Source organism: Mustelus asterias, chromosome 11 (assembly GCF_964213995.1).
Source record: "Mustelus asterias chromosome 11, sMusAst1.hap1.1, whole genome shotgun sequence".
Classification (NCBI taxonomy): Eukaryota; Metazoa; Chordata; class Chondrichthyes; order Carcharhiniformes; family Triakidae; genus Mustelus; species Mustelus asterias.
The window spans coordinates 7,319,253-7,451,080 of NC_135811.1; the positions used below are offsets into that span (position 1 = coordinate 7,319,253).

The 131,828-nt window shown below is 48.2% G+C and overlaps 1 protein-coding gene across 1 annotated transcript; it reads right to left on the minus strand.

Moving 5' to 3' along the window:
• Positions 1–20,820: 20,820 nt before the first annotated feature.
• Positions 20,821–119,074, minus strand: sfrp5 (secreted frizzled-related protein 5). The gene is made up of 3 exons (XM_078223101.1): positions 118,019–119,074; positions 88,529–88,606; positions 20,821–22,201 (listed from the first exon to the last, which is right to left on the minus strand). The coding sequence occupies exons 1-3, from the start codon at positions 118,536–118,538 to the stop codon at positions 21,876–21,878; spliced, it is 924 nt and encodes a 307-aa protein (XP_078079227.1). The 5' UTR covers positions 118,539–119,074; the 3' UTR covers positions 20,821–21,875.
• Positions 119,075–131,828: the final 12,754 nt, after the last annotated feature.

Genomic DNA, 131,828 nt, shown 5'->3' on the forward strand with positions numbered 1-131,828 from the left:
TGGTCACAAGCAGTCTGCAAGCTGCCTGAGCCAGACCAGAGCCAGACATTCACAGGGGCTCTTGAAGCACCAATGATCTGTCCTCACTGCAAGTCAGAATCATTTACCTGTGTTGTTGGGATGAGGGGCAACTGCACCCTCCCCATGATGGGAGTGATTGCAGGGTAGGGTGGGCACTGCCACCAATCAGTGAGGAAGGGCCATCTCCCATGATGGGACATTCATGTCGAGCCTCGTCCTTCCTGGTCATGCGTGAAGTGGGAGGCTATCAGGGCATCCCGAGTCCTCCTCCCCATTCGGCCCGTCACCATTACTTGTCGGCCTTTCTCTGCCTCCTCCAGAGGTTCCCCCCGCAGCGCCCTCCTCACCAGAGGAGATGTGCCACTCGTCCACCTCCTCCTCCACCAACTCCTCACCCCATTGCTGCACCAGCTTGTGGAGGGCACAGCACACAACAATGATGCTCGGGACTGTCTGGGAGCTCATCATGCAGAGGGTTCACTCAGGAACAGCAATCAGCGTTACTGGCGCACTGAACCTGTGGGCAAAATTAGCATGACTGTCAAAGCTAAGGAATGTGAAATGACTCACGTGCTTCTGATGTGCTGGGAAGCTCAGTACTCTTGTGGCTCTATAATAAAGCTCACATGATCATTTATTACATCACTGGCAGAGACATTGCCCCAGCGTTGGGTCTCCTACCAGCCTTGCACCCACCCAGCCCACCCGTGAGATTTCACCTGCAAGATTGGCGCTTCTGGCCTCTTGTGAGATTTTGCGCCCAAGTCGCCATTTAGAATCATCAAATCTCTACTGTGCAGAAGGACGCCATTCAACCCATCGAGCCTGCACCAACGACAATCCCACCCCAGGCCCTATCCCCGCACCCCCACACATTTACCCCGCTGATCCCTCTAACCTATGCATCTTGGGACACTAAAGAGCAACTTAGAATGGCCAATGCACCTAACCCGCACATCTTTGGAGTGTGGGAGGAAACCGGAGCACCCGGGGGAAACCCATGCAGACATGGGGAGAATGTGCAAACTCCACACAGACAGTGACCCAAGCTGGGAATCGAACCCAGGTCCCTGGTGCTGTGAGGCAGCAGTGCTAACCACTGTGCCGCCGTGCTGCCCTTTGTGCCTGTGGAGACGTTACAATGACATTCCGTCTGCTCTCGCAGGTGGCTGGAACGGATCCATATATTGCAGAAAACCGGGGAAGGTCTCCCTGGTGCCCTGGTCAATATTTACCCCACATTCCGAATCACAAAGATCAGACGAATCTGGTCATTGCTGCTTACGGAATCTTGCTATGCAGAACTTGGCTGCTGTGTTTCTGAAATTACAACAGGAGCGGTAATGCAGATGTGTTTCATTGACTCTGAAGAATTTTGGGATGGTGCAAAAGGTGCCATATAAATTCTTTCTTTCTTGAGCGGGGCAACACGGTGGCACAGTGATTAGCACTGTGGGTTCGATTTCCGGCTTGTCTCACTGCCTGTGTGGAGTTTGCACATTCTCCCCGTGTCTGCGTGGGTTTCCTCCGGGTGCTCCAGTTTCCTCCCACAGTCCAAAGATGTGCAGGTTAGGTGGATTGGCCATGCTAAATTTCCCCTTAGGGTTCCAAGATGTGTAGGTTAGGTGGATTGGCCATGGGAAATGTGTGCGGTTACAGGAATAGGGCTGGAGGAGAGGGCATGGGTAAGATACTCTGTAAGAAGTTTAACAACACCAGGTTAAGGTCCAACAGGTTTATTTGGTAGCAAAAGCCACACAAGCTTTTGGAGCCCCAAGCCCCTTCTTCAGGTGAGTGGGAATTCTGTTCACAAGCAGGGCATATAAAGACACAGACTCAATTTACATGAAAATTTACATGAAAATCATTTTCATGTAAATTGAGTTTGTGTCTTTACATGCCCTGTTTGTGATTCATGTAAATTGAGTTTGTGTCTTTATATGCCCTGCTTGTGAACAGAATTCCCACTCATCTGAAGAAGGGGCTTGGGGCTCCGAAAGCTTGTGTGGCTTTTGCTACCAAATAAACCTGTTGGACTTTAACCTGGTGTTGTTAAACTTCTTATTGTGTTTACCCCAGTCCAACGCCAGCATCTCCACATCATAAGATACTCTGTCAGAGAATCGGAGCAGGCTCGATGGCCCAACTGCCCTCTTCTGCACTGTAGGGATTCTATAATTCTTGAGACCCCCTGCACATCCCTCCCAGTCCGGATTGCAACAACTCTCTCGGTGAAAACCTTCTTCTCATCTCCTCTCTTGAGCATTTGCTGATGAATTAAAATTGGTGACCTCTCCTTATTGTCCGTTGTGAAGTTTCTTCACCTAGAGGATGGTGAATGTGTGGAATTCACTACCACAGGAAGTAGTTGAGGCCAAAACGATGTCTGATTTCAAGAAGAAATTAGATATAGCTCTTGGCGCTAAAGGGATCAAGGGATATGGTGGGGATGGGGATCAGGATATGGAATCCCATGATCAAAATGCACCACGGAGCAGGCTCGAAGGGCCAAATGGCCTCCTCCTGTTTCTATGTTTCTATCTGCCAGAGGAATATTTTTCTTCTCTATTTCATTCTTCTATAATTCCCAGGACAGGGGACATGTTTTCTCGAAGAAGGCTTTGTGCCTGTAGGATCTCATTCCTCCAGAATACTAATTCCTCCAGGGATCAACTGGTTGAAATCAAATAATACACATTTGATTTGATTTGATTTATTCTTGTCACATGTATTAGTATACAGTGAAAAGTATTGCTTCTTATGCACTATATAGACAAAGCATACTGTTCATAGAGAAGGAAACGAGAGAGTGCAGAATGTAGTGTTACAGTCATAGCTAGGGCGTAGAGCAAGATCAATTTAATGCGAGGTAGGTCCATTCAAAAGTTTGACGGCAGCAGGGAAGAAGCTGTTCTTGAGTTGATTGGTAAGTGACCTCAGACTTCTCTGAAGGTTGCCACTCAAGTGGATAGAGCTGTGAAGAAGGCCTATAGTGTGTTAGCTTTTATTAACAGGGGGTTGGGGTTTAAGAGCCGTGGGGTTATGATGCAACTGTACAGGACCTTGGTGAGACCACATTTGGAATATTGTGTGCAGTTCTGGTCACCTCACTATAAGAAGGATGTGGAAGCGCTGGAAAGAGTGCAGAGGAGATTTACCAGGATGCTGCCTGGTTTGGAGGGTAGGTCTTATGAGGAAAGGTTGAGGGAGCTGGGGCTGTTCTCTCTGGAGCGGAGGAGGCTGAGGGGAGACTTAATAGAGGTTTATAAAATGATGAAGGGGATAGATAGAGTGAATGTTCAAAGGCTATTTCCTCGGGTGGATGGAGCTATTACAAGGGGGTAAGACTATAGGGTTCGTGGTGGGAGATAGAGGAAGGATGTCCGAGGTAGGTTCTTTACTCAGAGAGTGGTTGGGGTGTGGAATGGACTGCCTGCAGTGTTATGGAGTCAGACACTTTAGGAACATTTAAGCGGTTATTGGATAGGCACATGGAGCACACCAGGATGATAGGGAGTGGGATAGCTTGATCTTGGTTTCAGATAAAGCTCGGCACAACATCGTGGGCCGAAGGGCCTGTTCTGTGCTGTACTGTTCTATGTTCTATGTTCTATGTATATCAGACCTCTGTTGTTTGATCTTCTGTCTACATTTTTCATCAATAAAGTTCCCATTACACAAACATCACTGACACTTTCTACAAGGACGTTGCTGTATATACAACAGTTACTGGAGGGAGATGGGATTTCATGAGCAGCTATTTCTTAATCATTTAAATTTGCCAAATATTTGCATCCAGTCATGATCTTTGCAACCCCCACTGCCCCCCAACCTCCCCTCCTACCCCCCCCCCCCTTACCCCCCAACAAAAGAAAGCTTTGATCTCATTTTGTGTCAGGCCCCAAGCAAACAATAAATGCAAGATATTTTAAAATGTGAAATGTTGAACTAACAGCAGTCCACCAATGGAGACCCTCCTTCTGTTTAATGTCAATGGATGCTGTTTTCTGTCAGAATGTTGTCATTTAGAGAGTTGGATTGTCTCAACACAGATTATTAATCACTTCCTCTGTTGCTGACATACAAGAACAAAGGACAAGGAAAAGTACAGCACAGGAACAGGCCCTTCGGCCCTCCAATCCTGTGCCGATCATGATGCCCGACTTAACTAAAAAAAACCTTCTGCCCTTACTCGGTTGGTATCCCTCTAATCCCCCCCTTATTCATTTATCCATCCCGATGCCTCTTAAATGTTGTTAATGTGCCTGCTTCCACCACCTCCTCTGGCAGCGCGTTCCAGGCACCCACCACTCTCTGCGTAAAAAACTTCCCCCGCACATCTCCCTTACTTTCCCCCTCTCACCTTGAACCTGTGCCCCCTTGTAATTGGCACTTAAAGTTAAAGTTTAATTATTAGTGTCACAAGTAGGCTTACATTAACACTGCAGTGAAGTTACTGTGAAAATCCCCTAGTCGCCACACTCCCGGCGCCTGTTCGGGTTACACTGAGGGAGAATTTAGCACGGCCAAAGCACCCTAACCAGCACGTCTTTCAGACTGTGGGAGGAAACTGGAGCACTCGGAGGAAACCCACGCAGACACGGGGAGAACGTGCAAACTCCACACAGACAGTGACACAAGCTGGGAATCGCACCCGGGTCCCTGGCGCTGTGAGGCAGCAGTGCTAACCACTGTGCCACCTTCTACCCTTGGAAAAAGCCTCTGACTACCGAAAAGTTTCTATGCTGGGGAAGTGGGCACACCGTGGTGGATTCTCCTGCTCTGTTGAAGCAATCATCCTCAACACTATTCTCAGAAGCCGTGATGTAGTTCATGCCACTTGCCAGATAGGTAGCAGGAATCATTTAGTACCATCTACTGAGCCTGCATTGTTGTAGTTTCAATTCCATCACAGCATCAGAATGAGTTACTGCATGAAAGGAGACCATCCAACCATGCCAGCCCTCTGGTGAGTTGTCCAATTAATCATACACCCTTGCTCTTTCCTATTCCCATTCTCTTCCCCTACCTATTGGTGCACTAAAGCAGATTGCTGTCTGTTTCCATAGCTAGTAATTCCCAGAACAGGTCACTAGTCTGTCGCCAGGGGGCTTATAACTTGAGGGGTGCCGCTCCACGTCAAGCGTGGCTGACCAGGAGTCTCTCCCGCTCTTACGGCCAGCCATTGGCGTGTTTGGAAGGATTTGCAGGTTGACACTCAAACCTATTTGGTCGTGTTATGAATGCACCTTCCTTGGACATCAAGTCCTGCAGTGGGACTCGAATTGGAACTCATGGCTCAGAGGCAGTGATGCTAACCCACTGCTAACCCACAAGACCTTTCAATTTCTCTCATAGCCCGATGGCCAGTTATAAAATGCTATTCAACAAATCTGTGTTGAAGATTAAGGAATTATCAAATTGAAGTGTTTTAAGATGTTGAAATAACTTGATAGTATGGATTGGAAGATGCTAATATCCTCTGTTGGGGAGAGAGCCCAGGACATGGGAGCGGCACAATGGCAAAGTGGCCTGGGGGCCCAGGTTCAATTCCCGGCTTGGGTCACCGCCTGTGTGGAGTTTGCACGTTTTCCCCGTGTCTGCTCCGGTTTCCTCCGGCTGCTCCGGTTTCCTCCCACACTTCAGAGATCATTTTATCATATTATCTACAGCACGGAGACAGGCCCTTCGGCCCAACGTGGTCCATGCCGACCAAAACGCCCATCTAATGTAAACCCCATTTTCCTGCATTTGGCCCATATCCCTCTAAACCTTTCCTCAGGTTTAGGATGTGCGGGCTCAGGTGACTGGCCATGCTAATTTGTCCCTTAGTGTTGGGGGTGGAGGGCTAGCAGGGTAAATCCATGGGGTTAAGAGGAAAGGGCCTGAGTGAGATTGTAATGAGTGCAAGCTTGATGCGCCGAATGGCCTCCTTCTGCACTGTAGGGAGTCAATGACTTAGGGGGCATCAAAGTCCTTATTTGCCCTTCCCAATGATATTTCCTTCGAGGATTCTTGAGAAACTTAGATTCTTGACTAACAAAGGGAGTCAAAGGTTATCAGGGTAGGTGGAAAGGTGGAGTTAGGGCCACAATCAAATCAGCCATGATCTTATTGAATGGTGGAGCAGGTTCGAGGGCCCGAATGGCCTCCTTCTGCTCCTTATTCCTCTAACTTAAAATTAGAGGTAGTGAAGGGTGATTTAACTGAGGTGGATAAAGTTACCTCGATTGAGTGGATGGGAAGCATCTATGTATTCAATGACTAGGAACGTAGCCATTGGCAGAAGGATTAGAGAGGATCTGTGGGACCTAGAGAGTTGTGTGAGTCTGGGACTCACTGCCTGACAGGATGGCCGAGTCCAAAGACTCGCCACATTTCAAAAACACTTGGATATTCACTTGAAGCATTGTAATCAACAGAGCTACCAACCAAGGCCAACTAGGGAATTTAGAATAGACTGATAGCTCTTTCTGAGCTAGCATGTACATGATGGCCCAATGGCCCAATGGCCCTGTGCTGTACATTTTCTGCATTTCTATCTTCCCCCTCGAGTTCTGGTGGGAATTGGAATGAAACATGAAATTTGGAAAGTTCCCAGGCATGCTCAGGAATTCTCAAATTCCCATTTGTTGACTTGTACAACTCCTGTCTCAGGGAAACATTAATCACACTTGGCTGAAGAACTCTAAAATCTCTAGACTAACAGCGACGGATGAAAAGTCCTCATTTTGATGTGATTGAGTGGATTGTACTGGAATCAGAGTGAGCTGCTCAGTCAGTCTACCAGACATACACTTACACAAGGTGACGGCAGGCATGGAGAAAACATCAGAGCGGGGAAATAAGAATACTGGTCTGAACATTTTTCCTGTTGGGAATTGCGGGGCTGGATTGTCCTTGATGATTCTTCTCGAAGCAGCACTAGACAGCGACAGAAATTGATGCCAAATTATTCCTTTTAATTCTTTCAAGGGATGTGGGCGTTGCTGGCTAGGCCAACATTTATTGTCCGTCACTCGTACGTACAAACATACAAATTAGGAGCAGGAGGAGGCCACTCGGCCCTTCGAACCTGCTCCGCCATTCAATAAGAACGTGACTGGCCATTCAAGAAGAACGTGATTGTAACCTCAATCCCACATTTCTGCCGGCCCTCGATAACCTTTCACCCTCTTGTTAATGAAGAATCTACACTCCTCTTCCTTAAAAACACTCAAGCACTCTGTCTCAGTCAGCTTTCGAGGAAGAGAATTCCAAAGACTCATAACCCTCTGAGAGAAAGTTTCCCTCATCTCTCAGCGAAATCGGTGACCCCTCATTTTTAAACGGCGATCCCCTAGTTCTAGATTCTCCCACAAGAGGAAACATCCTCTCCACATCCACCCTGTCAAGACCCCTCAGGATCTTACATGTTTCAATCAAGGCGTCTCTTACTCTTCTAAACTCCAATGGATACAAGCCTAGCCTGTCCAACTTTTCCACATAAGACATTCTTGGTATTAGTGCAGTAAATCTTCTCTGAACTGCTTTTAATGGATTTATAACTTTCCTTAAATAAGGACATTGATGGTGTACACAATACTCTGTATGTGGTCTCACCAATGTTCTGTACAACTGACACATATCCTCCCGACTTCTGTATTCAATTCCCCTCACAATAAACGATGGCATTTGATTTGATTTGATTTATTATTGTCACATGTATCAGTATACAGTGAAAAGTATTGTTTCTCACACGCTATACAGACAAAGCATACCGTTCATAGAGAAGGAAAGGAGAGAGTGCAGAATGTAGTGTTACAGTCATAGCTAGGGTGCAGAGAAAGATCAACTTAATGCGAGGTAGGTCCATTCAAAAGTCTGACAGCAGCAGGGAAGAAGCTGTTCTTGAGTCGATTGATACGTGACCTCAGACTTTTGTATCTTTTTCCCGACGGAAGAAGGTGGAAGAGAGAATGTCCAGGGTGCGTGGGGTCCTTAATTATGCTGGCTGCTTTGCCGAGGCAGCGGGAAGTGTAGACAGAGTCAATGGATGGGAGGCTGGTTTGCGTGATGGATTGGGCTACATTCATGACACTTTGTAGTTTCTTGCAGTCTTGCACAGAGCAGGAGCCAGACCAAGCTGTGATACAACCAGAAAGAATGCTTTCTATGGGGCATCTGTAACAGTTGGTGAGAGTCGTAGCTGACATGCCAAATTTCCTTAGTCTTCTGAGAAAGTAGAGGCGTTGGTGGGCTTTTTTAACAATAGATTCAACATTCTATTGGCTTTGCTGATTACTTGCTGCACCTGCATTCTAGCCTTTTATGACTCATGATGGTGAACTACCTCCTTGAACTGTTGCAGTCCATGTGGTGTAAGTACTCCCACGTGCTGTTAGGGAGAGAGTTCCAGGATTTTGACCCAGAGACAGTGAAGGAACAGCCAATTTATTTCCAAGTCAGGATGGTAAGTAGCTTGAAGGGAACTTGCAGGTAGGTATTGGTGTTCCATGTATCTGCTGCCCTATCCTTCTAGGTGGTCGGGTTTTTGGACTTGCTGCCATAGGAACCTTAACAAGTTGCTGCAGTGCATCTTGTAGATTGTACTGCCACTGTTGGTGGTGGTGGGAGTGACTATTGAAGGTGGTGGATGGGGTGCTAATCAAGTGGACTGCTTTAGAATGATAGAACCATACAGTACTGAAGAAGCCCTTCAGCCCATCACGTCTGCACCGACCTGTGAGAAACACCTGACCTCCCACCTAATCCCATTTACTAACACTTGGCCCGTGGTGCTCATCCAGATACTTTTTAAAGGATGTGAGGCATCCCGCCTCCACCACCCTCCCAGGCAGCGCATTCCAGACCCTCACCGCCCTCTGGATGTTGAGTGTTGTTGGAGTTGCACTTACCCAGGCAAGCGTGCGTTTTTAGCATGCAAATCCAAAACACAAATTCTAAAACAAAATAGTGTAGATGACTAAAATCAGAAATAAAAACAGGAGATGCTGGAAATACTCAGCAGGTCTGGGGCGGCACGGTGGCACAGTGGTTAGCACTGCTGCTTCATAGTGCCAAAGACCTGAGTTCGATTCCCAGCTCGGGTCACTGTCTGTGCGGAGTCTGCACGTTCTCCCCGTGTCTGTGTGGGTTTCCTCGGGGTGCCCCAGTTTCCTCCCACATTCTGAAAGATGTGCTGGTTAGGGTGCATTGACCTGAACAAGTGCCAGAGGGCGGCAACTAGCGGAATTTTAAAGTAACTTCATTGCAGTGTTAACGTAAGCCTTATTTGTGACTAATAAATTAACTTTAACTTTAGCTTCTGTGGAGAGAGAAACAGAGTTATCGTTTCAGGTCAATGATCTTTTGCGGTCATTTGAACAGCCATTTCTGCACCTCCCACGCGATCACACCACTCCTCCCCTCCCCTTTCAGCGTTACAAAGGGCCGTTCCCTCCGTGATACCCTGGTCCACTCTCCCAGCATACCGGACATTCATCCCTCTTTCCCTGTCACCTGACTGCGCCAATGCAGGAGATACAATACTTGCCCTTTCACCTTCTCCCTCTGCACTGTGCAAGACCCCAAGCACTCCTTCCAGGTGAAACAGCGATTCATAGAATCAAAGAATCATCGAATCCTGACAGTGCAGGAGGAGGCCTACACCGAGGCCCTATCCCTGTAACCCCTATTCCCGTCACCCCACACATTTACCCTGCTAATCCCCCTGACACTAGGATCAATTTAGTATGATCAATCAAGCTAACCCGTACATCTTTGGAGTGTGGGAGGAAACTGGAGCACCCGGAGGAAACCCACGCAGACACGGAGTGAATGTACAAACTCCACCAAGGCCGGAATTGAACCCGGGTCCCTGACGCTGTGAGGCAGCAGTGCTAACCACTGTGCCACCGTGCCGCCCAATCATGTGGACTTAGAATCATAGAATCCTACAGTGCAGAAAGAGGCCATTCGGCCCATTGAGTCCACACCGACCACAATCCCACCCAGGCCCTATCCACATATCCCTACATATTTACCCACTAACCCCTCTAACCTATGCATCCCGGGACACTAAGGGGCAATTTAGAATGGCCAATCAACCGAGCGCGCACATCTTTGGACTGTGGGAGGAAACCGGAGCACCCGGAGGAAACCCACGCAGATACAGGGAGAATGTGCAAACTCCACAAAGACAGCGAACTGAGCCGGGATCCGAACCCAGGTCCCTGGAGCTGTGAAGCAGCAGTGCTAACCACTGTGCTACCGTGCCGCCCAGTTTAATTGACGCTGCTGCCTGCTGATGATGCGTTCCCTCTACACTGGGGCGATGAGATTGGGTGATAGCTCTGTCAAACATTGCATGCCCAGAGTGCGAGTATGTCCTGTCATGTCAATCCTCGATCCCATTCACAATGTAATGGGCAGAATTCCCTGGCCTCACAGTGGCAGCAGGTGGCACATCGCTCGCCGGTGGAGAGATCTTCCTGTCCCGCCTCCGTCAATGGCATTCCCAGTTGATTCCACCCCATGCCGATGGGAAACCTGAGGCGGGGTGATCCATCAGTGGGGGCTGGAAGATCCTGTTGGCATGAATGGCCAACAGCCGGAGAGTTCCGGCCAATCTCTCTGTTCTCAGTCTCCTCCACTGTTCCAATCAAGTTGGACTGCAGCTTTTGTTTTAGAATCCCCGCAGTGCAGAAGGAGGCCATTCGGCCCATCAAGCCTGCATCGACCACAATCCCACCCAGGCCCTAACCCCGCAACCCCACATATTTACCCTGCTAACCCCCCTGACACTAAGGGGGCAATTTAGAATGGCCAACCTGCACATCTTTGGACTGTGGGAGGAAACCGGAGGAAACCCACACAGACACAGGGAGAACGTACAAACTCCACACAGACAGTGACCCGAGCCAGGAATTGAACCCAGGTCCCTGGTGTTGCGAGGCAGCAGTGCTAACCACTGTACCACCGTGCTGCTTGAGGTACAGTGTTCACCTTTCCATTGCAGTCGTTGTCTTAACGGCTGTGGATTTTGTGCTGATGTTCCAGGTTTTCCGCATCTGCAGTATTTTGCTCTCAGGTTGCGCCTCGCCCACCCAATTTCCCAGGAAGACCTCATCCCTCAGGAGAAGAAGAGGCAAATTAGCTGATTATTTACTGTGCGCAGATCTGATATTCTGCCGCCGAGACAAACTATCATCAAACTTCACAAACAGGCAGCGCCTGGGCTTTGAGAGGAGCTGAGGTGGTGAAAGGTTCATAAATTCGTAAGATATGGGGACAAGGCTGGCCATGTGATAACCTTACTGGACTAGTAATCCTGAGGCTTGGGTGAATCCTCTGGAGACACGGGTTCGAATCCCACTACGGCAGCTGGGGGAATTTGAATTCAATAAATTTGGAATGAATTTTTAATGTAGTCGTGACAGAGTGGTTAATGCGATGGACTGGAAATCCTTTGGATTCGAAGGTTCGAATCCTACCGACTACGTTATCCATATTTCCCATTACGTTTCAAATTTTCCCACGTTATTTGTAGTGAGTCGTGCCTGACGCACAATGGAATCTCACACCTTTCAAAAACAAAAATTGTTTTGGGGGAGGCGGCGCAATGGTCAGCACTGCTGCCTCACAGCGCCAGGGACCCGTGTTTGATTCCAGCCTCGGGTCACTGCTTGTATGGAGTTTACACATTCTCCCCATGTCTGCGTGGGTTTCCTCCGGGTGCTCCGGTTTCCTCCCACAGTCCGAAGATGTGCGGGGAGGGTTGTTTAGCCATGTTAAATTGCCCTTAGTGTCAGGGGGATTAGCAGGGCAAATATGTGGGGTTGCAAGAATGGGGCCTTGATGGGATTGTGGTCAGTGCAGACTTGAAGGGCCGAGTGGCCTCCTTCTGCACCATAAAGATTCTGTGATTCTGTCCTGGACACCAGGAGGATCCCCTATTCTCTGGTGAACTTGTTTTTTTATTTATTCATGAGACACTGGCATCGCTGACTGGCCAACATTTATTGCTTATCTCTAGTTGCCCGAGGGCAGTTGAGAGTCAACCACATTGCTGTGGCTCTGGAGTCACATGTAGGCCAGACCGGGTAAGGATGGCAGATTTCCTTCCCTAACGGACATTAGTGAACCAGATGGGTTTTTACAACAACGACATGTGCCATCGTGCTGCCAATATCAATCCTGCAATCAATGTCACGGATTATCTGCTCATCATCACATTGGTGTGTGTGGGAGCTCACTGCGTGCAAATTGGGTGCTGCGTTCCCTATTTCCCTACACTTCAAGTGGAGTTCATTGGCTGCAAAGAGCTTGGGGATGTCCCAAAGTGGTGAATGTCGCTATATAAATGTAAGTCTTTCTTTAATTCCAGTCTACCCTCTCTCTATCATCGCAAAACGCTTGGTCACCTCGAGGTTAAAGGTTGTACAGCTGGATTATAATGAAAGGGAAATATTTGTACAAATGTTAAATAAAGTTGTGCTGAAGGGATGAGGGTAATTGAAGTTTGTTCTTTCCCTACTCAGTACACTTGTTAACATGTCAGCAAGCATTAACAACTGTCACAAATCAGGCAGCCCTTTTGCTAATGCAAACCTTATGGTGTCAAACAAAAACTCTGGAGAATGAATGGGAGGTGAAGAGGAGATCTGATTGAGGTGCTTCAGACTGCAGGAACACGCAAAAACATGATGGGTGGGGAAAGGGTCAGCTGGCTCATCAAACTTGATCCACACACTCAGGACAGGCGAACTGGGGCCAGGCACTCACTCCGTCCCATCATCTCCTGTCACCCCCTTGGGATCGGAATTACTCCCACTCCGATTCGGTGGATTCTGAAATGGATGATAACTCCAATGCCCAATCGGCAAAACCTTCCACATGTGGGATTTTGATTTGGTTTGATTTATTATTGTCACATGTATTAGTATACAATGAAAAGTATTGTTTCTTGCGCGCTATACAGACTTAAGTTCATAGAGAAGGAAAAGAGAGAATGCAGAATGTAGTGTTACAGTCATAGCTCGGGTGTAGAGAAAGATCAACTTAGTGCAAGGTAGGTCCATTCAAAAGTCCTGATGGCAGCAGGGAAGAAGCTGATTTGATTTGGTTCATTATTGTCACATCTATTAACATACAGTGAAAAGTATTGTTCCTTGCACGCTATACAGACAAAGCATGCCCCTTAGTGTCCAAAGATGTGTAGGTTAAGCCATGGTAAATGCACGGGGTTACAGACATAGGGCAGTGGGTGGGCCTGAGTAGGAGGCTCTGTCGAAGAGTGGGTGCAGACTTATGGGCTGAATGGCCTCCTTCTGCACTGTAGGGCTTCTATGATTCTAAATTGTGAATTCTTTGCTCATCAATTGAACCCTTCTTCAGAGGTGGGTCATGGAGTGGCGTGGTGAAAGGGGAGAGATTATCTACCTTCCCTTCATTCTATTTCTGACTTCCCATCACTTCTGGAGCCGATTCAGCAGCTGAAGATGTTCAAACGTATCAGGAATTGTGAGTGTAATCGTGTACATGTGATGCTTTTCCAAGCGGGATCATTAATCTTGTTTGGACCAAGCGAATTGTGTGTGTTGAATTTAGCCAATGTAGAGAAGGAAGGTATTTTTGCATTTCTTTCACACATGACATATCTAATAGAAGTTTATAAAATTATGAGGGGTATCGATAGGGTGAAGAGTTGGAAGCTTTTTCCCAGGGCAGAAATGACAATTACAAGGGGGCACAAGTTCAGGGTAAGGGGGGGAAAGGTTCAGTGGAGATGTGCGGGGAGGTTTTTTACACAGAGGGTGGTGGGGACCTGGAATGCACTGCCTAGTGAGGTGGTTGAGGCAGACACATTAGCGACATTTAAGACTTACCTGGATAGACACATGAACAGGTGGGGAATAAAGGGATATAAGCAGTTGGTCTAGATAGGACAACGTGATTGGCGCAGGCTTGGAGGGCCGGAGGGTCTGATCCTGTGCTGTACTGTTCTTTGTTCATGAACTCTGAATGTCCTGAAGATTTCTGCAGCCAACAAACCATAGCCACTGTATACAGCAACCAATCTGTGCACAGCACTCTTCCAAAAGCAGCAATGTGATCTTTACCACATTTTTTTTCTTTATGATGTTGGATGAGGCAAAAATATTGGCCAGGCCAACAGGGAGATTTTTATTTATTTATTTGTGCTTCAAGGGTGTCACTGGCTGGCCAGCATTTATTGTCCATACAGAATTGTCCCTTGAGAAGGTGGTGGTGAGCTGCCTTCTTGAATCGCTGCAGTCCCTGTGGTGTAGGTACATCCAGAGTGCCGTTAGGGAGGATTTTGACCCAACGACTGCGAAGGAACGGCGATATATTTCCAAGTCAGGATGGTGAGTGTCTTGGAGGGGAACTTGCAGGTTGTGGTGTTCCCATGTTGCCCTTGTCCCTCGAGGTGGAAGTGGCCGTGGGTTTGGCAGGTGCTGTGTAAGGAGCTTAAGTGAATTGCTGCAGTGATTTGCTTGTAGATGGTACACACTGCTGCTACTGAGAGTCGGTGGTGGAGGGAGGGGATGTTAGTGGATGTGGTGCCAATCAAGCGGGGCTGCTTTGTCCTGGATGGTGTCGAGCTTCCTCAGTGTTGTTGGAGCTGCATCCATCCAGGCACTTTCTTCAAGTGTCACTGGATCTTTAAATGTTCCCTCAGAGGGCAGTTGGGTTAATGTTGTATCTGCGGGCTGGTACCTCTGACGATGGAGCACTCCCTCCACTATCCCAAAGGGGCAACCTCGATCTTTACATTCGAGGCTCTGGGCGTGAGGATCAGACACCCAACTTTCTGATTGGGGTAATGGTGATACCTCCTGAGTGCTGGCTGACAACCGAGGAACGACTGATGTCAATTTTTCCTGCGTTGCTACTTGACAGTAAAGGAAATCTTGATTTTGTCTTCTCCCATTTTGCCTCAACTGTTGTGAAAGAACGGAGCCTTGACGGGGTCAAAAGGTGAAAGGTAAAGTTGTCATAGTCCCAAATGAGCATTGGCTGTTCTTCCCTTTGAGGGGGAGAGCTGACTGGTGGCGATTTAATCTGTGGTGAAGCTCTGGCCTAGTTGTATTATTGCTAGATTATTAATCCAGAAACTCAGCTAATGTTCTGGGGACCCGGGTTCGAATCCTGCCACAGCAGATGGAGGAATTTGAATTCAATAAAAACTATCTGGAATTAAGAATCTACTGATGACCATGAAACCATTGTCGATTGTCGGAAAAACCCATCTGGTTCACTAATGTCCTTCAGGGAAGGAAATCTGCTGTCCTTACCCGGTCTGGCCCTACATGTGAGTCCAGAGCCACAGCAACGTGTGGTTGACTCTTAACTGCTCTTGGGCAACTAGGGATGGGCAATAAATGCTGGCCAGACAGCAGCACCCATGTCCCACAAATGAATAAGATAAAAACCTCTCAGACGAGGGGCAAGGTTGTAAAAGGTGGGGCCTTCACAGCCCTTGCCAGGCCCAGTTTCCTGGATTGTGGACCTTCCATTATTTGGCCCAAGTGGTCATGTGTGAGCCTGGAATGTTGGCAGCTTATTTATTCATTCTAGAATGAGAGGTCATAGTCTTAGGATAAGGGGAAGCAAATTTAAAACAGTTGAGTTGAGGAGAAACTACTTCTTCCAATGGATTGTGAATCTGTGGAATTCGCTGCCCCAAAGCGCGGTGGATGCTGGGACAGTGAGTAAATTTAAGGAGGAGTTAGACAGATTTTTAATTGGTAACGGGTTGAAGGGTTATGGGGAGAAGGCAGGAAAATGGGGATGAGGAGCATATCAGCTGTGATAGAATGGCAGAGCGGGCTCAATGGGCCGAATGGCCTAATTCTGCACCTATATCTTATGAACTTATGAACTCAATTCTCACCCATTGTCCACATACCCAAGTCATTCCTGGAATTGAATAGTGTTCAGGGGGCATCTCAGCGCCTCCCCAGCTGAGGTGAACCAACTGAGAATTGACACCCAGAGCCCCCTCGGTCTACAAGACTCAGGTCAACATGGAGAGAGTTCTATACCTCAGACAGGAACATTCATTTGCTACAGGAGTCTCATGAAATAAGGCATTCGATAAACGCAAACTCTTTCGTACAAATCAAATGATTGCACATTCTTAAAGGCTAAATGGAAGCAATTTTAATCCAAATGCCATTTGGGAAAAGCTGGCTTTACATTCCACTCAACTTTACCCACATTCAAGGGTGTGAAACCCTAAACTGGGGGGCGGGGGGAGGGGGGGTGGGGGGGGGGGGGGGTGGTTTCCAGGCCAATAAGCTCAGTCAAAATGGTCCCATATGAGGCTTGTGTGTGGCTCAGTAGGCAGCGTTCCCTCACCTGAGTTGCAAGGTTGTGGATTCAAGTCACACTCTTGAAACTTGAGCACAGTATCCAGGCTGACGCTCCCGGTCTATTGCTGAGGCCGGTGCTGCACTGTCGATGGTGCCGTCCTTTGGACGAGGTTTAGTCGGAGGCCCAAACTGCCCCCTCAGGAAATGTATAAGGTACCCTGACATTACTTTGAAGATGTAATGGGTGGCACGGTGGCACAGTGGTTAGCACTGCTGCCTATCAGCGCCAGGGACCCGGGTTCGATTCCCGGCTTGGGTCACTGTCAGTGTGGAGTTCACACGTTCTCCCCATGTCTGCGTGGGTTTCCTCCCACACTCCAAAGACGTGTGGATTCGGTGGATTGTCATGATGTGGAGATGCTGGCGTTGGACTGGGGTAAACACAGTAAGAAGTTTAACAACACCAGGTTAAAGTCCAACAGGTTTATTTGGTAGCAAAAGCGACACAAGCTTTCGGAGCTCCAAGCCCCTTCTTCAGGTGTGTGGCTTTTGCTACCAAATAAACCTGTTGAACTTTAACCTGGTGTTGTTAAACTTCTTATTAGGTGGATTGGCCGTGCTAAATTGCCCCTTAGTGTCGGGGGACTAGCAGGTTAAATATGTGGGGTTACGGGGATAGTGCCTGGGTGGGATTGTGGTCGGTGCAGACCCAATGGGTCAAATGGCCTCCTTCTACACTGTAGATTCTATGATTCTATGAAGAACTGGAAGGTTATTCCCCTTTTCCTGTTCAATATATTCCTCAAACACCATGACCGGAATGTTATTACCCTTCACACTGACGGGATTTTCCCAATCCGCTGCAGTGAATGGAGATTTGGCCGGCCGTCAAATTCTCCGACCTCGCTGCACCAGGACCGCGGCGTGAGCGGCCGGTAAGATCGCGCCCCGTCATTTAAAATAGGATCACATTTCACTTTGTGGAATCTTGCTGAGTATAAATTGGCTGCCGTGATCTCTGCGTTACAGCCAGTGACCGCATGTGGAATAATTACGTCACTGGCTGCATAGCACCTCCGGGACCTCATCAGGTCACGAAGTACAAAATAGAAATGTAAATTCTTTATTTAGTTGCAGACAGATTCAGGGATCATCGTTCTGGATAAATTGCAGAGTAGATTGATAGGTCGCCATTATTAAGTATTCCACAGTGAGAAGAACAAACCCAGCCCATACATTCTTAATTATTCGTGATCAAGCTCGAGGTATGAAGCTTACAGCGTTTAGGGACAGAAAATGTTAATCGCTTGGTAACCACTCCAAACAAAGACCTGTGCCAAAATATAGAGCCGCAATTATTACTAATTCACACGAGTCATTCAGAGCAAGACAGCTTTCTACTGCCGAGCGTCTTCTCAATTGTTACTTTAACTGCCAAGTGCATTGTGCCAAAAAAATCCACTGCAGCTTTTTCCATTAGTTTCATAATGAGCCTGACTCACAGTGAATGTTCCTCTACCTTGGCTACATTGTGGGTGCAATGGCCGTGGGGTAAGTTTTATATTATACTCCTCCAGGGACAGAACTCTGCACGATTCGAGCACAGAGTGGGAACTGGGTCGACCTTATGCAGCGCAATCATACAATGATTACAGCTCAGAGGGAGGCTATTCGGCCCATTGTGCCTCTGCTGGAACTCTGCAACAGTAATTCACCCTTAGCCATTGATGTCAACTTGAAAGAGTTTGAAGGCATAAGCCCCCTTGCCTGTGAGCCAGCAAGTTGTAGAATTCATTTTCCACTTGATCATCCCTGTGCAGGATCGAGGGAGGTGCTGCACTGTCAGAGATGCCCTCTTTCAGACAAGTCACTAAACCATCTCACCTCTCAGGTAGGATCCCATGTGATTTGATTTGATTTGATTTATTATTGTCACATGTATTAACATACAGTGAAAAGTATTGTTTCTTGCGTGCTATACAGACAAAGCACATCGTTCACAGAGAAGGAAAGGAGAGGGTGCAGAATATAGTGTTATTTTTACAGATGCACCATAGAAAGTATTCTTTCTGGTTGTATCACAGCTTGGTATGGCTCCTGCTCTGCCCAAGACCACAAGAAACTACAAAGGGTCGTGAACAAAGCCCAGTCCATCACTCAAACCAACCTCCCATCCATTGACTCTGTGTACACATAGGGTGTAGAGAAAGATCAACTTAATGCAAGGTAAGTCCATTCAAACGTCTGACAGCAGCAGGGAAGAAGCTGTTCTTGAGTCGGTTGGTACGTGACCTCAGACTTTTGTATCTTTTTCCCGATGGAAGAGAAAATGTCTGGGGTGTGTGGAGTCCTTAATTATGCTGGCTGCTTTGCCGAGGCAGCAGGAAGTGTGGACAGAGTCAGTGGATGGGAGGCTGGTTTGTGTGATGGACTAGACTTCGTTCACGACCCTTTGTAGTTTCTTGTGGTCTTGGATAGAGTAGGAGCCATACCAAGCCTTGATAAAACCAGAAAGAATGCTTTCTATGATGTATCTGTAAAAGTTGGTGAGATTCGTAGCGGACATGCGAAATTTCCTTAGCCTCCCGAGAAAGTAGAAGTGTTGGTGGGCTTTGGGGCTATTTTAAGAAGAGCAATTGGGGAGGGTTGTCTCTGGTGGGCTGTCTGATCTTAAACCCTCAACCAACATCACAAAAACTCAGATTCTCTTGTCGTTGTCACGTTGCTGTTTGTGGGATCGTGCTGTGCACCAATGGCAACTGTCCCACGTTATTATCATGGCTACACTTTATAAAGTGTTTTGGGACATTCTGAGGTCACGAAAGGTGATATCCAAATGCAAATCTGTCTAGTCACTGCCATGGTACATGGATTCCAATGACAAATGGTGGGACGTGTGCCTCTGAAGCTGTCGGCAGCAGGTTCTGATCAAGCTTTTTTAAATTCACTCATGGGCGTCACTGGCTGGCCATTTATTGCCCATCCCTAGTTGCCCTTGTTCAGAGGGCAGTTGGGAGTCAACCATATTGCTGTGGCTCTGGAGTCACATGTAGGCCAGACTGGGTAAGGACGGCAGATTTCCATCCCTAAAGTGCATGAGTGAACCAGACGGGTTTTTCCGACATTCCACAATGGCTTCATCAGTAGATTCTTAATTCCAGATATTTTTTATTGAATTCAAATTCCACCATCTGCCGTGGCGGGATTCGAACCCAGGTCCCCAGCACATTAGCTGAGTTGCTGTATTAATAGTTTAGCGATAGTACCACTGGGCCATCACCTCCTCCTGTGGGGAGAGAGACAAGCAAGGAGCACTTAAACTGCAGAAGCCACTACACTAACCCAGACAAACAAGGCTGAGAAATGGTGTATTATCTGTATAGATCCTTCACTACATGGCAGTCCTTTAGATCTGCTCCGTAATTTTCCTAGATGCCATAATGATGGAGATCTGAGTTAGAAGGTAAAAGAGAGAGGGCCCCTCTTGAAAGAAAATCTGGATAATCTGAGGCTAATTACCATCTTCTGAAGATTGGGTGGTACAGTGGTTAGCACTGCTGCCTCACTGTGCCAGGGACCCAGGTTCAATTCCGGCCTCGGGTCACTGTCTGTGTGGAGTTTGCCCATTCTCCTTGTGTCTATGTGGGTTTCCTCCACGTGCTCTGGTTTCCTCCCACAGTCCAAAGATGTGCTGGTTAATTGCATTGGCCATGCCAAATTCTCCCTCAGTGTACTCCGACAGGTGCCGGAGTGTACAGGAATTAGGGCCCCTCAGAATGCTGAAATGTATAGACAGCAGTGGTGGAGAGGAGAAAGTGCAGGATCTGCAAGAGGCTAGCCACGGAGATCACCGAGACTCTGAGGGTTTTATGGTTGGAAAAGGTTTGAGATAAGGGGGGGGTAAATAGATCAAAGAGTTTTTTAAAAAAATCATTGAATCCCTATAGTGCAGAAAGAGGCCATTTGGCCCATTGAGTCTGCATCGACTCTCTGACAGAGCATCTTACCTAGGCTCTCTCCCCTGTCCTATCCCCGTATACCTACGCATTCACCATGGCTAATCCAACTAACCTACACACCTGGGAACACGTAAGGGGCAATTTAGCATGGCCAATCCACCTAAACCACACATCTTTGAAGTGTGGGAGGAAACCGGAGCACCGGAGGAAACCCACACAGACACGGGGGAGAACGCGCAAATTCCACACAGACAGTGACCCAACGCCGGGAATCGAACCCGGGTCCCTGGTACTGTGAGGCAGCAGTGCTAACCACTGTGCCACCGTGCCGCCCCGTCAGGATGGTATGTGTGTGATTTGGAGCCTGGAGGTGATGGCGTTCTCAAGCACTTTTCCCACATATGTGCTGGTTGTTGTGGTTGAAGAAGCGTTGGCGACTTGCTTCTTCTCCTGCAGTGACAAAAACACTGTCCCTTTTAATAAAAGGGGAGTTTTGAAAGGAACACACGACGAGATATTTAGAACATACCATTGTGCTAACTTAGGTTACTTACTTTTTATTATTTAAACGTGAGTAGGTTCTTGACCAAGGTAGCCTGTGGATGATACCTCATACAGGAGCTGCCATTGGCAGGCATTTTAAAAACAAAAGGATTGCAAATTGAAATAATATTTAAAAAAAGAAACAAAATAATCACGGTTGGTATGTAGTTCTAACATACATAATGATGCTTATAGGCAAACACTGTAAAATAACACTCTGCCATTATCATGCCTTAGGATTATAGTAACTTTTTCACATTAAAGGTTTCAGTACATAATAACATTTAATCCACAGTCGATGACCAGGACAATTATCGCCACGACGATAAATTCATAGCCAACAATCCTCATTAAAGTGTAGCGACACACAACAAGATGGTGCTACCCTTAACATCGGGCAGGAGAGTCCCATCTCTCTAGTCAGACAGCAGGCTAAGCTACAGCAATACCATGCTGTCAATTCTGGTTTTGTTTCCAATCAACTCAAGGTCCTTCCTTCAACCCAACTCTCACCCAACCCCAAGGAGTCCGTGTCATGTCCAAAAAGCCAAGATCAACCTCTTGGTTGCAGCCAGTTTCCTTTCAGTTTTAAGACTCCACAAGAGGTCCACCGAGCTGCGAGTTCACTGGAGAGTTCCTACGCGTGGCGACCTCCATCAGTAATACATCCCGGAACATCCTTCATTCCCACAACTCGGGCAGACTCAGACAATCTTCCTCGTGTCAGGTTATCTAAACGATATTATTTTGGAAGAGGGAAAAGGAAGAGATAGAGAGAGACATTGGCTTATTTTTTTTTGCCCTCTGATTTTGCATTCATCAATCATCTTCATCATTTAAAGCACGCTTAAACTTTCTATTCCATCTGGTTATTGAGGCAAGGTCGATTATAAAGGAATCATTCTATAAGGAGAAAGCTGATTCATAAAGATTGGAAGAGTGTATTTTTTTTAACAAAAAGGAAATATAAAAGCAAAGTTTTGAGAGTTTGCTTTAGGTTTCTATCCAAGTGAACATCTTTTCCCGAATGCAGTCATTGAAAGACATGATGATATGTTGGACATTGGTAAGTTTTCATGATCTTCACAGCGTAACGCAGGTCCTTGTTCTTCTTGTCCCATTTGTGGATGACAGTGAGGAGAAGTTGGTTGTCCCATTTCCTGCCCATTATTAGGAAGTTGCTGTTGGGGTTGTCCAGCTGGGTACAGGGGCAGCTTGCTCCGTTTTTTATGAACAGAACCAACTTCTTCAGGTCTTTCTTTTTCAAAGGTCCCATCTTCAGGACTTTCTTCTTCCTCTGTGAGATGATCTTGCGGTCTCCCTTCTCCCTCTTTATTTCTTTGATCTTCATCTTGAGTGCTACAGAGACAAGAACCGCAATCATTAACAATCTGTTTCACTTCCCTCCCCCACCCCAACCCAACTGGGATAAATTAAGACACGCCGCCCAGCCTTGTGGCAGATTATTAAAAGAACGAAAGGTGCCTCCTATGCACACCTCTGTTATCTTGAAGACATGTGTTCACCCACAATCTTCGCAAGGGCAATTAGGTATGGGCAACAGGTGCTGGCCTTGATAGAGATGCCCACTCCCAAGAGAGAATTTTTTTAAAATGCAAGTTCCTGGCACCTGGGTATTATGATGTGGAGATGCCGGCGTTGGACTGGGGTGAACACAGTAAGAGCTTTAACAACACCAGGTTAAAGTCCAACAGGTTTATTTGGTAGCAAATGCCATTAGCTTTCGGAGCGCTGCCCCTTCGTCAGATGGAGTGGAAATCTGCAGATTTCCACTCCATCTGACGAAGGGGCAGCGCTCCGAAAGCTAATGGCATTTGCTACCAAATAAACCTGTTGGACTTTAACCTGGTGTTGTTAAAACTCTTACCTGCGTATTAGCCATGACTAGGTTATTTAAAGTTTTAAGGTTTATTTATTAGTGTGACAAAGTAGGCTTACATTAACACTGCAATGAAGTTACTGTCAAAATCCCCTCGTCGTCACGTTCCGGTGCCTGTTTGGGTACATTGAGGGAGAATTTAGCATGGCCAATGCACCTAACCAGCATGTCTATTGGACTGTGGGAGGAAACCGGAGCACCCAGAGGAAACATGGGAGAACATGCAGACTCCGCACAGACAGTGACCCAAGCCGGATTCGGACTCGGGTCCCTGGTGCTGTGCAGCAGCAGTGATAACCATTGTGCCACCGTGCCGCCCTTCAGAAGATTGTAGTTTTGAGTTCAATTCCAGGCATTCCAAAATCTAAACTGGAAACTCCAGTGCAGTATTAAAGGAGTGCTGCACTGTCAGAGGTGCCATCTTCCACACGAACTGCTGAAGCCTTGAGACCCTTGCCTCCCTCTCAGACAAACTTTGAAGATCCCTTGGTACCATTTGAGGAGGAGCGGGGGAGGGTTGACCCAATGTCGTGGCCAATGTTTATGTCTCAATCAACATCTGCAAAACAGATTGGCTGATCATTATCTGCTGTTTATGAAGCATCTGTGTGTGTAATGGTTGCTACACTTCCCACCTTACAACAGGGACTACACTGCAAATGTACTTCATTGGTTGTAAGGCACTTTGGAATCTCTTGAGATGTGAAAGGTGCGCTAGAAATTTTGTATTTCCCCAAAAGTCCAAGCTCTAGATTCAGTGAAGGGAACACCCACAATGTTGGTTCCTGGCGTCAGAGGTTTGGGGAACTTGAGCTTGTCAGCCCATCATGGAGGTGCGTCAAAGAGGATCGTGGGTAGTTAGCAGAATAGAAAAAGCCAAATTCTGATGATAACTTTGAATTAAGTGTAAGAATGATAAGTCCCGTGTTTGTGTTTGAGTGTGATTTCCAGAATGTGATTGGCACACATTCTGTGATTAGAACATAAGAGCTAGGAGCAGGAGTAGGCTATCTGGCCCCTCGAGCCTGCTCCGCCATTCAATAAGATCATGGCTGATCTTTTTCTGGACTCAGCTCCACTTACCCACCCGATCACCATAACCCTTAATTCCTTTACTGACCCGCCCGATCACCATAACCCTTAATTCCTTTACTGTTCAAAAATCTATCTGTCCTTGCCTTAAAAACATTCAATGAGGGAGCCTCAAACTGCTTCACTAGGCAGGGAATTCCACAGATTCACAATCCTTTGGGTGAAGAAATTCCTCCTCAACTCAATCCTAAATCTGCTTCCCCTTAATTTGAGGCCATGTCCCCTAGTTCGAGTTTCATCCGCCAGTGGAAACAACTTCCCTGCTTCTATCTTATCTATTCCCTCCATAATTTAATAGGTTTCTATAAGTTCTCCCCCCATTCTTCTAAATTCCAATTAATATAGCTCCAGTCTACTCAGTCTCTTCTCATAAGCCAACCCTCTCAACTGCGGAATCAACCTAATGAATCTCCTCTGCACCCCTCTATTACACGCAGTCACGGTATATTGCTATGTCATTTTTAAAAAATTATTTATGGTAGATGGGTGTCGCTGGCTGGTCAGCATTTATTGCCCATCCCTACTTGCCCGAGGGCAGTTCAGAGTCAACCATACTTCTGTGGCTCTGGAGCCACATGTAGGCCAGACCAGGTAGGGACGGCAGATTTCCTTCCCTAAAGGAACCAGATGGGTTTTTCCGACAATCGACAATGGTTTCATGGTCATCAGTAGATTCTTAATGCCAGATATTTTTTCTTGAATTCAAATTCCACCATCTGCCGTGGCGGGATTCGAACCCGGGTCCCCAGAACATTAGCTGAGTTTCTGGATTAATCGTCCAATGATAATACGATTCGGCCATCGCCGCGTACATATTAAAAGACTTGTACTACCCTTGTGGTACTCTTGTTCAAAAAGGGAAGGGGGGAAAATGCAGGAAATGAGAGGCCAGGTAGTCTAACTTCAGTTATTGGATAAATATTACAAGTGATTATTAAGGAGGGAATAGCAGTGCACTGGGAAAGTCATAATCTGACCAATCAGAGTCAGCATGGCTTCATGAAGGGGAAATTCATGTCTGGCAAATAGAGTCATAGAGGTTTACAGCATGGAAACAGGCCCTTCGGCCCAACTTGTCCATGCCGCCCTTTTTTTTAAACCCCTAAGCCAGTCCCAATTGCCCGCATTTGGCCCATTTCCCTCTATACCCATCTTACCCATGTAACTGTCTAAATGCTTTTTAAAGGACAAAATTGTACCCGCCTCTACTACTACCTCTGGCAGCTTGTTCCACACACTCACCACCCTCTGTGTGAAAAAATTGCCCCTCTGGACACTTTTGTATCTCTCCCCTCTCACCTTAAACCTATGCCCTCTAGTTTTAGACTCCCCTACCTTTGGGAAAAGATGTCGACTGTCTCGCTGATCTGTGCCCCTCATTATTTTATAGACCTCTATAAGATCACCCCTCAGCCTCCTACGCTCCAGAGAAAAAAGTCCCAGTCTATCCAGCCTCTCCTTATAACCCAAATCATCAAGTCCCGGTAGCATCCCAGTAAATTTTTCTAGTTTAATAATATCCTTTCTATAATAGGGTGACCAGAACACAGTATTCCAAGTGTGGCCTTACCAATGTCTTGTATAACTTCAACAAGACGTCCCAACTCCTGTATTCAATGTTCTGACCAATGAAACCAAGAATGCCTTCTTCACCACTCCGTCCACCTGTGACTCCACTTTCAAGGAGCTATGAACATGTACCCCTAGATCTCTTTGTTCTGTAACTCTCCCCAACGCCCTACCATTAACTGAGTAAGTCCTGCCCTGATTCAATCTACCAAAATGCTTCACCTCACATTTATCTAAATTAAACTCCATCTGCCATTTGTCAGCCCACTGGCCCAATTGATCAAGATCCCATTGCAATCGGAGATAACTTTCTTCACTGTCCACTATGCCACGAATTTTGGTGTCATCTGTACTAGAGTTCTTTGCGGAGGTACCAGCCAGAGTAGATAGAGGAGAACCAGTCGATGTTGCATATTTGGATTTTCAAAAGGCATTTGGTAAGATGCCACACGAAAGACTATTACACAAGATAGAAGCTCATGATGTTGGAGGCAATATTCTGGCATGGACAGAGGACTGGCTGATAACAGGAAGCAGTGAGTAGCGATAAGGGGGTCTTTCATGTGTTGGAGGGCAGTAACCAGTGGAATGCCACAGGAATCATTGTGGCCTCAACTTTGCTGCATTCTGAATCTATCCCACTCTTCCGGCCTACCCCTGTCCTTTGCCAGCTTATATGTTTCCACTTTCAAATTAATACCTCCTTAGCTTCTTCGATTATCCATGGTAGGTTCATAGAACCATAGAATCCCTACAGTACAGAAGGAGGCCATTCGGCCCATCGAGCCTGCACTGACAACAATCCTGCCCTATCTCTGTAACACCACATAAATACCCTGCTAATCCCCCCCTGACACGAAGGTCAATTTAACCTGGCCAATCAACCTAACCCGCACATCTTTGGAGTGTGGGAGGAAACCGGAGCACCCGGAGGAAACCCACGCAGACACAGGGAGAATGTGCAAACTCCACACAGACAGTGACCCAAGCTGGGAATCGAACCCGGGTCCCTGGCACTGTGAGACAGCAGTGCTAACCACTGTGCCACCGAGCCGCCCCCTAGAGCCTTTCTTCCTCATTGGGATGTATTTTTGCTGGGAGTCGTGAATTATCTCCCTAAAAGTCTGCCACTGCTCATCTATTGTCTTATTGACTAACCTACATGACCGGTCCACTTTGGGCAATTCTATCCTCCGTGCTTTGTAATTCCCCCTTTTAAAATTTAACATCAATATTTCTGTGCTATTTTTTCACACTCAAGCTGAATGCTAAATTCCATCACACTGTGATTACTACTTCCTAGGGAACCCTTAACTTTGAGTTCATTTATTAAACCTACCTCATTACACATTACCCGATCCCCCAAAATAGCCAAATCCCTAGTTGGCTCCATAACATATTACTCCAAGCAACCATCTCGAATACACTCTAAGGAGGGAATGTTTCTGTTCCACCCCGCAATCGAAGCAGGCGGGGATGCGGAACATGCAAAGGTCCATTGACCTTGAGTGGGATTTTCCGGTTCGGGGCAAGCACGGCTGGAAAATCCCACCCTATGGGATTCATTCCCTCGGCAGCCATTTGCAATTTGATTGGGGAGGGAGTGGCACGGTGGTATTGTCACTGGAGTAGTAATCCAGAGACCCAGGGTAATGCTCCGGGGTCGCGGTTCGAATCCCACCACGGCAGATGGTGGAATTTGAATTCAATAAAAATAATTTGGAATTAAGGATCTACTGATGACCATGGAAACGTTGTCAGAAAAACCCATCTGGTTCACTAATGTCCTTTAGGGAAGGAAATCTGCCGCCGTTACCTGATCTGGCCCACATGTGACTCCAGAGCCACAGCAACGTGTTTGAGTCTTAACTACCCTCTGAAGTGGCCTCACAAGCCACTCATTTCAAGGGCAATTAGGGATGTGTAACAAATGTTGCCTAGCCCGAGACACCCACATCCCCTGAACAAACTTTAAGAAAGCCAGTCAATATGAAAATTGAAGTCACCCCTGTTTAACATAGTGCTTTTTTTTACATGCATTAGTTATTTCTTGATTTAAACTCTTTCCTGCAGCGTCACTACTTTTCAGAGGCCTATACATATATTCAGAGGGCGGCACCATGGCACAGTGGTTAGCACTGTTGCCTCACAGCACCAGGGACCCAGGTTCAATCCCGGCCCCGGGGTCACTGTCTGTGTGGAGTTTGCACTTTCTCCCCGTGTCTGCGTGAGTTTCCTCCGGGTGCTCCGGTTTCCTCCCACACTCCAAAGATGTGCCGGTTAGGTTGATTGGCCATGCTAAATTGACCCCAGTGTCAGGGGATTAGCAAGGTAAATACATAGGGTTATGGGAATCACGCCTGGGTGGGATTGTGGTTGGTGCAGACTCGATGGGCCGAATGGCCTCCTTCTGCATTGTAGGGTTTCTATGATTCTATACAATACCTCTACCATTCTCTCTCCCTTCATAGAAGAAGAATCATAGAATCCCTACAGTGCAGAAGGAGGCCATTCAGTCCATCGAGTCTGCACCAACAACAATCCCAACCAGGCCCCTATCCCCATAACCCCATGTATTTACCCTGCTAATCCCCCTAACCTACATATCGTGGGACGCTAAGGGCAATTTAGCAGCCTAAGGGCCTCCCCTTAGCTCCTATCATTGGCCTCCTTCCTGTTGCCAGCCACTATTCGGCCTCTATCGCTTCACTGAATGAGCAAAGGCTCTGGGGGTGGGAGTGAGCAGACCATTTGGTTTCTGTTCTGTCTCCCTTTTCCCGCTGAGACACACACAATTCAAACCTGAAGCATGCATTTTATTTATTATATACAAATTATTATTCAGTCTACCAGAGACAATGGATAATTTGCTGAGTATTTGGCTTACAAATGCCAAATTTGCATTTTGCAGCTACCAATCGGCTTTTTTTGATAAAAAAGGCTCTTTAGGTAAAAATGGTTGCTGATCTCTATTGCTACAAGGGTTGTTTAGATGAGATGACCTCAATGATGAGATCTTCAGCCTTGTATGTTTAAATATGGACCACTTATTGTTAGTCTTCAACTATTTACAGGTTCCAGATTAGAGTCATGCTGCTGCTATGCATGTATGGCTTCCCGAGTGTGTTAGATCTGAATCTCTTACCATGTGACTCTATACATCATACTGTGTGCAGTGCCATTCTCCAGTACCATGTTAATCCTTGCTTGCTGAACATCTTTATAACACAATGGCATGCACACAATGTCAAAACAATCCCTATCCCAGCTACTCGTTGGATTAATCCCAATGTTGCTTCTATTTCCTTTGCCAAAGAGGTTATTTCTGAATCCTCTGTATCCTATCACTGAAAAACTTTTTTGGTCAGAATATTTAAATGGCGGAGTTTCCCTTCTCTCCGCCTGAGGAGTTGGCGGTCCAACATTGCTGTTGATACTGACTGTCTCACAGTTAGTTAATGCTTCAAGAAGCATTAGGCGGCTGAATGTGGGACTTCACGCAGAACGAAGTCTCACCTCAGAGAGCTATGGGCCAATTGCAATCCTCGGAAGGGAGAGTCACGCAATCATAGAATTCTACAGTGCAGAAGGAGGTCATTCGGCCCATCGAGTCTGCACCAACCACAATCCTACCTAGGCCCTATCCCCATAACCCCATGCATTTATCCTAGCTAGTCCCCTGACACTAAGGGGCAATTTAGCATGGCCAATCCACCTAACCCACACGCACATCTTTGAACAATGGGAGGAAACCGGAGCACCCAGAGGAAACACACGCAGACACGGGGAGAACGTGCACACTCCTCACAGACAGTGATCCAAGCCGGGAATCGAACCTGGGTCCCTGGCGCTGTGGGGCAGCAGTGCTAACCACTGTGCCACCGTGCTGCCGAGTCCTACCAACCACCTTCAGAACATGCCGAGCCCGCTTCTCTTCACCAGCCAAGGAGAACCAGAGGGACATGCCAGGAGTGAGATACGTAACATTGAGAAACGCGAGGCTGATCACCAAACCCATTGAAGCATAAGGAGTGTTTTACCAGCAAGATATGTCAAGAGAGATTGGACACATAACCAAGACCCCCTCCGATGGGGGTGGGTGCTGTCACATCCGTCTGTGTATTTCAGCTGATGCGTGAAATTAGAGGTCAGAGGGTGAGACGTAACTCGAACCCCACTGGACTGACCAGAACAGGACAGGTTCATGTACAATTATTAATTCCTCCCTCTAATTTTAACCCACGTTACTTTGTTTTTTTTAAATCATTTGTGGGACATGGGCGTCTCTGGCTGGCCAGCATTTATTGCCCATCCCTAGCTGCCCTTGATTTGAGTGGCTTGCTCGGCCATTTCAAAGGACAGTTAAGAGTCAACCACATTGCTGTGGCTCTGGAGACACATGTAGGCCAGACCAGGTAAGGACAGCAGATTTCCTTCCCTAAAGGACATTAGTGAACGAGATGCGTTTTTCCAACAATTGGCAAGGGTTTCATGACCATCAGTAGATTCTTAATTCCAGACATTTTTTATTGAATTCAAATTCCACCATCTGCCGTGGTGCGTTTCGAAACTGAGTCCCCAGAATATTAGTCGAGTTGTTGGATTAATAGTCCAGTGTACCATGAGGCCAAAGCCTTCCCGATGTGATTTTATGCTCCACCGACATCCACTGAGAGTAAAATTCTAGTGGGGAAGGTGGGCTGTAAACAACTTGCTTTGGTTAAATGAACCCCCAAGACTCTATAGTTGAAGTTGATGCTTGCAGGATTTCACTTCATTCTTCATATGCTTTTTATTAACTCGTGGAGAATTCCCTGTGCCATGCTGAGACTCAATTTTTAAATCTTGTTTGGCTGAATGAAAGCAATTTCCTCCTCGATTCTTATCGGCTCGAGTCCAGAGATCTCAGCCTCTCTCACACTGCTACGTTGCCTATTGATGTGGAATTGCGTCTGTCCATGAGTAACATTGGCCAGATGCGATTATAGCTGAACTTTTGAAAGAGTAAGGAGCTGGGCTGTGCCTGACTGCACATTTAAATGGATTAATAGTCTACTGTTCCCCATGGACACTGACATACAGTGAGAGGATCAAGGAGACCAGGCAGATAATGAGGAGCTCCCGACTTACACTGCACATAGTCCTCCCACTCTGTCTCCCCCTTAACCAGACTGCACTCCAATAGTAAGTCCCCTGGTTAATCCAGACACCAGGGACCGAGTTACAGGCTGGAATCTAATCAAGAGGTTTGGGTGGTTTATATATAGATTAGCAGATAGCCGGGAGTGAGTTACAGACTGGAATCTAATCGAAGGGTTCGGATGGTTAATATATAAAGATACCCAGGTGTGAGTTACAGGCTGGAATCTAATTGAGGGATTCAGGGTGGTTTATATATAGAATAACAGATACCCGGGAGTGAGTTACAGACTGGAATCTAATCGAAGGATTTGGACGGTTAATATATAAAGATACACAGGAGTGAGTTACAGGCTGGAATCTAATTGAGGGGTTTGGGTGGTTTATATATAGAATAACAGATACCCGTGAATGAGTTACAGACTGGAATCTAATCAAGGGGTGCGGGGTGGTTTGTATATAGAATAACAAATACCCGGGAGTGAGTTACTGACTGGAATCTAATCGAGGGGTTTGGGGGGTTTATATATGGGATAACCGATACCCACGGTGAGTTACAGACTGGAAACAAATCAAGGGGTGTGGGATGGTTTATATATAGAATAATAGATACCTGGGAGTGAATTACAGACTGGAATCTAATCAAGGGGTTTGGGTGGTTTATATTTAGAGTAACAGATACCTGGGACTGAGTTACAGACCGGAATCTAATCGAGGGGTTCGGGTGGTTTAAATATAGAATAACAAACACCCGGGAGTGAGTTACAGACTGGAATCTAATCGAGGGGTGCGGGATGGTTTATATATAGAATAACAGATACCCAGGATTGAGTTAGACTGGAATCTAATCGAGGGGTTCGGGTGGTTTATATTTAGAATAACAGATACCTGGGAGTGAGTTACAGACTGGAATCTAATCGAGGGGTTCGGGTGGTTTATATTTAGAATAACAGACACCTGGGAGTGAGTTACAGACTTTAATCTAATCGAGGGGTTCAGGGTTGTTTTATATAGAATAACAGACACCCGGGAATGAGTTACTAAACTGGGGGAAAAGGTTATATAGAAACAAGCAACAAACTGATATGGAAGTGACTGGTCTTTTGTGCTGCAGGGATGTGAACGTTGCGATTAGCAGCAGCGGCAGAGAATTGAAGAACATTTCACCCTTGAACAAAGAATCTAGAGTAACATGTTTTGCTTGGATGAGATGTTTGAGTGTAATGCCAGTGAATGGGAAACCGTTTGGACACATTGGAATTTGACACTAGGAACAGCATTATGCTTGGACCAGAAGCATGCTTTCTTTGGGATTAACAATAAGGAATAAATTAAATCCTTTTACAAAAGGAAAACACAAGGCGATACTGGAGAGAAGTGACCTGTGGTTCAGTCACTTTTACTCAACCCATTTTAGCAACAATTGTTGGCTGGGATCTCACCCACTCAGTTTCGAATGATCGAATCTCACAGCACACAACGAGGCTATTCAGCCCATTATACCTGAGCTGGCCAATGCACCCCTTGCCACTGCGCTTTCCTCGGTGCCCTCCCCATGCTTTCTTTTTCAAGTGAATATCCACTTCCCTTTTCGAAAGTTTCTGTTACGTCTGCTGCCACAGCATCGTCCGAGAGATCACTACTACAACAAAGGCATCTCATTCCCCCTGGTTGTTTTGGCAATCATAGAGTCATAGAGGTTCACAGCATGGAAACAGACCCTTCGGCCCAACTTGTCCATGCTGCCCTTTTTTTTAAACCCCTAAGCTAGTCCCAATTATCCCTCTATACCCATTTTACCCATGTAACTGTCTAAATGCTTTTTACTACTGCCTCTGGCAGCTCGTTCCAGACACTCACCACCCTCTGTGTGAAAGAATTGCCCCTCTGGACCCTTTTGTATCTCTCCCCTCTCACCTTAAACCGATACCCTCTAGTTTTAGACTCCCCTACCTTTAAATTGAACCTTACAATTCAATATATTCTCAGATTATAATGTGCAGTGGCCAGGACCCTCTGGAAGATGGGAGGGTGAAGGGATATTCTCAGATTTAAAAGCCATTATAGATACATCAGAAGAGTGAACAGTCATTAATGCAAGGCTCGTAAGAGCTCAAAGTGATCACAGAGAGACCAATACTGGGCTACACACACTAGGTGGAATATTGAAGCTTTGTGATGGACTAACAATTGTTAAGTGTTGCCCAGGAAAATAGGAACAGGAGGAGGCCATTTTGCCCATTGAATCTGTTCCGCTACTGAATGTGATCGTAGCTGATATCTGACTTAACTCCACATAGAATCATAGAATCCCTACAGTACAGAAGGAGTCCGTTCAGCCCATCGAGTCTGCACCGGCCACAATCCTACCCAGACTCTATCCCCATAACCCCATGCATTTACCCTAGCTAGTCCCCCTGACACTAAGGGGCAATTTAGCATGGCCAATCCACCTAACCCGCACATGTGGGAGGAAACCGGAGCACCCAAAGGAAGCCCACGCAGACATGGGGAGAACGTGCAAACTCCACACAGTGACCCAAGCCGGGAATCGAACCCGGGTCTCTGGCATTGTGAGGCAGTAGTGCTAACCACTGTGCCACCGTGCCTCCCCATTACTCCTTTCTCCATATCCCTTAATAGCTTTGGATAACAATAATGGGCTGGAGAGTCAAGAATGTTGTTTCAGACCATTGTCTCAGAATAAGGGGTTGGCCATTTTGTCCTGAGATGGGGAGAAATGTCATCACTCAGAAGATTGTGAATCTTTGGCAGGGAGCTGGAGATACTTAGTTGTTGACCATATTCAAGAACGGGATCGATAGATATTTGAACTTTTAGGGAACCAAAGAATAGGGCAGGGAAATGGAGCTGAGGTAAGGATAAATCATGTTCTTATTGAATGGCAAAGCAGACTCGAGGGGCCAAATGACCCACTTCTGCCCCAGTTGTGACGTTCTTTCGCCCCGTTCCCCCCCCCACCCCACTTCACCAGGGATCTGAATGTCAGTGTTTTGTGAGGCGGTGAGATTGTGAGGGGGAGAATTTGGGGGAACGACTTGTGAGTTTGGAAAAGAAAGAAAACGACACAAGGTTCTTTCTTGGCCGTTATTTGACAATATTGGCTGGTAATGCAAAGCAGAGCCTTCCTTGTAATACAAATCCCCAAAAACTCTGCACGCTCTTTCCCATCCCAGTTGTGTAAGCAACTCCCAAAACAGCTCTTTCCTGTTGAGGGTCTGAAACTTAAGAGTATAACCCAGCCGTGTGAGTCCCGGTTTCCTTTGGCTCGGAATGTTACCCAGGCTACAGGCTTAAATACCCTCACCTCGACCATTCCAGCCGCATTCTTGCTTCAGAACAGTCCCCATCGCAGCAAATGAATTGAAAATATAATAGAAGAGAACATGCCGAGTTACTGGTGACTGATAGAAAACTAGCTGCTAAGAGGCACCAAGTCTGTACCTCACAAGACACAAGGGAGCAGAAAAACTTATTGGATACGATACAAATGGCTTGTTTTTCCATCGATGTACACTCTATTAATGCCAATGCGCATATGCATTTTATGTGCTGTTAACTCTTTCATAGAATCCCTACAGTGCAGAAGGAGGCCATTCAGCCCATCGAGTCAGTACTAACCACAATCCCACCCAGGCCCGATTCGCGTAACATATTTACCCTGCTAATCCCCCTGACACTAAGGGGCAATTTAGCATGGCCAATCCACCTAACCTGCACATCTTTGGACTGTGGGAGGAAACCGGAGCACCTGGAGGAAACCCACGCAGACACGGGGAGACCATGCGAACTCCACACAGACAGTGACCCAAGCCAGGAATCGAACCCGCATTCTTGGGTGCCTCCAACCGAGGAAGCACTGGTGCCAATCTTCAGATGAGGTGTTAAACAGAGGCCCTATCCACCCTCTCAGGTGGATGTAAAAGATGCCATGAGCACAGCTGTGTGGAAAGGCCATAGAGCTCTCCCTGGTGCCCTAGCCAATATTTGAGAGGGCAATTGATTTGATTTTGATTTGATTTAGATTTGATTTATTATTGTCACATGTATTAACATACAGTGAAAAGTATTGTTTCTTGAGTGCTATACAGACAAAGCATGCCGTTCATCGAGGAGGAAAGGAGCGAGTGCAGAATGTAGTGTTACAGTCATAGCTAGGGTGTAAAGAAAGATCAACTTAATGCAAAGTAAGTCCATTCAAAAGTCTGACAGCAGCAGCGAAGAAGCTGTTCTTGAGTCAATTGGTACGTGACCTCAGACTTTTGTATCTTTTTCCCCAACGGAAGAAAGTGGAAGAGAGGTTGTCTGGGATGCGTGGGGTCCTTAATTATGCTGGCTGCTTTGCCGAGACAACGGGAAGTGTAGACAGGGTCAGTGGATGTGAGGCTGGTTTGAGTGATGGATTGGGCTTCTTTCATGAATCTTTGTAGTTTCTTGCAGTCTTGGGCAGAGCAGGAGCCATACCAAGCTGTGATACAACCAGAAAGAATGCTTTCTATTGTGCAAATGTAAAAGTTGGTGAGAGTTGTCGCGAACATTTCCTTAGTCTTCTGAGAAAGTAGAGGCGTTGGGTGGGCTTTCTTCACTATAGCGTCGACATGGAAGGGCCAGGACAGGTTGTTGGTGATCTGGACACCTAAAAACCTGAAGCTCTCGATCATTCCTACTTCGTCCCCATAGATGTAGACAGGGGCATGTTCCCCAATACGCTTCCTGAAGATGATGACTATCTCCTTCGTTTTGTTGACATTGAAGGATTGAGCATTGTCGTCCAAAAGCGCCAGGGACCCAGGTTCAGTTCTGGCGTTGGGTCATTGTCTGTGAGGTGTTTGCACGTTCTCCCCGTGTCTGTGTGGGTTTCCTCCAGGTGCTCCGGTTTCTTCCCACAGTCCAAAGACGTGCGGGTTAGGTGGATTGGCCATGCTAAATTGCCCCTTTGAGTCGGGGGATTAGCAGGGTAAATACGGGGGGTTACGGGGAAAGGTCCTGGGTGGGATTGGTGTTGGTGCAGGTTCAATGAGCCGAATGGGCTACTTCTGCACTGTAGGGATTCTATCCTGGTGTCCACTGCACTCGGGGGTGGAGAATTCCACAGAATCACCTCCCTTTGGGTAAAGTAATTCCTCCTCAGTTCTGTTTTAAATCTGCCACCCCTTATCATAAAACTATGGCCTTCCGTTCTAGAATGCTCACTAAGTAGAAACACCTGCTCTATGTCTACCCTGTCACCCCCCTTTTAGCATCTTATACACCTCAATTAGATCTCCTCTCATTCTTCTAAACTCCAGCCAGTAGAGGTCTAAACTGCTCAACATCTCTTCATAAGACAAGTCCTTCATCCCTGGAATCAAATCTAGTGAACCTTCTCTGAACCCTCTCGAAAGCATTTACATCCTTCCTCAAGTAAGGCGACCAAAACTGTGCGCGTTACTCCAGATACGGTCTCACCAATGCCCGATACAGTTGCAACAACACTTCCCTACTTCTATACTCTATTCCAATCACAATAAATGCTAAAATTCCATTTGCCTTCCCTATTACCTGCTGCATCTGCATTCTAACTTTCTGCGATTCATTCGCGAGGACACCCAGATCCCTCTGCACAGAAGCACTCCAAAGATTCTCTCCATTTAGATATGAGGTGGAGATGCCGGCGTTGGATTGGGGTGGGCACAGTAAGAAGTCTCACAACACCTGGTTAAAGTCCAACAGGTTCATTTTGAATCACGAGCTTTCGGAGCGCTTCGCCTTCATCAGGTGTTGTGAGACTTCTTACTGTGCCCATTTAGATAATAAGTTGCCTTTTTCTTCCCCTGGCCAAAATGGATAACTTTACACTTATCCAAGTTAAACTCCATCTGCCAAATGTTGGCCCACTCACTATGTCCATATCCATTTGTAACTTTCTTATTTCCTCATTGCAACCTGCTTTCCCACTTATTTTAGTCTCACCTGCAAATTTAGCTACAGTACATTCTATCCGTGTCCAAGTTATTAATACAGATTGTAAATAGCTGGGGCCTGAGGACCAAACCCTGTGGCACCCCATGAGTTCCATATTGCCAGTCAGAAAAATCCCATTTATCCCGACACTCTGCCTTCTGCCAGTTAGCCGGTCTTCTTTCCAAGCTAATAAATTACCCCGTACCCAATGTGATCTTGTCTTGTGTATTAACCTACTGTCTGTCACCTTATCAAACACCTTCTGGAAGTCCAGATATACTACATCTACAGGATCCCCATTATCCACTTGGCTCGTTACATCTTTGAGGAATTCTAACAAGTTAGTCAAATACGATTTACCCTTCATAAAACCATTCTGACTCCCATGGATTGCGTATTGACTTTCCAAATGTCTCATCACTACTTCCTTAATGATGGATAAAAGAATACAAGAGCAGGGACGTATTGTTGAGGTTGTATAAGGCTCTGGTCAGATCCCATTTGGAATATTGTGAGCAGCTTTGGGCCCAATACCTAAGGAAGGATGTGCTGGCCTTGGAGGTGGTCCAGAGGAGGTTCACAAGAATGATCCCAGGAATGAAGAGCTTGTTGTATGAGTAGCGGTTGAGGAGTCTGAGTCTATACTCCATGGAGTTTAGAAAGATGAGGGAGGACCTAATGGAAACTTACAGAATACTGAGAGGCCTAGATAGAGTGGACGTGGAGAGGATGTTTCCATCAGTGGGAGAGACTAGAATTTGAGGGCACAACCTCATAGTAAAGAGACAGTCTTTTAAAACTGAGATGAGGCGGAATTTCTTCAGCCAGAGGGTGGTGAATCTGAACTCATTGCCACAGAGGAGGCCAGGTCATTGAGTGTCTTCAAGACAGAGATAGATTGGTTCTTGATCAATAAGGGGATCAAGGGTTACCGGGAGAAGACAGGAGAATGGCGATGAGAATCATATCAGCCATGATTGAATGGCAGAGCAGACTCGATGGGCTGAATGGCCTAATTCTGCTCCTATACCTAATGGTCTTATGGATTCTAACAATTTCCCAACAGCAGACATTAAACTAATTGGTCTATAGTTTCCTACTTTCTGCCTTTCCCTCTTTTTGAATGGCTTGTTACATTAAACTTTTTTCAATCCACTGGAACCATTCCAGACAGAAGTTTAACAACACCAGGTTAAAGTCCAACAGGTTTATTTGGTAGCAAAAGCCACACAAGCTTTCGAGGCTCTGAGCCCCTTCTTCAGGTGAGTGGGAATTCTGTTCACAAACAGCCACATCATGACTACCATTCCAGACTCCAGGGAATTTTGGAATATTATAACCAATGTCTCCATGATCTCCATGAGAACCACAATATACATTTTGATAGTGCCTTTAACACAGTGAAGCTTGCTTCACAGGAGCAGAAAGGGATACAAATGAAATCCAAACCAAATGAGACATTAGGACAAGTCAGCAAACTCTTGGGCAAACAGGGAACTTCTAAGCAGCATCCTGATGGAGGACATGGGGGGGGATGGAGAGGAAATTCCCGAACTGGATCTGGATGGCTGAAGGTACAACCACAAATAGTGGGAGAAGGTAAAGATGGATTGACAAGAGGCAAGAAATGGAGGAATGAAAAGTTCTCAGAGGGTTGTAGAGCTGGAGGAGGAGGTTGCAGGAAGGAGGTTACAGAGATAGAAAGACTGTAAGCAAAACATCCCTTTCTACTAGTGCTGCTCCCTTTAAGCTGTGTGTCCGTACCCACATCATGTTAGTTCATATTTCCTGACACTGAACTGCACCTTCCTGTCCAGCTGAAAACAGATTGCCTCAGTATCACAGTCCCGTGGGATTATTTTTTTGGTGACTTGAGAGGACGCAGCAGACATCAGTTCAGCCTCTCATCAAAAAGACGCACCTCTGACAGTGCGGCACTCCCTCAGTACTGCCCTGATGTGTCAGCCTAACAGGTGTGCTCAAGTCTGCAGGGAGGGAGTTAAACCCGCAACCTTAGAACTGACAGATCTAGAGACTGCTAGCGACTGAGTGACTGCTGCTGACACCCGGTTTGAATGGTATGAGACCACTAATGCCTCTACCTTCTCAGAAGACTAAGAAAATTTGGCATGTCAGCTACGACTCATAAGAACATAAGAACATAAGAAATAGGAGCAGGAGTAGGCCATCTAGCCCCTCGAGCCTGCCCCGCCATTCAATAAGATCATGGCTGATCTGAAGTGGATCAGTTCCACTTACCCGCCTGATCCCTATAACCCCTAATTCCCTTACCGATCAGGAATCCATCTATCCGTGATTTAAACATATTCAACGAGGTAGCCTCCACCACTTCAGTGGGCAGAGAATTCCAGAGATTCACCACCCTCTGAGAGAAGAAGTTCCTCCTCAACTCCGTCCTAAACCGACCCCCCTTTATTTTGAGGCTGTGCCCTCTAGTTCTAGTTTCCTTTCTAAGTGGAAAGAATCTCTCCATCTCTACCCTATCCAGCCCCTTCATTATCTTATAGGTCTCTATAAGATCCCCCCTCAGCCTTCTAAATTCCAACGAATACAAACCCAATCTGCTCAGTCTCCCGACTCTCACCAACTTTTACAGATGTACCATAGAAAGCATTCTTTCTGGTTGTATCACAGCTTGGTATGGCTCCTGCTCTGCCCAAGACTGCAAGGAACTACAAAAGGTCGTGAATGTAGCCCAATCCATCACGCAAACCAGCCTCCCATCCATTGACACTGTCTACACTTCCCACTGCCTCGGCAAAGCAGCCAGCATAATTAAGGGCCCCACGCACCCCGGACATTCCCTCTTCCACCTTCTTCCGTGGGGAAAAAGATACAAAAGCCTGAGGTCACGTACCAACTGACTCAAGAACAGCTTCTTCCCTGCTGCCATCAGACTTTTGAATGAACCTCCGTCGCATTAAGTTGATCTTTCTCTACACCCTAGCTATGACTGTAACATTACATTCTACACTCTCTCATTTCCTTCTTTATGAACAGTATGCTTTGTCAGTACAGCGTGCAAGAAACAATACTTTTCACAGTATGCTAATACATGTGACAATAATAAATCAAATCAAATCAAATCAGAGAGATTGTGAATAATGCTGAATGCGCAGTGAAAAACAACTGCTATTGAACCATCTGGGAGTAGGGACTTCTGCACATATTTAAGCAAAGTTCCCACTCGGATTCTCAGCCAGGTAGTATAAATACAGCTGGCTGCATGCACATGAATATCAGAACCGGCGGTGTTAGATCGGTAAGTAAAATACACAAGCAGATACATGACTGCAGAACCAAACTGGATAAACACTGATACATTAACACTGTAATGAATTTACTGTGAAAATCCCCTAGTTGCCACACTCCGGCGCCGGTTTGGGTACAATGAGAGTGAATTTAGCATGGCCAATGCACCATAACCAGCAGTCTTTCAGACTGCGGGAGGAAACCGCAGCGCCCGGAGGAAACCCGCGCAGACACGGGGAGAACCTGCAGACTCCGCACAGACAGTGGCCCAAGCCGGGAATCAAACTCGGGTCCCTGGCACTGTGAGGCAGCAGTGCTAACCACTGTGCCACCGTGCAGTCCATCAAAAATCCATCAAAAATCAAAAGTTATTGATTATGAGAAACTGCTTCGGTTCCTGGACTGTCTACAACTCTTCAGACACATTGCCACTTGCTGTTTCTGACCTATGAGTGGGCTCATTTAGGTATCAGCTCTCGGTGGGTGGCTGCCACTCTCACCCCTGGATCCGCAGGTCATGGGTTCAAATCCCACAGCACAGACTTGAACACAAAGTCTAGGCTGATGCTTGCAGTGCAGGGCTGAGGAAGTGCTGCACTGTTGGAGGTGCGGTCTTTTCAGCTAAAATGTTGAACTATCTGCCCTTTGATGGGGACATAAAAGATCCTCGATTTGACGAAGAATCGAAGGGTGACACGGTGGCACAGTGGTTAGCACTGCTGCCTCACAGTGCCAGGGACCTGAGTGGGTGGATGAGCGGGCCTGGGTGAGATGATCTGTAGGAGAATCAGCACAGACTCAATGGGCCGAATGGCCTCCATCTACACTATAGAGATTTTATGAAGCCAATATTGTTCTCTCAATCAAAATACAACATGTGATTGGGTAATATGGGTAACCATATGTGGTTCGGTGTGTGTGAATGTGTGTGCGAGTGTTTGAACGGGGTGAGTGTGTGTGAACAGGGCGAGTGTGTGTGAATGGGGTGTGAATGGTGTTAAGGACGCTGAACCCATTTTGAGGCTGTATCTGTCCTGTTAACATTAGTGAAGGACGGTTATCATTGGCTCCTCCAGCCAATATTATCTCAGGAGGGAATGGGTTAATACGTGCGTGTCAATCTGGAACTCCCAAACACAGGTCACGCTTAACCAACCTTAGAGTATTCTTTGAAGAAACAAGAGCGAGAGAGATAAATCAAGTACGTGGATGTGGTTTATATGGGATTTTGAAAAAGACACCACATGAGAGGCTTTTACCAAACAGTAATTGAATTAGAGGGAATGGGACCACATGGATAGGACAAAGAAAACCAAGTGTAGACAGCCAGCAGGAATTTACTCAGATTGGACTGATGTGGTAAACGGTGCTACGCAAAGGACTGTGTTCAAACCATGAAGGCACTAGGCAGAACTCATCTCATCTAAGAAATTATCATAGAATCATACAGCGCAGAATGAGACCATTCCATAGGCGGCACGGTGGTTAGCACTGCTGCCTCACAGCGCCAGGGGCCCGGGTTCGATTCCCGGCTTGGGTCACTGTCTGTGTGGAGTTTGCACATTCTCCCTGTGTCTGCATGGGTTTCCTCCGGGTGCTCCGATTTCCTCCCACAGTCCAAAGATGTGCAGGTTAGGTTGATTGGCCGTGCTAAATTGTCCCAAAATGTGTAGGTTAAGGGGATTGGTGGGGTAAATATGTGAGATTCACGGGACATTGGCGTCGCTGGCTCTTTCAGCTTTTACTGCTCATCCTTAATTGCCCTCGAGAAGGTGGTGGTGAGCTGTGTTCTTGAACTGCTGCAGTCCATGTGGTGTAGGCACACCCCCAGTGCTGTTAGGGTGGGAGTTCCAGGATTTTGACCCAGTGACAGTGAAGGAACGGCGACATATTCCCAAATCAGGATGGTGAGTGACTTGGAGGGGAACTTGCAGGTGGTGGTGTTCCCAGGTATCCGCTGCCCTTGTAGCTTGTGGGATCCTACTGTGTAAAGCTTAGCTGCTGCATTTCCTGCGTTATATAGAAACATAGAAACTAGAAGCAGGAGTAGGCCATTTGGCCTTTTGAACCTGCTCCGCCAATGTTGAGAAGCTCCTTTGCATCATTAACATCCCGTGCACACTCATTAAAAGGCCACCTCACCAGAATTAACTTCCCCGGCCAGCAAGTAATCAGAACATTCACTTTGTTGGGTGAATGAGGTGCGTTACAGCCGACTGATCCAACATCAACAGCCTGACCAGCTCTCAGAGTCCAAACTACACCCAGTACCCACTCCCCTCAATGGAATTAACCAACCACAAGCAAATCACAGCAATCAGAGCAAGCAGACCTCAGATAGAGTGAAGGAGGAACATCAATAGATAGATAGATATAGATAGGCGTAGACAGACATAGGCATACATAGAGATGGAGATAGATAGATAGATAGATAGATAGATAGATAGATAGATAGATAGATAGATAGATAGATAGACAGACAGACAGACAGACAGACAGACAGACAGACAGACAGACAGACAGATAGATAGATAGATAGATAGATAGATAGATAGATAGATAGATAGATAGATAGATAGATAGATAGATAGATAGATAGATAGATAGACAGACAGACAGACAGATGGACAGACAGACGGACAGACAGATGGCCAGACAGATAGATAGATAGATAGATAGACAGACAGACAGACAGACAGACAGACAGACAGACAGATAGACAGACAGACAGACAGACAGACAGACAGACAGACAGACAGACAGACAGACAGACAGATAGATAGATAGATAGATAGATAGATAGATAGATAGATAGATAGATAGATAGATAGATAGATAGATAGATAGATAGATAGACAGACAGATAGACAGACAGATAGACAGACAGACAGACAGACAGATGGGCAGGCAGACAGATAGATAGATAGATAGATAGATAGATAGTTAGATAGATAGATAGATAGATGGATAGATAGATAGACAGACAGACAGACAGACAGACAGATAGACAGACAGACAGACAGACAGACAGACAGACAGATAGATAGATAGATAGATAGATAGACAGATAGACAGATCGACAGAGATAGATAGATAGACAGTTAGATAGATAGACAGATAGACAGATCGACAGAGATAGATAGATAGACAGACAGACAGATAGATAGATAGATGGATAGACAGATAGATAGACAGACAGATAGACAGAGATAGATAGATAGAGAGATAGGTAGACAGACAGACAGACAGACAGATGGGCAGATAGATAGATAGATAGATGGATTGACAGATAGACAGACAGACAGATAGACAGAGATAGATAGATAGAGAGATAGATAGACAGACAGATAGACAGACAGACAGATGGACAGAGATAGATAGATAGATAGATAGATAGATAGATAGATAGATAGATAGATAGATAGATAGATAGATAGATAGACAGACAGATAGCCAGACAGACAGATGAGGGATGGACAGATAGATAAAGACACTGAAGCGGTCCATGTCCAAATGCAGCAAGACCTGAACACGGTAAGTAAAATTTGCACCATAAAAGCTTTTATATGGCCAGTTAGTTCAGTTTCTGGTCAGTGGTAACCCCCAGGATGTTAACAGTGGGGGATTCAGTGATGATAATGCCATTGAATGTCGAAAGGTGATAAGTTATATTTTCTATTATTGGAGATAATCATTGCCTGGCACTTGTGTGGTGCAAATTTTACTTACCGTGACACAAAAATTGGTGGAGTTGCGGATAGTGAAGAGGATGGCTTTTAATCCGGACAACTATTGGATAATACATTTTGGAAGGTCCAATGCAGGTAGGAATTATACAGTAAATGGTAGAACCCTTCAAGTATTAACAGGCAGAGAGATCTGGGCGTACATGTCCACCGATCACTGAAAGTGGCAACACAGGTGGATAAGGGAGTCAAGAAGGCGTACAGCATGCTTACCTTCATCGGTCGGGGCATTGAGTATAAAAATTGGTGGGTCATGCTGCAGCTGTACAGAACCTTAGTTAGGCCTCATTTTAGAATATTGTGTACAATTCTGGTCGCCACATTACCAGAAGGATGTGGACGCTTTGGAGAGGGTACAGAAGAGGTTCACCAGGATGTTGCCTGGTCTGGAGGGTATTAGCTATGAGGAGAGGTTGGATAAACTCGGTTTGTTCTCACTGGAATGATGGAGGTTGAGGGATGACCTGATGGAGGTTTACAAGATTATGAGTGGCATGGACAGAGTGAATAGTCAGATGCTCTTTCCGAGGGTAGAAATGTCAAGCACTAGGGGACATAGGTTTAAGGTGAATGGGGAAAAGTTTAGAGGAGATGTGCGAGGCAAGTTTTTTACACAGAGGGTGGTGAATGTCTGGAATGCGCTGCCCGGGGAGGGGGTGGGAGCAGGTACGATAGTGGAATTTAAGAGGCATCTAGGCGAATACATGAATAGGATGTGAATGGAAGGATACGGACTCCGTAAGTGCGTACGGTTTTAGTTTAGGCAGGCATTATGATCGGCGCAGGCTTGGAGGGCCGAAGGGCCTGTTCCTGTGCTGTACTGCTCTTTTTTCTTTGTTCATTGAATACATGTGTGCTGCCCTTGTTTCAAGTTCCAAAGTACAGTTTACTGCTTGACAATGACAGGAGGATCTGTTAGCTATCATTCCATTCCTCATAGTCGTCTCTGTCAGATTCGCCCTCAATAGTAGGGGATGTTCCTCTTCTTTGCACTGTGTTTGACAGTGTTGTGTTCAGTCTCATGCCAGATGTTTGCCCCCATGAGTGATTGCCTGCCAATGTCAGTAATAGCTGGTGTAATCCAGACTCCACTATCCTTGGGTGGTTTTGGCAGCCTTCAGACTGAGCGTCAGAACAAAAGGAGTACAATCAACAAAACAAGGCTATATTTTTAAAAAGATTATTGGTAATAACAGATTCTGCACTCAGGAAATGTCCCTGAAACCATTTTCATAAGCGTCTGTCTAATCCTGAGAATTTGCTTGTTTATTTGAACGTTGAATTGAGGCAAAGCAAAAATGTTTCGCATTTATATCCCAGGATCGCAGAATTACAGTACTGTTAGAGCACAGGAGGAGGCCATTCAGCCCATCATGTCTGCACCAGCTCTCTAACTGAACCACTCACTTAGTGCCATTCTGCGTTTCCAAATAACAGGCTCAATCTCTTCTAAATGCTTCAATTGAACCTGCCTTCAGCACCATCTCAGGCCATGCGGATCTTAACTACTCGCTGCGTGAATCTGTTCCACTTTTTGCCAATTATGTTAAATCTGTGCCCTCTCGTTCTCCACCCTTTCACCCGTGGGAACAGTTTCTCCCTCTCTGCTCTGTCCAGCCCGCTCATGATTTTGAATATCTCCATCAAATCTCCTCTGAGCCTTCTCCTCTCCAAGGAAAACAGTCCCAACCTCTCCAACCTGTCCTCATAATTAAAAGTAAAGTTTATTTATTAGCGTCACAAGTAAGCTTACATTAACACTGCAATGAAGTTACTGTGAAAATCCCCGAGCCGTCACACTCCGGCACCTGTTCGAATACACTGAGGGAGAATTTAGCACGGCCAATGCACCCTAACCCGCACATCTTTTGGACTGTGGGAGGAAACCGGAGCACCCGGAGGAAACCCACACAGACACGGGGAGAATATGCAGACTCCGCACAGACAGTGACCCAAGCCAGGAATCAAACACGGGTCCCTGGCACTGTGAAGCGGCAGCACTAACCACCGTGCTGCCCATGGGTTTTGCCCGTAACCCTACATATTTACCCTTCCCATCCCCCTGACTCTGGGGGGCAATTTAGCATGGCCAATCAACCTAACCCGCACATCTTGGGAGTGTGGGAGGAAACTGGAGCACCCGGAGGAAACCCACGCAGACATGGGGAGAATGTGCAGGCTCCACACAGTCACCTGAGGCCGGATTTGAACCCGGGTCCCTGGCGCTGTGAGAAAGCTGTGCTAACCGCTGTGGCACCGTGCCCCCCAAGGATTTGTGCCCTTGTTCCACTGGGTGAGGTAGAGGTCATGGGTTTGAAAGGTGCTGTTGAAGGAGGCTTGGTGGGTTGCCAGACTGCACCATGTGATGTGTATTGGTGGTGGATGGGAGGGCAATCAAGCGGGTCGCTTTGTCCTGAAGCTTCCTGAGTGTTGCTGGCGTTGCACTTACCCAGGGAAGTGGAGAGAATTCCACCACACTCCTGAACTGTGCCAATGAAATGCTTTTGCATTGTTGTAATGTAGGAAATGTGCCGCCAATCTGTGCACAGCAAGATCCCATAAACAGCAAGGAAGAAAATCAACACATAATCTGTTTTCAGAGATGTTGGTTGAGAAATGAACTTTGACCCAAACAATGGTTGGGGGGGGGGGGGGAATACCCTGCTCTTCTTCAAATAGTGACCATGAGATCTTTCATCTTCACCTGAGGACAGACATCCTCATCTGAATGATGATGTGGAGTTGCCGGTGTTGGACTGGGGAGGGCACAGTAAGAAGTCTCACAACACCAGGTTAAAGTGCAACATGTTTATTTGGTATCACGAGCTTTCGGAGCGTTGCTCCTTCCTTCATCAGGTGAGTGGGAGCAGCGCTCCGAAAGCTCGTGATTCCAAATAAACCTGTTGGATTTTAACCTGGTGTTATGAGACCTCTTACTGTGCCTATCTGAATGATGTCACTGAGATGTCCAGAGGTTGCGAAGGGCACTATTTAAACATAACATTTTCATTTCTTTTTTTCCCTTTTAACTTGTTGGCATATTGGGAGAATGTTTGGAGCAGTGAGCTCCAGGGGTTGAGGTTTTCTAACAAGTGACAAAAAATTCATTGGTCCCCTGTTAGTTCAGCCTTCACCCATGCTGCGGTTACCAACATGCTCCCAAGCTCTCTTTAAAAGTTTACTGCCAACCATACTCTTTACACCCAACCACAACCAGACTGTGGCTTCATTCCGCATTCCACATGCCTCCAGGAGATTCCGAATCCTGGTTTTTAATAATCATCACAGAGCACCAGTCTGCCGGCACCATGCCCTGGATATGTCTGCTACCCTCACGCTAACATGCATGATGCCCTACTACCTTCCATCTGCTTTCCTACTCCTCAAGACGGAGTGGTTGGAGCAGTTAGTTCCAGCATCACCATTCCTCTGATGTGACAGATGCCGCTGTGGACTATTTTTTCCTCACATTTTTTGGTGCTGATTATTTTGGGTTGGAAAGAGCAGAATTCCAGATGGTCCAAGTGGAACAAGCTCTTCCCAATCATCGCTCTGTTTCTCTCCACACCCTGGTCTCTCAAGAGAGATTAGCATTCTACTGGCCCTGCTTGCTGTCTATGAGTCAACATTTATTTATCTCTTTATTTCTCTCCTTACTTTCTCTCTTTCTTTCCCTCCTTCTGTCTTTCTATTTCTCTCTCTTTCCTTTTGGTGGTGGAGTTGCTTTGTTGATTAAAGATGATATTGAAACTATATTGAGGAAAGATGTTAGTATCGATGATGTGGAATCTGTATGGGTCGAGTTAAGAAAGGGGCAAAAAACATTGGTGGGGGTGGTATAAAGACACCAAACTGTAGCGGTAATGTTGGGAATAGCATTAGACAGGAACTCAGAGATGCATGTGTTCCAACAACATCTGTGATTATGGGCGGCTATACTCTTTCTTTCTCTCTCTCTTTCTATCTTTCTTTCTTTCTTTCTCTCTCTCTTTCTCTCTCTCTTTCTCTCTCTCTTTCTCTCTTTCTTTCTCTCTTTCTCTCTTTCTTTCCCTCTTTCTTTCTTCCCTTCTTTCCCTCTTTCTTTCTTTCTCTCTTTCTCTCTCTCTTTCCTTCCTTCTTTCTTTCTTTCCTTCTTTCTCTCCTTCCTTTACAGGCATTGTGTGTTTGATGAATAACAATTCCCCTTTTACTTGTTACCAACCCTATCTCCGTTCATTTTCTGCTGAAACCCGTGGCTCTGTCTCTATTTCCAGAGCTTTCTATTCCAATGCTCTCCCTGCCAGAACCCCGCCTGATAAACCCGAGTTCACAAATGTGAACAACAACAAATGTGTTGTCTAACTCGCAGCAGGTTCTCCTGCTCTCCCTCACCTCCTGTACTCCCTCACCTCCTGTACTCCCTCACCTCCTGTACTCCCTCACCTCCTGCTCTCCCTTACCTCCTGTACTCCCTGATCTACACTGGCTCCCAGTCATGCAAAGATTCAACTTCAAAATGTTCCTCCTTGCTTTCCAATCCCTCCATGGACTCTGTGCCCTCCTCCCTAGCTCTGGATAACCCTCAGCAGCTTTAGAATTCTTGAAGCTATCTGTAATCCTTTTTCTCCGGTCTCTTGCACATTCTCTATTTTAATCATTCTGCTGTTAGAGACCTTGTCTTCTAATCTCTGGCAATCTGTCCCTATAAATCTCTCCGCCTCTCTACCACTCTTTCCTTTAGTCATCTGATCTATTATCTCTTTATGTGTCTCAAAGCCCCAAATGTTGTTTGATGATGGTCCTGGTTTTCACTGTCACACAGTTGTTACAGCACAGGATGATGCCATTCAACACCAGCTCTCCAAACAAGCATCATGGTTGGTGCCATTCCCCTGCCTTTCCCCTGCGCTATTTGTTTCTATTCAAATAATCATTGATATCCTCTTGAATGCCCTGATTGAACCTGCCTCCACCAGACTGCTAGGTGGAATCTTCCAGACCCCAATGACTCGCTGTGTGGAGAAGATTTTCCCACATCACGGCAATAGACTATCTACCAATATGCATTATAAGCCCACTGACTCCCACAGCCATCTGGACTACTGCTCTTCACACCCTACATCCTGTAAGGACTCCACCCCTTTCTCTCAGCTCCTTCGCCTCTGTTGCATTTGTTCTGATGATGCCACTTTCCAAAGTGGTGTTTCTAATATGTGCTCCTTCTTCCTCAACCGTGGATTCCCATCTACAGTTGTTGACAGGGCCCTCAACAGTGTGCAGTCCATCTCTCACGCCACGATCCTCACCCTCTCCCCTCCCTCCCAGAACAAGGATAGAGTCCCCTTTGTTCTCACATTTCACCCCACCAGCCTCCGCATGCAAAGCACAATCATCCGCCATTTTCGCCAACTCCAGCGTGATGCCACCACCAAACACATCTTCCCTTCACTCCCTCTGTCAGCATTCCGCAGAGACTGTTCCCTCCGTGATAACCTAGTCCACTCCTCCACTGTACCCAACACCTCTCCCATCACCCATGGCACCTTCCTATGCAATGGCAGAAGGTGTAACACCTGTCCCTTTACCGCTTCCATGTTTACCATCCAAGGTCCAAAACACTAATTCCAGGTTAAGCAGTGTTCCACTTGCACCTCTTTCAATTTGGTCTATTGCATTCACTGCTCCCAATGTGGTCTCCTCTATATCAGAGAGACCAAGCGTAGACTGGGTGATCGCTTTGCTGAGCACCTTCAGTCTGTGCGCAATCAAGACCCTGACAAAGAAGAACAAAGAGAACAAAGAACAATACAGCACAGGAACAGGCCCTTCGGCCCTCCAAGCCCGCGCCGCTCCCTGGTCCAAACTGGACCATTCTTTCGTATCCCTCCATTCCCACTCCGTTCATATGGCTGTCTAGATAAGTCTTAAATGTTCCCAGTGTTTCCGCCTCCACCACCTTGCCTGGCAGCGCATTCCAGGCCCCCACCACCCTCTGTGTAAAATATGTCCGTCTGATATCTGTGTGAAACCTCCCCCCCTTCACCTTGAACCTATGACCCCTCGTGAACGTCACCACCGACCTGGGGAAAAGCTTCCCACCGTTCACCCTATCTATGCCTTTCATAATTTTATACACCTCTATTAAGTCTCCCCTCATCCTCCGTCTTTCCAGGGAGAACAACCCCAGTTTACCCAAGCTCTCCTCATAACTAAGCCCCTCCATACCAGGTAACATCCTGGTAAACCTCCTCTGTACTCTCTCCAAAGCCTCCATGTCCTTCTGGTAGTGTGGCGACCAGAACTGGACACAGTATTCCAGATGCGGCCGAACCAACGTTCTATACATCTGCAACATCAGACCCCAACTTCTATACTCTATGCCCCGTCCTATAAAGGCAAGCATGCCATATGCCTTCTTCACCACCTTCTCCACCTGTGACGCCACTTTCAAGGATCTGTGGACTTGCACACCCAGGTCCCTCTGCGTATCTACACCCTTTATGGTTCTGCCATTTACCGTATAGCTCCTCCCTACATTATTTCTACCAAAATGCATCACTTCGCATTTATCAGGATTGAACTCCATCTGCCATTTCTTTGCCCAAATTTCCAGCCTATCTATATCCTTCTGTAGCTTCTGACAATGCTCCTCACTATCTGCAAGTCCTGCCAATTTTGTGTCGTCCGCAAACTTACTGATCACCCCAGTTACACCTTCTTCCAGATCATTTATATAATGACCTTCCGGTTGCTCACCATTTTAACACACGATCCTGCTCCTGTGCCCACATGTCTGTCCTTGGCCTGCTGCAATGTTCCAGTGAAGCTCAACGCAAACTGGAGGAGCAGCATCTCATCTTCCGGCTGGGCACTTTACAGCCTTCCGGCCTCAACATCGAATTCAACAACTTCAGATGATTCGCTCTACCCCACCTCGAGCCCTTTGTTTTCATTTTATTTAATTTTTAACTGTTCTCCACCTTTTATTTCTTTATTGTTTCTCTTTATTTTTCTTCCCCCCCCACTCTTTCCCCCTACTTTATCCTCCCTTTTCTTCCCCTTTCTCCATTTTTCTCTATTTTACCTCACTCCCCCCTCTCCCCCTCCCCCCCACATCTTCATCTGTCACAGTTTGCCCTCTGATATTTCAGCTTCTCTGCCGTTTGGCCATTCACACCTTCTATTCTCTCTATGGGCTGCCATTAGCAGCCTTTCCCCTTGTTTTTGTGGCTATGACTCATCTTTCATTCCCTCCCCCCTGCAGTATAAATATCTCCCACTTTCTCTGCCTTTTAGCTTTGGCAAAGGGTCATCTGGACTCGAAACGTCAGCTCCTTTCTCTCCTTACAGATGCTGCCGGACCCGCTGAGATTTTCCAGCATTTTCTCTTTTGGTTTTCTCACATCACATTTGCTTGTTTTGCAAATCACTTTAAATCTGTGCCCCCTCGTTCTCGATCCTTTTACGAGCAGGAACAGTTTCTCCCCATCTACTCTGTCCAGCCCCCTCATGATTTTGAACATCTCTATCAAATCTCCTCTCAGCCTTCTCCTCTCCAAAGAGAACAGTCCCAACCTCTCCAATCTGTCCTCATAACTGAAGTTTCATATCCCTGGAGTCATTCTTGTAAGCCTCTCCTGCAGTCTCTCCAATGAGTCCACATCCCTCCTATAGTGTGACACCCAGAACTGTATGCAATATTCCAGCTGAGGTCCAACTAGTGTCTTGTTTAAGTTCAGCATTCCCTCCTTGCTCTTGTACTCTGTGCCTCTATTAATAAAGCCCAGAATACTAAGCTTTATTAACTGCTCACTCCACCTGTCCTGCCACCTTCAATGATCTATGCACTTAGACACCCAGGTCCCTCTGCTCCTGCACCCACTTAAGAATTTTACCCCATATTTTATATTGTCTTCCATGTTCTTCCTACCTAAGTGCATCACCTCACACCTCTCCACGTTGAACTTCATCTGTCACCTATCTGCCCACTCCACCAACTTGTTCATGTCCTTTTGAAGTTTGATACTGACCCATTCACAGCTTTCAATGCTTCCAAGTTTCGTATCATTGGCAAACTTTGAAATTGTTCCCTGCAATATATATCAGGAAAAGCGATGGTCCAAATACTGGCCCCGAGGAAACATCACTACAAACCGCCCTCCACATCTATTGACCATTACTCTTTGTTCCAGCTAATTTTGTATCCATGTCGTTGCGTCCCTTCTATTCCAATGAGTAGTGTCTTTGCTCACAAGCCTGTTGTGTGGCACCAGATCGAATACTTTCTGAAAGTCCATGTACATCACATCAGCAGCGTTACCCTCATCGACCCTTTCTGTTACCTCATCAAAAAACTCCAGCAAGTTAGTTAATCATGATTTCTCTTTTAAAATTCCATGCTGGCACTCCCTAATCAATCCACATTTTTCCATGTGACTACTAATTCTATCCTGAATGATTGTTTCTAGAAGCTTGCCCACCACTGATGTTAAACTGATTGGCTTGTAATTGCTGGGGCTATTGTTACAACCTGTTTTGAACAAGAGGGTAACATTTGCAATTTTCCAGTACTCTGGCACTTCCCCCGAGTCTACAGAAGACTGGGAGATTATGGACAGCACCCCGGCAGTTTGTATTCTTACTTCCTTCAATATGCATCTCATCTGGTCCCAGTGTCTTGTCAAATATCAGCACCGACAGTCTATTCAACAGTTACTCCTTATCAATTTTGAACCCTTCTAAGAACAGGGTTTCCTTGCCTGTCACCATGTCCTGGGTAGCATCTGCCTCCTTAGTAAAGATGGATGCAAAGTATTCATTTAATACCTCAGCCATGCCCCCAGGCACCGGGTGTAAATTCCCTTTTTGGTCCCTTATCAGCCCTAATCCTCCCGTTACCACCCTTTTACGATTTATATACCTGCAGAAAACTGAGATTCCCCTTTTTGCTGGCTGCCGGTCTCTCCCCATAATCCCTCTGAGCTTCTCCAATGTGCTTTTCACCTCCCCTCTGAACCTTCCGCATTCCTGTTTACAGCTTGTATTTTCTACCTGACACCCAGCCTCCCACCCATTGACTCTGTCTACACTTCCCGCTCTCTTGGCAAAGCAGCCAGCATAATTAAGGACCCCACACACCCCGGACATTCTCTCTTCCATCTTCTCCCATTGGGGAAAAAGATACAAAAGTCTGAGGTCACGTACCAACTGACTCAAGAACAGCTTCTTCCCTGCTGCTGTCAGACTTTTGAATGGACTTACCTTGCACTAAGTTGATCTTTCTCTACACCCTAGCTATGACTGTAACACTACATTCTGCACTCTCTCATTTCCTTCTCTATGAATGGTATGCTTTGGCTGTGTAGCGCGCAAGAAACAATACTTTTCACTGTATACTAATACATGTGACAATAATAAATCAAATCAAAAGTTCAAGAACCAGGTCCAACAGTACATAATTTCTTGTTGGATTGGACATACTGCTGTAGAAAATTCTCCTGAACACATTGAGGAACCTTTGCCCCTCTCTGCCCTTTACACGACCACTGTCCCAGTCTGCATCCAGGTAATTAAAGTCCCTCATTAAAACTACTCTATAATGTTTGTATCACTCTAATTTCCCCACAGATTTGTTTCTCTCCATCCTTCTCACTAGTTGGTGGTCTACAGACTACACCAAGCAATAAGTGCACCCTTTTTGTTCCTTCATTCTATCCAAATTGATTCTGTCCTTGAACCCTCTGGGACATCCTCCTTCTCCAGCACTGCAATGCTCTCCCTAAGCAATACTACCACCCCTCCCCCTTTTCCTGAACACCTTGTACCCAGGAATATTTAACGCCCAGTTCTCCCCTTCCTTGAGCAAGATCTCTGTTATCACCACAACATCATATTTCCACATGACAATCCAAACCTGTAACTCCCCAATCTTATTTACTCTACTTTGTGCATTCATAGAATCATAGAATGTAGAATCTTACAGAACAGAAGGAGGCCATTCGGCCCCTCGAGTCTGCACCGACAACAATCCCACCCAGACCCAACCCCCTTAACCTCATGCATTTACTCTAGCTAATCCCCCTGACACTAAGGGGCAATTGAGTTTGGCCAATCCACCTAACCTGCACATCTTTGGACTTTGGGAGGAAACCGGAACATCCGGAGGAAACCCACGCAGACACGGGGAGAATGTGCAAACTCCACACAGACAGTGACCGGAGGCTGGAATCGAACCCAGGTCCCTGGCGCTGTGAGGCAGCAGTGCTAACCACTGTGCCACCGTGCCACCCATTCCATACATGCACAGTAACCCTGATTTAATCGCCATTACTTTCTCCCTCTCTCCGCCTCCACCTATTAATTTATTGTTCTCTTCACTAGTGCTTTCTGTCTCGCCCAGTATTTTGTGCATCCCGGTATTCCTCCCTAATATTTCCTCTCGGTTTTCCACACCCATGGTGAGTTAGTTTCAAACCCTCCAGAAAGCACTAGCAAAAGCAGGAAACACCGTCCCATAAGTTCATCAGATATAGGAGCAGAATTAGGCCATTCGGCCCATCAAGTTCGCTCCGCCATTCGATCATGGCTGATATGTTCCTCATCCCCATTTTCCTGCCTTCTCCCCATAACCCTTCAACCCGTTACCAATTAAAAATCTGTCTAACTCCTCCTCAAATTTACTCATTGTCCCAGCATCCACCGCACTTTGGGGTAGCGAATTCCACAGATTCACAACCCTTTGGGGGAAGTAGTTTCTCCTCAACTCTGTTTTAAATTTGCTGCCCCTTATCCTAAGACTATGACCTCTCGTCCTAGTATGCCCCACAAGAGGAAGCATCCGATCCACATCTACTTTATCCATACCTTTTATCATCTTGTATACCTCAATTTGACCTCCCCTCATTATTCTAAATTCCAGAGAGTGTCGGCCGAAACTGTTCAATCTCTCTTCATATGACAAACCCCTCATCTCTGGAATCAATCTAGTGAACCTCCTCTCAACTGCCTCCAATGCCACTACGCCTTTCATCAAATACGGGGATCAAACTGTGCACAATACTCCAGGTGCGGCCTCACCAATGCCTTGTATCGTTGCAACAATACTTCCTTACCTTTATATTCTATTCCTTTAGCTCTAAATGCCCACATTCCAAAGATGTTTTAAAGTCCAAAGATGTGCGGGTTAGGTTGATTGGCCATGCTAAAAATTGCCCCTTAGTGTCCTGAGATGCGTAGGTTAGAGGGATTAGTGGGTAAAATATGTAGGGATATGGGGGTGGGGCCTGGGTGGGATTGTGGTCGGTGCAGACTCGATGGGCCGAATGGCCTCTTTCTGTACTGTAGGGTTTCTATGATTCTTTCTATGAACATTCCATCCCAGCTCTGTTTATGTGTAACCTGATGTGGAGATGCCGGCGTTGGACTGGGGTAAACACAGTAAGAAGTCTCACAACACCAGGCTAAAATCCAACAGGTTTATTTGGTAGCAAAAGCCACTAGCTTTCGGAGCAGCGCTCCGAAAGCTAGTGGCTTTTGCTACCAAATAAACCTGTTGGACTTTAACCTGGTGTTGTGAGACTTCTTAGGTGTCACTTGTCCAGCTTATACAGGTTTATTTCCCTCAGAGCCAGTCCCAGTGTTCCAGGAATTTAAAGTCCTCCCTCCTGCACCATCTTTCCAGCCATTCATTCATCTCCTCTGTCCTCCTATTTCTGTACTCACTTGCATATGGCATTGGGAGTTAACTATGTTAATGGTTCATTTTTATTATTCTTTTTTAAAAAATTATTAGTGTCACAAGTAGGCTTACATTCACACTGCAATGAAGTTACTCTGAAAATCCCCTAGTCGCCACATTCCGGTGCCTGTTTGGGTACACTGAGAGAGAATTTAGCGCGGTCAATGCACCTAACCAACACATCTTTCGGACTGTAGGAGGAAACCGGAGCACCCGGAGGAAACCCACGCAGACACGGTGTGAACGTGCAGACTCCACAGACAGTGACCCAAGCTGGGAATCGAACCTGGGTCCCTGGTGCTGTGAGACAGCAGTGCTAACCACTGTGCCACCGTGCCACCCCATTATTACGTATGTTGGGGGCAAAGCCCCTTTAAGGGAACGGGTCAGGTGACCCGGGGTGTGGGACGATCTGCCCAGGACCACCCTGGGAAGGCAGTTGTAGTTGGGAGTGTGGAGCGAGTAAGACCTGCAATGAATACCTGAGTTCCCCAACTGCGGTGTGAGTGCATTAATAGTCCAGTAATAGAGACTTTAACAAAGGTGCTATATAAATGTAAGTTGTTACTGTTGGATAACAAACTGGATACACAGGGCAAAATTTCCCGGTCGCGCTTGCCCTGAAACCAGAAAATCCCATCCCAGGTCAACGGACCTTTCCATGGTCTGCCCCTCACCTGCTATGATCCCCACGGTGGGCGGGAGGGGAAAGTTCCCCCCATTGATTCAAGATGAATCATAAAACATTGAACGTATTCAAGAGGCGGTTGGATATAGAGGCGAATGGGATCAACGGTTATGGGGAGAAAGCCATTGGGCCATTGAGTTGGATGATCAGCCATGATCGTGATGAATGGCGGAGCAGGCTCGAAGGGCCGAATGGCCTCCTCCTGCTCCTATCTTCTACGTTTCTATGTTTCTATGGAAGCTGAGTGAACTGGTGCCCCGGTCTATTGTTTGGATTAATTATAGAAACGAGAGGTTAAGGCTTTATTCCTGGCACATTGAGACACCACTGCTGATATTGCTCAGGAGATCTGTGTGTATGGTTCAGGCTTCTCATCACGTCATTATTGCTTTTTGGGCATTTTCCAAAGCCCTCTGCATTGATGTTCTTTCTGCATGAGGATATTTTTATGAACTTTGCTCTAACTAGTTTTAATTGAGAAAATATGTCTTCCACAAAGTGCGGTGGACAAGGCTGGAAATAGATCGACACGAGGCTGCGTGAGCTGACTGGTCCCAGAGTTTGTCTTGACTCGGAGACAGTCGCTGCCTCACTGGCTCCGTTTGGATGTGGCATGCCCACTGTGAAACATTTGGATGGTATGTATGTGGTCTGTGGTGAACCTATTGATCTGAGCTGTGAAGGCAGAGACTGTTCTCACTCACAACGATAGGCTCCCTGCTCTTCAGAACAAGTCCCCTCACTTCGCGAAAGACTGGAATCTCTGAGCCATCTCGAAAGTTCCCTACAAAGGCAACAACAACTCGCACTCATCACCAGCACAGTGACATGTCCCAAGGTGCTTGACTTGAGCGCAAATCAGAGAAAAGAAAAGCATGTCCCGCCATTAGGCCTGCAGGCCGTACCTGTTAAATTCATTTGACGGGACGTGGGCATCGCTGGCTGGGCCCAGCATTCATTACCTGTCCCGAACTGCCCTCCATTTCAGTGGGCAGTTGAGAATCAACCACATTGCTGTGACTCTGGAGTCACATGTAGGCCAGACCAGGTAAGAGTGGATGGAGCTATCACAAGGGGGCATAACTATAGGTTTCATGGTGGGAGATACAGGAAGGATATCAGAGGTAGGTTCTTTACGCAGAGAGTGGTTGGGGTGTGGAATGGACTGCCTGGAGTCAGACACTTTAGGAACATTTAAGCGGTTATTGGATAGGCACATGGAGCACACCAGGATGATAGGGAGTGGGATAGCTTGATCTTGGTTTCAGATAAAGCTCGGCACAACATCGTGGGCCGAAGGGCCTGTTCTGTGCTGTACTGTTCTATGTTCTATAAGTTTAAAGTTTATTTATTAGTGTCACACGTAGGCTTACATTAACAGTGCAATGAAGTTACTGTGAAAATCCCCCAGTCGCCACATTCCGGCGCCTTCGGAAGATGAGATGCTGTTCCTCTGATTTGGGTACACCGAGGGAGAATTTAGCATGGGGTTCGCTAGAACATTGCAAAAGGCCAAGGATGGACATGTGGGCAGGAGAGCAGGGTGGGGTGTTGAAGTGGCAAGCGACAGGAAGGCCTGGGTCCCGCTTGCGGACGGACCGAAGCGGTCACCCAGTCTGCGTTTGGTCTCTCCGATGTAGAGTAGGTGCATGCGAAGCGCTGCTCCACCTGAGGAGTGTTAGGACCTGGGACGGTGAGCAGATAGGACGTAATGGGGCAGGTGTTGCACCTTCTGTGATTGCATGGGAAGGTGCCGTGGGCAGGGGGTGAGATGGAGGAGTGGACCAGGGTGTCCCGGAGAGAGCGGCCCCTGTGAAATGCTGACATGGGGAGTGAAGGGGAGATGTGTTGAGTGGTGGCATCGTGCTGGAGTTGGCGGAGATGGTGGAGAATGATCCTTTGAATGGAGAGGCTGGTGGGGTGAAAGGTGATAACAAGCGGGATCCTGTCCTGGTTTTGGGAGGGAGGGGATAGGGTGAGGCAGTGGGGAATGGGTCAGACCCGGTTGAGAGCCCTGTCAACAACGGTGGGTGGGAAACCACGATTAAGGAACAAGGACATCACGGTGACATGGTGGTTAGCACTGCTGACCCACAGCGAGAGGGACTCGGGTCCTGTTCCAGTCTCCAGTGACTGTCTGGAGTTTGCACGTTCTCCCCGTGTCTGCATGGGTTTCCTCTGGGTGCTCCCAGCCCTCTCACAGCCCAAAGATGTGCGGGTTAGGTGATTGTTAATTGCCCCCTAGAGTCCCAAGATGTGTAGGTTAGAGGGATTAGCAGGATAAATGTGCAAGGTACAGAGATAAGGCAAAGAGTGAGCCTGCGTGGTGCTCTGTCAGAGGGTCGATGCAGACCGATGGACCGAATGATTTTATGATTGCAGGAAGACATATCAGCGGCGCCATTTTGGAAAGTGGCCTCACCGGAACAGATGTGACGGAAGGGAACATTACTGCCTCCTCTAGATAGCTGACATGATATGGAGATGTCGGCGTTGGACTGGGGTGGGCACAGTAAGAAGTCTCAAAACACCAGGTTAAAGTCCAACAGGTTTATTCAGTATCACGAGCTTTCGGAGCGCTGCTCCTTCGTCAACTGAGTCACCTGATGAAGGAGCAGTGCTTTGAAGGCTCGTGATATCAAATAAACCTATTGGGCTTTAACCTGGTGTTTTGAGACTTCTTAGAAAGCTGAAAGGTAGCATTTAAGAAGCAGGCGTACAGTGAGGTAAATAGGCAGGGAGGTTTAGAAAGCAAACTGCAGTTGCTCAGGGCCCAGCCATCTGAAGGCAAGTTCACATATGGTCAACAGAGTTTTGGATGAGTTCAAGTTTAAGGAGGGTGGAAGGTGAGATGTTGGCCAGGAAAGTATTCGGAATTGATTCTGGAGATAAAGAAATTCCTGGATGAGAGTGTCAGCAGCAGATGTGCTGAGGCAGCCACAGATATTGGCAATGTTATGGAGATGGGAGTATGCTGTCCATAACATTGGACAAGGACCAGAATCCCATAAAGACCGAGTGAAAAATAGTAGGAATGGGAAAAGAAATGTTAAAAGTGCTCATCTTAAGGTTTTGGGCCTGAATGCTCGGAGCATTCGAAACAAAATTAGTTGCACAGATAGATGTAAAGGGGTATGATATAGTTGGCATTGCAGAGACATGGCTCCAAGGTGAGCAAGGATGGAAACTAAACATGGAGGGCTATTCAGTGTTTAGGAAGGACAGACAGAAAGGAAAAGGTGGTGGAGTTGCATTGTTGATTAAAGATGATATTGATATGATATCGAGGAAAGATATTAGCATGGGTGAGGTGGAATCTGAGTTAAAAAACAACAAGGGGCAAAAAGCATTGGTGGGGTGTTATATGGACCTCCTAACTGTAGTGGTAATGTTGGGAAAAGCATTAGACAGGAAATCAGAGATGCATGTGTTAAAGAAACCTCTGTGATTATGGGCGGCTTTAATCTGCATATAGATCGGGAGAGTCAAATTAGTCACAGTACAATAGAGGAGGAATTTCTGGAGTGCATATGGGATGGTTTTCTAGAGCAATACATTGAGGAACCAACAAGGGAGCAAGCCATCTTGGACTGGGTGTTGTGCAATGAGAAAGGATTAGTTGGCAATCTAGTTGTGAGAGAACCCTTGGGGATGAGTGACCATAAATATGGTAGAATTCTTTGTCAAGTTGGATAGTGATGTAGTTGATTCTGAGACCAAGGTCCTGAATCTCAATAAAGGGAACTGATGGTATGAGGCATGAATTGGCCATGATGGACTGGGAAACATTACTGAAAGGAAAGACAGTGGACAGGCAATGGCAGGCATTTAAAGAACGAATAAGTGAACTCCAGAAGGTGTCTATTCTTGTTTGGCACAAGAGTGGTAAGGGAGTTGTGGTCAAACCATAGCTTACAAAGGAAATTAGAGATAGTATCAGATTCAAGGAAGAAGCATACAAATTGGTAAAATAAAGCAATAGGCCTGAGGATTGGGAGCAGATTAAAAATTTCAGCAAAGGAGAGTGAAGGGATTGATTAAGAGAGGAAAATAGAGAATGAAAGTAAGCTAGCGGGGAACATAAAAACTGACTGTAAAAGTTTCTATAGGTATGTAAAGAGAAAAAGATTGACAAAAATGAATGTAGGTCCTTTACAGTCAGAAACAGGAGAATTCATAACGGGGAATAAAGAAATGGCCGAGGAATTAAATTTGTTCTTTGCTTCAGTCTTCACAAAGGAAGACATGAATAATGTACCAGAAGTGCTGAGAGATACATGTTTTAGTGAGGAGCTGAAGGAAATCAGCATTCGTAGAGAAACGGTTTTGGGAAATTGATGGGATTGAAGGTGGATAAATCTCTAGGTCCTGATAATCTTCATCCCAGAGTACTTAAGGAAGTGGCCCCGGAAATAGTAGGACTCTGGACTGGTTCCTACAGATTGGAGGGTAGCTAATGTAAGCCCACTATTCAAAAAAGGGAGGTAGAGAGAAAACAGGGAACAATAGACCAGTGAGTCTAATGTCGGTACTGGGGAAGTTGCTAGAGTTCATTATCAAGCATTTCATAACTCAGCATTTGCAAGGCAGTTTCTTTTTAAAGTTTATTTATTAGTGTCACAAGTAGGCTCACATTAACACTACAACGAAGTTACTGTGAAAATCCCCTAGTCGCCACACTCCAGCGCCTGTTCGGGTACACTGAGGGAGAATTTAGCACGGTCAATGCACCTAACCAGCACGTCTTTCAGACTGTGGGAGCACCCGGAGGAAACCCACACAGACACGAGGAGAATGTACAGACTCCGCACAGACAGTGACCCAAGCCGGGAATTGAACCCGGGTCCGTGGCGCTGTGAGGGAGCAGTGCTCACCACTGTGCCACCGTAGGTATAATCTGGGGGAAGGCAGTAGTATAATCAGACAAAGTCAACATGGATTTTCAGATGGGAAATCATGCTTGATGAATCTATTGGATTTTTTTGAGGATGTAACTAGTAGGGTTGACCGAGAAGAAGTAGTGGATGTGGTTTATTTAGTCTTTCAGAAGGCTTTCGACAAGGTCTTACGTTACAGACTACTATGTAAAGTTAAAGCACATGGGATTGCAGGTAATGCTTTGAGATGGACAAAAAACTGGTGAGCAGATAGGAAGCAAAGAGTTGGCATAAATGGGTCTTTTTCTGATTGGCAGTCAGTGACTAATAGGGTTCTGCAGGGATCTGTGCTCAGACCCCAACTGTTCACATTATGTATTAACGATTTGGAAGAGGGAATTAAAAGCATTATCTCCAAATTTGCAGATGATACAAAGTTGGGTGGGAGGGTGAGCTGTGAGGCGGATGCAGAGATGCTTCAGCGTGATTTGGACAGGTTGAGTGTGTGGGTATCTGCATGGCAGATGCAGTATAATGTGGGTAAATGTGAGGTTATCCGCTTTGGTAGTAATAATAGGGAAGCAGATTATTACTTGAATGGGTGTAAATTGAGAGAGGTGGATACTCAGCGAGACCTTGGAATCCTCGTGCATCAGTCACTGAAAGTAAGCGCGCAGGTACAGCAGGCAGTAAAGAAGGGAAATGGTATGTTGGCTTTCATAGCGAGAGGATTTGAGTATAGAGATAGGGATGTTTTGCTGCAATTGTATAGGGTGTTGGTGAGGCCACACCTGGAGTATTGTGTGCAGTTTTGGTGTCCTTATCTGAGGACGGATGTCCTTGCTATAGAGGGAGTACAGCGAAGGTTTACCAGGCTGATTCCTGGGATGGCAGGTCTGTCATATGAGGAGACACTAAGTCAGTTAGGATTATATTCACTGGAGTTTAGAAGAGTGAGAGGGGATCTCATAGAAACTTATAAAATTCTAACAGCGTTAGACAGGATAGATTCAGAAAGAATGTTCTCGAAGGTGGGGGGAGTCCAGGACTAGGGGTCATAACAAAGAACAAAGAACAGTACAGCACAGGAAACAGGCCCTTCAGCCCTCCAAGCCTGTGCCGCTCCTTGGTCCAACTAGACCAATCGTTTGTATCCCTCCATTCCCAGGCTGCTCATGTGATTATTTAGGTAAGTCTTAAACGATGTCAGCGTGCCTGCCTCCACCATCCTACTTGGCAGCGCATTCCAGGCCCCCACCACCATCTGTGTAAAAAACGTCCCTCTGATATCTGAGTTATACTTCGCCCGTCTCACCTTGAGCCCGTGACCCCTCGTGATCGTCACCTCCGACCTGGGAAAAAGCTTCCCACTGTTCACCCTATCTATACCCTTCATAATCTTGTACACCTCTATTAGATCTCCCCTCATTCTCCGTCTTTCCAGGGAGAACAACCCCAGTTTACCCAATCTCTCCTCATAGCTAAGACCCTCCATACCAGGCAACATCCTGGTAAACCTTCTCTGCACTCTCTCTAACGCCTCCACGTCCTTCTGGTAGTGCGGCGACCAGAATTGGACGCAGTACTCCAAATGTGGCCTAACCAGCGTTCTATACAGCTGCATCATCAGACTCCAGTTCGAGGATAAGGGGTAAATCTTTTTGAACTGAGGTGAGGAGAAATTTCTTCACCCAGAGGGTGGTGAATGTGTGGCAGTCACTCCACAGAAAGAAGTTGAGGCCAAAACTTTGTGTGATTTCAAGAAGAAATTAGATATAGCTCTTGGGGCTAAAGGGATCGAGGGATGTGGGAGGCAGAGGGGATCAGGATATTGAATTTGATGATCAGCCATGATCAAAATGAATGGCGGAGCAGGCTTGAAGGGCCGAATGGCCTCCTCCTGCTTCTAGTTTCTATATTTCTTGGTTTCTATGGAAATACGCTGTCTTTGTAATTGAGAGGGTATAACATCATACACTACCCCAGGTCAAACAGGGTGGCCATGGGGAAGGGGGGTGGGCCTCGGTAATATGGTGGTTATGTTACTGGATTAGTAACCCAGGAACTGCGGGATCCCAGCTGCAGAACTGGAGAATCCCAGCCTTGGGGACTGGAGAATCCCAGCCTTGGGGACTGGAGAATCCCAGCCTCGGGACTGGAGAATCCCAGTCCCTGGACTGGAGAATCCCAGTCCCTGGACTGGAGAATCCCAGCCTCGGGACTGGAGAATCTCAGCCACAGGACTGGAGAATCCCAGCCTTGAGACTGGAGAATCCCAGCCTCAGGGACTGGTGAATCCCAGCCTCAGGGACTGGAGAATCCCAGCCCCAGGGACTGGAGACTCCCAGCCTCGGGGACTGGAGAAGCCCAGCCTCGGGGACTGGAGAATCCCAGCCTCGGGGACTGGAGAAGCCCAGCCTCGGGGATTGGAGAATCCTAGCATGGGGACTGGAGAATCCCCAGCCTTGAGACTGGAGAATCCCAGCCTCGGGGATTGGAGAATCCCAGCCTCAGAACTGGAGAATCCCAGTCATGGGACTGGAGAATCCCAGCCTCGGGGACTGGAGAATCCCAGTCTCGGGGACTAGAGAATCCCAGCCTCGGGGACTGGAGAATCCCAGTCTCGGGAACTGAAGAATCCCAGCCTCGGGGACTGGAGAATCCCAGCCTCGGGGACTGGAGAATCCCAGTCACGAGACTAGACAATCCCAGCCTCAGAACCGGAGTATCCCCGCCTTGGACGGGGTTGGAGAATCCCGGTTTCTGTTTAAGCAGGAGGGGTATATGTGATGATGTGTCTTCCTGACGATTCAGTGGAGGAAGAAATGAAGGGGAATGGTATCAATGGACCGAGACTGAAGGAGGAGTGTCTGGGAATTGGATTGCAGATGGAAACCACAAGATGCCGACAGTAATTATCAGCGGGGAGATTCTAATTCTGCTGTACACGGTTCAGTGAAGGAAAAGAAAGAGATCTTAAAGTGACATCACCCAGACTGCAGTTGTCCATCTGGGATTGATTTCCACCCAGCTAGCCTATAGGCCAGGAACACAGTTCCAATTGGATGCATTCCTGGTGGTTTCATCACATGACCGCCTGGCTCCAAAAGCTCCACCCTCCCCCACCCACACTCCCACTATTGTGTATCCTCATGGCACCCTGTCCACCCGCAGCCACAGGCAAAGCACATTGAATAACACATTGAATGTATTCAAGAGGTGGCTGGATATAGCACTTGGGGCGAATGGGATCAAAGATTATGGGGAGAAAGCAGGATTAGGCTATTGAGTTGGACGATCAGCCACGATCGTAATGAATGGTGGAGCAGGCTTGAAGGGCCAAATGGCCTCCTCCTGCTCCTATCTTCTATGTTTCTATTAGCTCTTCCTCAAGTTTAAAACTTCATTTATTAATGTCACAAGTTGGCTTACATTAACACTGCAATGAAGTTACTGTGAAAATCTCCTAGTCGCCACACTCTGGTGCCTGTTTGGGTACACCGAGGGAGAATTTAGCACGGCTAACCAGCACGTCTTTCAGACTGTGGGAGGAAAGCGGAGCACCCGGAGGAAACCCACGCAGACACGGGGAGAAAGTGCAAACTCCGCACAGAAGTGTGACAGTCAGGAATTGAAACCAGGTCCCTGGCGCTGTGAGGCAGCAGTGCTAACCACTGTGCCACCGTGTGATCATTGACTGTTCGTCAAACTTCCTTTTATCCCCATTTCCAATATTTTATTGTAAAAGTACAACTTTGTTGCAAAGCCCCTGTGATTTCTGTCCCCAGGCATTGCTCACAGCACGGCCCTGGAGATTACTTTATAATTTCTTTATTCTCCAGACTAAACTTGGAGCGTTGGAAATGCTAAACCCAACACGTCACGTTCCTGAATAGAAAAGGGACTAAAGTTTGAAAGTGCTTATGATTGGATGTAAGGTGCTTTGGATTGTGCTACGGCAGTGAAAAGCCACAATAGTAATCCAAGCTTTTTCTTTGTGTGGGGCAAGACCAGAATGTGTTCCCTTCCCGAGTTACAAATAATCGCCCAGAACACAGAGGGGTCCACAAGCTTGGTCCAGAATCACACATGCGCCAGACCAAATAAGGATAACAGGTTTCCTTCCCTAAAGGCCAGCATTGAAACAGTTGGGTTTTACCAACGTTATTCACGTCACCTTTTGTCATTGAATCATAGAATCCTACAGTGCAGAAGGAGGCCATTCGGCCCATTGAGTCTGCACTGACCACAGTCCCACCCAGGCCCTATCCCCGTAACCCCATGCATTTACCCACTTATTGCATCCAGTTTTTTTGTTTCCAGTTTTCAGTTTCTCTATTCAAAGAGCTGGTATGAGCATGATGGGCCAAATGGCCTGGTTTCTGTGATTTATGAAGAATTGAGTTGCAGAACCACAATGTTGGGGCTGAACAAGGCAAACATTAACCCAGATTTCTCTCTACAAAGTCTATGACATAACCACTGCACTACCACAGACACACACATAGAGAAATAGTGGGATTTTATGGCCGCGCTCATCCCGAAACTGTAAAATCCCACCTGAGGTCAACGGACCTTCCCATTGTCCGCCCCTCACCCGCCCTCATTCCCATGGTGGATGGAGCGGTAAAACTCCGGCCACTGACTCCTTACTGGGCTACAGTTCAAGTGAAGAGTTATCCGATGCTCAAAACCCTCCCAATTTACCCCTCCTTGCGGCAAGAGGTCAGTCACCGTGACACCACCAGAGATAACACTCCCATTTCTACTCTTACCAAAATACACAAAGCAATTGAATTACCCTTGAGGCCTTGGCTGCCCAGGTTGTGGGGATAGTGGAGAGCCAATTCATCAACACACCACAGAAGAAAAAACAATAACTATTCTGTGAGGCACTGTGAAATAAAGCTTCACAAACTGACTGCTTGTACCTGAACTATTTGAGCTTCCGCTCAACTATTGAGTTTGTTTTCTCAGATAGAATCATAGACACTACAGTGCAGAAGGAGGCCATTCGGCCCATCGAGTCTGCACTGACAACAATCCCACCTAGGCCCTATCCCAGTAACCCCACATATTTACCCCGCTAATCCCTCTAACCTACACATCCAGGGACACTATGGGGAAATTTAGCATGGACAATGCACCCAACCAGCACATCTTCGGACTCTCATGACTGTTTTCAATTGCCTGACCCCTACAGATCAGTTTATCATCCTTTGAAATCACTGTGCCCCTTCCAATTCTGACCTCATGATTGGCGGTCGTGCCTTCAGCTGCCTCCCTCCCAAAGCTCTGGAATTCCTTCCCTAAAACATCCCCATTATCTACACCTCTTCCTTCCTTTAAGATGCTCCTTAAAGCCGCTCCTTAAAGCCGAGGTTCTTCACCAAGCCTTGTGTCTCTGTCCTAATGTCCCTGCATGTGGCACCATCAGATGGGTGTGATTTACGCTCCTGTGGAACTCCTGGGGAGGTGAATTTATTTTGTTAAAGGGCTGGGTAAATGGTATGTTCTTTAAGAGTAAAGTTGATTTATTAGTCACATATAAGGATTACCTCAACACTGCAATGAGGTTACTGTGAAATTTTCCTAGTCGCCACACTCCTGTTTGGGTACACTGAGGGAGAATTTAGCACGGCCAACGCACCCTAACCAGCACGTCTTTCAGACTGTGGGAGGAAACCGGAGCACCCGGAGGAAACCCACGCAGACACGGTGAGAACGTGACCCAAGCCGGGAATCGATCCCGGGTCCCTGGCGCTGTGAGGCAGCGGTGCGAACCACTGTGCCACCGTGCCGCCCCATCTAGTCTTGTTGCTGTGATGTAGAGCTGGGAAGGCGAGGGACCAGTGGAGTCGCCACATGAGCTCCTGCTGCAGGAACAATAGCCAGAAGAAATCAAAATCAGATGTGTGGCTGGTGTTTAATTTGCGGGAATTGCCGTGTGGGCCTGATTGAGAAGGATTCCATTTGTGACCAAAACAGGAATTCCACTCGGTCACTCACACACCACATCCAGGCCGGCGATCAAAGATATCCCGGCAAAAGAATTAAATCGCATGATTCAGGGGAAACCCACCATAGAAATTCCTTCAAACACAGTAATAATTGTTATTTTTATCCTGTGTTTTGCTAAACAGAAGACAAAACTCTACATCCAGCACACTTTTTCGCCAAGTTCCGAGCTGTGTTGAAATGTTCGCTGAAAAGCCAGGATGCTGCCACACAGGCTGAGCAATGCCTCCTATCCTTTCCTAAACTGGTCTCGTTTCTGTAACTCACTCCCTGTGTGTGGGCCTCACTAACATGACTGACAGTTTGCCTCAAGTCCAATCCACCCATCGCCCTGTATTGGCTCCCAATCCAACAATGCCACACTTTTAAAATTCTCAACCTCCATGACTTTGCCCCCTCCCTGTCTCTGCCACCTCCCCCAGTTCCACAACCCGACACGGTGGCACAGTGGCTGGCACTGCTGCCTCACAGCGCCAGGGACCCGGGTTCAGTTCCCAGCTCAGATCACTGTCTGTGTGGAGTCTGCACGTTCTCCCCGGGATGGGGGGGGGGCAGCTGAGAGAGCGAACCGCAGTGGGGGTAGGGGTAGGCCTACCAACTCTTCAGGATTGGCTCAGAGTCTCCAGGAGGTGAAGATTATACTCCAGGGCACGGCTGTTTGCAACCCTGAAGGAAAACCATCAGGACATTTGAAAAGCAAGTTATTTTAAAATGTTCTTTGAACACATTTCTTTACCAAATGAAAACGTACTGAAAATGGAGAGAGAACACGCTGTTTGACAGACAGTCAAGCACTGAGTAAGGAGTCTTCTCGCTTTCTAATCGACCGAGTGAGGTAGTGCTCTACAAGTATGGATGTGTAGGCCGAATGTGGGGCGGCACGGTGGCACAGTGGTTAGCACTGCTGCTTCACAGTGCCAGGGACCTGGGTTCAATTCCTAGCTTGGGTCACTATCTACGTGGAGTTTGCACATTCTCCCTGTGTCTGCGTGGGTTTCCTCCGGGTGCTCCAGTTTCCTCCCACAGTCCAAAGATGAGTGGGTTAGGTGGATTGGCCGTGCTAAATTGACCCTTAATGTCAGGGGGACTAGCTAGGGTAAATACATGGGGCTATGGGTCTGGGTGGGATTGTGGTCGGTGCAGACTCAGTGGGCCGAATGGCTTCCTTCTGCACTGTAGGGATTCTATGAATAATGCATGGAGTATGAATGATTCTATGAATAATGCATCCAGTAAAATATTTCATCACAGTTGGTAGACTTGGAGGTGGTATTGGGGTCACAGACTGGGTTAGGGTGATGGGTTATCTTCCTGAAAGGAAGTCTGTCCACAGATGCAGAATTAGCCTGTCCACAGGACATTTTATTATTTGGTATCGCAGTGATTCACACCTCTTTAAAATGGAGAATTGCGTGGTGCTCACTGGCACTGTCAGCACTGGGGGTTTCTGGGCTTTTAGCTTTCCACCTCGAGGGTTTGACTCTGAACAAGCCTGGTTGCAAAGGTCAGAGGTGAGATGGATCAGTGACCTGTCTTACAAGTGAATGCAAAAAGCATCAAGAAATAACTTTTATTCAGAGAGTGCCGGGTGCTACTGGAAGAAGAGTTCTCCCCAGTGTCTCGGTCAACAAAGTCAGTGGTGGGCAGGAGGTCAGGGTTCAAGCAGCACAGCTTTCATGGGAGGGTTGTTGTAATAAGTCCTCGGAGGCAGAAGTCCCTTCACCAAAATCCCTTTATTTACAAGTCTGACAACAGCATGCAGAGTGCTTTCAGTCAGAGGGCGGCACAGTAGTTAGCACTGCTGCCTCATAGCACCAGGGACCTGGGTTCAATTCCGGCCTCGGGTCACTGTCTGTGTGGAGTTTGCACGTTCTCCTCGTGTCTGCGTGGGTTTCCTCCGGGTGCTCCGGTTTCCTCCCACAGTCCAAAGATGTGCGGGTGAGGTGCACTGGCCATGCTAAATTGCCCCTTAGTGTCAGGGGGATTAGCTCGGGTAAATGCAAGGGGTTGAGGGGATAGTGCCTGGGTGGGATTGTGGTCGATACAGGCTCGATGGCGTGAATTCTGCACTGTGGGGTTTCTATGATTAGCAGTCCACACTCGGAGTCCCAGAGGAACCGGCACTCCTGGTTAACTATACAGCAGGAGGCTCCCTGATTGGCCCATCAATTTGGTCCTGAATCAGGGAGTTCATATTCGAACAGGCCCACCTCAATTGCCCGATTGAAGTCATTAGAGTTGTGGAGCTGAGGAAGGTGGCAGAGATGGAGGGGGGGGGAGGGGGGGGGGGGGGAGGCGGGGGGGGGGGGGTGGGGGGGGCTGGAAGTCATGGAGGATGGGAATTTTATAAGTGCGGCACTGTTGGAATGGCAGTCAATGCGCGTCGACCCAGGGCGATGGGCGAATGGGACTTGAGGCAAACACCAAGTGAGGCCCTTTACTGGACAGGAGCACAGGTGGAAATATTGAAGGAATGACCAGGATGCCATTATCAAATGGCGAAAACAAGAAGCAAACCCACAATACTGACCCCTTGGGTGAACAAGATGGCGTCACTGGGACATCGATCTGAACATTTAAAACTTAATCTGCTGTTTTCTGACAGGAACCCACTCGAAAAGGCAGATTATAATACAATCCTGTGGGATTGGATGGTGTGAGTTGCTGTCTGATGGTCACCCACCCAGCATCCGACTCGGGCGTGGAAGGGTTAAAATCAGAATTAGTTTGTGTTGCAGCCAGGGGAATAAAGAGAAGAATTTCAGTCTGAGCTGGTTTCAAAATCTGCTCCTGTGCATGTGTGGAGACTTTATAAAACGCTGATTATATCACAGCCACGAACTGATTCCAAGGCTGGCCATTATTTTTCTATTTAATCGACCAAACCTGTCCATTAGGTTGCCGGTGAGTGCTGAAACTCAATAAACCTTTGCAAATATCGGAGGAATCCAATTACAGAGGAGCTCATCCTGCATTATTGTTATCAGTGCATTCTCAGGATGTGGGTGTTACTGGCAGGGTTAGAGCTTATCACCTAAAACCGCTGCCCTGGGAAGATGTAAAGGGTTTTAATCTAAAATAATCATAGATTAGGCGTTAGAGAAACTATCATCACAGCAGTTAAGTTCTCCCGTATCTTCTCCTTACATAAGGACATAAGAACTAGGAGCATGAGTAGGCCATCTGGCCCCTCGAGCCTGCCCCGCCATTCAATAAGATCATGGCTGATCTTTTCGTGGACTCAGCTCCACTTACCCTCCCGCTCACCATAACCCTTAATTCCTTTACTGTTCAAAAATGTATCTATCCTTGCCTTAAAAACATTCAATGGGGTAGCCTCAACTGCTTCACTGGGCAGGGAATTCCACAGATTCACAACCCTTTGAGTGAAGAAGTTCCTCCTCAACTCAGTCCTAAATCTGCTCTCCCTTATTCTGAGGTCATGCCCCCTAGTTCTAGTTTCACCCACCAGTGGAAACAACTTCCCTGCTTCTATCTTATCTATTTCCTTCATAATCTTCTATGTTTCTATTAGATCTCCCCTCATTCTTCTGAATTCCAATGAGTATAGTCCCAGTCTACTCAATCTGTCCTCATAAGCCAACCCTCTCAACTCCGGAATCAACCTAGTGAATCTCCTCTGCACCCCCTCCAGTGCCAGTATATCCTTTCTCAAGTAAGGAGACCAAAACTGTACACAGTACTCCAGGTGTGGCCTCACCAGCACCTTATACAGCTGCAACATAACCTCCCTATTTTTAAACTCCATCCCTCTAGCAATGAAGGACAAAATTCCATTTGCCTTCTTAATTACCTGCTGCACCTGCAAACCAACTCCTTGTGATTCATGCACAAAGACACCCGGGTCCCTCTGCACAGCAGCATGCTGCAATTTAAACCTTATAAAGAATGTCAGGAACAGGAAGAGCCCACTGTGCCCCTCGGATCTATTCTGTCATTAAATTATTCTCAGCTTCATTTGCCCGCCTTGTTTGAGAGCCATCACTGCAAAGACTACACCTGGCCAAAAAGGTAGCTCACCACCACCTTCTCAATGTCAATAAGGGCTGGGCAATTAATGCTGGCATTGCCAACAATGCCCATATCAGCAGGGCTAACGTGATCACATTAAATACTTTGAGGTCTATTTGAGAGGTATTTTAACAGGGCCTGGCATTAGATGAATACTGAACCCTCAGGAACTCTTCTAGAACTGGTTCCTGGGAGCCTCTCAATAGCCCTTGACATAAACTCAACTCTGTCTTAAATGAAGAGTAAGTGATGATGGTAAGGGGTAACTGGTTGTTAATATTCAGCTAAACCCATCCACAACGTGACCCCTTGTCAAACCTGGAGCACAAATCTCCAACAAACAGTTTACTCAGCAACACACTTTAACCAATACGTTGCTGATTGGAACCCAAGGGTGGCACATTGGCACAGTGGTTAGCACTGCTGCCTCACAGCGCGAGGGACCCAGGTTCGATTCCCGGCTTGGGTCACTGTCTGTGTGGAGTCTGCACATTCTCTCCGTATCTGCGTGGATTTCCTCCGGGTGCTCCGGTTTCCTCCCACAGTCTGAAAGATGTGCTGGTTAGGTGCATTGGCCGTGCTAAATTCTCCCTCAGTGTATCCGAACAGGTGCCGGAGTGTGGTGACTAGGGGATTTTCACAGTAACTTCATTGCAGTGTTAATATAAGCCTACTTGTTACACTAATAAATCAACCTTAAATTTTATCAAATGTAGTACCCATCTTCAGTGTAGCTGAGCTGCAAATACAGAAGCTTAACCACAACAATATAAAAACTCAAAATATCCTTTTCTAAACACAAACAAGAACAATATTTAATGTTTGGGGAGAGCTTGCTGTGTACAAGCCCGTTGCAATGTTGATTTTGATTTGATTTGTCACATGTATTAACAAACAGTGAAAAGTATTGTTTCTTGCGCGCTGTACAGACAAAACATACTGTTCATAGAGAAGGAAAGGAGAGAGTGTAGAATGTGGTGTTACAGTGATAGCTAGGGTGTAGAGAAAGATCAACTTAATGCAAGGTAAGTCCATTCAAAAGTCTGACAGCAGCAGAGAAGAAGCTGTTCTTGAGTCGGTTGGTACGTGACCTCAGACATTTGTATCTTTTCCCCGAAGGAAGAAGGTGGAAGAGAGAATGTCCGGGGTGCGTGGGGTCCTAAATTATGCTGGCTGCTTTGCCGAGAGAGCGGTAAGTGTAGACAGAGTCAATGGATGGGAGGCTGGTTTGTGTGATGGATTGGGCTTCATACACGACCTTTTGTAGTTCCTTGCGGTCTTGGGCAGAGCAGGAGCCCATACCAAGCTGTGATACAACCAGAAAGAATGCTTTCTATGGTGCATCTGTAAAAGTTGGTGAGAGTCGTAGCGGACATGCCAAATTTCTTTAGTCTTCTGAGAAAGTAGAGGAGTTGGTGGGTTTTCTTAACTATAGTGTCAGCATGGGGGGACCAGGACATGCTTGCCTAATTAACAATGGTTATGACACCACAGTAGCTGTGAAGCACTGAGATTGTGAAAGATTTCTTTAAACAATGTTACGTTTTCCTTTCCTTCTTTCGAGTGATGATAAATGCGGCTCCAACAACACTCAAGAAGCTCAACATCTAGGACAAAGCAGCCCATTTGATTGGCACCACATCCACAAACATTCACTCCCTCCACCACCAACACACGGTGACAGCCGTGTGTACCATCTACAAGATGCACTGCAGCGACTCACCAAGGCTCCTTCAACAACACCTTCCAAAACCTACAACCTTTACCGCTTAGAAGAAGAAGGGCAGCAGATACATGGGAACACCACCACCTGCAAGTTCCCCTCTAAACGCCACACCATCTTGGCTTGGAAATATATTGACATTCCTTCACTGTCACTGGGTCAGAATCCCGGAACTCCCTCCCTAACAGCACTGTGAGTGTACCTACATTACATGGACTGCAGTGGTTCAAGAAGGCAGCTCACCACCACCTTCTTGAGGGCCATTAGGGATGGGCAATAAATGCTGGCTTAGCCAGCGATGCCCACATCCCACAAATTAATAAATTTTTAAAAATCCAAATGCCTTCTTGGGACCTGTCATCATGGATGTATTAAGATCGAATTGGTTTTCTCAGTCATTTAACCATTCTGTCTCTGAGGGTGCAACTCCAACCATGGACTAAAAGTCACCTCTCTGGGAGTTGTGAATTTTAACACACAGCCTGCATTTATAGAGGGTTTTTAATGTTGTGATGTTGAACTTGTACACTCCCTGTGCTAATACAGCCGGTGCTGTCAACAGTTCTGCTCTCTCTCTCTGTTAAACAGGTTATAGAGGCACTGGAGAATGTTCAAAACTGATGTAATTTGGAAAATTGTGAGCAGTTTTGGGCCCCGTATCTAAGGAAGGATGTGCTGGCCTTGGAAAAATCAAGAGGAGGTTCACAAGAATCATCCCTGGAATGAAGAGCTTGTCGTATGAGGAACGGTTGAGGACTCTGGGTCTGTACTCGTTGGAGTTTAGAAGGATGAAGGGGAATCTTATTAAAACTTACGGGATACTGCGAGGCCTGGATAGAGTGGACGTGGAGAGGATGTTTCCACGAGTAGGAAAAATTAGAACCAGCGGGCACAACCTCAGGCTGAAGGGACGATCCTTTAAAACAGAGATGAGGAGGAATTTCTTCAGCCAGAGAGTGGTGAATCTGTGGAGCTCTTTGCTGCAGAAGGCTGTGGAGGCCGGGTCATTGAGTGTCTTTAAGACAGAGATAGATAGGTTCTTGATTAATAAGAGGATCAGGGGTTATGGGGAAAAGACAGGAGAATGGGGATGAGAAAAAAAATCAGCCATGATTGAATGGCAGAGCAGACTCGATGAGCCAAGTGGCCTAATTCTGCTCCTATGTCTTATGACCTTATGGTCTTATGGTAATAGATTCATCCCAGAACTGAGAGGTTCTACCCATCAGGAAAGAGTGCACAGACTGGGGCTCTTTTCACCAGCAAAGAAGAGATTGAGGGATATCCTGACAGGGGAATAGTGAAAGGGTTCGAGAGGTAACCACAGAGAAAATGTTTCCAACTTCTGATGTGAGAAACACAGGGGGAGAGGGTGATGTGGCGATAATCTCACTGGACTAATCATCGCGATACTAATGTTCTGGGGACATGGATTCAACACAGCTGGTGGAATTTAAATTCACTTAACACAAAGAAATCTGGAATATAAAGATAATCTCAGTAATGACCTGATGAAGTGTATCCCAGGGCGTTGAGGGACGCTTAGGGAGGAAATTGCGGGTCCCCTAGCAGAGGTATTTGAATCATTGACAGCCACAGGCGAGGAAGATTGGAGGGTGGCAAATGTTGTGCCTTTGTTTAAGAAGGGTTGTAGGGAAAAGCCTGGGAACTCAAGGCCAGTGAGCCTCACACCTGTGGTGGGTAAGTTGTTAGAAGGTATTCTGAGAGACAGGATCTGCAGGCATTTAGAGAGGCAAGGACTGATTAGGGACAGTCAGCATGGCTTTGTGAGTGGAAAATCATGTCTCACGAATTTGACTGAGTCTTTTGAAGGGGTAACCAAGAAGGTAGATGAGGGCAGTGCAGTCGACTTTGTCTACATGGACTTTAGCAAGGCTTATGACAAGGTACCGCATGGTAGGTTGTTGCATAAGGTTAAATCTCATGGGATCCAGGATGAGGTAGCTAAATGGATACAAAATTGATGACAGAAGCCAGAGGGTGGTTGTAGAGAATTGTTTTTCAAACTGGAGACCTGTGACCAGCGGTGTGCCTCAGGGATCGGTGCTGGGTCCACAGTTATTTGTCATTTACATTGATGATTTGGATGAGAATTTAGGAGGCATGGCTAGTAAGTTTGCAGTTGACACCAAGATTGGTGGCATAGTGGACAGTGAAGAAGGTTATCTAGGATTGCAACGGGATCTTGATCAATTGGGCTGGTGGGCTGACGAATGGCAGATGGAGTTTGGATCAACATCAATATTGGGAACAATGTACTGGAGTAACTGAGAAGGCAGCCTCTTGGGATTGTCTGTAAACGGTTAAAGGCAATTGCCAAGAGGTTACAGACAATAATCCAGATCTCTCCCAACTTCAAACTAAAGGTAGCCCCCCCCAATTACACGCAACAAAAACAAAAGGTTTTATTCAGTCAGAATCAGCTCTGCAATTCAAATCACAGGCCACGGTTAATTAAATCAGTGCACATATACCAACATGTGTTGGCAGCCATCTTTGTGGCCATTTTGTGTTGGCAGCAGACACGGTGGGGGAGGGGAAGGGGGGTTTCTCCCCGTCTGTGGTGAACCATCGTTGGTTCCCACTGGATAGTACTGAGCCAGGGCTGGCCAGTACTACAGGAATGTATATAGGTTACTGTGGGATTGTACTAATGTTGCTGTTGGGTTAGGGTGGGGTTGTTACACCTGTGTTTGTTACTGTTGTGGCACATCCCAGTCGGGCTCCGCCTCCTGGGAGAGGTATAAGACTCCCTGCTCGGACGGGACCCCTTCAGTCTGGGATAGTGTGTTAAAGTTCTGATAGTTCCATTGTTAGTTAATAAAAGCCTTCTTTTACTGAAGCTTCGAGCCTCGTGTCCAATTGATGCGCATCACCGTCTTCAACAGTGGTGGAGGTGGGGGGGGGGCGGGGCAGAGAATCCAGTGGGGGTTCCAAATGCATTTACACCGGTTAGATTTCCCATTGAGATTGTGTCTCCCCACACTCACCCCCTTCACCATTGGCGTAATGGGGTTCCGGCCATGAAAGATCGGGAAGCCGGTTAGCATACATTAACATCCATTTTGCAGGCCTTCCTGCTGTATCACACCCCCACTCCCACAGAGGAAATTCCACCTCCACTGTCCCCCCCGCCCCACCCCATTTACTCCCCCACCACCTCTTGCCCATGGGATGTCTGGTCTACAAGGTTCACAGGTTTTGACAAATGCGGACCCGGCGAACAAAACTTGCTGCAGTGGGGGTGGTGGGGGGGGGGGGGCACACAGGTGAGCACTGACCCAGGAAAGAGTGGGGGGAAATGACATGGGGGGAGGGTTCAATGCCCTGGCATTGCCCACTGTTGAAAAATATGGCAGGTAAGGAGCTGACAAGTCAGCTGGCAGGCTGCCCGCTGCTCTTTCTGCTGGAGACAACACTTTGAAAGAAGAATGGAAGAAGTGTGTTGGTCCTGGGGGAGGCAGTAGCACAGTGGTTAGCACTGCTGCTTCACAGCTCCAGGGTCCCGGGTTCGATTCCCGGCTTGGGTCACTGTCTGTGTGGAGTTTGCACATTCTCCTCGTGTCTGCGTGGGTTTCCTCCGGGTGCTCCGATTTCCTCCCACAGTCCAAAGATGTGCGGGTTAGGTTGATTGGCCAGGTTAAAAATTGCCCCTTAGAGTCCTGGGATGCGTAGGTTAGAGGGATTAGTGGGTAAATGTGTGGGTGTAGGGCCTGGGTGGGATTGTGGTCGGTGCAGACTCGATGGGCTGAATGGCCTCCTTCTGCACTGTAGGGTTTCTATGATTTCTATGATCAAAGTGGCCGTGATTGAGATAAAGATCTCAGGCTTGGCTGTCCATCCTCTGGTTGTGTTTTGGTGAGGGGGTGAAATCTGGGCTGGTGGTGAATCTGCGGATGCGGCGACACACTTTCCGACTGATTTTACTGCAAATGAAAATTGAGCGGCGTTCAGACAACTCTTACTCAGCGGTCAGCGCTGCTGCCTCACAGCGCCAGGGACCCGGGTTCAATTCCAGCCTTGGGTCACTGTCTGTGTGGAGTCTGCACGTTCTCCCCGTGTCTGCGTGGGTTTCAGCAATGAACAAAGAACAAAGAAAATTACAGCACAGGAACAGGCCCTTCGGCCCTCCAAGCCTGCACCGACCATGCTGCCCGACTGAACTAAAACCCCCTACCCTTCGGGGACCATATCCCTCTATTTCCTGCGGGTGTTCTGGTTTCCTCCAAAATGTCTGGAAGACGTGCTGGTGAGGGTGGATTGGCCGTGCTAAATTCTCCCTCAATGTACCCGAACAGGCGCCGGAGTGTGGCGACTCGGGGATTTTCACAGTCACTTCATTGCAGTGTTAATGTAAGCCGACTTGTGACATAAATAAATAAACTTGAGCTTAATTGCTTCTCGCGTCCAATATTCTTAGAAAAGAATACAGAAAAACTTGCATTCACATAGTACTTTTCACAACTGCCGAACTTTTCAAAGTACTTTACAATGTGAAGTGTGGTCACTGTTGTAATGTAGGAACCACAGCAGCCAACTGGTGCTCAGCAAGATCCCACAACCAACAATGTGTTAAAGATCAGCTACTTTCCCGCGATGTTGATTTGAGGATGAACAGGGACCAGGACACGATGGAGAACATCTGAGCTCCTCCTCAAAATAGTGCCTTGGGATCTTCTACTCCCACAGGAGGAGGCCGATAACATTCCCACCTGAAAGACAGCCCCTCCAACAGTGCAGCACTCGCTCGGAGTGCCAGCTTTGATCGCTGCGCTAAAGCACTGAAGTGGGTCTTGAACCTGCAGGAAATGTGGCTGGGTTTTCCAGCCCCTCCCCCTCGTGATGTGTTTCCCGGCAGCAGAGACAGGATCTACTGGTCCTGTCGAGGACTATGGCGTCTTGCATGGCTTGCTTGTCCCATCACGCCAGGGGACTTGCTGCCGGGGGAGGCAGTGGGGTGGGAGGGGTGGGGGTGGGGGGGGGGGGTGGTGTGGAAACGTGGGTGGGGGGGGTGGTCACCTTCAGCAGAACTGGAGGATCTCACTGGTGAGAAGAGATAGAAGATCCCGTCCTTTGTGACTCAGACACCTTCCAAACTTCCTTCTAGAAGGACAAGAGCGGCAGATACCTGGAAACACCAGCACCTGAAGTTTCACCTCCGTGCCACTCACCTTCTGACTTGTTAAGTTTAAGTTTTTAAAGTTCATTTATTAGTGTCACAAGTAGGCTTACATTAACACTGCGATGAAATTACAGTGAAAATTCCCTAGTTGCCACATTCCGGCGCCTGTTTGGGTACACTGAGGGAGAATTTAGCATGGCCAGTCTATCTAAACAGCACGTCTTTCGGACTGTGGGAGGAAACCGGAGCACCCGGAGGAAACCCACGCAGACACGGGGAGAACGTGCAGACTCCGCACAGACAGTGACCCGAGCCGGGAATCGAACCTGGGTCCCTGGTGCTGTGAGGCAGCAGTGCTAACCAATGTGTCACTGTACCTCCCAATGACTTGGAAATATATCGCTGTTCCTTCACTGTCGCTGGGTCAAAATCCTGGAAATCCCACCCTAACAGCACTGTGGGTGTACCGACACTACATGGACTGCAACGGTTGAAGAAGGCAGCTCACCTTCTCAAGGAGGAATTAGGGAAGGGCACTAAATGCTGGAGCCTAGCCAGTGACACCCACATCCCAGGAATGAATATAAAAAGAGGCTTGGGTGCTTCTAACAGACCGAAGGGTGACAGCAGTGAAACCACCAAACAAACCTTTTCACGGAAATGAACAACATAAAAATCACTTTGCTCAGACATTCCTTATGGTTTTTCTGCCGGGTTTGCTCAGAGCATTGTCCTGTTCCTTCAATCCTGAAGACTCCAGACCATTTGGCATGTCTGCTACGAATCTCACCAACTTCCATAGATGCACTCTAGAAAGCATTCTTTCTGGGTGTATCACAGCTTGGTATGGCTCCTGCTCTGCCCAAGACCGCAAGGAACTACAAAAGGTTGTGAACAAAGCCCAGTCCATCACTCAAACCCGCCTCCCATCCATTAACTCTGTCTACACTTCCCGCTGCCTCGGAAAAGCAACCAGCATAATCAAGGACCCCACACACCCCAGACATTGTCTCTTCCACCTTCTTCCGTTAGGAGAAAGATACAAAAGTCTGAGGTCACGTACCAACCGACTCAAGAACAGCTTCTTCCCTGCTGCCGTCAGACTTTTGAATGGACCTACCTCGCGTTAAGTTGATCTTTCCCTGCACCGTAGCTATGACTGTAACATTACATTCTGCACTCTCTCCTTTCCTTCTCTGTGAACTGTATGCTTTGTCTGTGTAGCGCGCAAGAAACAATACTTTTCACTGTATGTTAATACATGTGACAATAATAAATCAAATCAAAATCAAATCAAAACCTTGGATGGCTGGCAAAGAAATAAACCTGTTGGACTTTAATCTGGTGTTGTAAGACTTCTTACTGTGCTTACCCTACCTCAACCCATGACCTCCCTACTTCCCTCCCTTCCTCCCTCCCTCCTTCCCTCCCTCCCTCCTTACCTCCCGCCCTCTCACCCTCCCTCCCTATCTCCCTCCCTCCTTACCTGCCTCCCTCCCTCTCACCCTTCTTCCCTACCTCCCTCCCTCCTTCTCACTCTCCCTCCCGCCCCATGCTCTCTTGTCCCGTTTTTCTTTTAGGTTTTGGTGGTTGATTTCAATCCATGCCATCCACGGGCTTGCGATGATCTAACGCCAACTTTGGTAAGAAATGGCCCACGGTGCAGAACTTACTTTCTTTCCAAGGCTAATTATCTTCCGAGAATTAAAATAAGGATTACTTCAGTGACGTACGGGGTCTCGAAATGGAATGCTGTGAAGTGGTTTGGCCGCTAATCACCAAAGATTAATCTTACTGATCTAAAAACAACATTTTTTGAGCATTTAAACATTGACACAGCTTTCGAGTTAAACGGTTCTGAAACAAATAGATTACAGATTTCAGAGAGTCATGAGGGTAAAGCGGTTGATGTGGTGTATATGGATTTCAGTAAAGCGTTTGATAAGGTTCCCCACGGTAAGCGATTGCAGAAGATACGGAGGCATGGGATTGAGGGTGATTTAGCGGTTTGGATCAGGAATTGGCTAACTGTAAGAACAGTAAGAAGTTTAACAACACCAGGTTAAAGTCCAACAGGTTTATTTGGTAGCAAAAGCCACACAAGCTTTCGAGGCTCTGAGCCCCTTCTTCAGGTGAGTGGGAATTCTGTTCACAAACAGAACTTATAAGACACAGACTCAATTTACATGAATAATGGTTGGAATGCGAATACTTACAACTAATCCAGTCTTTAAGAAACAAAACAATGGGAGTGGAGAGAGCATCAAGACAGGCTAAAAAGATGTGTATTGTCTCCAGACAAGACAGCCAGTGAAACTCTGCAGGTCCACGCAACTGTGGGAGTTACAAATAGTGTGACATAAATTCTGATTCTAGGATCGCATGATAAAGACTCAGGAGGAAAAAAGCAGAAATATTTATGTGAAATAGTGTGACATAAACCCAATATCCCGGTTGAGGCCGTCCTTGTGTGTGCGGAACCTGGCTATCAGTTTCTGCTCCGCGACTCTGCGCTGTCGTGTGTCGCGAAGGCCGCCTTGGAGAACGCTTACCCGAATATCAGAGGCCGAATGCCCGTGACCGCTGAAGTGCTCCCCAACAGGAAGAGAACAGTCTTGCCTGGTGATTGTCGAGCGGTGTTCATTCATCCGTTGTCGCAGCGTCTGCATAGTTTCCCCAATGTACCATGCCTCGGGACATCCTTTCTTGCAGCGTATCAGGTAGACAACGTTGGCCGAGTTGCAAGAGTATGTACCGTGTACCTGGTGGATGGTGTTCTCACGTGAGATGATGGCATCTGTGTCGATGATCCGGCACGTCTTGCAGAGGTTGCTGTGGCAGGGTTGTGTGGTGTCTTGGTCACTGTTCTCCTGAAGGCTGGGTAGTTTGCTGCGGACAATGGTCTGTTTGAGGTTGTGCGGTTGTTTGAAGGCAAGAAGTGGGGGTGTGGGGATGGCCTTGGCGAGATGTTCGTCTTCATCAATGACATGTTGAAGGCTCCGGAGGAGATGCCGTAGCTTCTCCGCTCCGGGGAAGTACTGGACAACGAAGGGTACTCTGTCCACTGTGTCCCGTGTTTGTCTTCTGAGGAGGTCGGTGCGGTTTTTCGCTGTGGCGCGTTGGAACTGTTGATCAATGAGTCTAGCGCCATATCCTGTTCTTATGAGGGCATCTTTCAGCGTCTGGAGGTGTCTGTTGCGATCCTCCTCATCCGAGCAGATCCTGTGTATACGGAGGGCTTGTCCGTAGGGGATGGCTTCTTTAACGTGTTTAGGGTGGAAGCTGGAGAAGTGGAGCATCGTGAGGTTATCCGTGGGCTTGCGGTACAGTGAGGTGCTGAGGTGACCGTCCTTAATGGAGATGCGCGTGTCCAAGAATGCAACCGATTCCGGAGAGTAGTCTATGGTGAGCCTGATGGTGGGATGGAACTTGTTGATGTCATCATAGAGTTGTTTCAGTGATTGTTCACCATGACACCACACAACCCTGCCACAGCAACCAAGACACCACACAACCCTGCCACAGCAACCTCTGCAAGACGTGCCGGATCATCGACACAGATGCCATCATCTCACGTGAGAACACCATCCACCAGGTACACGGTACATACTCTTGCAACTCGGCCAACGTTGTCTACCTGATACGCTGCAAGAAAGGATGTCCCGAGGCATGGTACATTGGGGAAACTATGCAGACGCTGCGACAACGGATGAATGAACACCGCTCGACAATCACCAGGCAAGACTGTTCTCTTCCTGTTGGGGAGCACTTCAGCGGTCACGGGCATTCGGCCTCTGATATTCGGGTAAGCGTTCTCCAAGGCGGCCTTCGCGACACACGACAGCGCAGAGTCGCGGAGCAGAAACTGATAGCCAGGTTCCGCACACACAAGGACGGCCTCAACCGGGATATTGGGTTTATGTCACACTATTTCACATAAATATTTCTGCTTTTTTCCTCCTGAGTCTTTATCATGCGATCCTAGAATCAGAATTTATGTCACACTATTTGTAACTCCCACAGTTGCGTGGACCTGCAGAGTTTCACTGGCTGTCTTGTCTGGAGACAATACACATCTTTTTAGCCTGTCTTGATGCTCTCTCCACTCCCATTGTTTTGTTTCTTAAAGACTGGATTAGTTGTAAGTATTCGCATTCCAACCATTATTCATGTAAATTGAGTCTGTGTCTTATAAGTTCTGTTTGTGAACAGAATTCCCACTCACCTGAAGAAGGGGCTCAGAGCCTCGAAAGCTTGTGTGGCTTTTGCTACCAAATAAACCTGTTGGACTTTAACCTGGTGTTGTTAAACTTCTTACTGTGTTTACCCCAGTCCAACGCCGGCATCTCCACATCATAACTGTAAGAAGGCAGAGGGTGGTGGTTGATGGGAAATGTTCATCCTGGAGTTCAGTTACTAGTGGTGTACCGCAAGGGTCTGTTTTGGGGCCACTGCTGTTTGTCATTTTTATAAATGACCTGGATGAGGGAGTAGAAGGATGGGTTAGTAAATTTGCGGATGACACTAAAGTCGGTGGAGTTGTGGACAGTGCAGAAGGTTGTTGCAGGTTACAGAGGGACATAGATAAGCTGCAGAGCTGGGCTGAGATGTGGCAATGGAGTTCAAAGCGGAAAAGTGTGAGGTGATTCACTTTGGAAGGCGTAACAGGATTACAGAGTACTGGGCTAATCGTAAGATACTTGGTAGTGTGGATGAACAGAGTGATCTCGGTGTCCATGTGCATAGATCCCTGAAAGTTGGCACCCAGGTTGATAGGGTTGTTAAGAAGGCGTATGGAGTTTTAGCTTTTATTGGTCGAGGGATTGAGTTTCGGAGCCAGGAGGTCATGTTGCAGCTGTACAAAACTCTGGTGCGGCCGCACTTGGAGTATTGTGTACAGTTCTGGTCACCGCATTATAGGAAGGATGTGGAAGCATTGGAAAGGGTGCAGAGGAGATTTACTAGGATGTTGCCTGGTATGGTGGGAAGGTCTTATGAGGAAAGGCTGAAGGACTTGAGGTTGTTTTCGTTAGAGAGAAGAAGGTTAAGAGATGACTTAATAGAGGCATACAAGATGATCAGAGGATTAGATAGGGTGGATAGTGAGAGCTTTTTTCCTCGGATGGTGATGGCTAGCACGAGGGGACATAGCTTTAAATTGAGGGGTGAGAGATATAGGACAGATGTTAGAGGTGGGTTCTTTACTCAGAGAGTAGTAAGGGTGTGGAATGCCCTGCCTGCAGCAGTAGTAGACTCGTCAACATTAAGGGCATTTAAATGATCATTGGATAAACATATGGATGATATTGGAATAGTGTAGGTTAGATGGGCTTTATATTGGTTTCACTGGTCGGCGCAACATCGAGGGCTGAAGGGTCTGTACTGCACTGTAATGTTCTATGTTCTATATATCACTCGCTGCAGAGAACCAGCTCTCTATTCTTTTTTGGAAAAGGAAAATCTTGCTGCAAAGAGTGACATTTTGCAGAGGTTTTTCACCTTGCACTCATCAGGACAAATACAAGAATGCCAAACTTCAGAAAAGGCTGCCTTCATTGCCAAGATAGAATAAAAATTACTGCGGATGCTGGAATCTGAAACAAAAACGGAAAATGCTGGAAAATATCAGCAGGTCTGACAGCATCTGTGGAGAGAGATAATAGAGCCGACGTTTCGGGTCTGGATGACCCTTCGTCAGACCTCCTTGTTGTCAATATCGGGCATGTGCAGTTTGAGTGATTCATTCCGTTGTGTCGTTGTGAGTGAGAGGAAGCATACATAAATAATAACTAAAAAGGAGCAACATGGCCTAGCTTTTTAATTCAACTTATTCAGGGAAATGAAGGTCAGGATAGTGGAATAGTTCCTCCCCACTTCAGAGTCTTTGTGCAGAAGTCTCTGACTCCTTCCCTCCCTCCCTCCCTCGCTCCCTGTCTCCCTCCCTCCCTCCCTGCCTTCCTCCCTCTCTCCCTCCCTCCCTCTCTCCTTCACACCCTCCCTACATCCCCTCCCTCTCTCCCTCCCTCCCTTGCTCCCTCCCTCACTCCCTTGCTCCCTCCTTCCCTCGCTCCCTCCCTCCTTCCCCATCTCCCATGCTCGCTCCCTCCCTCCCTCTCTCCCTCCCTCCCTTGTTCCCTCCCTCCCTCGCTCCCTCCCTTGCTCCCGCCCTCACTCCCTCCCTCTCCCTCTCTCCCTCGCTCCCCCTCTTGCTCCCTGCCTCGCTCCCTCCCTCAGTCCCTCCCTCCCTCTCTTGCTCCCTTCCTTGCTCCCTCCCTCTCTCCCCCCCTCCCTCCCTTGTTCCCTCCCTCCCTCGCTCCCTCCCTTGCTCCCGCCCTCACTCCCTCCCTCTCCCTCTCTCCCTCGCTCCCTCTCTTGCTCCCTCCCTCACTCCCTTCCTCCCCTCCTCTCTTCGTCCCTCCCTCCCTCCCCCCCTTGAGCCTCGGCTTGACTTTGGCACCGTCAGTCCCAGAGTGCAGTTGGCCTGAGAGCCTCCCCCTATCCAGTAAGCAGTGGAGGGGACAGGGGTGCAGCGCGTGTACACAAACACGTCCCCCGCCACCCGTCCCCCACCACCCACCCCCCGCCACCCGTCCCGAGAGCTCCAGAGGAGGCTGCCTGCTGCCTCGGCGCTTTTTCAAAGGAAAACTCGAGGTTTGGCACAACCTAATGACAGAGGCTGAACTCAGGAGCCTGGATCCTGTCCCTGCTGCCCACCCATTGGCTTTCTCATCCCCCCTCTCCCACCAAAGACCCCCCACCCACACTCCCCCCACGCCCAGCAGCCTGCCCATGCCTGCCCATCAAACATTTGCCATCGCATTTCAGAGCTGAAGAAGGGTCCGATTGGACTCCATACAATCCATACAACCCTTACAGTGCAGATGGAGGCCATTCAGCCCATCGAATTTGGACTGACTCTCTGAAAGAGAACCTTACCCAACCTGACCCTCCACTGCCACCCCCCGCCCCCCCCCTCACCCCACACACCCCCACACAATCCCCATAACCCCACATATTTAGCATGGCCAATCCACCAAACCTACATATCTTTGGACTTGAAAGGGTGGCCAAAATTTCAACGGCATCCTCCCTTGGCCTCGGACGGGCGTGCCGGTAAAATTCCATCCGTCATCTCTGTTTCTCTCTCCAAAGTCAGTGCCAGACATGCTGAGTTTTTCCTGCATTTCCTGTTTTTATTTCAGATTTCCAGCATCTGCAATATTTTGCTTTTATTACAACAGTTTATACTATCGGCGAAAAGGGTGCTGATTGGTTTTCAAGTTGATTCCTAAACTACTAACTATCTTGTTCCTCCCATTGTTAATAATAAGCAGAGTACAGGCTGTACTCAACCAGCCCATGCTTGGGAAACCCAAAGCATCTGTCACTGTTAGATGTGATTCTGTGATTGGGCAGCACTTTCTGAACAGCCCTGAGTGCGCTGGGAGCTCCACTAACAACCAATTTAAGTTAATTAGTCAAGCTCCAACAATTGGCTCATTAATCCACATTGGAAGTGACACACATTTATATACAGAGACCCAGGACGAGATTGTAAAATCCTGCCTGAAGCCAATGGAGATTTCCGTTCTGCGAGCCTCACTCACCCCGATTCCGGACCGGGCGAGGTGATAAACTTCCGGCCACATTTTCTGCAAGCTAAAGGGACATGGAATTTAATCCAGATAAATGCGAAGTGATGCATTTCGGTAGATCGAATGTAAGGGGGAGCTATACAATAAATGGCAGAACTAGGAGACGAAGGATGAGAGGTGACCTGATAGAGGTTTACAAGATGTTGAGAGGTCTGGATAGGGTAGACTCTCAGAGGCTATTTCCAAGGGCTGAAATGGTTGCTACGAGAGGACACAGGTTTAAGGTGCTGGGGGGTAGGTACAGAGGAGATGTCAGGGGTAAGTTTTTCACTCAGAGGGTGGTGGGTGAGTGGAATCGGCTGACGTCGGTGGTGGTGGAGGCAAACACGTTGGGGTCCTTTAAGAGACTTCTGGATGAGTACATGGGATTTAATGGGATTGAGGGCTATAGATAGGCCTAGAGGTGGGGATGTGATCGGCGCAACTTGTGGGCCGAAGGGCCTGTTTGTGCTGTGGCTTTCTATGTTCTATGTTCTATGTAACTATCAGGAGTACAGACACACAGAGGGACCTGGGTGTACAAGTCCACAGATCCTTAAAAGTGGCAGCACAGGTGGAGAGGGTGGTCAAGAAGGCATATGGCATGCTTGCCTTTATTGGACGGGGCATAGAATATAAAAGTTGGCATTTGATGTTGCAGTTGTATAGAACGATGGTTAGGCCACATTTGGAATACTGCGTCCAGTTCTGGTCGCCACACTACCAGAAGGACGTGGAGGCTTTGGAGAGAGTGCAGAGAAGGTTTACCAGGATGTTGCCTGGTATGGAGGATCTTAGCTATGAGGAGAGATTGGGTAAGCTGGGGTTGTTCGCCCTGGAAAGACGGAGGGGGGCGACCTAATAGAGGTGTATAAAATTATGAAGGGCATAGATAGGGTGAACAGTGGGAAGCTTTTTCCCAGGTCGGAGGTGACGAACACAAGGGGTCACGGGTTCAAGGTGAGGGGGGCAAGGTTCAACACAGATGTCAGGGGGACGTATTTTACACAGAGGGTGGTCGGGGCCTGGAATGCACTGCCAAGCAAGGTGATTGAGGCGGACACGCTGGGATCGTTTAAGACTTATCTAGATAACCACATGAACAGACTGGGAATAGAGGGATACAAAAGAATGGTCTAGTGGGCACATGAGCGGCGCAGGCTTGGAGGGCCGAAGGGCCTGTTCCTGTGCTGTATTGTTCTTTGTTCTTTGACATGTCCAAGTCTTGCGCCTTTTTGTGAATTACCCAGAAGCTTGGAGAATCCATAATCTCCTTGTTGCTTATTCCTTGGCAACACCTCAACCAATCAGAGTCGATTTGCCAGCCAATCGGCAGCCTTTTCTCCTGCAGTGTAATTTGTGGTGATTGTTTGGAAATTTGCTATTCTTGTGTTTGCCCTGATGAGTGCAAGGTAAGAAGCTTCAGCAGCATGTGTCTTTTTTCAGTAATATTCAAGTCCTTTACTGCCTCCCTGACCCGCGAGGGATCTCTTTTCATTGGGCTGATTTTAACTGCCCAGCGGGAGAGGGGAGGTTAAAATGAACATGAAGAAGTTGCTCCTGTCACTTCCGGAACCTTCTTGTGGTGAGCCCAGAGTAACCTGTTCTTTGAACAGGCAAATTAGGCCGCTGAATTTTATCATTACAATTGGAGTCCAGCGCAGGACGGCAGGGAGGGGGACAAAAGGGAGTGGATAAGGGGCGATGTGGGTGTCGATGCTATCTCTGCCGCCAGATCAAACCTGCTGCACAACAATTGAAACCTGAACACCGTCCCACACGCACACCTCCCTCCTCACACTCATCTCCCGGCTCTCCTGTTCCCCCTAACTTCCACTTTGCGAGCTTTAGCTTACCACATTGACCCTATCCACGTCAAATTGAAGCCCCCAGACCATCCTTCATCATATAGAATCATAGAATCCCTACAGAGCAGAAGGAGGCCATTCAGCCCATCGAGTCTGCACCGACCACAATCCCATCCAGACTCTCTCCCCATAACCCCACGCATTTACCCTAGCTAGCCCCCTGATACTAAGGGGCAATTTTAGCATGGCCAATCCAGCTAACCCGCACATCTTTGGACTGTGGGAGGAAACCGGAGCACCCGGAGGAAACCCACGCGGACACGGGGAGAACGTGCAAACTCCACACAGACAGTGACCCAAGCCGGGAATCGAACCCGGGTCCCAGGCGCTGTGAGGCAGCAGTGCCAACCACTGTGCCACTGTGCCTCCTTGAAATTGGTACAGAACAGAAGAAGGCCATTCGGCCCGTTTTATCGGAGCTGGCTCTCCTAAGGAGAAAATTGGGTGCTGCCACTCCCCACCCTCACCTCACATCCCCGCATGTTTCTCCTTTTCCGATACTTAGAAAAGGTTGACCCACCCAGGTCACAATCGGAGCCCCCCCACCCCACGGGTCAGCCCCTGATCATTACACAGCCCCCCCCCCATGTCACACCCATCATGCACCCCCCCCCCCCCCCCCCCCCCCCCACACACACACACACACACCCCTCCTCTACTGCACCCAAACTCTTAGTCAAAGTCATAGAGTCGTCCCCATGGGTCCCGGCCAAAGACTCCGATACCCGGGTCACTGCCACGGGTCACTGTCAGAGAATCTTCCCCCATGGATCACCTCTGTAAGTATTTGTCCCGGCTTCAGTAAGGAGTCCGTCTGCCTGACTGTTGGTTATGAATCTGCAGCAGAATACTTGAATAAAGCCTTGCTTATCCACACCGCTCTCTTTCCCACACCGTTCCACTTCACCCCATAATATCACAGCCATCGGATCCTGGGGCACTGAAGAAGTCTATTCGGCCCATCGCAGCCTGTGCCAGCTCTCTAAACGAGCTGATGCAGTCTGTTACTGCCAACAATCAGTGGGAGCTCTCTTTGTTCTTTGGGCAGTTTTTAACATTTGACCCCCCCCCCCCCCCCCCCCCCCCCCCACTGCTGATCTCTGCCACTCATTCTCCGAGGGGCCATGTGCGATGGGGCCTGTCTGTGATTCCAGAGAACTCTGGAGTTTCTTGTAGATTAACCTCAGTCTGTTGGGGGAGAGGGGGAGGTAACACAAGGACATTCAACAATCTTCTAACTTTGACATTTCTTCTTGCCGCGAATGGGGAGGGGTTGGGGAGGGGAATGGGAGTTTCAGACTCACCGAATTCACTCGCACAGAAGTGCTCCAGAATGACGTCTGCCTTCATCTCGTTGTCGCAGGGAGGACAGATCTTCGAGACTGCAGGAAGGAAAGAAACAAAGTCAAGAGATTGAGCCTTTGTGTTCTGGAGCAGGGAGTTATACCTGCTGAGGGATCCTGTGCACGCTTTGCTTCCGTCTATGCAAAGATTTCATTTTAAGATATTTATTGAAACTGATAGCCAGGTTCCGCACACATGAGGACGGCCTCAACCGGGATCTTGGGTTCATGTCACTGATGCGCGTTATCAAACACGAGGCTAGATGCTCGGGAAATAAAGGCTTTTATTTATTGTAATGAAGCAGCCAATAATTATATACACGATCCCAGACTGAAGGGGTCCCGGCCAGAGCAGGGACTTTTATACCTCTCCCAGGAGGCGGAGCCCGACTGGGATGTACCACAACACTACAGTACAAAGGTGTAACAACCCCACCCTAACCCCAACAGCAACAAGTAGCACAACCCAACAGTAACATATGTACATCCTTGTAGTACTGGCCAGACCCTGGCTCAGTACTATCCAGTGGGAACCAACGATGGTTCACCACAGTCACACTACCTGTAACCCCCACGACTTGCCTGGGTTTGCAAAATCTCACTAACTGTCCTGGCTTGAGACAATTCACACCTCTTTAACCTGTGATTATCCCTCTCTCCACTCGCACTGTCTGAACCTGTAAAGACTTGATTACCTGTAAAGACTCACATTCCAAACGGTTATCTTGCAATTGTGCCTCTGTCTATATATGCCATGTTTGTGAACCCACCTCTCCACTCACCTGATGAAGGAGCGGTGCTCCGAAAGCTCATGATTCCAAATAAACCTGTTGGACTTTAACCTGGTGTTGTGAGACTTCTTACTGTGCCCACCCCAGTCCAACACCGGCATCTCCACATTATAAGATATTTCTGCCTATGCAATTAAATTTAAATGCTGGCTTGTAGGAGTTAACTAACTTGACTACATTATAAAGCTAACACTTGACTACATTTTCAAACTCAGAAAGCATGCTGGGTTAGCTAGAAATTGACTGTATTTTTGAAGGGTACAATGCAAGCTAAACAGGCTCTTCATAAATAACATCTGCGAGGCCTGTTTCTCCAAGTTGGAGACAGCATGTGCAAAACAATTTCAATAGCAAGATAACAAATGCCATATATTGTAGTTTCAGCTCTGTGTTTGCAGTTCAGCTTTGTTTTTGAGTTCAGTGTGTTCAAGATCAGTACAGGCTGGCAGTGAAGAAGCCAGTCTCTCTCTCCAGCTTTTCTCCTTCTTTTCGCTTTTGTAATGATTTAATTTTAAGTTCTGATCAATAAAAGAAATTCATTTAAGCTCCGTACCAGCGCCGTCTTCATCTATTCAAAGGAATGAATGCTCTCTACAAAACCCCAGCATTGACTTCTCGATCTGATTTACTGTAAGCACAAGCCAACTGCCTCTCTCCCTCAAACCTTGTTCAAAGAAGTGGGATTTATGGAAAGTCTTAAAGGGTGAGAGAGAGTTAGAGAGGTCAAGAGGTTAGTGAGAGAATTCCAGAGTGTGGTCTCGGTGGCAGATGACATGCCAGGGGGTGGAAGGGGGGAGGAGTGCTCAAGAGGCTAGAGTTGGAGGAATGAAGGAAGCTTGGAGGGTTATTGTGCTGGAGGAGATTCTGTAGCTAAGGAGCATTGTTAGGCTGGAGGAGGTTACAGAGATAGGGAGGGGTGTTAGAACATAGAAAGCCACAGCACAAACAGGCCCTTCGGCCCACAAGTTGCGCCGATCACATCCCCACCTCTAGGCCTATCTATAGCCCTCAATCCCATTAAATCCCATGTACTCATCCAGAAGTCTCTTAAAAGACCCCAACGAGTTTGCCTCCACCACCACGACGTCAGCCGATTCCACTCACCCACCACCCTCTGAGTGAAAAACTTACCCCTGACATCTCCTCTGTACCTACCCCCCAGCACCTTAAACCTGTGTCCTCTCGTAGCAACCATTTCAGCCCTTGGAAATAGCCTCTGAGAGTCTACCCTATCCAGACCTCTCAACATCTTGTAAACCTCTATCAGGTCACCTCTCATCCTTCGTCTCTCCAGGGAGAAGAGACCAAGCTCCCTCAACCTATCCTCATAAGGCATGCCCCCCAATCCAGGCAACATCCTTGTAAATCTCCTCTGCACCCTTTCAATGGCTTCAACATCTTTCCTGTAATGAGGTGACCAGAACTGCGCGCAGTACTCCAAGTGGGGTCTAACCAGGGTCCTATAAAGCTGCAGCATTATCTCCCGACTCCTAAACTCAATCCCTCGATTAATGAAGGCCAGTACGCCGTACGCCTTCTTGACCGCATCCTCCACCTGCGAGGCCGATTTAAGAGTCCTATGGACCCGGACCCCAAGGTCCTTCTGATCCTCTACACTGCTAAGAATGGTACCCTTCATATTATACTGCTGCTTCATCCCATTGGATCTGCCAAAATGGATCACCACACACTTATCCGGGTTGAAGTCCATCTGCCACTTCTCCGCCCAGTCTTGCATTCTATCTATGTCTCGCTGCAACTTCTGACATCCCTCCAAACTATCCACAACACCACCTACCTTGGTGTCGTCAGCAAACTTACCAACCCATCCCTCCACTTCCTCATCCAGGTCATTTATGAAAATGACAAACAGCAAGGGTCCCAGAACAGATCCCTGGGGCACTCCACTGGTCACTGACCTCCATGCAGAGAAAGACCCCTCCACAGCCACTCTCTGCCTTCTGCAGGCAAGCCAGTTCTGGATCCACAAGGCAACAGCCCCTTGGATCCCATGCCCTCTCACTTTCTCAAGAAGTCTTGCATGGGGGACCTTATCGAACGCCTTGCTGAAGTCCATATAGACCACATCCACCGCTCTTCCTTCGTCAATGTGTTTGGTCACATTTTCAAAGAACTCAACCAGGCTCGTAAGGCACGACCTGCCCTTGACAAAGCCGTGCTGACTACTTTTGATCATACTAAACTTCTCTAGATGATCATAAATCCTGTCTCTCAGGATCCTCTCCATCAACTTACCAACCACTGAGGTTAGACTCACCGGTCGGTAATTTCCCGGGCTGTCCCTGTTCCCTTTCTTGAATATAGGGACCACATCTGCAATCCTCCAATCCTCCGGAACCTCTCCCGTCTCCATCGACGATGCAAAGATCATCGCCAAAGGCTCCGCAAACTCCTCCCTCGCCTCCCACAGTAACCTGGGGTACATCCCATCCGGTCCCGGCGACTTACCAACCTTGATGCCATTCAATAGTTCCAACACATCCTCTTTCTTTATGTCCACATGCTCGATCCTTTCTGTCCACCGCAAACCAGCAGTACAACCACCCAGATCCCTTTCCACCGTGAATACCGAGGTAAAGTATTCATTAAGCAGCTCCGCCATTTCTAACGGTTCCGCACAAACTTTTCTCCCTTCACCTTTTAAGGGTCCTATGCCTTCACATCTCATCCTTTTACTCTTGACATATTTGTAGAAAGCCTTGGGATTCTCCTTAATCTTACCCGCCAAGGCCTTCTCATGACCCCTTCTCGCTCTCCTAATTTCCTTCTTAAGCTCCTTCCTACATCCCGTATACTCCTCTAAATCCTTAACACCTCCTCGCTCTCTGAACCTTCTGTACGCCTCTCTTTTCTTATTCACCAGGTTCATCACAACCTTCGTGCACCACGGTTCCCGTACCCTACCAACACCCCCCTGTCTCATCGGAACGTTGTCATGCAGAGCTCCAGACAAACATTCCTTGAAAATCCTCCACTTTCCTTCGGTACTTTTCCCCAAGAATGCCTCCTTCCAATTTACCCGTCTAATTTCCTCCCTGATGACACTGTATTTCCCTTTACTCCAGAGAAACACTTTCCTAGCCTGCCTGATCCTATCTCTTTCCAATGCTATCGTGAAGGAGATAGAATTATGATCGCTATCCCCAAGATGCTCACCCACCGAGAGATCCTCCACCTGTCCAGGTTCATTAGCCAGCACCAGATCAAGTACAGCCTCTCCTCTAGTAGGCTTATCCACATACTGTGTCAGGAAACTCTCCTGGACACACCTAACAAACTCCTCTCCATCCAAACCCCTAGCCCTAGGGATATTCCAATCTATGTTTGGGAAATTAAAATCTCCCATCATGACAACTCTGTTATTCCTACATCTCTCCAGGATCTGTTTCCCCATCTGCTCCTCAACATCTCTGTTACTATTGGGCGGCCTATAGAAAACACCCAGCAACGTTACCGACCCCTTCCTGTTCCTAACCTCCTAACCTAGGCTGGAGGAGGTTACAGAGATAGGGAGGGTTGTTAGGCTGGAGGTGGTTACCGAGATAGGGAGGGTTGTTGGGCTGGAGGAGGTTACAGAGATAGGGAAGGTTGTTAGGCTGGAGGAGGTTACAGAGATAGGGAAGGTTGTTAGGCTGGAGGAGGTTACAGAGATAGGGAGGGGTGTAGGGGGTTGGAGGAGGTTACAGAGATAGGGAGGGTTGTTAGGCTGGAGGAGGTTACAGAGATAGGGAGGGGTGGAGGGGGCTGGAGGAGGTTACAGAGATAGGGAGGGTTGTTGGGCTGGAGGAGGTTACAGAGATAGGGAAGGTTGTTGGGCTGGAGGAGGTTACAGAGATAGGGAGGATTGTTGGGCTGAAGGAGGTTACAGAGATAGGGAGGATTGTTAGGCTGGAGGAGGTTACAGAGATAGGGAGGATTGTTGGGCTGAAGGAGGTTACAGAGATAGGGAGGATTGTTGGGCTGAAGGAGGTTACAGAGATAGGGAGGATTGTTAGGCTGGAGGAGGTTACAGAGATAGGGAGGATTGTTGGGCTGAAGGAGGTTACAGAGATAGGGAGGGTTGTTGGGCTGGAGGAGGTTACAGAGATAGGGAGGCCATGGAGAGTTTCAAACATGAGGGTATAAGCTTTACTTAGAAACATAGAAGCTAGAAGCAGGAGAAGGCCATTCGGCCCTTCGAGCCTGCTCCGCCTTTCATGTTGATCATGGCTGATCATCAAATTCAATATCCTGATCCCGCCTTACCCCCTATATACCTTGATCCCTTTAGCCCCAAGAGCTATATCTAATTTCTCCTTGAAATCAGACAAAATTTTGGCCTCAACTACTTCCTGTGGCAGTGAATTCCACATATTCACCACCCTCTGGGTGAAGAAATTTCTCCTCACCTCAGTTCTAAAAGGTTTACCCCTTATCCTCAAACTATGACCCCTAGTTCTGGACTCCCCCATCATCAGGAACATTCTTTCTGAATCTACCCTGTCTAACCCTGTTAGAATTTTATAAGTTTTTATGAAATCCCTTCTCAGTCTTCTAAACTCCAGTGAATATAATTCTAACCGACTTATTAACCGACTTTAACTTGGAGTTGAACTTTGCAGCCAGAGTAGGTGTGGTGAACCATCGTTGGTTACCACTGTGGGGTTATTCCAATGTTACTGTTGGGTTAGGGTGTTGCCACTGTGGGGGTTGTTATAATGTTGTTGTTGGGTTAGGGTGTTTACACTGTGGGATTAATATACCTGTGGTGGATGTTGTTATGGCACATCCCGGTCGGGCCCCGCCTCCTGGGGAGAGGTATAAGACCCTCTGCTCAGGCGGGACCCCTCCAGTCTGGATTGGTGTACTCGTGTTAGATAGTTCCATTGTTTGTCAATAAAAGCCTTCAATCGCTGAAGCCTTGTACCTCGTGCTTGATTGTCGCGCATCAGTAGGTCAGGGGTTAGCGAGACTTGGTGCATCAACAGTTGGCATTGAATCGTGGGGGAATTCTGCCTCGATTTCCCAGCATGCTTTGTCCACTTGTCTGCTGACCAGGTGTGGACAAGAGCATAGGAGGAATACGCCTCTTCCCTGTTGCCCTCTTCCCCTCACTCCCTAAAGACCCGTTCCCCAGGAGCCTCACAATCCCGGGCCCACGGAATGACAGATCACAATGGGAGAAGGGACAGAATCAATTGTGGGTTTTTGGTTTTAAATTGAATTCCAGTTTTAAAAAAAATTAAAGGACTGAAAGTCTTTAAATTCCAGCAAAGCCTTAGATTATATCTGGCAGACTTAATTAAATCGAGCTTAATTCAAATATTAAAACATTGTTATCTTAAATCTCGCCAAATTAAATTACTTCATGGCAATGATATTACTGCTGACCTTCTCTGCTGCTCAGATGAAATGTTCTCCGAGTATATAGAAGGTATTTCGCTCGGTCAGTGATGGCAATGAGCTACATCTGAAGCTGAGATAAATAACAGTCGGAGGAATCTGAACCCAGGCCCGATCTGCCCTCTCAGCACGGCTGGAACAGATCCAACAATCACCCCCTCAAAGAACACCAGTGGGGAGGGGTGGGGGTGTTGGGGGGGTGTTGGGGGGGTGGTTTGTTGGGGGGTTTGGTGGGGGGGTTGGTGGGTTGGGGTGGGTGGGGGTGGGTAAGGGTCGGGGGGGGGGACTATCCCCAATGTCTTGGTCAAAATGTTTCCCTCAACCAACCTAGCGAAATATAAACAGACCATCACGGCGCCCTGTTCACGTTGGTTTTTGTGGGTGATTGCGGATTCTCTCTTTATCCTTTGACGGGACAGGGGTGTTGATGGCTAGATCGCCACTCGGGCTAGATTGCCCCATCCATAATTGCCCATTGAGAAGTAGGCCAGAATTCTCCAGCCTCGTCCGTGGCTGGGATTCTCCAGTCTCGCCGGCAGCTGGGATTCTCCGACCTCGCCCGTGGCTGGGATTCTCCAGCCTCGCCGGCGGCTGGGATTCTCCGAACCTGCCCACGACTGGGGTTCTCCGACCTCGCCACGCGGCTGGGATTCTCCAGTCCTGCTGCAGTGAATGGAGTTTTGGCTGAGCGCCAAATTCGCCATTCCCCGCTAGCAGTGGGGGGGGGGCGGGGTGAACGAGACCGGAGAATCCTGGCCATAAATGCCACCTCGATGATCTCAAATGCCTGGCAACATTTCAAAGGGCTGTGGGTTTGGAGTCACATGTAGACCAGGCCAAGTAAGGATGGCAGATTTCCTTCCCTGAAGGACATTAGCGAACCAGCTGGAGTTTGATGATAATCTAGTAGTTACACGGTCATCGTTACTGACACAAACTTTGTATTCCAGATTGAATTCAGGAATTGAATTTAGATTCTCCCAGCTGCCTGGGTGGGATTCGAACTCATGTCTCTGGATTACTTGTCCAGTAATATAAATAATGCTACCGTATCCCTATTGGTTTCCAGATTTTCTATATTACCCGAGTGACTACATGCCATCAACGTATCCATCAGCTGTAAAGCTCTTGGCGGAGGGGTGGTGGGGGGGGTTCTTCTGAGGTTGGGCAAGATGCTATAGAAATGCAAGCCCTTTGTGTTTCCTTAATATTAACTGAGAAGCAGACAAAACTACCCCCCTCCTCCCCCTTCCCCCTACCCCCACCATTTCCACCAGTATCTGTTTATTTGGACGGGGCCTGGTGTAGGAGACAGCTGGATCTTGTGAATTAATCAGTTCCATGTCACCTAATCTACTCTCAAACATTCTGGGAATAGTCATTATAAACAGAGTTCTCTGCAAAGCGCACACTTAAATCATTCCTCCAAATAACTGTATATAGTTGCCTTCACTTAAGTGAACATCCTTTCAGAATAACGGAGCGCCATTCATTCAATTTGACGTGACGTTGTATACATAATGCTCACTCAAAGGCAATGATGAATCTACGCAGACTACGTTTTAATTCACAATTCTTTCCTATTCATGTGTATATACAATAGACATATGTAAAAACTGCAGCGTATTTAGCCACTGCTGTGTTCCCCTGAGGTCAGGCAACTCCGGATCCAGGGCTGATCCCAATCCCAGTCTACTAATGCATGAGGGCTTCCCACCTTATCCCCATAACCCTCGATTCCCTTACTGATTAAACTGATCTGTCTATCTCAGCCTTGAACATGCTTAATGACCCAGCCTCTACAGCCTCTGCGGAAAAGAATTCCACAGATTCACTCCCCTAGGGCGGCACGGTAGCACAGTGGTTAGCACTGCTGCTTCACAGCTCCAGGGACCTGGGTTCGATTCCCGGCTTGGGTCACTGTCTGTGTGGAGTTTGCACATTCTCCTCGTGTCTGCGTGGGTTTCCTCCGGGTGCTCCGGTTTCCTCCCACAGTCCAAAGATGTGCGGATTAGGTTGATTGGCCATGCTAAAATTGCCCCTTAGTGTCCTGGGATGCGTAGATTAGAGGGATTAGCGGGTAGGGCCTGGGTGGGATTGTGGTCGGTGCAGACTCGATGGGCCGAATGGCCTCTTTCTGTACTGTAGGGTTTCTATGATTTCTATGATTTCTATGAGAGAGAAGAAATTCCTCCTCATTCCCCCTTTCCTCTGAGATTCAGTTCACTGGTCCTAGAATCTCCCATAAGGAGAAACAGCCTCTCAGCATCTACCCTGTCGAGCCCCCTGTGAATCCTCTATATCTCAATAAGGTCGCCTCTCATTCTTCTGAACTCCAATGGATACAGGCCCAAACCTACTCAATCTCTGCTCATAAGGAACTCCCTCCATAGCTGGGATCAATGTAATGAACCTTCTCTGGACTGCCTCCAATGCCAGTATAAGGGATAAGGGAACCAAAACTGTTCAGTTTTCCAGGTGTGGCCCAACTAGTGCCTTGTGTAGTTTTAACAAGACTTCACTATTTTTATATTCCATCACCTTTGAAATAAAAGGCAACATCCCATTTGCTTTCCCAATTATCTGCTGATTCCCGCTGTGCTGCAGCTTTCTGCAGTCTTTCTTCAGTTGAATAATATTCAGCTCCTTTATTCTTCCTACTAAAGTGGATCATTTCCCACAGTATATTCCATCTGCCAAGTTTTTGCCCATTGACCTGTCTGTGTCCCTCTCTAGATTTTCTGGGGGCAATTCCGAGCCCGCCCTCTCTGTTTGCGGGAATGGGAGCGTGTGCTTAAAATCCAGCAAACACGGTTCACGCCGACTAGTTTCCAAGTTCCAATGGCGGGAAGCTTACCAAAAATGGCAGAGTGTTGTTCCCGGTGAGAAAACCGGTGTGTTTCTCTCCAGATCTTACGGTACTCTGCCAAAAAGGACCGAGGGGGTGTGATTCACAGCGTTATATAGGGGGAGGGTCAAGGCCGAAACATGGTGGCAAAACCCGGCTGCTCAAAGATTGGGGCGCCATCTTTAAAGGTCACCCCGCTCATAACAGGAATAAACCTCCCCCCCACTCCCCCAGCCCCGGCCTCAGTCCCTGCCCCAGTCCCAGTCCCAGTCCCAGCCCCAGCCCCAGTCCCAGTCCCAGTCCCAGTCCCAGTCCCAGCCCCAGCCCCAGCCCCAGTCCCTGCCCCAGTCCCAGCCCCAGTCCCAGCCCCAGTCCCTGCCCCAGTCCCAGCCCCAGTCCCAGCCCCAGCCCCAGCCCCATCACACCATGGAGGTTTCAGGTGCTCCCCTCCCTATCCCTGATTGGAGTCAGCACTTCTTTGCATCCACCCCCCGCGATCATCGACCCCTTCCTCCTGATCATCGACCCCTTGCTCCTCTTCACCCGATTAAAGTCCTTTCTCCCCCACCCCAATAGTCATCACCAGCATCCCCTGCTCCTCCGTCTGCTCCTGACCCACAACCAAATCTGAATGAATCTCCTTCTCTCCCATGAGACTCCCAATGGGGCAATCACTCTGACGCTGGTTGGCACTGCCAGGTTGGCATGGACATGGTGCAAATCTGTGCCAAGGGGCAGTGCCAGGGGATGTTGCCAGAGCACTGCCTGGCCATGTCCGTCTCCTCCGTTGGGCTATACTCATCTTTACGCCCTTGGGGAGACAAAAGAAAGAACAAAGAACAAAGAAAATTACAGCACAGGAACAGGCCCTTCGGCCCTCCAAGCCTGCACCGACCATGCTGCCCGACTTAACTAAAACCCCCTACCCTTCCGGGGACCATATCCCTCTATTCCCATCTTATTCATAGCGTGTGTACATCTGTCAGTGTGTGTATGTGTGAATATGTCAGTATCTGTATATCAGAATGTATCAGTATATGTTAGTGTGTGTGTGCCTTTGTGTATATGTGCGTATCAGTGTGTGTATCAGTGTGTGCATGTCTGTGTGTGTCAGTGCATGTATGGGTGTGTCTGTCAGTTTGTGTGTATCAGTGTGTGTGTCAGTGTGTGTGTGCCGGTCTGTGTGTCAGTGTGCGTATGTTGTGTCTGTCAGTTTGTGTGTATCGGTTTGCGTGTCAGTGTGTGTATCGGTTTGCGTATCTGTGTGTGTGTCAGTTTGCGTATCAGTGCATGTCAGTGTGTTTGTGTCAGTCTGTGTGTCAGTTGAAACACTGGATGGAACAGAATTATGTTTGGCTGCAGCACCCCATGGATGAATAGTCTGAAGCCATTGACTATTGAAGTCACGCAGGTTGTGTCACATGACACAGGTGAGGCCTGTGCAAGATCAGCACAGAGACATCCCCAAGTTGATCATCAGGATGGTAAAAAGAGGAGGAATGGGGGGGGAATGCCATCATCTATAAAGTAAAACCGAGGACCATCAATATAGACGCCCAACTGAGAAACCGGCAGTGGATCAACGCACTGGGGCACAGTACGGCCACATCACACCCACCAGCATTACTCCCAGAGAATGGAGAGGGTATTCCATTGGGAACCTTGGCTCAGTGAAATAGTCCTCCAATTATTCCCACTCACCCTGCGCTTTCCCAATAGGCTGGCAAAATCTCCTCTTGCAATCATTATCCAATTCCCTTTGGAAAGTCCTGACCGAGTTTGCTTCCCACCGTCCTCCCAGGTAGCACCTTCCAGATTCCGATCCTGTTGGGAGATTCGGGATTGGGTGTGGGGATTTGGAACCTTTCGCTTGAGCAGCAAACTGCTCTGTTCCTCCTCGTAATGAATGCTGCAGACTGAAAGGAATGCCCAGTAATGGATATTTGCCCCGTGGCACCTGGTGCAGAGGGCGCTAGGAAGAGCGACACCTCGCGCTCTGCCAACCCAGGTTGTCCATTCATACTTTGTCCTGCACCTCAATGCCCTCTACGGGGCAGGGAGCAGAACTGCCGCCACCTTCCCGGTTTGTCTCGATTAGAAACCCACAGGGGATGGGGGAGGGCTGGGCGGGCTGTAGATCTGGGAGGGAGGGTTAAACCTCATTGACTGAGAGTATTTGTGAGGCAGATGGAGCACAACAGCCCCACCGTCCGAACGAAGATGGAATCCATGGGGTGCACGCTCACCACATGGGGTTTACAATCTATCGTTCCCCGCAGCTAATTGTCCCCCAGGGTGTTTGTGAAGGAACAGCGTTGCTGGAAGGAGAGGCGAGAGGGCACTTGACTAAAGTGATGCCCTTTTGGAGGAGGTCTTTACAGGCAGGGAGAGATTGGGTACGGCAGTGTGGTGTTAACATTACTGGACTGATAACGTAGAGATTTGGACTCTTAAAACCATAGAGTGACCACAGTGCAGAAGGAGTCCATTTGGCATTGAGTCTGCACCAACTCTCTGACAAAGGGCCCCACCCATGCTCTTTTCTGTAACCCCATGCATTTGCCCCGCAAATTCTCCTAACAGTGTATATGAGGGGGTGTGTGCGTGCATATATGCTAAATATATATGTCCCATCTTGAGACACTAAGGGGCAATTTAGCATGGCCAATCCACCTAACCCGCACATCTTTGGAGTGTGGTAGGAAACCGGAGCACCCGGAGGAAACCCACGCAGACGCAGAGAGCACGTGGGTGGCACGGTAACATAGTGGTTAGCACCGCTGCCTCCCAGCGTCAGTGATCTGGGTTCGATTCCCGGCTTGTGTGGAGTTAGCACATTCTCCCCGTGTCTGCGTGGGTTTCTTCCGGGTGCTCCAGTTTCCTCCCACAGTCCAAAGTTGTGCGGGTCAGGTTGATTCGCCATGCTAAATTGCCACTTAGTGTTAGGGGGACTAGCTAGGGTAAATATGGGGATAGGGGTTGGGTGGGATCAGTGCAGACTCGATGGGCCAAATGGCCTCCTTCTGCACTGTGGGGATTCCATGATTCTATGAATGTGCAAACTCCACCCAGACAGTGACCCAAGCCGGGAATCGAACCCGGGTCCTTGGCGCTGTGAGGCAGCAGCGCTAACCCACCGTGCCCTGAAGACACAACTTCAAATCCCACTGTGGCAGCTGGGAGAATTAATTAACAAATCCAGAATTGAAAGCTAGTCTTACTCTGAGCAATTGGGTGACATAAAGCTCCCAGGCTGCTGTAAAAACCAAACTGATTCACTAATGTCTGTCAGGGACTCCAGACATTCAGTGATATCGATTGTCTTTAACTGCTCTGTGAAATGGCCAATAGCACAATAGCCGAGTTGTATTAGTCTGTACCTGCATCTCGCGGACTGCAGCAGTTCATCAAGGCAGCTCATCAGCACCTTCTCAAGGGCAATCAGGGACAGGGAATGAAAATGTTGGTCTTGCCGGTGGCGCTCACCTTCCATGGAAGAATAAATAATAAAGCAGAGGGAGATTGGGATGAATGAAAGAGTTTACAGCAGTGCTGCAGGGAGGGATAATGTACAGGAAGCTGGACTGACAGGACAGAAAACCACAGCCCAAGCACAATACACAGGAGAAGTTGGATCACGTTGGCGGACTGAGAGAATTTCCAAGTGGATGGTGATTTCAGAATGTTGGGGGCAGCAAACTAATGGAAACGTAGCTGAGTTGGAGCCGGTGAGGGAGTGTGATTTAGACCGGCGGGTGGAATGTTGCAGAATGATTCTTGTGGAGTCTTTAAACAGGTTTCCTGTTTTCATGCACATTTTACATCTTTTCCAATAACTTCACACACACACACTCTCACTCTCACAAGCACTCACATCACACATGCCACACACACACACACTGTCATACACAAACACACGTGCACACACACACACACCCTCTCAAACACACGCACACGCACCCTTTCAAACACACACACACACACACACTGTCATACACAAACACACGTGCACACACGTGCACACACACCCTCTCAAACACACGCACACACACCCTCTCAAACACACGCACACACACCCTCTCATACACACACACTCACTCACACACACTCACTCACACATACACACACACTCACTCACACACACACACCCTCTCATACACACTCACTTACACATACACACACACTCACTCACACACACACACTCACTCACACACACACACCCTCTCATACACACTCACTTACACATACACACACACACTCACTCGCATACACAAACACATATGCACACACACACTCTCATACACACACACTCTCTCATACACACCTTCTCACACACAAACTACACACACATGCACTCACACACACACACTGTCATACACAAATACATACACCTTCTCATACACATAAACACACAAACACACTCACTCACTCACACACTCACTCACACACACCCTCATACACAAACACACACGCATATGCACATACACAAACTCACACACTCATGGAACTGAAGGCACCACCATCAATGGTGGGTGAGGAGTCTACAAGAGAGCAGAGTTCGAGGAGTGCAGACATCTCTGAGCGGTGTGGGTCTGGGGGAAATTACAGAGACCAGGAAGGAGGGGAGCCATGAAGAAATTTTAAAATCAAGATATTGTTTGACTGGGGCTAATATAAAGAGAGAGTAGAAAGGGATTTGCTTCAAGTTGAGACAGGGGAACCTAAGGAAGAATAAAGGTACCTTCGAGGGGATGCAATGTGAGTTTACTAGACTGATTCCTGGCGTGAGGAGATTATCCAATGAGGAGGGATTGAGTAGATCGGGCCTGTACTCTACAGCTGATCTCACTGAAACATAAAAATCTGAAGCAAAGGTGCTGGGTGAATGTTTCCCTCTCTCTCTGGGAAATCCTGGACACGGATTCAGAATATGAGGATAAGGGATTGACCACTTAAGACAGAACTAAGGAGAAATGTCTTCCCGAGGGTTGTGAGTCTTTGGAATTCACTATCCCAGAGGAATGACGATGCTCAGAGATTGAGTAGATTCAAGTCAGAGACGGATAAATTCTCAGATTCTAAGGGATATGGGGGATAGTGTGGGAAGGTGGGACCCCAATCAGCCCAGTCCGGCCTCTCACACTCTTATTTCCAATGTTCTTGCCTTTTGCTTCTATTTTACCTCAAGGAGTCAACAAGCGAACCACGAGGCCCGTGAGGGGAAGCTGAGGAGCTGTTAAAACCTGTCACTTTTGTCCTCCCATCCGCCCAAGAGAATGAATCCCTCAGTCCCGGTAAATGGTCACTCAATCATTTCTCTAAGACTCACTCATACTAAAATATCCAATTTGCTTGTAGATGCCGCAGCATCTGACTGGAACTAAACTGAACCACTCTGTTTATAAAGACACCCACCTTCAGCTTTCTGACAATGAGACACACTCCAACAGCCCTCACTGTGCTGATACCAAGACTTGTCAAATCACCACCTCAGCCACCACTGCTGCCTCCCAGCGCCAGGGACCCAGGTTCGATTCCCGGCTTGGGTTACTGTGCAGAGTCTGCACATTCACAGAAAGCTTACAGTGCAGAAGGAACCCATTCGGCCCATCGAGCCTGCACCAACAACAATCCCACCCAGGCCCTATCCCCGTAACCCCACATATTTACCCCGCTAATCCCTCTAACCTACGCATCCTGGGACACCAAGGGGCAATTTAGCATGGCCAATGCACCTAACCTGCACATCTTTGGACTGTGGGAGGAAACTGGAGCGCCCGGAGGAAACCCATGCAGACACGGGGAGAATGTGCAGACTCCGCACAGACAGTGGCCCAAGCCAGGAATCGAAACCGGGTCGCTGGAAATGTGAGGCAGCAGTGTTAACCACTGCGCCACCGTACTGCCCTGTGTTCTCCCCGTGTTTGCGTGGGTTTCCTCTGGGTGCTCCGGTTTCCTCCCAGAATCCGAAAGACGTGCTGGTTAGGTGTATTGGCCGTGCTAAATTCTCCCTCAGTGTACCCCAACAGACACCAGAGAGTGGTGACTCGGGGATTTTCACAGTAACTTCATTGCAGTGTAAGCCTACTTGTGAAACTAATAAATAAACTTTAAAACTTTAATTCAGGGACTGAATTTCGATTCTCCCAGCTGTCTGGGTGGGATTCGAACTCATGTCTCTGGATTACTTGTCCAGTAATATAAATAATGCTACCATATCCCTATTGGTTGCCAGATTTCCCATATTACACTAGTGTAAATGTAAGCCTACTTGTGACACTAATAAATAAACTTCTAAAACTTTTAAACTATAAACTGGCCCCTCAAAGCCCATTCCTCCCTGGGCTTCCCTTCTTAAAGCTTACTGTCCACTGCGGCCCAAGCTCAGCATCCATTCCATCTTGATTTAACTCACCTTCTCTTTTTAATCTTTTCAATCTGGCTGGTGCCCTGCACTATGAACCTTGAACTTTCACCGAGGTTTCTCAAAGATAGAAACATAGAAACATAGAAGATAGGAGCGGGATGAGGCCATTCGGCCCTTCGAGCCTGCTCCACCATTCATCACGATCATGGCTGATCATCCAACTCAATAGCCTAATCCTGCTTTCTCCTCATAACCTTTGATCCCATTCGTCCCAAGTGCTATATCCAGCCGCCTCTTGAATACACTCAATGTTTTGGCACCAACTACTTCCTGTGATAATGAATTCCACAGGCTCCCCACTCTTTGGGAGATGAAGTGTCTCCTCATTTCCATCCTAAACGGCCTACCCTGTATCGTCAGACTGTGACCCCTGGTTCTGGACTCCCCCACCATCAGGAACATCCTTCCCGCATCTACCCTGTCTAGCCCTGTTAAAATTTTATAAGTCTCTGAGATGCCCCCTCATTTGTCTGAACTCCTGCAGAAACAATCTTAACCTAGTCAATCTCTCCTCATACATCAGTCCTGCCATCCCCGGAATCAGCCTGGTAAACCTTCGCTGCACTCCCCCGAGAGAAAGAACATTCTTCCTCAGAAAAGTAGACCAAAACTGCACACAATACTCTAGGTGTGGCCTCACCAAGACCCTGTATAATTGCAACAATGAGGCATGGTACATTGGGGAAACCATGCAGATGCTACGACAACGGATGAATGAACACCGCTTGACAATCACCAGGCAAGACTGTTCTCTTCCTGTGGGGGAGCACTTCAGCGGTCACGGGCATTCAGCCTCTGATCTTCGGGTAAGCGTTCTCCAAGGCGGCCTTCACGACACACGACAGCGCAGAGTCGCTGAGCAGAAACTGATAGCCAAGTTCCGCACACATGAGGACGGCCTAAACTGGGATGTTGGATTTATGTCACACTATCAGTAACCCCCACAGCTTGCCTCCTGGACTTGCAGAATCTCACTGGCTGTCCTGTCTGGAGACAATACACATCTCTTTAACCTGTGCTTAATGCTCCCTCCACTCACATTGTCTGTATCTTTAAGACCTGGCTGGCTGTAGGGATCCGCATTCTAATCAGTATTCTGTAACTTGATTTTGTGTCTCTGTGCCCTGTTTGAGAGCAGATTTCCACTCCATCTGACGAAGGAGCAGTACTCCGAAAGCTTATGGTATTTGCTACCAAATAAACCTGTTGGACTTTAATCTGGTGTTGTTAAAACTCTTACTGTAATTACAACAACACATCCCTGCTCCTGTACTCGAAACCTCTCGCAATGAAGGCCAGCATACCATTTGCCTTCTTTACCGCCTGCTGCACCTGTATGCTTACCTTCAGTGACTGGTGCACAAGGACACCCAGGTCCCGCTGCACACTCCCCTCTCCCAATTTACACCCACTCAGGTAGTAATCTGCCTTCTTGCTTTTGCTTCCAAAGTGAATAACCTCACATTTATCCAAATTTTACTGCATCTGCCATTGATTTGCCCACTCACCCAACCTGTCCAGATCATCCTGAAGGATCTCTGCATCCTCGTCACAGTTCACCCAGAACAGTGCCTTGAGATCTCTGAAGAAGAAAATGGGAATTCGAAACAGCAAACCAATCAGAATGATTTGCTTCTTAAAACTATACTCTGCAGAAAACTCAGTTTCTATCAAGGGCGGGACAGTGGCACAGTGGTTAGCACTGCTGCCCCTATTTTCTATGTTTCTATTTACGACTTCCTTTATCTTGTGAAAAGATGTTGTGGATATCGGAGCAGGCAATTGGGTGACAGAAAGAGGAAGGCAGCGTTTACTGTGTCAGTTCAAACCCCACGTCCCAAAGTATCAGATCCCAGGTTTAGCCACCAACCAGTCAAACTGTGGCTGAACTGAATTCAAATTGCTGCATGTGAGGGAGGGGGGGTCTAGGCAGGGCAAGCGGAGGTCAACTCAGGGGTCAGTGTACAGACAAGGTTGAGCCAGGGGTGAGTTGTGGGGGGGTGATTCGGGTGAGGGGGTGGGTTGGGAGAGGGGTGAGGGCGAGTTGGATGTGGGTGGCTGATGTTTGTGGGGGGGGGGGGGGGTGAGTAGTGTGTGGGTGGGGTTGAGTAGGGTGTCTGTGGGTGATACTTGTGTGAGGGGAAGTAGGGTGGGGGTGGGTGATGTTTGTGGGTGGGTGGTGTGTGTGGGAGGTGGGTGGGGTGTGGGTGGGGTTGAGTAGGGTCTCCGTGGGTGATACTTGTGTGGGGGGAGTAGGGTGGGGGTGGGTGATGTTTGTGGGTGGGTGATGTGTGTGGGAGGTGGGCGGGCTGGGTGTGTAGGGTGGATAGGGTGTGGGTGGGTGATGTGTGTGGGAGATCGGGGGGGGGGGGGGGTGTGGGTGGGGTTGAGTAGGGTGTCTGCGGGGTTGAGTAGGGTGTCTGCGGGTGATGATTGTGGGGGTCCAGCACCAATAAGTGCGATCAAGGCTTTCCCCGACATTGGCACTCCCAGCAGACAGCATTGTCTCCAGTCTGGAGCGGAAGCCTTGTTGGATTTTCCGATCTAACACTGATCATGTGGTTAATGCAACTCCAGCTAGGCACCATTCTGATCACCACTCTGTCATTCAACTCACTTTCCACTGAACCTCTCTGATGCACTATCAATTATGCGACAACTAGCTAGTACGCAAGAACAAATAGACTTTTATTCACAAAAGACTTGGAGCACACCCATGCTGATGAACTGGTCCGGCGACTGAGGCAGGGGTGTTGGGAGCAGTCCCTTTATACCTGGACCAGGGGGGGAGGAGTCTCAGGCAGGGCCGGCAGGGGCGTGTCCAGGCATGTCACACATACACACAGGCAATAGCTTAACAGTGGTTTACCACACTCTCAATTCACAGAATGGCCCGTTATCTCATGGCTGTTTGAGCTTGCTGTGCACAAACTGACTGCTTCAGTTCCCATGGCGACTACACTTACTGTAAGGTGATTTGGAATGTCCGGAGGTCATGAAAAAAGGGAGGTTCAAGTCTTTAATTCGTTCTTTTTCCACCTTTGAAGGGGTGTGAGATGGGGTGTTACGGGTGGGGGTGGCAGCGCAGTGTGCATCAGTGAGGGCATGAGGTGAATGTTTTGAAATAATGTTAACGAGAACTCACTTTTAATGAAGGGTTTATGAGTGGTGAACTGAAACCTTTGAAAGTGAGGGAGTGAGGTTGGTGGGGGAGGGAAATCAATGTTAGATGTGTGGATCTATAAAATAATGAGGGGCATAGATCAGCTAGATAATCAGTATCTTTTCCCAAAGGTAGGGGAGTCTAAAACTAGAGGGCATAGGTTTAAAGTGAGAGGGGAGAGATACAAAAGGGTCCAAAGGGGCAATTTTTTCACACAGAGGGTGGTGAGTGTCTGGAACAAGCTGCCAGAGGTAGTAGTAGAACATAGAACAAAGAACAAAGAACAATACAGCACAGGAACAGGCCCTTCGGCCCTCCAAGCCCGTGCCACTCCCTGGTTCAAACTCGACCATTCTTTTGTATGCCTCCATTCCCAGTCTGTTCATGTGGCTATCTAGATAAGTCTTAAACATTCCCAGTGTGTCCGCCTCCACCACCTTGCCCGGCAGCGCATTCCAGGCCCCCACCACCCTCTGTGTAAAATACGTTCTTCTGATATCTGTGTTAAACCTCCCCCCCCTCACCTTGAACCTATGACCCCTCGTGAACGTCACCACCGATCTGGGAAAAAGCTTCCCACTGTTCACCCTATCTATGCCTTTCATAATTTTGTACACCTCTATTAGGTCACCCCTCATCCTCCGTCTTTCCAGTGAGAACAACCCCAGTTTACCCAATCTCTCCTCATAACTAAGCCCTTCCATACCAGGCAACATCCTGGTAAACCTCCTCTGCACTCTCTCTAAAGCCTCCACGTCCTTCTGGTAGTGTGGCGACCAGAACTGGGCGCAGTATTCCAAATGCGGCCGAACCAACGTTCTATACAACCGCAAGGCGGGTACAATTTTGTCTTTTAAAAAGCGTCTAGACAGTTACATGGATAAGATGGCTATCGAGGGATATGGGCCAAACGCGGGCAATTGGGACTAGCTTAGTCGTTAAAAAAAAAGGGCAGCATGGACAAGTTGGGCTGAAGGGCCTGTTTCCATGCTGTAAACCTCAATGACTCTCCGATCGGAGGCGGTTTCTTTTGGCTTTAACCTGCACCTATTGACTGTACTAGTTTCTGAGAGGCAGTTCTCCTGGCTGACTGAGGACAGTGGGGTCCACTGCTCTGCATACATCCCAACATCTGTTTTGCTGCAAGAACATTTTTATTACATCTTGCCACTAACACAAAGAAAAACATTACCAAAACAAAGTTGATGTATTTGCCACAGAGAGAAAAAGCAGTTAACCCTTCCTTCGTCGTGGGTTTTGTGTGATGTGAAATTCATTGGCAAGGTTGGCATTCACTGCCCACCAGCTGCCCGGTGAAAACCCTACAACCAGCCAACTTCCTGGTCAGAAACCGGCAATTCCCTGGGGCTTTTGGAGATGAAACCAGCTGTCTGTGCTTGAGCAGAAGTGGCTCCCTCGGGGGTCAGTCCTCTTGTACCCACTCCCTTCAACATATAGATTAGTAATCTCCCTCCCACAATGTCTCAACTCTTCACCTAAACTGACAGCTCATCGCTGATTTTCATGGCTAAAGAACTCCAGGACGTTGAAAAAACACTCACTGAAGATAAACAGAAAATGCTGGAAAATCTCAGCAGGTCTAATAGCATCTGTGGGGAGAGAATAGAGCCAATGTTTCGAGTCTAGGTGACCCTTGGTCTGAAAGGTCATCCAAACTCAAAACGTTGGCTCTATTCTCTGCCCACAGATGCTGTCAGACCTGCTGAGATGTTCCAGCATTTTCTGTTTTTGTTTTAGATTCCAGCATCCGCAGTATTTTGCTTTTAACTCACTGAATATCTATGTTCTCTGGAAGTATTTCATAAAATGGAGACTTCTCCCAACCCTGACAAGACGGCTGTTTCAGCTTTGCACCTGGACATCTCAATGGCCAGCGAAGAACTTTGTGTCCAGTGCTGCGAATGACCGTTCACTCATGATCCAACATCAAAATAACTTGGAATCACTCCTGATCATACACTGACTGCCCGCCTTCCCCACCACTCCTCCCCCTTCCCCACCACCCACCCCACCCTCATTCCTGGCAGCATCTCTGGAACACCAGAGACAAGGTCAAGACGAGAGTGAATCTCATACAGAAACTGGCGGGTACCACCTGGAACCAACTCACTGCTTCACCCACCCCAGTCAACTCAACAGCGGAGCCCTGCTGCTCCTCCTGTCTCTCGTGCCACCACGCAGATGTGGTCATCATCCACTTCCGGGAAGCCATGAGGATTATTCCTGGGATGTTGAGACCAATAACAGTTTGAATGGCTTCCTGTGCTGGCACGTATTGAACCTCCTGATGTCCATGAGGGAAACAAGCCCCGTCAAAGAACACCACTCTTTGGCACAGCACCTCAAAAAGATGCTCTCACCTGAAATCCCGTAGTCCCCTACTAGAATGTACTCCACACCCGACAAAGTGGCGGCAGCCCCATCCCTTGGTGGTACACCTCCGAGTTGATTGCAAACATCACTGGGAAGGTTTAAGACTTCTCCAGATAGCCACATGAACGGAGTGGGAATGGAGGGATACAAAAGAATGGTCTAGTTTGGACCAGGGAGCGGCGCGGGCTTGGAGGGCCGAAGGGCCTGTTCCTGTGCTGTATTGTTCTTTGTTCTCTGTTCTTTATCACCAACTGCAACCTGGTAACTGGCCCGAGTGGTACAGTCTTGGGTTTCATAGAAACATAGAGGATAGGAGCAGGAGGAGGCCATTTGGCCCTTCGAACCTGCTCCGCCATTCGTCACGATCATGGCTGATCATCCAACTCAGTAGCCTAATCCTGCTTTCTCCCCATAACCTTTGATCCCATTCGTCCCAAGTGCTGTGTCAAACGTTCACAGAAGATCTGGACCACCCTCAACCACTTGAAGACGGGACGGGGAAGATGTGGCCACTTGCTCCACAAGTGGAACATGAGGAACTGATCAAGATGAGACTGTGGCCAATCTAAGTCAGACCATTGGCCAAACACTGAAGTTCTTCTCTGAGAGAGCTGTTCCCGATGGCATCTCAACCATTCACATTGAGGGAGCTGAAGTTATTGAATGGATTATTAACCTCAACATCAAACTGTAACTGCTTCCCCCGCCATATGGAAATAATTACCCATCAATAATTACCCTTGGGAAGCTGGCAATGATCCACCTTCCTGAACCACTCCAGTTTGTGTAGTGTAGGGAGGGAGTTCCAGGATTTTGACCCAGTGACAGTGAAGGAGCAGCGAAAGCTCCAAGCCAGGACGGTGACTGCAGGGGAACTTTATATGGAAATTGTTCCTTGCCCTTCCCCATTCGCCTCTGCCCCATTGATGCAATGAATTCTGTTTGATTGTGCAAATGTGCAATCATTGATGGGAAATCAGGGATATTGTGCTCATTTTGGGAAGGCACGGTGGCACAGTGGTTAGCACTACTGCCTCACATCACCAGGGACCAGGGTTCGATTCTCAACTCGGGTCACTGTCTGTGTGGAGTTTGCACATTCTCTCCCTGTCTGCGTGGGTTTCCTCCGGGTGCTCCGGTTTCCTCCCACATTCCAAAGGTGTGCGGGTTAGGTGGATTGGCCATGATAAATTGGCCCTAGTGTCAGGGGGACTAGCCAGGGTAAATGCATGGGGATAGGGCCCTGGTGGGATTGTGGTCAGTGCAGGCTCAATGGGTCGAATGGCCTCCTTCTGCACGGTAGGGATTCTATGGATTCTGAAACTATTTCTCAGGTTGTCCTCATCAATGGTAAGAGCAGCATTTAATCCTCATTCCCTAACTGCCCTTAAGACGTTGTTGGTGAGCCGTCTTCTTGAGCCGCAGTCTGTGGAGGAACATAGGAATTAGGAGCGAGAGGAGGCAATTGAGCCCTTCCAGCTCGCTCCGCCATTCACGGCTGATTTCCATCTCATCCTAACTCCATTCCAGGGTTCACGTAATTCTCAGGTTTCTCACCAACTTCCTTTCTTGAGTCGCCTGGGTGTAGTTTGGTGTAAGTTTTGACTCAGTTGGTGACACTCACGCACTGGGTCAGAAGATTAAAAGTCCCACTCCACAGTCTAGGCAGTTGCTCCCAGTGCCGTACTGAGGGGGTGCCACACTGTTAGAGGTTCGGATAAGAAGTCTAACTTATGTCCTTGCTTCCTTCTTTCAGTGGGTTAAGATGTCCTACACTGTACTCCGTACTCAAACAAGGCCAATAAAAGTAACACCATTCAGCTCAATCAATCATCGAATCATAGAAGCCCTATAGCACAGAAATAGGCCATTCGGCCCATCAAGTCTGCACCAACCACAATCCCACCCAGGCCCTATCCCCATAACCACACTTATTTACACCACTAACCCCCTGACACTAAGGGTCAATTTGGCATGGCCAGCCAACCTAACGCGCACATCTTTGGACTGTGGGAGGAAACCGCAGCACCCGGAGGAAACCCACGCAGACACAGGGAGAACATACAAACTCCGCACAGTCACCCAAGGCTGGGATTGAACCCGGGTCCCTGGCGCTGTGAGGCAGCAGTGCTAACCACTGTGCCACCGTGCCGCCCATATATCTTGAGATGTTGTTGTGCTTGGAATGGCTGACCACGTAACCACAGTCACAACACTGTAAAATAACCAGTTGGACATGAAAGGTTTGGGATGTTGCTGAGCAATGTTAATAAGAGTTTCGGAAATGCCAGTGGTTCCCTCAAAATGGTTGTTGGGGCGATGCTTTTTATTGAAGCAGGACATCCAGAGGAAGGAAAACACAGAGGAATGGATCAAGTGGTTGATTCTGAATCAACATGGGGTGACACGATGGTTAGCACTGCTGCCTCACAATGCCAGGGACCTGGGTTCGATTCCCAGCTTGAGTCACTGTCTGTGTGGAGTTTGCACGTTCTCCCCGTGTCTGCATGGGTTTCCTCCGGGTGCCCCGGTTTCCTCCCACATTCCAAAGATGTGTAGGTTAGGTGGATTGGCCATGTTAAATGTATAGGGTTATGGGGATAGGGTGAAGGGGAGGGCCTGGGTGGGATGTTCTTTCGGAGAGTCAGTGCAGACTCGATGGGCCAAATGGCCTCCTTCTGCACTGTGGGGATTCGATGGTTCTATCCACCCCCATGTGACAAGGAAGGGGTAGAAACTTTCAAGCTTCTTGGATCAAGTCTCAACTCGCTTTCTCTATCTCTATCTCCCCCTTGCTGTGGGTGCGCCAGTTTTCAAACAGATAGGTCAACCTATTGGACTGTGGGAGGAAACCGGAGCATCCGGAGGAAACCCACGCAGACACAGGGAGAACATGCAGACTCCGCACAGTCACCCAAGGCTGGAATTGAACCCGGGTCCCTGAATTCAAGAGATCATGGGGATAGGGAGGGGGGTGAGGCTAATGGGGGCATTTTGAAACAAGATGTGTACTTTAACATCGAGGGAAATGACAATCGACATGGGTGAACTGGACAGATCAGCGTCTGATTGTCTAACAATCCCTCGGTATGTTAGAGTGACTGGAAAACCAGACTGGGCTCTCCACAAGCCCGCCGCTATAAAGAGGGGACTCTTAGCTTGTTTCCATTCTGATTTGATTAATATTTACAGCTCTAATCATATTGAATTGTATCCATGTAACATTCCGCTGATGTACCGACAAATTTCCTCTGCATCTCTTCAGCAACTGGGACAGGAACTTGAATTTTAGAAAGCTTTCAGTTGTGAAGCTGTGACTGTGCGTGGCTCTCACTTTCCGATGCAGAGGTGGAGATATTGAGGGAAACGGAGAAGGGTTTGTTTTGACAGCATTCTCCCTTTGTGCTGGAGATTAAGCAACATTTCTGTCCGGTGTGGCTGGAGAGAGCTGGGACAGAGCTGGGCAATTTAAAGGCGGGCTGTGCTTGTTACCGTCGGAGACTCCTGGCACAGACTGTGTCAATGAGAGTGTGTCTGTTACACGGGGAGAACCAGTCGCTGGACAGGCTCTGGGATATCCACTCGGATTAGCTCATGCACTTATCTGGGATCTTCACCCTGGCTGCGCCAGTGCATCAACAGAATAGTATTCTACACAGGCACACACTCACTCTCACACACATACTCACTCATACACACACACACACACACACACACACAAACACACAAACACACACTCACATACTCACACACTCACAACACACTCTCACACACACACTCACAACACACACACACACACCCACATACTCACACACACACTCACAACACACACACACTCACACACGCACACACACACACTCTCACTCACGCACACACACACTCACACACACACACACACTCACGCACACACATACTCACACACACTCACACACACTCACTCACACACACACTCACACACTCACACACACTCACACACACACTCACACACACTCACACACACACACACACACACACTCACACATACACTCACGCACACTCACTCACACACACACTCACACACACACTCACACACACACTCACACACACACTCACACACACACATGCACATACACACACACACTCACACACACTCACACACACTCACACACACTCACATACACACGCACACACTCACACACGCACACACTCACACTTATACACACACACTAACACACACACACACTCACACACGCACACTCACACTCACACACGCACACTCACACACGCACACTCATACTCACGCACGCACACACACTCACACACACACTCACACACACACTCACACACGCACACACTCACACTTATACACACACACTAACACACACACACACACTCGCACGCACACACTCACACACACACTCACACTCACATACACACACACACACACACACTCACACACACTCACACACGCACACTCATACTCACGTACACACACTCACACACACGCACACTCATACGTACACACACTCACACACACACACACTCACACACACACACACTCACACACACACTCACACATGCACACACACACACACTCACACACACTCACACACACTCACACTCACACACACACGTACACACACACACTCGCACACACTCACACTTATACACACACACTAACACACACACACACACACATTCATACACTCACACACACTCACCCACGCTCACACACATACACACACTCACATACTCACAGTCACACACTCACATACACACACACACATATACCCACACACACACACACTCAAAGACACAAACACACACATAACAGGTACACACAAATACATCCACACAAATTCACACACACACACACCACACTCACACACCCAAAGATGCACACACATACATAGCAGGAACACACACACATATACACACACACACCCATACACCCACCCACACACACTCTCACATCACACACACACACTCACACCAACACACTCATCCACATAGACACACATACACACAGGGACACTCGATTGAAAGTGGAGATGCTTTGTGACTTTTTTCATTTCAGTTTAACCCCAACACTACCAAATGTTGAATTTTCAGTAAAGCATTCCCATCCACATGAAATATAACATTTTGAAGAAATCAGGGAAATTGCAAGGAAGTGGAACAAATCCTTCAAAGAGCCAGTATCAGCATAATGGGCTGAATGGCCTCCTGTGGTGTTGTAAAATTCGAGGAATCTAACTCTTTTGATAAATGTAGCACAAGTATTCCAGCTAGTGGTATACAGATTTATTTCTGGCAAGGGCTTCGAAAGTAGGTTTCTGTTAAAATATTTAACTGGTAAAATAATTCATCCCCCCTCTCTCCCCCCCCCTCCCCCCCCCCCCACCTGCATCCCCCTCTCTCCCCCCACCCCTCTCCCCACCCCCCCTGCAACCCCCCTGCCCCCAACCCACCAGAAAGCCAGGGGTTGAAAGGTTAATCACATGACACCATGTCTTTCGGGAATACGTGTCAAGGCAAAACTGTTTTGAGCCGTTTTTTTCTGGCACTTCAGTAGATTTTCTTTTAATCCGATCTGTTGAAGTTTCTAGAACAATCCGGCTGCGCTGTATTGCTGATTACCAGGTCACAAGACAAGAAGGGCACAGAACGGATCCCAGAGAGTACAATTCCCTCGGCCTACCAATCATTCTGTCAATCCCCCAAATTCTCCTCAATGTTCTGTACCACACCGCACCGTCAACTTAGAGGGTTAGGGCAATCAGTTAATAAGCCAGGAGGGAGACGAGGAAAGATATTTTTAACTTTTATTTAAATAATCTGGTCTGCATTCCATGAATGGGCAGTGGAGGTAAAGTCAATAGAAAGCTGGATAAACACTGACAGGTTCAAATCGGCAAGGCTATGGTGAAAAAGCAGGGGGAGCGGGACAAATTGGATAACTCGTTCAGAGCCCCAGTACAGGAATGGTGGGCTGAATAGCCTCCTTCTGTACTGTGCCACTCTACAAACCTAACCCTTAAGCAGGTCTGGAGATAGGCACGGTGGGCAGCACGGTGGCACAGCGGTTAACACTGCTGCCTCACAGCGCCGGGGACCCGGGTTCAATTCCAGCCCCGGCTCACTGTCTTGTGTGGAGTTTGCACGTTCTCCCCGTGTCTGCGTGGGTTTCCTCTGGATGCTCCGGTTTCCTCCCTCACTCCAAAGATTTGTAAGATAGGTTGACTAGCCGTGCTAAATTGCCCCTCAGTGTCGGGGGGATTAGCGGGGTAAAGATGTGTAGTTACGGGGATTGGGCCTGGGTAGGGTTGTTGGTGCAGACTCGATGGACCAAATGGCCTCCTTCTGCACTGTAGGGATTCTATGATTCGATGATTCTAGGCTTCAGGATGAAGTGTGGTCCAACAACTAAGAGCTGCATGCGCCAACAAAAGGGATCCTTTACCCAGTTAGTGGGTTTTGTACCAACCTCCACAAGACTCCCCCCATCCCCTCCCTGGTGCCCACTCCCCTATTTGGATTGCCCCGTATAATCCTCTGCCCATGAAGCTGGCAAATATGCAATTGATGCCAAATATCCCTTGAGATTAGGGGGCAGGAGAATGCGTCGGAGTATCCCATGGGGTTGGGGGAGGGGTGTGGGGGTGGTAGAGGCTGAGGGACATCTCGAGCGCACTGAACCTTTACCTCCCTCCCCCCGCCCCCCCCCCCCCCCCCCCAAACCCCCTATCCCCCCCCACCCCCACCGCCGTACTGAGGAGAATTGAACCGGGAGACACTCTGACCCCAGACCCATTCGGTCTATTAGGGGATTTATGGTAAGTTGTCCCACTGCGCTCAAATCTTCCAGCAAGCAGGATTCTCAGTGAAGGATAACATTACCTGACAAATCACTTATTCATACATAATAAAAAACACGGAATGAGGGACTAAATGAAAACAAGTCACCCCTCAATGAGTTGCACCAACATTTTCACAGCATTGCCACAAGTTTCCATCCTCCAGTTTCCCAATTACATCAGAGGAACCCGTTAAACATAAAAGACACTTTTAGTCTGAAACTCTCATCGTTTTCACTCTCTACCTTCCCTCCTTCAGCCAGCCTATCCATCCCTCTTTACTCAATCGCTCTGTCTATCTTTCCTCCCTGATATCTCACCCTGGTCCTTTCTTCCCATATTTCTGGTATCTTCCCCCCCCCCCCCCCCACCCCCCCACCTCCCTCAGCCTCTCTCCTTCTGCAACGCTCCCTTTCCATGTCTCTTCTATCTGCTTATCTCCCTTTTTGCTGTTCTATCTCTGTCCACTTTCCTTTGCTCCCCACCTCCTTTCGAAGACTTTCTCTCCCTTTGTCACTCCTCCTCTGCTCCCAACTCTGCATTACCTCTCCTGATCCAACAGTGACTGGATATTTGAGATCTCCTGAGATCACGAAAGGCACTTTATCAGTGTGGTTCACTCGAGATAAATGTTTACCTGTCTCTCTCTCTCTCTCTCTATGCCACTTTGGTTGTCACTGTCTCTCTCCATATCCCTCTCGTTCACTCTCTCTCAGTTCCTGTCTCTTTCCCCCTTTTTCTCTTTCTCCCTCCCTGCCCCCTCTCACTCTCCCTCTCTCTCCATATCCCTCTTGTTCATTCTCTCACATTCCCTGTCCCTTTCCCCCTTTCTCTCTCTCTCTCCGTCCCTCCCACTCTCCCTCCAAATCCCCCTCGTTCACTGTCTCTCAGTTCCTGTCTCTTTCCCCCTTTCTCTCTTTCTCTGTCTCTCTCCCTGCCCCCTCTCACTCTCTCTCTCTCTCCCTGCCCCTCTCGTTCGCTCTCTCTCAGTTCCTGTCTCATTTCCCCTTTCCCTTTTTTTCTGCCTCTCCCTGTTCCCTCTCAATCTCCTTTTCTCTCGCTGTCCACCTTCCTCTGTCCCTAGTTCCAGTCCCTCTCTCTCCCTCGCTTTCTCCCTCTGTGCCTCTCACTCTGTGTCTTTCCCTTTGTCTCTAACTCTTTATCACTCTCTCTCTCTCTTGCTCTTCCTCTCCCCGTCCCTTCAATTCTCTCTATCCATTTCACTCTCTTTCTCTCTGTCCCTTTCTCTTTCTGTCCCGCTCGCCCCCCCCCCCTCTTTCTTCCTCTGTCCCTTACTCTCTGCATCCTGCTGCTTCTCTCTGTTTCTCTCTGTTTCTCTCTCTCTCTCTCTCGCTCCGTATCTGCCACATTAAGTTCTCATTAATAACCTATCTCTGACGATTTCCAGGCAATATCGCTGCCATAATGAAAGCACGAAACTGTGTTTCTTTTTGAAGATGGGGTATGAAATACCCAAGCCGTGAACACTTGGATCCCCCCCTCCCCTCCCACACCCCCCCCCTTCCCACCACCCCCCCCCCCCCCCCCTCCCCCCTCCCCAATTCCCACCACCTCTGGCTGCCCATTACCTGGTGGTTGAGTCGCCTGGTTGCCAGGCGACTGCAGCGAGACGCAGAGGTCGTTGTCAAGCGGGAAGCGGTCACACCTCAGCATCTCTGGCCAGGGGAAGCCGAAGGACTCCATGACAGGTGAGCACCCATCGCGCACGGCCTGACACAGCGAGCGGCACGGGTAAATGGGCCGGTCCAGGCAGATGGGGGCGAAGAGGGAGCAGAGGAAGATCTGGGTGTCCGGGTGGCACCTCTTGGCGAGCAGGGGCACCCAGCTGCTGGCTTGCTGCTTGATCTCGGGCAGGGTGTCGTGCTCCAGCAGGTTGGGCACCCGCATCTTGCGGTAGCCGATGTTGTGGCAGAGCCGCAGGTCGTTGGGGATGTCCACGCACTGTGGCTGCTTGGCGTAGAAGCGCCCGCCCTGCAGGTGGTCCGACTGCCAGCCGTAGTATTCGTACTCCTCGGCGCTGGCCCCCCGGCCGGGCACCGGCGAGCCGGCCAGCAGCAGCCCGAGAAACGCGGCTAAGAGTTTCTGCATGGTCAGCGCGCCAGCTCTGGCCTCAGCTTCAGCGAGGTGTTTCGGGGCGCCCACCTCGCCCGCCTGCTCACAGAATCTCGATCGCAGAGGTCGGAAAGTGAGAAACAAGAACTGAAGTCAATCCTGAGTCCCGTTCCTTATCTCCCGGGGGGGGGGGGGGGGGGGGGGGGGTCAATCAGCTCCTTGAGTGGCAGGGCGTGGCCAGGTGGGCAAATGATGGGCGTCTCCAACAGAATCTACTGCCCAAAATTTCAGCAACTTGGTGGATGTTGAAGGAAGGGAGAGATATAGTGGCACTGGCTCTCTCTCTCTCTCCCTCTCTGCGTTCCTTGGCTTGATGCACGCTCTCCTTAGCTGCCTGGGATGTGAGCTAACCTCATGCGGTGCATAGACTAACTGTACTCTGCACTCACACACACACACACTGCACACACACACACACTCTCTCCCTCTCTCTCTCGCTCACATACTCAGCTCTGGCAGACTGTGTCAGTATTTAGCTGCTCCCTCCTCCTCGCTGTCTCTCCTGCGAGAGCTAAAACCGGCCCTGTAGGCTTCCCCACAAAGCCAGGAGGATTTCACAGCAGCCAATCAGCTGGTGGGCTGACTTTGTCCTGTTAATCTGAGTGTATGAATCACAGAGCAAACTGTCAATCACTCCAGCAGTTGCCTCGCTCTGTAGCTCACCGTACGGACACAGCTTTTTACAGGCACGGTTCTCTCTCTCTCTCTCCTGTCTTTATCTCTCTCTTCCCCTTTTGTTTTCTCTTCTCCCTCACTTCTCTTTATCTCTCCCCTTTCACTCTCTGCCCCTCACTCTCCCTGCTTTTGTTTCTCATTCCCTTTCCTTTTTTTTTCCCCCTCTCTCTCTATTTCTGTTTGGCTTGCCCCTGTCTTTCTCCTGCTCTATCTACAGCCCATGTGTGTGTCTCTCAGCCTCGCGATTGTCTCTGGTTTTGACTGTCTCCCTTGCTCATTGCCCCCCTCCTGTGCGTGCCTCAGTTCTCCTGTGTGTATATCCATCTGCTCTTGGGGTCTGTTTTCTTGTCTTTTTTTTTTCCACTCTCGCTTTCCCTTTCTGTCACTCTGAGGACGGGAATTTCCAGCTTCGCTCGTCCCGAAACCGTAAGATCCCGCCCGAGGTCAACGGACCTTCCCATTGTCCGCCCCTCGCTCGCTCCGATTCTGTGGGACGGTAAAATTCCGCCCTTTGTGCCTGATCTTTTTCCAATCTCTTTCATCCTCTACTTTCATCGGGAGCAAAGAACCATTCTTGAGGTTTGCCACGGGCGCGCGGGGCAACACGGTGGCGCAGTGGTTAATGCTGCTGCCTCACAGCGCCAGGGACCCGGGTTCAATGCCCAGCTTTGGGTCACTGTCTGTGCGGAGTTTGCACGTCCTCCCCGTGTCTGCGTGGGTTTCCTCCGGGTGTGTAGGTTAGTTGGGTTGACCATGTTAAATTTCCCCTTAGTGTCCCAAGATGTGTGGGTTAGGTGGATTAGCCATGGTAGATATGTGGGGTTACAGGGCTGGCGGACAGAGCCTGGGTAAGGTGCTCTGTCAGAGAGCCGATGCAGACTCGATGGGCCAACTGACCTCTTCTTGACACCCCCCCTGCACATCCCTCTCAAGTGCACATTATTCATACCATGACATAGGGTTGCTGGCCATTACCTGGGGCGGCACGGTGGCACAGTGGTTAGCACTGCTGCCTCACAGTGCCAGGGACCCGGGTTCAATTCCCAGCTTGGGTCACTGTCTGTGTGGAGTCTGCACGTCCTCCCCGTGTCTGCGTGGGTTTCCTCCGGGTGCTCCAGTTTCCTCCCACAGTCCAAAGATGTGCGGGTTAGGTTGATTGGCCATGCCAAATTGCCCCTTAGTGTCCTGAGATGTGTAGGGTAGAGGGATTAGCAGGGTAAATATGTGGGGTTATGGGGATAGGGATTGGGTGGGATTGTGGTTGGTGCAGACTCGATGGGCCGAATGGCCTCCTTCTGCCCTGGGGGTTTCTATGACTCTCGGATTTTTTGCAGTGACAGAATGAGTGGCTCCTCGATAATTAACAGCCACACCAACCTTTGGTTTGAAATCACTGGGGAAGATGGTGCAGAGGAAGCAGCGCCTCTCAGACATCCCGAGGCTTGTCTTTGCCAAAAGGCGGCCCTCGCTGATCAGGCAGCTGGGCACAAGTTCCTCAGGTCACCCCCACCACCCGCCAACTACACTGCTCACTTGCCACTTGCTGGAATATGATGCTAACTAACAACTCAACCCACTGGCCTGTAGACGTATCATTCTTCCGGCATGCCTGGATAGGAGCCAGGTGGTTATTTGACTGTGGGAACTTTCATCCAGCAGTAGTCATTGGCTAAGAGCAGAAGAAAATATCTTAGTCCCTTACCCTAATCCGACTGACTGAGCCGCATTCATTTTAATCTCTTCACTATTTGTGGCTATGGCTTCAACCATCTGGGCTCTGAACTCTTCCTCCGAACACTCACTATTGCTTTACCCCTTCCGCTTGCTCTTCCAGACCCATGTTAAAACCTGAACAAGTTGTCCTAATCTCTCCATATGTGGTTCAGTGTCAAACACTTTTTGATAAGGGCATTGTGATGCTTTACTTTCTTGAAGTCGCTACATAAATGCAGCTTCTTGTTGTTGTCGAGAGCGCGCCTGATTCAGAATTGTGTGAAAGAATTGTTCCCTGATTTCACTGATAAACATAGAAACATAGAAGTTAGGAGCAGGAGGAGGCCATTCGGCCCTTCGAGTCTGCTCCGCCATTCATCACGATCATGGCTGATCGTCCAACTTAGTAGCCTAATCCTGCTCTCTCCCCGTAACCTTTAGTCCCATTCATCCCAAGTGCTATATCCAGCCGCCTCTTGAATACATTAGGGCGGCACGGTGGCACAGTGGTCAGCACTGCTGCCTCACAGCACCAGAGACCCAGGTTCAATTCCGGCCTCGGGTCACTGTCTGTGTGGAGTTTGCACATTTTCCCTGTGTCTGCGTGGGTTTCCTCCGGGAGCTCCAGTTTCCTCCCACAGTCCAAAGATGTGCAGGATTGGCCATGCTAAATTGTCCCGAGTGTCAGGGGAGGAGCAGGGTAAATATGTGGGGATACAGGGATAGGCCCTGGTTGGGATTGTGGTCAGTGCAGACTCGATGGGCTGAATGGCCTCCTTCTACACCGTAGGAATTTTATGACTCAATGGGCCAAAATGCATTCTATGATTCAATGTTTTGGCATCAACTACTTCCTGTGGTAATGAATTCCACAGGCTCACCACTCTTTGGGTGAAGAAATGTCTCCTCACCTCTGTCCTCAATGGTCTACCCAGAATCCACAGACTGTGACCCTGGTTCTGGACTCTCCCACCATCGGGAACATCCTCCCTGCATCTACCCTGTCTAGTCCTGTTAGAATTTTATACATCTCTATGAGATTCCCCCCTCATTTGTCTGAACTCCAGTGAAAACAATCCTAACCTAGTCAATCTCTCCTCATACATCAGTCCCGCCATCCCCGGAATCAGCCTGGTAACAACTTAGCTTTAGTTTTAAGATTCTGCAAGTTGTTGGTCTGGATTCGACCAGTCGAGGAAATAGTTTCCCTGTGTCCAAAAAAAATCCACCCGGGAATTCAGGAGAAACATCTTTTCCCAAAGGGTGGGGAGAATGTGGAGCTCTCTCCCACAGGGAATGGGGGAGAATGTGGAACTCGCTCCCACAGGGAGTGGGGAAGAGTGTGGGACTTGTTCCCACAGGGAGTGGGGGAGAATGTGGAACTCGTTCCCACAGGAGTGGGGAAGAATGTGGAGCTCTCTCCCACAGGGAGTGGGGGAGATTGTGGAACTCGCTCCCACAGGGAATGGGGGGAATGCAGAACCCGCTCCCACAGGGAGGGGGGAGAATGTGGGGCTCGCTCCCACAGGGAATGGGGGAGAATGTGGAGCTCGCTCCCACAGGGAGTGGGGAGAATGTGGAACTCACTCCCACAGGGAGTGGGGAAGAGTGTGGGACTGGTTCCCACAAGGAGTGGGGGAGAATGTGAAACTCACTCCCACAGAGAGTGGGGAAGAATGTGGAAGTTGCTCCCACAGGGAATGGGGGAGAATGTGGGACTCGCTCCCACAGGGAGTGGGGGAGAATGTGGAACTCACTCCCACAGGGAGTGGGGAAGGATGTGGGACTAACTCCCACAGGGAGTGGGAGGATGTGAAACTGGCTCCCACAGGGAGGGGGAGTAGAATGTGTGGGACCTGCTCCCACAAGGAGTGGGGGAGGGTGTGGAACTCGCTCCCACAGGGAGTTGTGGAGGGTGTGGAACTCGCTCCCACAGGGAGTTGGGGAGAATGTGGAACTTGCTCCCACAGGGAGTGGGGAGAATGTGGATCCCGCTCCCACAGGTGGGGTGGGGGGGAGGATGTGGAACTCGCTCCCACAGGGAGTTGGGGAGAATGTGGATCCCGCTCCTGCAGAGGGGGGTGGGGGGTGGGGGGGGCGGAGGTGGAACTCGCTCCCATAGGGAGGGGGTTAGAATGTGGGACTTGCTCCCACAGGGAGCGGTTTGGGTGAATAGCTTAGAAGCATTTAACAGGAAGCTGGATAGACGCCTGAGAGAGGGCGAGGGATGGAACAGTGGTGACCAACGGACAGAGTGTGGGCCACATGTACTGGTGAGTCTGGGGTGGTGAATGCTGAATGAAACCCCTCCTCCAAACACAGGCCATTCTTCAGGTTGATGGGGCCCGTGGTGGAATAGGGAGAGAGAGACAGTGAGAGAGAGAAGCTGGCCGGCGGGTGGGTAAGGGACAGAGAGGGTGCCGGATGGGTGAACGGGTGGAGAGGGTGCCCAGTGGGTAAAACAAAGAATAAAGAACAATACAGCACAGGAACAGGCCTTTCAGCCCACCAAGCCTGTGCCGGCACAGATGCCCCTCTAATCTAATATTTTATTGCCTCTTTGTGGTCCATATCCCTCTATTCCCTGCCTATTCATCTATCTATCCAGATGCCTCTTGAACATTGTCACAGGATCTGCTTCCACCACCTCCTCCTCACCCTCTGTGTGAAAAACTTGCCCCTTACATCTCTTTTAAACTATCCCCCTCTCACTCTCAACCTATGCCCCTAAGGAATTGACCCTTTGACCCTGGAAAAAGACTCTGACTGTCAACTCTATCCAAGCCTGTCATAATCTTGCAAACCTCTATCAGTCCCCCTCATCCTCCGACACACCAATGAAAACAATCCATAAGATATAGAAGCAGAATTAGACCATTCGGCCCATCGAGTCTGCTTCGCCATTCGATCATGGCTGATATGCTCCTCATCCCCATTTTCCTGCCTTCTCCCCATAACCCTTCAACCCATTACCAATTAAAAATCTGTCTAACTCCTCCTTAAATTTACTCACTGTCCCAGCACCCACCGCACTTTGGGGCAGCGAATTCCACAGATTCACAACCCTTTGGGAGAAGTAGTTTCCCCTCAACTCTGTTTTAAATTTGCTTCCCATTATCCTAAGACTGTGACCTCTCATCCTAGAATGCCCCACAAGAGGAAGCATCCGCTCCATGTCTACTTTATCCATACCTTTTATCATCTTGTATACCTCAATTTGATCTCCCCTCATTCTTCTAAATTCCAGAGAGTATCGGCCTAAACTGTTCAATCTCTCTTCATACGACAAACCCCTCATCTCTGGAATCAATCTAGTGAACCTCCTCTGAACGGCCTCCGATGCCACTGCATCTTTCCTCAAATAAGGGGACCAAAACTGTGCACAATACTCCAGATGTGGCCTCACCAAAATTTGAACAATCCAAGTTTGTTCAACTTGTCTTCATAGTCCATATCCTCCAAACCAGGCAACATCCTGGTAAATCTCTTCTGCACCCTTTCCAATGCATCAACATCCTTCCGGTAGTGTGGCGACCAGAATTGTACACAATACTCCAAATGCGGCCTAACCAAAGTCTTATACAGCTGCAACATGATTTTCCAATTCCTATACTCAGCTACCTGACCAATGAAAGCCAGCATGCCATACGCCTTCTTAACCACCTTGTCCACCTGAGTCACCACCTTCAGGGAGCTGTGGATCTGCACGTCTAGATCCCTAATATGCTAATATTTCTAAGGGCTCTTCCATTTACTGTATACTTTCCTCCTGCACTAGACCTTCCAAATCGCATCACCTCACACATGGTAACTTCCACCTGCCATTTTTCGGCCCAGATCTCTAACCGATTTATATCCTGCTGCATCCTCTGACAATCCTCACTATCCACTACTCCCCAAATTTTTGTATCATCTGCAAATTTACTAATCAGACCACGTATAATTCCTCCAAATCATTTATTTATATTACAAACAGCATAGATCCTGGCACTGATCCTTGTGGAACACCGCTAGTCACAGACCTCCAGTTGGAAATGTACCCTTCCACTGCTTCTCTCTGCTTTCGATGCCCAAACCATAGTTTTGTATCCATCTTACCAGCTCACCTCGGATCCCACATGACTTCACCTTCTGTATCAGCCTGCCATGAGGAACCTTATCAAAGGCTTTACTAAACTCCATGCATACAACATCCACTGCCCTGCCCTGGTCAACTTTTCTTCTCACTTCCTCAAAGAACTCAATCAAGTTTGTGAGACACGACCTCCCCTTCACACAACCATGCTGCCTATTGCTAATAAACCTATTCTCTTCCAGATGTGAGTACATCCTGTCCCTAAGAATCTTCTCCAATAATTTCCCCACCACTGATCTAACGTTTAGAGACCTGTAATTTCCTGGATTGTCTCTTCTGCCCTTCTTAAACAGAGGAACAATGCTTGCTTTTCTCCAATCCTCTGCTACCTCGCCCGTGGCTAAAGTGGATACAGTGATTTTGGCCAAGGCCTCAGCAATTTCTTCCCTCGCCTCCTCAGCTTTCTGGGATAGATCCTATCTGGCCCTGGTGACTTGTCCAACTTAATGTTTTCAAAACCTCCAATACCTCCTTCCTTTTTATCTCAACATGTCCTAGAATGTCAGCATCCTCCTTTCTACACTCACCATCTACCACATCCTTCTCCTTTGTGAATACTGATGCAAAGTACTCATTAAGGACCTCACCCACCTCATCTGGTTCCACCCACAAATTCCTCCGTTGTCCTTGAGTGGACCTTCCCTTTTCTTAGCTACCCTCTTCCTCCTTATATTCGCACAAGAAGCCTGCCAAGGGACTCTCCTTAATCCTGCTCATCCTCCTATTAAGAAGTTTAACAACACCAGGTTAAAGTCCAACAGGTTTATTTGGTAGCAAAAGCCACACAAGCTTTCGGAGCTGCAAGCCCCTTCTTCAGGTGAGTGGGAATTCTGGTGACGTCAGGCGAACCACTCACCTGAAGAAGGGGCTTGCAGCTCTGAAAGCTTGTGTGGCTTTTGCTACCAAATAAACCTGTTGGACTTTAACCTGGTGTTGTTAAACTTCTTACTGTGTTTACCCCAGTCCAACGCCGGCATCTCCACATCATCCTCCTATGCCCCTGTTTAAGCTCTTTCCTGCTTTGTATTCCTCAAGAGCCTTATCGATTTTCAATTTCCTGAAGTTTATGTATGCCTCCTTCTTTGTCACTAAGCTCACAATCTCTCTCGTCATCCAGGGTTCCCGAATCTTGCCATCTTTATCTTTCATTTTTGCAGGGACATACTTGTCCTGAACTGTTAACAACTGACTTTTAAAAGACTCCCACATATCGGATATGGATTTACCCTCAAACAGCCACCCCTGTCTACGTTCCCTAGTTCCTGCCTAATACTGTCGTAGTTAGCCTTCCCCCAGTTTAGTACTTTCACTCTGGGACTACTTCTATCCTTTTCTACAAGTATCTTGAAATTTATAGAATTGTGACCATTGTTCCCAAAATGGTCCCCCAATGAGATATCAATCACCTGTCCAGGCGTGTTTCCCAGAACCAGGTCTAAGATAGCCCCTTCCCGAGTTGGACTATCTAAATATTGCCTCAGGAAGCACTCTTGGACACACTGAACAAACTCTGCCCCGTCCAAGCCCCGGCACTAAAGGAAGCCTAGTCTATGTTGGGAAAGTTAAAATCACCCATCACGACAACCCTGTTGTTTTTACATCTTCCCATAATCTGCTGACATATCAGTTCCTCCACCTCATGCTGGCTGTTGGGAGGTCTGTAGTACAACCCCAACAGTGTGATTGCACCGCTCTTGTTCCTGAGTTCTACCCATATGGCCTCACTGCATGATCCCACCAAGATGTCCTCCCTTTGTATAGCTGTGACATTCTCCCTGATGTGGAGATGCCAGCGTTGGACTGAGGTAAGCACAGTAAGAAGTCTCACAACACCAGGTTAAAGTCCAACAGGTTTATTTGGTAGCACAAGCCACAAGCTTTCGGAGCGCTGCTCCTTCGTCAGGTGAGTGGGAGTCCTGTTCACAAACAGGGCATATAAAGACACAGACTCAATTTACAAAATAATGGTTGGAATGCGAGTCTTTACAGGTAATCAAGTCTTAAAGGTACAGACAATGTGAGTGGAGAGAGCGTTAAGCACAGGTTAAAGAGATGTGTATTGTCTCCAGCCAGGACAGTTAGTGAGATTTTGCAAGCCCAGGCAAGTTGTGGGGTTTACAGATAGTGTGACATGAACCCAAGATCCCAGTTGAGGCCACCCTCATGTGTGAGGAACTTGGCTATCAGTTTCTGCTCAGCGATTCTGCGTTGGCGTGTGTCGTGAAGGCCGCCTTGGAGAACGCTTACCCGAAGATCAGAAGCTGAATGCCCTTGATGCTGAAGTGTTCCCGGACAGGAAGAGAACACAGCTGCCTGGTGATTGTCGAGCGGTGTTCATTCATCCGTTGTCGCAGCGTCTGCATGGTTTCCCCAATGTACCATGCCTCGGGACATCCTTTCCTGCAGCGTATCAGGTAGACAACGTTGGCCAAGTTGCAAGAATAGGTACCGTGTACCTGGTGGATGGTGTTCTCACGTGAGATCCAATGATCCTGGAAACTCCCTAAGTCCTGCCCTTCGAGTCCCATTTAGTAATCTAAGCTTTAAGTTCATCCGCCTTACTTGTCATCCTCCTTGCGTTAAAGCAAACAAACCTCAGACCATCTGTTCTGTCATGTTTTGTACCCTCTCCCAGTGTTTTATTTCTCTTAGCCTTACTGGACCCATTCACTGAGTTCTCCACAGTCTCTGCACTCTGTACTGTGGCCCTTTTGGTGTTTGTTTTTGGTTTCTCTGCCTTCCACTTTTCCCCTTATTGCCTTTTGTTTCTGTCCCCACTTTACTTCCCTCTAACTTACTGCATCGGTTCCCATTCCCCTGCCACATTAGTTTAAACCCTCCCCAACAGCACTAGCTAACACTCCCCCGAGGACTTTGGTTCCAGTCCTGCCCAGGTGCAGACCATCTGATTTGTACTGGTCCCATCTCCCCCAGAACCAGTTCCAATGTCCCTGGAATTTGAATCGGTCCCTCTTGCACCATCTCTCAAGCCACATATTCATCTTAGCTATCCTGACATTCCTACTCTGACTAGCACTGGGAGCAATCTTGAGATCATTACTTTTGTGGTCCTACTTTTTAGTTTAACTCCTAACTTCCTAAACTCGGCTTGTAGGACCTCATCCCGTTTTTACCTATATCGTTGGTGCCTATATGCACCACGACAGCTGGCTGTTCACCCTCCCCTTCCAAAATGTCCTGCAACCGTTAAAAGACATCCTTGACCCTTGCACCAGGGGGCCAAAATACCATCCTGGAGTCTCCTTTACACCCACAGAAACGCCTGTCTACTCCCCTTACAGTTCAATCCCCTATCACTACAGCTCTGCCACTCTTTTCCTTGCCCTCCTGTGCAGCAGAGCCAGCCACGGTGCCATGAATCTGGCTGCTGCCGCCTTCCGCTGATGAACCATCTCCCCCAACAGTATCTAAAACGGTTTAGCTGTTTTGGAGGGAAATGACCGCAGGGTGAGTGAGTGAGTGAGTGAGTGAGTGAGTGAGTGAGTGAGTGAGTGAGTGAGTGAGTGAGTGGAAAGTGTGTGAATGAGTGAGTGAGTGTGAGTGAGTGAATGAGTGAGTGAATGAGTGAGTGAGTGGAAAGTGTGTGTGAGTGAGTGAGTGAGTGAGTGAGTGAGTGAGTGAGTGAGTGAGTGAGTGAGTGAGTGAGTGAGTGAGTGAGTGAGTGAGTGAGTGAGTGAGTGGAAAGTGTCCGAGTGTATGAGTGCGTGAGTGAGTGAGTGAATGTGAGTGAGTAAATGTGAGTGAGTGGAAAGTGTGTGAGTGAGAGAGTGAGTGAGTGGAAAGTGTGTGAGTGCGTGAGTGTGGTGAACCATTGTTGGTTACCACTGGGGGTTGTTCTTATGTTACTGTTGGGTTAGGGTGTTGCCACTGTGGGGGTTGTATAATGTTGTTGGGTTAGGGTGTTTACCTGTGGTAAATGTTGTTATGGCACATCCCGGTCGGGCCCCGCCTCCTGGGGAGAGGTATAAGACCCTCTGCTCCGGCGGGACCCCTCCAGTCTGAACTGGTGTACTCGTGTTAGTTAGTTCCATTGTTTGCTAATAAAAACCTTCAATAGCTGAAGCCTTGTTCCACGTGCTTGATTGTCGCGCATCAATTTTATTAGCAAACATAAAACTCTCAACAGTAAAAGGGAGTATGGAACAAATATTAAAACCAGAGCGTCTGGCGCTGGACCCACGTGCGGTCGGTGCCGCTAACACCTTCGACCACTGGTGGAAGTGTTTCGAAGACTACCTGGCAGCCTCTGTAGCTGTTACTACAGACGACGACAAACTCCAGGTCCTCCACGCGAGGGTAAGCGACACGATTTATCTCGCGATTCGTGCGGCCACCACTGACCCGAGGGCTCTTGAAGAAACGATACACGAAACCACCCAACGAGATACACGCTCGTTACCTCCTCGCTACACAACGTCGGCAGTCGGGCGAAACCATGGAGGACTACGCCAATGAGCTCTTGCAGCTTGCCAGGGGCTGCGACTGTAAAGATGTGTCGGCTGAGCAATATATGTACGACCTCGCCCGAGATGCGTTCGTAGCAGGGGTAGGGTCCTCGTACATCCGGCTTAAGCTATTAGAGAAAGGGAACCTCAACCTGACCCAAGCGATGGAGATGGCTGAGATGCTGGAGGCAGCGTCGAAAAGCTTGGCTCTGTACCCCGAAGACCACGTGGAGACAACGTGGCAGGAGCAAGCACAAATCCCTCCTCGCCCCACGGGCTCGCGCTCCCATATCGATCCGACGACGGCGGCAGCTCCAGGCGGCCAGCGATGCTATTTTTGCAGCGGAGCAAAGCATTCACGGCAACAGTGTCCTGCAAAAACGGCGACCTGCAGTCAGTGCGGTAAAAAGGGGCACTATGCTAAAGTTTGCAGGTCAAAGCCCAAAAACGGCAGTGCAGCCTGTGACCCTCCAGAGCGGAGACAATCTCCTTCGGCGTCGCAGTACCCACGAGGTCCGACCACGTGCGAATCCAGGACGGCGCCATCGTGGCTGACGGAGGAGGAGGAAGACCACCAGGAGTCGCTACGTTTGGCGCCCTCACCCACGTGCGATTCATGGGGGCGGCCATCATGGTCAACGACGACTAGGAGCGACCAGCAGGGGTCCTCAGTATCAACCTCGGCTGCATGCAGTGACGCCCAGGGGCCAACGGTGGCGTCGATCTCTCTGGACCAGACAAAGCATCACAGGCTTGATAATTCCATGATGAACATCAAGGTAAATGGTCGTACTGTGTATTGTCTGCTTGACAGTGGGAGCACCGAGAGTTTTATTCACCCTGACACTGCTAAAAGGTGTGGACTCCGGGTTCTACCTGCCAAACAGACAATTTCCATGGCATCACGGTCCCGGTCTGTACCGATCCAAGGACGTTGTATGGTAACCCTAGAGGTGCAGGGCACAATTTACGAGCGATACAGGCTCCTTGTGTTACCGCACCTTTGTGCGCCAATTCTCCTCGGACTAAACTTTATGGTCCACATGAAGAGTGTGATCCTACAGTACGGTGGGCCACTCCCTTCACTGGCAGTAGGGAATCAGCCGCAGCCTCCAAATTGCCCAAAGCGCCCCGCATGCAATCTCTCCACACTAAAGATCACCACACCTTCTTTATTTAAGAATCTGGTACCAGGCTGCAAGCCCATCGCTACTAAGAGTAGGCGTTACAGCGCTGAAGACCGGATCTTTATCAGATCTGAGGTTCAGCGGCTCCTCAAGGAAGGGATCATACAGGCCAGTGCTAGTCCGTGGAGAGCGCAGGTCGTGGTGGTTAAAAGCGGGAACAAACCTCGGATGGTCATCGACTACAGTCAGACCATTAACCGTTATACGCAACTGGATGCGTACCCTCTCCCGCGCATTTCTGATATGGTCAATCAGATTGCGCAGTACCGGGTGTTCTCTACCATAGACCTTAAGTCCGCCTACCATCAACTCCCCATCCGCCCAGAGGACCGACAATACACGGCTTTTGAGGCGGATGGTTGTCTATACCAGTTTCTTAGGGTTCCATTTGGTGTCACCAATGGGGTCTCGGTCTTCCAGCGTGCTATGGACCGAATGGTGGACCAGAACGGGTTGCGGGCTACCTTCCCGTACCTGGATAACGTCACCATCTGCGGCCATGACCAGCAGGACCATGACACGAATCTCCAACACTTTCTGCGCACTGCATCTCGCCTGAATCTGACCTATAACAGGGAGAAGTGCGTATTCCGTACGCGCAGGTGAGCTATCCTTGGATACGTGGTGGAAAACGGGGTCATCGGCCCTGATCCAGACCGTATGCGCCCCCTTACTGAACTTCCCTTGCCCGCTAGCACAAAAGCACTGAGGAGATGCCTCGGCTTCTTTTCGTATTATGCGCAGTGGGTCCCCAACTACGCGGACAAAGCCCGTCCGCTCATCAAGTCCACGACCTTCCCACTCACGCCGGAGGCCCAAGTGGCCTTCAAGGCTTTGAAAAGCGACATTGCGAAAGCCACGATGCACGCGGTGGATGAATCCATCCCTTTTCAGGTGGAAAGTGATGCATCTGATTTCGCCCTAGCCGCCACACTAAACCAGGCAGGCAGGCCCGTCGCGTTTTTTTCCCGCACCCTTCAAGGCCCCGAAATTCGGCACTCAGCGGTGGAGAAGGAGGCTCAGGCCATTGTGGAGGCCGTCAGACACTGGCGCCATTACCTGGCGGAGAAGCGGTTCACCCTGATCACGG

Excerpts from the sequence above, each read along its gene's own strand:
- sfrp5 (XM_078223101.1), bottom strand. The coding sequence starts at position 118,538 with ATGCAGAAACTCTTAGCCGCGTTTCTCGGGCTGCTGCTGGCCGGCTCG. Across the intron at positions 88,607-118,018 it reads CCAGGCGACTCAACCACCAG|TCTCGAAGATCTGTCCTCCC; the intron begins GTAATGGGCAGC and ends TCCTTCCTGCAG. Across the intron at positions 22,202-88,528 it reads CTTCTGTGCGAGTGAATTCG|CACTCAAGATGAAGATCAAA; the intron begins GTGAGTCTGAAA and ends TTGTCTCTGTAG.